Raw genomic sequence first — 144,179 nt, forward strand, 5'->3', positions numbered from 1 at the left:
GATAAAAAGCACAAAACTAAATCATAACACCAGAGAAAACTACATTCACTAAAAGGAAGACAAAAAGCAAAGAAAGATAAAAGAGAGGATCACAAAGCAACCATAAATCAAATAAAATGGCAAAGGTAAGTTGTTGCTTATCAATAATAACATTGAATGTAAATAGACTAAACTCTTCAGTCAAGACAGAGGGGATAAATGTATATAAAAACAAGATATATTGATCCTTTGCCGGTAAGAAATTCACCTTATCTATAAAGACACACATAGACTAAAAGTTTTAGAAGTGGAAAAAGATATTCAATGTCAATGAAAACAACAACAAAAAAAATGCCGTAGTAGCTATACTTACATTAGAAAAATAGTTAAGACAAAAACTATAAGAAAAGACAAAGAGGTTACTATATTATGACAAAGGGATAAATTTAACAAGAGAATATAACAATTTTAAATATAAATGCACCCAACTCTTGAGCACTGAAATATATAAAGCAAATATTATTAGAACCAAAGAGAGAGATAGACTCCAATACAATAATAGCTGGAGACTCCAACGCTCCATTTTCAGCATTGAATTGGTATTCCAGATAGAATATCAACAAAGAAACGTTGGACTTAACTTGTACTATAGATCAAATGTATCTAATAGATATTTAGATAACATTTTATCTAATGGTTGCAGAATACATATTCTTTTCTTTAGCACATGGATTATTTTCAAGGATAGACTATATGTTAGGCCACAGAACAAGTCCTAAAACATCCAAAAACTTGAAATAATATCAAGCATCTTATTTGTCCACAATGGAATAAAATTAGAAATTAACAAAAAGAAGAATTATAAAAACCATACAAATACATGAAAAATAAACAATATGCTCCTAAATGATCAGTGGGTCAATGAAGATATTAAGAAAATTAAAAATTTTCTTGAAACAAATGATAATAAAAACACTACATACCAATATCTATGGGAACACAAAAGCAGTACTAACAGGAACATTTATAGGTATAAGTGCCTACATCTCCAAAAAAGAAAAATTCTCAAATACACAACCTAATACTGTATCTTAGAGAACTAGAAAAGCAAGAGCAAACCAAACCCAGTTATTAGAATTAAAAAAATAAAGATTAGAGCAGAAAAAAAGTTGAACAAAAATACAAAAGATCAATGAAAAAAATTGCCTTTTTTGAAAAGCTAAAAATTGACAAACCTTTAACAGACTAACAAAAATTTTAAATCCAAATTTAAAACAATTTAACAAACAAAAAAATAAACTATGATACAGGAGGGCAAATGAGTGAGGCCTACAGGTTCCAGGGCAATGTAAGAGACCTGAGAAGCCTCCTGTGCTTCCTTGTTTCCCTCCACTGTTCTGAGGTATCCAGTTAATTCACAAGGCTTCATCATCCCAGCCTGGAAAATGAGTCTGGTTCCACTTCTAAAAAAGAAGCCCAAAGCTATGACAGGGATGGTCTTCAGAGCAGTGATCTGATGCTCTGCCACATTCTACACTAACCTGAGTGCTCAGTCCCACAAACCCCCAAGCCAATTTCTGCTCTGAAAGACCTCCAGAGGATACAGAGAAATTTCCAAGGATCTGAGAGTACAGTGGGTAATTGATAGACAGCAAGGTCAACTCACTTTTTTAAGCCTTGGAAATATAGAGGCCACCTAGGTCAATTACCTCAATTTATAGAGAAAAATTTGAGCTCTTTCACTACTGTATTCCCCTTCATACTGAGTGTAGGGGGATTACTGCCAATTTTAATTACACAGAGCAGTGAATGCAGACACTAAGGTTTTGTCCTCTGAAATCTTTCCTGTGGATGGCCACAGCCCAGGCAGATCCATGGGAACCTTGAGGTTCCCAAGTCTTTTTCCTCTCCATGTTCTAGGTCCTGGGCATGTTACCAGGAGACTGCGTGCCCCTACCCCATGGCAGAGCTGCCATCATCCTCTGTCTTCTTTCTTGTTACTCCATCAGTGTTAACTGCTCTTCTGACCTTTAACCTGAGAAGTCTTTGTGTGTGTGTGTGTGTGTGTGTGTGTGTGTGTGTGTGTGTGTACGCTCATTATGCACACAAACCTGTGCAAGTTTAATGGTGCAGATATGAGTTTGCTCCATATGAGAAAATTGGTAGAAATTCTCAAGATTTCAGGGACTCTCATTCCCAAAGCAAACCCTATCATAGGGTTGAGCCCTGGCCTGTGAGATCAGGATGCGCTTTTCTCCTGTGGACTCTGCCAACTTTATGTTCTCTGGGCTATTCTCTGCTTCTCTCCAGACCTCAGTTTCCCAGTTATCCAGTGAGATATCAGATGTCAAAGTGCTTAAGCCACAGCTCAGCATGCACATGCTGCAATCTCCCTACCAAGTAGGATGAGTGTAGCAGGGCTGTGATCAGGGTGTGCCCAGATCTTCCTCACTTGGGCAGAAATAGATGGGTACTGCACTGGGCAGCTGGACCTGTCCAAAAAAGGTCATGCACACAGGATCCTTCAAGGCCCACAGACAATGTGTGCATGTGAGCCCCACCTTTATCCCCCAGCAGCTCCCCGTGGAGCATACCCAATATGTCCCTTCCCCTCTGCATCTAGAAAGTGGTGACATCCTCACTTAACACATGGACTGATGGACACTTCGTGGTGGAGTAGTGCCACAAAGAGAATCTGAGATGCTATTAACTGTACAAGAAACTATGGATGTGGGCCATATGAAGGCACTAGAACTTGAGAATCTTCCCCACTCCTGCCTCCACCACTATGCAGATAAAAAAAAAAACTGTCCTTGGAAAGAGATATGTCTTACCAAAGATTACCAGGGATTCCATGACAAAGCTAGCCCTTTGGTTAGGATTACATTTGCCTACAAGTAGAAGAATACCCAATATAACAGTAGTGCAGACAAGACACAGGATGCTTTCTTTCCCATAAGTAAGAATCTTAGAGCTGAACAGTCCATGCTGACTCTGGACTGTTCACCAAGGCAGTCAAAAATAATCTATCTTTTTACTACATTTTTTTTTTTCTTTTTCTAACTTTAAAGTTCAGGGGTACATGTGAAGGATGTGCAGGTTTGTTACATAAGTAAAGATGTGTCATAAAGATTGGTTGTACAGATTGTTTTATCACCCAGGTATTAAGCTTCCTATCCATTAGTTATTTTTTCTGCTTCTCTCCCTCCTCCCAACTCTCCACCTCACAATATGCCTCAGTGCATGTCGTTCCCCTCTGTGTCTGTGTGTTCTCATCATCCAGCTCCCACTTATAAGTGAGACCATGTAGTATTTGGTTCTCTGTATCTTTGTTAGTTTGCTAAAGGCAATGACCTCCAGCTTCATCCGTGTCTCTACAAAGGACATGATCTTCTTCTTTTTTGCGACTGCATAGTATTCCATGGTGTATATGTACTATATTTTCTTTATCTAGTCTATCATTGATGAACACGTGGGTTGATTTAATGTATTTGCTATTGTGACTAGATCTGCAATGAACGTGTGCATGCATGTGTCTTTATAATAGAAAGACTTATATTCCTTTGGGTATATACTCAGTGATGAGATTGCTGGGAAGAATAATATTTCTGTCTTTAGGTCTTTGAGGAATCATCGCACTGTCTTCCACAATGGTTGAACTCATTTACACTCCCACCAACAGGGTAAAAACGTTCCTTTTTCTCCACAACTTTGCCAGCATCTGTTATTTTCTGAGTTTTTAGTAATAGCCATTTTGACTGGTATAAAACAGTATCTCATTGTGGTTTGGATTTGCATTTCTCTAATTATTGGCGATGTTGAGGTTTTTTCACGTGGTTTATTAGCTGTGTGTATGTCTTCTTTTGAGAAGTGTCTCTTCCTGTCCTTTGCCCACTTTTTAATGGGATTGTTTGCTTTTTTCTTGTAAGTTTAAGTTCCTTATAGATGCTGGAAATTAAATCTTTGTCAGATGCATAGTTTTCAAAAATTTTCTCCCATTCTGTATGTTGTCCACTTACTCTGTTGACATTTTTTTGTTTGTTTGCTGTGCAGAAGCACCTTAGTTTAAATTAAATCACATTTAGCAATATTTCCTTTGTTCCAATTGCTTTTGGCATCTTCCTCATAAAATATTAGCCCATGCTTATGTCCTGAATCATATTGCCTAGGTTGTCTTCCAAAGTTTTTATAGTTTTGGGTTTTACATTTAAGTTTTAAACCATCTTAATTTAATTATTGTATATGGTGTAAGGAAGGAGTTCCGTTTCTTTTTTGAAATTTTAAGTTTCAGGATGCAAGTGCAGAACGTGCAGGTTTGTTACATAGGTATACATGTGCCATGTGGTTTACCACACCAATCAATCCATCATCTAGGTTTTAAGCCCTGCATGCATTAGCTATCTGTCCTTATGCTCTTCCTCTTCTCGCCCCACTATCCCCTGACTAGCTCTGGTGTATGTTGTTCCCCTCCCTGTGTCCACGTGTTATCATTATTCAACTTCCACTTATGAGTGAGAACATGTGGTATTTGGTTTTCCATTCCTGTGTTAGTTTGCTGAGGATGATGGAGGAAGGGGGTCAGTTTCAATTTTCCGCATATGGCTAGTCAGTTATCCCAGCACCATTTATTGAATAGAGAGTCCTTTTCCCGTTGCTTGTCTTTGTCAGGTTTATCAAAAATCAGATAGTTGTAGATATGCGGTCTTATTTCTGGGTTCTCTATTGTGTTTCATTGGTCTATGTGTCTGTTCTTGTACTAGTACCATGTTTTTTTGGTTACTGTAGCACTGCAGCATAGTTTGAAGTTGGGTAGCGTGATGTCTTCTGCTTTGTTCTTTTTGCTTAGGATTCTGTTGACTATTCAGGCTCTTGTTTTGTTCCATATCAATTTTAAAATACATTTTTCTTGTTTTGTGAAAAACGCCAGTGATAGTTTAACGGGAATAGTATTAACCCTACACGTTTACTTGGACAGTATGGCCATTTTAGCAATATTAACTTTTCCTATGCATAAGCATTGAATTTTTTTTATTTGTTTATATCATTTTTTTTTTTTTTTTGAGTTGGAGTCTTGCTCTGTGACCTAGGCTGAAGTGTAGTGGTGTGATCTTGGCTCACAGCAACCTTTGCCTCCCAGGTTCAACCGATTCTCCTTCCTCAGCCTCCTGAGTAGCTGAGATTACAGGCATGTGCCACCATGCCTGGCTAATTTTTGTATTTCTAGTAGAGATGTTTTCACCATGTTGCTCAAGCTGGTCTCGAACTCCTGACCTCATGATCTGCCAGCCTTGGCCTTCCAAAGTGCTGGGATTACAGGGGTGAGCCACCATGCCCTGCTCTGATTTCTTTGAGTAGTGGTTTATAGTTCTCCTTGTAGAGGCCTTTCACTTCCTTTGTTAGATGCATTCCTAGGTGTTTTATTCAATATGGTGATTGTGAATGGGAGTTTATTCAGGATTTTGCTCTCAGCTTGACTGCTGTTGGTGTATAAGAATGCTAGTAATTTTCGCACATTAATTTTGCATCTTGAGACTTTGCTAAAGATGTTTATCAGCTTAAGAAGCTTTGGGGTTGAGACGATGGGGTTTTCTACATATAGGATCATATTGTCTGCCATCAGGCATAGTTTAACTTCTTCTCTTTCTATTTGAATGCCTTTTATTTCTTTCTCTTGCCTGATTGCTCTGGCCAGAACTTCCAATACTATCTTAAATAGGAGTGGTGAGAGAGGGCATCCTTGTCTTGTGCCAGTTTTAATGGGGAATGCTTTCAGCTTTTGCCCTTTCAGTATGATGTTGTCTGTGGGTTTGTTATATGTGGCTTTTATTATTTTGAGGTACGTTTTTTCAATACCTAGCGTATTGAGAGTTTTTAACATGAATGGATGTTGAATTTTATTGAAAGCTTTTTCTGCATCTATTGAGATAATCATGTGGTTTTTGTCTTTAATTCTGTTTGTATGATCAATCACATATTGATTTGTGTATGTTGAACCAACTTTGCATCCCATGGATGAAGCCTACTTGATTGTGGTGGATAAGCTTTTTTTATGTGCTGCTGGATTTGGTTTGCCAGTATTTTGTTGAGAATTTTTGCATCAATGTTCGTCAAGAATATTGGCCTGAAGTTATCTTTTTGTGTGTATGTCTCTGCCAGGTTTTGGTACCACGATGATGCTGGCCTCATAGAAAGAGTTAGGAAGGAGACCCTCTGTTTCAAGTCTTTGAAATAGTTTCAGTAGGAATTTTACCAGCTCTTCTTTGTAAATCTTGTAGCATTCAGCTGTTAATCTTTCTGGTCCTGGGGTGTTTTTAGTTGGCTGGCTCTTTATTATTTCCTCAATTTCAGAGCCTGTTATTTATCTTCACAGGGATTCAATTTCTTCCTAGTTTAGTCTTGGGAGGGTGTATGTGTCCAGGAATTTATCCATTTCTACTAGATTTTCTATCTTATGTGCATAGAGGTGCTTATACTATTCTCTGATGGTTATTTTTATTTCTGTGGAGTCAGTGGTAATATACTCCTTATTATTTCTGATTGTGTTTATTTGAATTTTTGATCTTTTCTTCCTTATTAGTCTATCTAGTGATATATCTATATTATCAGATTTTTCAAAACAAACAAACAGCTCCTGAATTTGCTGATCTTTTGAACGGTTTCTCATGTCTCCATCTCCTTCAGTTCAGCTCTGATTTTGGTTATTTCTTGTCTTCTCCTGGCTCTAGGATTTCTTTGCTTTAGTTTCTCTAATTACTTTAGTTGTGATGTTAGGTTGTCAATTTGAGATCTTTCTAGCTTTTTGATATGGGCATTTAGTGCTATAAATTTTCTTCTTAACATTGCCTTAGCTGTGTCCCAGAGATTCTGGTATATTTTGTCTTTGTTCTTATTAATTTCAAAGAACTTCTTGATGTCTGCCTTAATTTCATTATTTACCCAAAGTCATTCAGGAACAGGCTATTCAATTTCCATGGGTATGGTTTTTAGTAAGTTTCTTAGTCTTGAGTTCTAATTTGATTGTGCTATGGTCTGAGACATGGTTTATTATGATTTCAGTTCTTTTGCATTTGCTGAGGAGTGTTTTCCTTGTCACTATGTGACCGATTTTAGACAAAGTGCCATGTGGTGAAGAGAAGAATGTATATTCTGCTGTTTGGGGTGGAGAGTTCTGTAAATATCTTTCACATCCATTTGATCCAGAGCTAAGTTCAGGTCCTGAATATCTTTGTTACTTTTCTGTCTCAATAATCTGTCTAATATTATCAGTGGGGCATTAAAGTCTCCCACTATTATTGTGTGGGGGTATAAGTCTCTTTGAAGATCTCTAGGAACTTGTTATAGAAGTCTGGTTGCTCCTGTGTTTGGTGCATATATATTTAGGATAGTTCATTCTTCCTGTTTAATTGAATGCTTTGCTATTATGTAATGCTTCTATTTGTCTTTTTTGATCTTTGTTGGTTTAAAGTCTGTTTTGTTGGAAACTAGGATTGCAACCCCTGCTTTTTTCTGTTTTCCATTTGCTTGGTAAAATTTCTTCCATTTCTTTATTTTGAGCCTATGTGTGTCATTGCGTGTGAGATAGGTGTCTTGAAGACAGCATACCAATGGGTCTTGGTCCTTTATCCACTTGCCACTCTGTGTCTTTTAATTGGGGGATTTCATCCATTTACATTTAAAGTTAGTATTTTTATATGTAAATTTGATCCTGTCATCTTGATGCTAGGTGGTTATTTTGCAGACTTGTTTATGTAGTTGATTTATAGAGTCACTGGTCTGTGTACTTCAGTGTGTTTTTGTGGTGGCTGGGAATAATTTTTTCTTTCCAAATCAGTGCTTCCTTCAGGAGGCAGATCTGGTGGTAGCGAATTACCTCAGCATTTGCTTGTCTAAAGGGAATGTTATTTCAACCTAGCTTAGGCTTACTTTTGCAAGATATAAAATTCTGGGTTAAAATTTCTTTTCTTTAAGAATATTAAATATTGGCCTGTAGTCTCTTTTGGCTTGCAGGGTTTTAACTGAGAGGTCTGCTATTAGTCTGATGGGCTTCCTTTCGTAGATGACCTGGCCTTTCTCTCTGGCTGCCCTTAACATTTATTTTTTTCATTTCAACTTTGTAGAATCTGATTTTTGTATGTCTTGGGTATGATCTTTTTATGGAGTATCTTACTGGGGTTCTCTGCATTTTCTGAATTTGAATGTTGGCCTGTATAGGAAGGTTGGGGACATTCTCATGGATCATATTCTGAAATATGTTTTCCAAATTAGTTCTAGTCTCACCAGCTCTTTCAGGTACACCAGTCAGTTACAGATTTGGTCTCTTTACATAATCCCATTTTTCTCAGAGGTTTTTTAAATTCCTTTTTAATCTTTCTTCTCTATTCTTGTCTGCCTTTCTTACTTCAGAAAGATAGTCTTCAAGCTCCAAGATTCTTTCCTCTGCTTGGTCTATTCTGCTATTAATACTTGTGATTGCATTATGAAATTATTGTATTGTGTTTTTCAGCTCTACCAGGTTGATTAAGTTCTTCTCTATCCTAGCTATGTTGTTTGTCAGCTCCTGCAATGTTTTATTATAATTTTTAGCTTTCTTGCATTGAGTTAGAACATCCTCCTTTAGCTCAGTGAAGTTCATTTATATTCACATTCTGGAGTCTACTTCTGTTATTTCAGCCATGTCAGCCTCAGCCCCATTCTGAACCCTTGCTGGAGAAGTAATATGGTTATTTGGAGAAGGGAGGGCTCTCTGGCTTCTTGAGTTTTTAGTATTCTTGTGCTGATTCTTTCTCACCTTTGTGTGCCTATCTACCTTTAATCTTTGAGGTTGCTGACCTATGAAAGGAGGTTTTTGTTTGTTTCTTTCTTTTTAACTATTTGGCCATTTTTTTATGTTCTGTTAAAAAATGAAGTTACTTTAAAAAAATTGTTTATTTCCATAGGTTATTGGGGGAATAGGTGGTGTTTCATTACATGAGTAAGTTCTTGAGTGGTGACTTGTGAAATTTTGGTGCACCCGTCACCCTAACAGTATACACTGTACCCAGTGTGTAGTCTTTTATCCCTCACTCCCTTCCCACCCTTTCCCCCTGAGTCCCCAAATTCCATCATGTCATTCTTATACCTTGGCATCCTTATAGCTTAGCTCTCTTTTTTTTTTTTTTTTTTTTTTTTTTTTGAGACGGAGTCTCGCTGTGTCTCCCAGGCTGGAGTGCAGTGGCGTGATCTCGGCTCACTGCAAGCTCCGCCTCCCGGGTTCACGCCATTCTCCCGCCTCAGCCTCCCAAGTAGCTGAGACTACAGGCGCCCGCCACCACGCCCAGCTAGTTTTTTTTTTTTTTGTATTTTTAGTAGAGACGGGGTTTCACCATGTTAGCCAGGATAGTCTCGATCTCCTGACCTCGTGATCCACCCGCCTCGGCCTCCCAAAGTGCTGGGATTACAGGCTTGAGCCACCGCGCCCGGCCAGCTTAGCTCTCTTATAAGTGAGAACATATGATGTTTGGTTTTCCATTCCTGAGTTACTTCACTTAGAATAACACTCTCCAGGCTGGGCATAGTGGCACACACCTATAGTCCCAGCACTTTGGGAGGCCGAGGCGAGCAGATTGCCTGAGATCAGGAGTTCGAGACCAGTCTGTATTTGGCCATTTTTTTTGTAGAGCTGCTGCAGTTAGTTGGGCATCTGTCCCAGTTCCTAGTTCTTGGATTTTTCAGTATCTGGAGGTATCACCAGTGAAGGCTGTAAAACAACAAATATAGCAGCCCACTCTTTCCCCTGGGAGCTCCATCCCCAGGGGAGGTGCAGACATGTTGTGGGCCCAAACACATTTGGAGGAGATGACTGGAGATCCCGGTTAGAAGGGCTCACCCAGCCAGAAGGAACAGAACTGGGGACCCACTTAAAGAAGCCGTCCAGCTCCACTTTCATAGAGCAGCCATGCTGTGCTGGGGTGCCATTTCTGCCCCTCATCAGGTTGGGCTCTCCCAAGCCTGGAGGCTGAAACAGCTATGTTGCAAAACAGCAAAGATGTTGGCCCACCCCACTCTCTAGGAACTCTGCCCCAAAACGTTTTCAAACCTCTGTTGCCCAGAGAACATCAGTGGGAGGAGCTGGGGGTCCTGGTTGGGAATTATCTCTCAGAGATGAGGAGCATATCAGAGTCCCACTTAAAGAAGCAGTCTGGTCACATTATGGTAGAGCCACTGTGCTATGCTGGGAGATTCCTTCTGACCTTTGATGATTTGGTCTCTCCTAAGCTCACAGGCTAGAATGGCTGAGTTGTCCAAACACCAAATATGGTGTCCCACTCCTCCCATTGGGCACTGCATCCCAGAGAGAAATAAAAACCCTGTCTACCAGAGAATATGGGAGGGGCCAGCTGGAGACCCTGATAGGAGGCCCCACCCTGAGACCAAAAAAAAGTGTCAGGGTTCCACTTAAAGAAACAGTCTGGCCACATTTTGGTGGAGCCACTGTGCTGTGCTGGGGGCTTCTTTCCATAGGCTGTCAGTTTTGTTTGGACTTTCCTAAACCCGCAGGCTAGAATGGCTGAGTCATCCAAACAGCGAATATGGCAGCCTGCGCCTGCCTCCAGGAACTCTGTCCCATCCCAGGTAAGTGCAATGCTGTTCCTGGGGAGTGGCTGGAATAGATATATGTAATGTCCATTTATGAGTAAGTCTTGTAAAAAAAAAAAAAAAAAAAAAAAAGTAAGTCAGAGGTCATTTCCCTACTTATTCTTCTTAGGGGAGGTGAATAAAATCAGCCCATTTACTCAGCCCTGATTATTTCAATCAGCCGATTAGCTCAACCCAGTTTATTCCAATTAGCCAATTAACTTGGTCTAGGTAATTCTAGGTAACCTGATCAGCCAATTAGCTCAGATCAGGTAAATCCAATCAGTCAATTACCTCATTCCAGGTGATTTCAATCAGCCAATTAGGTCAGCACTTTTGATTTCAATCAGTCAGTTAACTCAAACTAGGTTATTACAATTAGTTGATCCCAGGAGATTAAAATCAGCCAACTAGTTTAGCCCAGGTGACTCCAGTCAGCCAATATTTGAGCCCACATAGTTTTAACTGGCCAATAAGCTCAGCTCAGGTGATTTCAGTCAGTTAGATCAGCCCAGGTGGATTCAATCAGCCAGTTCTCTAAATTGCAACTATAGATTAATCAAGACGGGCCCCCAGTGGTGGATGAGAATAGCTCATGCATACAATGAGAAGGAAAGCAAGGTTCAGAAATGTTAACCTTCACAGAAAGTGTTACATGGCTTTACTATCAGTTTATTTCCCAGACCCTGGGTCAGGAGATTTTCTTCTCTTTTGCCTGGGCCCTGCATATGTTGCGTATTGTGACCTAATACTGGTCCCAACTTATAGTGTATGAGAGACTCCCACCTGGGCGATGTCCACCAGAAGCCTTGTGACCTATCTTTGCATCTCTCACCTAAGAGATGTGACTCTCCTTCTCCGCATTGATGCTGCTTATAGGAAAGATTGCTACATATCGTGGAACCCAGAAATGAGGTGATGTGTCTTTCATGCCTGGGTATTACCCAAAGGTCACAGTGTGACATAACACTGAGCCCTGAATCCTGGTGATGTGTTGCTGTTGGCTGTGCCCTGCTTTCAGTGGGGAATTGTAACATGTCCCTGGCTGAGAACCCAGGTGATGTGTCTCTTTTTCCTGGTTCCTTCTTTTAGAAAAGATTGTCACATATCTCTTGCCCAGCACTTATGTGATGTGACTCTTCTGTTTGCTCCCTACACACAGGTAGGATTCTGACATATATATTGGCTCAGTGCACAGGTGCGATAATGACTCTAATATTTTGAACTGGTTAAGAGGACAAATATTGTCTGTCATAGCTAAGTGTAGAAAAATGGGTAAGATCCTAGGTTTCCTTTCTGTACAAGGTTAAAAAGGTTACCACTCTCTCACATATTGTATAAAGCCCTTGGGTGGTAGAGAGAGTGTAGTGTCATCACAAGGTCCAGCATGCAGATGAGATTGTGTTGCTTGTGTGCTCACCCTGACAACCATTAGGATTGTCACCCTTACAGATGGACACAGTCCACCAGTGACGAACTTAATCTCACACATGGATGCAGTCCACAGTTAAAGTTGTGACATTCATTTGTGAATTTCTGTTCAGAGTTGTGATGGTGACTCATTTCTAAACCCAGCTCTGGCAGGTGAGGACTCTCCTATCTGGACCCAGCCAATTAGAAAGATGTCGACTGTCATACCTGGGCTTAAAGCTACAGACACTATCACGGGTCCATACCAGCACAAAGGATTTAGAGGAAATTGTGACTCCCACACATACCATATAAAAGCCCTTGGGTGATACAGAACATGTCTTAACATGGCCCTGAACAAAGGTAAGATTGTGACACTCTTACACACACACAGCAAACAGTAAAGATGATCATCCTTTCACAGCCCACTGTTGAAGTTCTGAATCTTATACCTGGAGACAGTCAAAAGTTGGAAAGTTGACTCTCATGAGTGGATCTGGTCCACAGGTTGACTGCTGTCTCTCAGACCAAAATCTAGCACACCCGTGAGACTGTGATTCTAATAAGGGAACACAGTACACAGAAAACATTGAGGCTCTCATGAGTTGATTCAGTCCATTGTAGAGATTGTGGCTTATGTATTTCCAAGCAACATACATTGACTCTCATACCTAGAATTTGGACATGTGTGGAATTTTTAATCTTATCCTTGGACCTTCTTGTAGGTGTGACATGTGCCTCTTCCCAGAACCCAAGTGATTTGACTCTCCTTGTGTGGGCCAGCCCACAGAAGGGATTGTGACACATCACTGAACTCAGAAGCTAGGTGATGTGACTCTACTCTTTCCTTGACAATGTCCACAGGGGCTTTGTGACATACTGGTAGACCTTGTCCCTAGGTGATGTAAGTCTTCTGTTCTGCCTTGATGATGTCTACAGGAAACATTGTGACGTATGGCTGGACCCAACACCAAGGTGATGTCAGTTTTTTGCCTTAGCGCTGCCTTCCAAAGGCATTATTACAAATTGCTTGGACTATTACCAAGGTGATTTGAGTTTCTTGCTTGGACCGTTCCCACAGTAGGCATTGTGACATATCACCTAGAAAATGTGACTCTTCACCTCTGCCTACACCCTGACCACAGAAATAATTGTGACATATCACTGGATCCAGAAACCAGATGATGTGTTTCTTTTGCCAGGACCTGGGTCATAGAAAATATTGTGACTTCTCTGTGGGTCTCTTACCTTGGTGATGTGACTCACTACCCTGCCTGGGGCCTTCGCTCAGAGGGTATTGTGACATATGGCTGGACCAAGCATTTAGGTGATGTGACCCTGCTCAACATCTTGGACTCTGACCGATAAGGAATTTTTATGTGTTGATGTGTGCTCTGCATCTAGGCGATGGGACTGTCCTCTCCTGTCTGGGCCCTGCACATATATTGTGTTGTGACACATTGCATGTTATCACACCTAGGTGATGCTGCTCTCTCACATAAGCCCTGCTCACCGAGGCATTATGACATCTTTTTTATGTCTGTTTCCTATGTGATGTGTCTCTCCTCTTCTGCCTGGGCCTTGCCAAAAGCGGGGATTGTGACATATTACTGGACACAGATTCTAGTTAACATGACGCTCCTCTTTTGTCTGGGCCCTGGATTTTTAGGATATTGTGACATATTTTTACACTAAACATCTAGCAAATAAAAGGCTCCTGCCTGGGGCCTGCCCACAGGAGACCTGTGACATACCACTACATCTATCACTTAGGAAATGTGGCTCTCCTCTTCTGTCTGCACCCCGTGCACAGGGGAGATGGTGACATATCACTGAACCAGGTAAGCAGGTGATGTAACTCTCCTCTCCTGCCTGGGCCCCACATATATTGTGTATTGTGAAATATGGCTGGATCCAACACCTAGGTGATGTGACTCTCCTGTGTGGGTCCTGCCCACGAGTTTATTATGGTGTGTCTTTTGTTCATCACTAGGTATTTCAAATTTTGTCTTCTGCCTAGGCCATGCCAAAAAAAAAAAAAAAAAGTATTATGACACATCACTGGAGCCAGCACTAGGTAATGTACCTTTGCTGATTGGGCCTAGCCACAGAAGACATTGTGACATATCGTTAGCCCCAGCAACCAGGTGAAGGGACTCTGCTGCCTTAGTCCTGCTTTCAGGAGGGGATTGTAACATATCGCTGGCTGAAAACACAGGTACTATGACTCTCTTGCTGGTCCCTATTGTCAGGAAAAATTATGACATAACCCTAGCCCAGCAACAACGTGATGTGACTCTCCTGCCTGGTCACTGCCCTTAGAGAAGGTTGTAAATATCTCCGGCACAGCACCCAGGTGGTGTGACTGTCCTGCTCACTCCCTCCTTACCCGATTGTGGGATTGTCACATATATCTTAGTTCAGTTTACAGGTGTCACAATGACTCTCATAACTTGAGCCAGCCAATATGAAAGATACTGTCTCTCTTAGTTGGGTTTAGGAAAATGGGTCAAATCCTAGGTGTCATTTTTGTATGAAGGTCATAGAGAACTACCCCTGTGTCACATTTCATAGAAAGCCCTTGGGTGGTACAGAGACTGTCAACACAGAGCCCAAGACACAGGTGAGGTTGTTTCTCATCATTTTCTCACTTGAACAAAGCCCATTATTGAGGTCCTGAATCTTACAGGTGGACACAGTCTACAGTTGAGATTGTGGCTATCATATGTAAACATGTGAGCACAGTTAGGATGGTGACTCATTTTAAGCTCAGCTCATGGGAAGGTGAAGATTCTTCATTCTGGACTCAGCTAATTGGAGAGATGTTGATTCTTATACTTGGGCTTAAGAGCACAGGAATGATCAAGATTCATACCAGCACAAATGCCTCCGAGCAGATTGAGGATCTCATGCATAAAGTATAAAGTCCTAGGGTGACGCATAAGTGAGATTCTGACACTCACCAAGTTGACAGAAAAAATTGTCATCTTCCCACGTGAACACAGCCCATTGTGAAGGCTCTGGATTTCCCAACCAAAAGCAGTCAAATGTTGGAAAATTGATTCTCATCTGTGAATCTGGTCCACAGATAGGTTGATGACTCTAAGACCAATATTCAGCACACCTATACAGCTGTAACTCACTCAGATAAAACAGCACACAGGGAAGATTGTGCCTCTAGTGCACAGATCCAGTTTATTGTTGAGATGAACTCATGTAGTTAGACCCAACGTATATGAGGTGTTAACTCACACACTTAGAAACAGGACATGTGCTGGATTGTAAATATCATTCTATGACCTTCCTACAGGTGTAAATGTGATATATGCCTCTGGCCAGCACCTGAGTGATTTGATCTGTAGTCTGGACCCAATCCACATACAGGATTGTGACTTCTTGTTGGACACATCACCTTCTTGATGTGACCCTATTATCCTGCCTTGGCGCTGCCCACAGGGGACACTGTTGGGACTCACTTCTGCGTGGTTCCTGCTCACAGAGGGGATTGTGACCTATGACTGACCCAGCACCGAGCTGATGTGACTCTTCTTCTTCTTTTTATGTTCTTGCCTCAGGGGAGATTGTGATGTATCACTGGGCCTGGAAGCCCAGGTGATGTGTCTCTCCTTCATGTTCCTGCTAACAGAGAACATTGTGATTTACTGCTGGGCTCAGCATCCAGGTGAGGTGACTTTGCTGCCCGTGTCCTGCTTTCAGGAGGGGATTGTAACTTATCTCTAGCCCAGGTGAGATGGTGACACTCTTATGCACACAAAGCTCATAGTAAAGATTTTCATTCTCGCACATGAACTCAGCTTACTGCTGAGGTTCTGAATCTCACATTAGGAGGAAGTTAAAAGATGGATAATTGACTCTCATACATGGATGTAATTCACAGGTGGGTTGGTGAATTTCAGACTATGACTCCATGAATAAGACACATTGCACATAAGGAACTGAAGTTCTCATGCACAGATTCAGTCCATTGCTGATACTGTAAATTTTGTACCCAGACCCAACATACAAGAGGTGTTTGCTCTCATACCCAGAATAGGGACATGTGTAGGATTTTTAATCTTATCCTTGAACCTACCTGCAGCTCTGATTGTGACATACACTTCTTTCAGGCACCTGAGTGAGGATGTCACAATAAAGACATACACCCTAGGTGTTAGGTCCAGGAACGTCACATGGAGTTGTGACATATTCCTGCCCTTAGCACCTAGGGTATATGTTTTTTATTCTTCTCTCTTGGCATTGCCCAAATTGCATCTTGTGACATATGGCTAGATTAAAACCCAGGTGATGTAAGTCTCCTGCCTAGATTCTGCCTACAGGGGGAATTGTGACATATTTCTGGACCCATTATCTATTTGATGTTATTCTCCTCTCTTACTTGGTATTTGCCAGCAGGTGGCATTGTGACATATCTCTGGGCCCACCTAGGTAATGTGACTCTTCTTTTCTTCCTGGGCTCTGATCACAGAAGGGGGGGTAACTTATCCCTGGACACAGCCCACAGGAGATGTGATTCTTCTGCCTAGTTCCTGTCCATAAGGATAACAGATACACACATTTTGATGTATCTCTGCAACCATAAACTAGATTATGTGACCCTCCTTTATTTCCAGAGACCTGTCCACAGTGTGACTTGTGACATATCACTTGGCACAGCATCTATGTTATGTGACCCTCCTCTTATACCTGGGCCCTGCTCACTAAGGTTGTTGTAACATATGGCTGGCCGCAGCCCCTAGGTTATTTTTCTCTTCTCTTATTCCTGAGCCTTACCCACAGGAGGCATTTTGACATATTTCTGGAACTCTCCCCAGATGATGTGACTCTTTTGCCTGGGCTCTTTTTTCATGGTGTATTGTGCCATATTTTTGGGTCCAACAGCAAGGTAATATAACTCTCCTGTACTGCTTGGGCTGTGCCCAAGAAGAGATTGTAATGTATTGCTGGGCACAGCACCTAGGTGATGTGACTGTCCTCTCCTTTCCGGGCTCTGCATACATTCTGTATTGCAAAATATGCAGCACCTATGTGGTGTGACTCTCCTCTCGTGTTTGAGCTCTTCCCACTAGAGTGATTGTGACATATAGATCAGCCCACCTATTAGGTTATGTAACTTCCATTTTCATTCTGATCTTTACCCACACAGAGAATTGTGACATATTTCTAGGCCACTCAACTACATGATGTTACCCTTTTACCTGGGCCCTCCTCTCAGGGGTCAGGTATTGCTGGACCTAAAGCAGATGGTGTGACTCTCCTCTGCTGCCTAGCCTTTGCTCAATAAAAGATTGTAATGTTTCAATGGATTCAAGACCTAAATGATGTAACTATTATCTCTTGCCTGAGCCCTGAATACGTTGTGTATTGTGACATATGGCTGGGTCCAACATCTAGGTGATGTGACTCTCTTGCACGGGCAAGACATATCTCCGGCTACATCAATTATTTGATGTGACTCTGCTGTTTTATGTGGACTTTGCCCATAGAACAGATAGTGACGTATCTCTGGGCCAAGTAACTAGGTGTTGTGACTCTTCTCTTTTGCCTGTGCCAGGCCCACAGAAGGGATAATGAATTATCACTAGACCCAGCACACAAGCAATGTCATTCCTCTGCCTGGTTATTGTCCACAAGGGCCACTGTGGCATATCTCTGGGCTCATGACGTAGGTGATATGATTCTTGTTTTCTTTGTTGGACCTGCCCACAGTGGTAATTGTGACATATTGCTTGCTGCAGCACCTACATGATATTACTCTCCCCTCTTGCCTGAGCCCTGCCCACTGGTGTGACTGTGACAGATAGATGAGCACTGACTCTATGTTATGTGATGCTTCTCTTTTTTTCTAGCCCTACCAGGGACATTGCTACATATTTCCTGTCCCCTCACCAAGGTGATGTGACACTTCTGGCCAGGCCTTTCTCTCAGGAAGTATTATAGGAATTTTTTGTACCTGGCACCTAAGTAATGTGACTCTTCTCTACTTCTTGGACTCTGCTCAAGCAGGCATTGCGATGTATCCCTGGACACAGGACCTAGGGGATGTTACTCTCCTCTCCTGCCTGGGCCCGGCATACATTGGGTATAGTAATATATGGCTGAACCCAACAAGTAGGTGATGTGACTCTTCTCCATGAGCCCTGAAGACAAGGGTATTAGATGATACAATTTACTCATCACCTAGGAGATGTGACACATTATTGTTGCCTGGGACCTGCCAAATAAGAAGATTGTGACATATTGCTGGCCTCAGCAAACAGATGATGAGTCTCTCGTAATTGGGCCTTGCCCACAGAAAGCATTTTGACACATCGCTGGGCCCATTACCGAGGTAAGGTGACTCTGCAGCCTGCACCCTGCTTTCAGGAGGGGATTGTAACATATTCCTCGCTGAGTACCCAGGTGATGTGACTCTTCTGCCTGGTCCCTGGTGTCAGGGAAGATTGTGATATATTCCTGGCCCAGAACACAGGTGAATATTTCACAATATTCACATCACAGGTGATGTGACTCTCCTGTTTGCTCCCTACCCACAGGTAAGACTGTAACATATATCTTGGTCCAACTAACAGTTGCAATAATGATTCTCATGCCACACGTCAGCCAACAGAAAGGATACTGTCTGTTTTAGCTGGGATTAGAGAAACGGGTAAGATCCCATGTCTCCTCTTTGTATGAAGGTTATAGAAAATTATTACTTTCTCACACATTGTGCAAATCCCTAGTGTGGAACAGAATGCCATCACAGAGACCGGCATCCAAATGAGATTGTGTTTCTCATATTCTCACCCTACCATCCATTAGGATTTTCACCCTTACATGTGGACAGAGCCCACAGGTGAGGTCCTGACTCTCACAAGTTGACACAGACCACAGCTGGAATTGTTTCTGTCATATGCTACAGTTGGGATGGTGACTCCTTTCTTCCTTCCTTCCTTCCTTCCTTCCTTCCTTCCTTCCTTCCTTCCTTCCTTCCTTCCTTCCTTCCTTCCTTCCTTCCTTCCTTCCTTCTTTCCTTCCTTCCTTCCTTCCTCTCTCTCTCTCTCTCTCTCTCTCTCTCTCTCTCTTTCTTGAGGCAGAGTCTCGCTCTGTTGCCCAGGTTGGAGTGCAGTGGCACAATCTTGGCTCACTGCAAGCTCTGCCTCCCGGGTTCACGCCATTCTCCTGCCTCAGCCTCCTGCATAGCTGGGACTAGAGGCACCTGCCACCATGCCCGGCTAATTTTTTTTTTTTTTTTGTATTTTTAGTAGAGACGGGGTTTCACCGTGTTAGGCAGGATGGTCTCTATCTCCTGACCTCGTGATCTGCCCGCCTTGGCCTCCCAAAGTGCTGGGATGATAGGCGTGAGCCACCACGCCCGGCCAGGTGACTCATTTCTAAACCTAGTTCATAGTTAGGTGAGGACAGTCCTATTTGGACCCAGCCAATTGGAGAGAAGTTGACTCTCTGACAAGGGCTTAGGGTAAAAATTATAACCATGGCTCCATACCAGCAGGGAGGTCTCAGAGCATATCGAGACTCTCATGCAGAAAGCCCTCAGGTGCTACAAAGTGTTTCCTGACAAGGCACAGCACAGGTGATATTTTGACACTTGTATGCACATCCACTTGACAATAAAGGCGGTCATACTGCCATGTGAACATGGCCAACTTTTGAGGTTCTGAATGTCACATTTGGAGGCAGTGGAAACTTGAAAGAGTGACTGTTATATGTGGATCCAGTCCACAGGTGGGCTGGTGACTCTCAGACCAAGATTCAGCCCACCTGTGAGGCTGCGACTCTACTAAGGAGGCGTAGTGCACAGAAGAAAGCGAGCTTCTCACGCACAGACCCAGTACAGCATTGAGATTGTGACTCATGTATTTAGACCCAACATAGACGAGATGTTGACTCCCATACTTAGAATTGGGTCATGTGCAAGAATTTTAACTTTATCCCTGTATCATTCTGCATGTGAGATTGTGTGACATATGCCTCTGTCCAGGAACTAAGTGATTTGACCCTTCTGCGTGTGCCCAACCCACAGATGGAATTTTGACATCTTGCTAGACCCAGAACCTTCATGATGGGACGCTAGTCCACTGCCTTGGCACTGCCCACAGACAGCATTGTGACATATCACTGTCACTAGGCCTTATATCCAGTTAATGTGAGTCTACCCTTCTCTTTTGTCACTGTGCACAGAAGGCGTTGTGACATTGGGCTCCATGCCCAAGTTATGTGATTCTCCTGCCTGTACCCTGCCCACATGGCCCATTGTGATATATTGCTGGGTCCAGAACCCAGGTGATGTAACTGTCTTGCCTTGGCCCTGCCTACAGGAGGCACTGTGACATCTCTGCACCCATTAGCCAGGTGACGTGACTCACTTCTGCCTGATCTCTGCTCACAGGGAATATTGTGACCTATCACTGGGCCCAGCATTGAGTTGATGTGAATCTTCTATTCTTTTTTAGGTAATGCCTGCAGGAGAGTTGTGATGTGTCTCTGGACCCAATGGTAAGGTGATGTTACACTTTTGCCTTGGTCCTTACCTCAGAAAGCTTTGTGACATATTGCTGGTCTCAGCACCAAGATGATGTGAGTCTCTTGCCTGGACACTGCCCACAGGGGGCACTATGACATATCTCTAAGTTCATGAACTATTTGATGTGACTCTTCTCACTTACTTGGGCTTTGCGGTTAGAAGAGATTGCCAGTTGTCTCTGATTCCAGCAGCCAGGTGTTGTGACTCTCCTCGTTTGCCTGTGCTATGCCCACAGAAGGTGGAGTGAATTATCCCTAGGCCCTACATACAGGTGATGTGATTCTACTGCCTGGCCATTGCCCACATGGGTCACTGCAACATATCTCTGGGCCCATTACCTAGATGGTGTAATGCTCCTTATTTTTCTGCTTCTCTTCCCAGTAGGGATTGTGACATATTCCTTCAACCAACATTTATGGGATATGGTTCTCTTCTCATCCCTGGACTCTGACTGCTGTTGTAATTTTAACATAGGGCTGGGCTCATCTGTCTAAGCTATGTGACTCTCTTCTTTTTTCCTAAGCCCTACCCACAGGGAGCATTGGTACACAGCTCTGGGCCCTTCACCAAAATGATGTACTCCTCATTCTTTTTTTTTTTTTTTTTTTTTTTTTGAGACGGAGTCTTGCTCTGTGCCCCAGGCTGGAGTGCAGTGGCGCGATCTCGGCTCACTGCAAGCTCCGCCTCCCGGGTTCACGCCATTCTCCTGCCTCAGCCTCCCGAGTAGCTGGGACTACAGGCGCCCGCCACCTCGCCCGGCTAATTTTCTTGTATTTTTAGTAGAGATGGGGTTTCACAGTGTTAGCCAGGATGGTCTCGATCTCCTGACCTCGTGATCCGCCCGTCTCGGCCTCCCAAAGTGCTGGGATTACAGGCTTGAGCCACCGCGCCCGGCCAATACTCCTCATTCTTGGGCTCTTCCCTCAGTGAGTATTGTGACATATTGATGGACTCAGCGCCTAGGTGAGGTAACTCTCTTCTACTTCTTGGGCTCTGACCAAGGAGGTATTGTGATGTATCGCTGAGCCCTGAACCTAGGTAATGTTACTCTTTTCTCCTGCCTGAGCTCAGCCTAGATTGTGTAATGTGACATACGGCCTGTCTTTTACAACTATGTGATGCACCTCTTCTGCATGAGCCTTGCCCGCCAGTGTATTATGCCTTATCGTTTTGTTTATCACCTGGATGATGTGACACTTTTTTTTTTTTTCTGTCTGGGCCCTGCTAAAGAGGGTTATTATATCATATCAGTTGGCTCAGCATCTATGTGATGTGACTCTTCTTTCTTCTAGGCCCCAAACATTTGGTGTATTGTGAAATAACGCTGGGTCCAACACCTAGAAAATAAGAGGCTCCTGCCTGGGCCCTGCCCACAGGGGGCCTTGTGACATATATCTGCATACACTACTTAGGAAATGTGACTCTTCTTTTCTGCCTGGACCCTCCTAACAGAAAAGATTATGATACGTCACTGGACCCCGCAACAAGGTGAAGAGTCTCTTTTGACTGGGTCTTGAATACATAGATCGTTGTGACATATTGCTGAGCCCTCAGAGATGATTGTGACATACATCTGGCCCCAAACCCAGGTAATGTTACTCTCCTGCTTACTCCCGATCCAGAGGAGTGATTGTCACATGTATCTTGGCCCAGCTCACTGGTGCGATGATGACTGTCATACCTTCAATTTGCCAATTAGAGAGATACGCTCTCTTATAGCTAGGCTTAGGGAAAAAGGTAAGATTCTGGATGTCCATTTTCTACAAAGGTCACAGAGGTTTACCACTCTCTTGCATATTGTGTAAAGTCCTCAAGTGGTACAGAGAGTGTCGTCACAGGTCCAAGGACACAGGAGATGCTGTATTCCTGAAATGCACACCCTGTCAGTCCTTAAAATTGTCATCCTCACAATGGACACAACCCACTGGTGAGATCCTGAATCTCACACGTAGACACAGTCTACAGATGGAATTGTGTTAGTCATATGTGAACATCTGGCCACAGATGGGATAGTGACCCATTTCTAAACCCAGCTCATAGGCAGATGAGTACTCTTCTATTTAGACCCAGCCAACTGGGGAGGTGTTGACTGTCATACCTGAGCTTAGAGTGACACATACAAACATGGGCCCATATCAGCATGAAGGTCTTAATGCAGATTGCAACTCTCATGCATATCATATTGTATTAGTTCATATTCACACTGCTATAAAGAACTGCCCAAGACCAGGTAATTTATGTAGAAAAGAGGTTTAATTAACTCACAGTTCCACATGCCTAGGGAGGCCTCAGAAAACATACATTTATGGCAGAAGAGGAAGCAGGGACATTCTTCACAAGGTGGCAGGAGGAAGAAAGTGAATGAAGGAGGAAATTCTTACACTTATAAAACCATCAGATCTGAGAATTCACTCACTTTCACAAAAACAGCATGGGGGAAACTGCCCCATGATCCAACTACCTTCCTCCCTTGACACGTGGAGATTACAATTGTAGATGAGATTTGCGTAAGGACATAGAGCCAAACCATATATCGCATATATTTTTTGGGTGGTACAGGGAGTGTGCTAACAGCCTAGCTCAAAGGCGAGATTGTGACAGTAGTAAGCAGACACAGTCAAGAGTAAAGATTGCTGTCCTCTCACATGACCATGGCCCACTGTTGAGGTTTTGAATCTTATATCTAGAGGCAGTCAAAAGTTGCAATGTTGACTGTCACACATGAATTTGTTATGCATGGATTTGGTGACCCTCAAACCATCATTTAGCACATGTGTCAGGCTGTGACTTATCTAAGGGGACACAATGCCCAGAAAACATTGAGAAGCTGCTGCACAGATCCAGTTCACAGTTGAGGTTGTGACTCACGTACTTCACACAACATACAAGACATGTTGACTCTCAGACCTAGAACCAGAACATGTGAGGGACTGGTAATCTCATCCCTGGATTTGTTGAAGGTGTGATTGTGACATACGCCTCTGCCAAACACCTGATTTGACTCTCCTGCCTGGGCTCGGTTCACAAATAGAATCGTGATATATAGTTGGACCCAGCACCCAGGTGAGATGACTCTATTCTCCAGCCTTGGTGCTTCTTACAGGAGGCATTGTGACATACCACTGGGACTTGCACTCAGGTGATATAAGTTTTCTCTCCTACCTTGGCGCTGCCCACAAGGGGCATTGTGACATATTGCTCATTTTAACACCCAGGTGATGTGACTCTTCTGCCTGGGCCCAGCCTAAAGGGGGGATGGTGACATCTCTCTGCACTTATCACCCAGGTAATGTACTCTTGCCTGGTTTCTGCTCACAGGAGGGATGGTGACATATCTCTGGGCTCAGCACCTAGCTAATGTGACACTTCTCTTCTTCCTAGGTTCTGCCCACAGGGGAGATTTTTGCACATATGCTGGGCCCAGCTTTAAGATGTTACTCATTTGCCTTGGCCCTGTCTTCAGAAGGTAATGTGACCTATTGCTGGGCCCAGGACCAAGGTGATGTGACTTTCTTGCCTTGACTCTGTCAAGAGGAAACATCATGACATATCTCTGGGCCCATAAAATATTTAATGTGTCTTTCTTTTCTTACCAGGGTTTTGCTTATAGAAGAGATTGTTACATATCTCTGTGCCCAGCATCTAAATGATGTGACTCTCCTCATCTGCCTGGGCCATGTCCACAGATGAAAACTTGACTTTTCCCTGGGCCCAGCACACAGGCAATCTGATTTATTTCTCCTAGTCTCTTTCTACAGGGGGTGATTGTGAATTATCTCTTAGCCCATCAACTATTTGATGTTAATCTCTTCTCTTACCTGGGCTTTGGCCATAGGGGATGTTGCAACATATCTCATGGGCCAGCATGTAGGAGATGACACTCTTCTCTGATTATTGCTTTGCTCACCACTTACTTGATGTGACTCTCCTCTCATGCATCATCCCTGCCCCTTGGGGTGATTGTGAAAAATAGCTGGCTGTAGCCTATAGGATATATAACTTTCCTCTTCTTCCTGAGCCCTGCCCATGGAAGGCATTGTGCCGTATCTCTGGGGCTCTCGCCTAGGTGATGTGGCTCTCCTGCTTTGGTCTTCCTCTCAGAAAGTATTGTTATGTATTGGTGGACCTAGAACCTAGGTGATGTGACTCTCCTCTACTGTATGGTCTCTGATGAAAAAGAGATTTTGATGTATCACTGGGCCCAGCACCTAAGTGTTGTGGCTCTCTGCTCTCTCCTAGGCACTGCATACATTGTGTATGGTGAAATATGGCTGGATTCGAAACCAAAATAATGCAACTCTTTTGCATTGACAATGTCCACTGTTGTATTACCACATATCTTTTCCTTTAACTCTGAAATTGAGCTCTGAAATAATCTGGATTTTTTAACTTTGTGCCCATCTCTCCTGTTGAGTTTAAACTTTAATCCAAAAGCCATGACAATAGTCATAATTACTGTCACAAAGTGACAACTTTTTACCTCCTCCTCCTCTTCTCTTCCTCCTTTCCATCTCCTCCTTTCCTTTTCCTCTTCTCCTCCTCTCCTCATCTCTTCTTCTTCCCTTCTTCATGTTCTCCTCCTTTTCTTTTTCTCCTTTCTCCCCTCCTCTTCTTCCTCACCTCCTCTTCCACTTCTCCTCTTTCTTTCTTCCTCCTCCTCTCCTTTTCTTCCTCTCATCTTTCTCCTCTCCTCCTCTTGCACCTCCTACTCTCCTTCATCTCCTCCTCCTCATTTTTTCCTCCTCTTTCTCCTCTCTTTCTCTCCTCCTCTCCTCCTTCTGCTCCTTTCCTCCTTCTCATTTTCTCCTCTTCTCCTCTTCGCCTCCTCCTTCAATTCTGCTCCTCTACCCTCTTCCTCCTCCTCTCCTCATCTCTTGCTCTCCATTTTCTCTTCCTTCCCGTCTTCTCCTCCTCCTGTCTTCTCCTCTTCTCTCCTTTCCTCTTATTTTTCTCCTCTTCTTCCTCATTCTCCTCATCCTCCACTCCTTTTTCTCCTATTTCTCCTCTCCTCCTCCTCTCTTCATCTCCATTTCCTTCTCCTCCTCTCCTTCTTTTTCTCCTCCTGTTCCTCTTTCTACTTTTCTCCTCCTACTCCTCTCCTCCTACTACTCCTCTTCTCCTTCTTTTCTCCTCCTTCTTCTCCTCTCCTCTTCCTACTACTACTCCTCTTCTCCTTCTTTTCTCCTCCTTCTTCTCCTCTCCTCTTCCTACTTCTCCTCCTATCCTATTCCTCCTCTCCTCCTCCTTCCCAAACCTCTCCTCCTCCTTCCCCAAACCTCCCCTCCTCTGTCTCCACTCCTACTCCTACTACTCATCTTTTACTCCTCATCCTCTCCTCCTTCTTCTCTCCTCCTCCTTTGCTTATTTTCATCCTCTTCCTTCTTCTCCTGTCTTCTTCCTTCTTCTCTCTCCTTTCTGCTCTTTTTACTTCTCCTCTCCTCCTCATTCTTTTCTCCCCCTCCTCCTTCTCTTCTCCACCTCCTTCTTATTCCTCCTCCTTCTCCCTTCTCCTCCTCCTCTCCTCCTCCTCCTTCTTCTTTCTTCCTCTTTCTTTTCTCTTCCTTCTACTCCTTCTTCTACTCTCCTCCTTCTTCTCCTCTCTTCCTCATCCTCCTCTCCTTTTCCTCCTCTCCTTCTCCTTCTTCTCCTCCTCTTCCACTCCTCCTCCTTCTCTTCTCCTCCTTTCCCTCTCCTCCTTTCTCCTTTCCTTCTTATTTTAATCTCCTCCTCCACCTCCTTCTCTTCTCTATTTTTCTCTGCCCCTCCTTCACCTCTTCTCTTCCTCCTTCTCATCTTTTACCCCTCTTTCTCTTCTACTTCTTCTCCTCTCCTTCTTTCCTTTCCTTTCTCCTCTCCTCCTTCTCCTCTCCTCCTTCTCCTCTCCTCCTCTTCTTCTCTCCTCTTTCTCCCTTTTCTCCTTTCCTTCTCCTCTCCTCCTCTGCATTCTCCTCCTCTTCCTCCTTCTCTCCTCCTCCTTCACCTCTTCTCCTTCTCCTACTCATCCTTTACTCCTCTATCTTCTTCTTCTCCTCTCCTCCTTTCTTTTTCTTTCTCCTGTTCTTCCTTCTCCTGTCCTCTTCTCTCCTCTTTCTCCTTCTTTTTTCTCCTCTCCCTTTCCTCTCCTCCTCCACCTTCTCCTCTCTTCCTCCTCCTCCTTTTCTCCTCTCCTCCTCTTTCTCCCTTCCTCCTCCTTCTCTTTCCTCCTCATCTCCTCCTCCTCCCCTTTCCTCACCCTGTCTTCTCTTCCTCTTTGTCTTCTCCTCCTTCTCCTCATCTCCTCTTCCTCCTTCACTCCTTTTTTTCCTCTCCTCCTTCTCTTCTCCTCTCCTTTCCCTCCTCTTCCTCCTACTCCTTCTTCTAGTTTCCTCCTCCCCCTCTTCCTCCTCTCCTCTTCCTCCTCTTTCTTCTCCTCCTCCACTCCTACATTTTTCCTCTTCTCCTCCTTCTCCTCTCCTCCTCCTCTCACCCTCTCAATTTCCTCCTTCTCCTTCTCTCCTCCTCCTACTTTTCTCTTTTTCTCCTTTCCTCCTCCTTCTCCTCTCCTTCCCCTCCTTTTCTTCTTTTTCTCTCTTCCTCCTCTGCTCCTCCTTCTCCTCTCCTCCTCTTCTCCTCCTTCTCTCTTCCTCATTCTCCTCACCTCCTCCTCCCCTTAACCTCTTCTCCTACTCCACCTGTCCTACAACTACTCACCTTTTACTCCTCCTGCTCTCCTCTTTCTTTTCCTCTCCTCCTTTAATTTTCCTATTCCTCCTTCTCCTCTCCTCTTTTTTCTCCTCTCCTTCTTCTCTCATCCTCCTCATCTCCTCCTTCTCCTCCTCTTTTTCCTCTTTCCCTCCTCTTCTCCTCATTCTGCTCTCCTCCTTTTCCTCCTAAACATCTCCTCCTCCTCCTATTCATCTTTTACTCCTCCTCCTCTCCTCCTTCTTATCCTCTTCTCCTTATTTTCCTCCTCCTCTTCCTTTTATCCTCTTCCTTCTTTTCTCCTCTTCCTTTTACTTCTCCTCTACTCCTCCTCCTTCTCCTCTCCTCCTCCTTTTTGTCTCTCCTCCTTCTCTTATCCTCCTCCTTTTCTTCTTTTTCTACTCTCTTCATCTCCTCTTCCTTATCCACTCGTCCTCCTTCTTCTCTCCTTTTCTCCTCCTACTTCTACTCTCCTCCTTTTCTCCTCCTCCTGTCCTCCTTCTCCACTCCTCCTTTTTCTCCTCTTCTCCTCCTCCTTCTCTACTTCTCCTTTCTTCCCTCTCTTCTCCTCATTCTCTTCTCTTTGTCCTCCGCCACTTCTACTCCTACTGATATTTTACTGCTCCTCCTCTTCTTCTCCTCTCCTTTCTTTTTCTCCTCCTCCTTCTCTTCTCTCCTCTTCCTCCTTCTTTTATTCTCTTCTCCTTTTCCTCTCCTCCTCTTCCTTCTTCTCTTTCTTCTTTCCATTTTCTCCTCCTCCTTCTCCTTTCCTACTCCTCCTTCTCCTTTCCTCCTCCTCTTTCTCCTGTTCTCCTCCATCTCCTTCCTCTTCCTCTCCTCCTCACTCCCTCTTCTCCTTCTCTTTTCTTTCTCCTTGTCTCCTCCTCTCCTTTTCCTTCTTCATTCCTCCTTTTGTCCTCTCCTCCTACTCCTTCTTCTACTCTCTTCCTCCTTTTTCTTCTCTTCTCCTCCTTCCCCTCTCTTCCTCCTCTCCTCCTATGCTCCTTCTCTTCCTCCTTAACTCCTACTTGTTTTCCTCTCCTTCTCCTTCTTGTTCTCTTCTTCTTCTCCTTTTTCCCTCCTCTTCCTCCTCCTCCTCTGCTCCTTCTCCTCTCCTTCTCCACTCATCCTTCTCTTCTCCTTTATCATTCCTCTTTCTTTCTACTCCTCTCTTCTCTTGCTTCTTCTCCTCTCCTTCTCCTTTTCCTCCTTCTCTTCCTTCTCCACTCCTCCTTCTCCTCTTCTTCTCTCCTTCCTTCTACTCCTTCTTCTACTCTCCTCCTCCCCCTCTCCTTTTCCCCCTCTCCTCCTCCCCCTCTCCTCCTCTTCTCCTCTCCTCCTTCTCCACTCCTCCTTCTCCTCTTTTCTTCCTTCTATTTTTTAGTACTTCTTCTGCATTCCTTCTCCTCTCCTTTTTCTCCTTTATTTTCTTCTCCTCCTCACCTACTTTTTCTGCTCTGCTCCTTCTTTTCCTTTGCTTCTCCTCTCCTCCTCCACTTCTTTTCCTCCTTCTCTTTTTTCCTCCTGCACCTTCTTCTCCTCTCCTCCTCCTCTCCTTTTTCGTCTTTTCCCCTCCTTCTTCTCTCCTCCTCCTTTTCCATTTATCCTCTCCTGTCCTCCTCCTCCTCTTCACCTCTTGTCCTCCTCTCCTTCTTTTCCTCTTCCTCCTTATCCTCTCCTCCCCCACCTTGTTTTTCTCTTCTACTCCTCTTCATTTTTTCCTCCACCTTTTCTTCTCCTCCTCTTCTCCTCTTGCTCCTTCTCATGCTTCCCTCCTTTTTCTTTTCCCTTCATCCTCCTCCTCTCCTTCTCCCTTTTACTCCCCTCCACCACCTCCTCTCCTACTCCTCTTTCTTTTCCATCTCCTCTCCTCCTCCTCCTTTTCCTCTTCTCCTTTTTCTCCTCATCCTTCTCTTTCTCCTTTTTGTCTCCTCTTTTTCTCATCCTCCCCTCTTTTTTCTCTTTTCTTCCTCCTCCTCCTCTCCTCCTCCTTCTCTTTTCCTTCTCCCCCTTCCTCTCCTCCTCTCTTCCTCCTTTTCCTTCTCCTCTCCTCCTCCTATCTTTCTCCTCTCCTCTTCCTATCCTTCTCCTCTCCTCCTGTTCCTCCTCTTCCTCTCCTCCTCCTTTTATACCTCTCCTCTTTCTCCTCCTCCTTTTTTCTTCTTTCTGCTTCTCTCCTCCTCCTCTCCTCTTCCTCTTCCTCTTTTCTTCTTCTCCTTGTCCTCCTCTCCTCCTCTCCCTCTCCTTTCCTCCTCTTCCCCTCCTCCTCTTCCTCCTACTCTCTTCCCCCCCTTCTACTTCTTTTCTTCGTTTTCCTCCTACTTTCCTCCTTGTCCTGAACCTTTTCCTCCTTTTTTTCTCCTCTACTTCTCTCTGTCCTCTTCTCCTCCTCCTTCTCTCTTCCTCTTCTCCTCATCCTCCTTTTTCTCTCCTCCTTCTCCTCCTCCTCTACTCTTCTTCTCCTCCTTTTCCATTTTCTCTGCTCTTCCTCTCCTCATCTTCCGTTTCCTTTTTTCTCTCCTCTTCCTCTCGTCCTCCTTTTCCTTCTTCTCTTTTCCTCCTCCTTCTTTCTCCCCCCCTCCTCTTTCTCCTCCTCCTGCTCTTCTCCTTCTCCTCTCCTCCTCCTTTCCTCCTCCTCTTTTCCTCCTTCTCTTCTTCTCCTCTCCTCTTCCTTCTCTCCTTCTCCGTTTCTTTCTCCTCTCCTCCTCCCCTTTCTCCTTTTTCTTTCTGATCCTCCTTCTTCTCCTCCTCCTTCTCCTCTTCTTCTCCTTTCCTCCTCCTTCTCTCCTTTTTCTACTCCTCATTCTTTTCATCTCCTTCTCTTTCATCTTCTCTTCCTCCTTCTCCTCCTTCTCCTCCTCTTTTGTACTCCTTCTCCTCTCCTACTTTTCCTTTTTCTTTTCTCCCAAACTTTTCCTTCTCCTCCTCTTCTTCTCCTCTTCATCTCCTACTCCTATTTTTTCTCCTCCTCTCTTTTCTCCCCTCCTTTCTTCTTTTCTCCTCCTCCTCCTCCTTTTTCTCCTCTCATCCTGTCCTTCACCTCTTCATCTCCTTCTCCTTTTTCTGCTCCCCATTCTCCTCCTCTCCTCTTTTCTCTTCATCTTCTCCTCTTTCTTGTCTCCTCCTCCCGTCCTCCTCCTTCTCTCCTTCTTCTTTTCTTCCTTTTTTCTCCTCCTCTCCTACTCCTCTCCTCCTTCTCATTTTTTCCTCATTCCCTTCTCCTCCTCCTCCTCCTTCTCTTTTTTTTCTCTACTTCCTCCTAGCTTCCCTTTTCTCCTCTCCTTTCCTGGCCCTGTTGTCCTCCTCTCCTTTTTTTTCCTCTACTTCCTCTCTTTTTACTGTCTTCTTCTGATTTTCTCTTCTAGTTCTTCTCTTTCCTCCTCCTTTTCTTCTCTTCTCCTCCTCCTCTTTCTTCAGTCCTCCACTCCTACTCCTCCTCTTCCTGAGCCACTGGTCATGCCAAACAGCACCCAGCACACGTAGTGGCAGCCTCTTCAGTGCTGCGCTAGAAAGACCTGATGTGCATTTATATTAGCTTTTGGAGGATAGTAGTAATCCGGCCTAACTCGTTTTTTTAATATATGTATATATATTTGTATATATTTGTATATATATCTATATATAATATAGATATATATAAAAATGAAAACAAAATCACATTCTTCCCTTTACAATTCCCTTTCCCTCACCTTCCACTTCTATTAAATATACTTCAGTAACATTGTGTACAGGTGCAGAGACCACTACATATCTAAAACAGAAAAAAAACTCTCAAATAGATGGGAATGCACTGGCAACTCTGCCTTTGCAGAAATCATTTTGTTTCCTCCAGACAGAAGTGTCTCATTATTTTCAGCTTTCCTATCTGAAAAGCAAACTTTGTTTCCATTGACTTTGAAAGGGCTAAGTTTAAATCTAAACTCTTAAAGAAGAACGAGGGTTCAATTTTCTATTAATGAAAATCCCAGACAGGTTTTTCAGCCTTCCAAATCGTTATACTTTTTATTCACTCTTCTATCTCTCTCCGCAACCACCAACATCACCACCCACAAAAGAAGAAGAAAATCCCTCCAATGTTTCCGGTCGTGTGCTGTTGCTAGCTCGGAAGCTGTGTAGAGTTTTGTAATGGAGTGTGAACTGCTGCCCCAGATCTGGGCTCGTGCTCTATCTCCTATCCAGTAAGGAGAGAGGGAGGACAAATCCGCTGAGCAGGGAAAAGTTCTTTCTGCCTCATTTATAACCTCTCATGGATGCAGAGCTGAGGAGGGTCGCTAGGTGCACGGGGCCCCTGCCAAGCGGCCCACTGGCCAGCGCGTTCTGTGCCGGGCGGGGTTCCCGCCCCCAGCAGGTCTCCGCCCTGCCTGGAAAGGAAGTGGCCCCGTCAGGCAGTGGGATCGGTCGCTGTTCCGCATCCTCACCCTTGGCCAGGGAGGGCGTAACATCCTCGATGCGCCCTCGGCCCAGAAAACGCGAGGCTTCCCGGGGAGGCGTCCGCGACGGGAACGACCTCCCCTGCTCCTTAGCAAACACTATGGTCGCAGTTTCCTAAGAGACGCTAGTGGGAAGAGGAGGAGGGAGCCCAGGAAGAGGCTGACAATAGGCTGGTGTGGGAGGAGGAAGGGAAGCCCAGGAACTAGCCGCAAATTCTTCCAGCGGAAGAAGGCTCCCCGCCTTTTTCCTGGACTAATAACGGGACCCGGCACCGAGCCCCCAACTAGTGCAAGGAAGGTGCACACCACACCGACGGATCCCTGTATTACACGCACCTCGCCAACAGAAGGGCGAGGAATGATAGGCGCCCCCATGGCCAGGCCCTGGCCCCCTTCCTTCCTGGGCGTCTTAGGTGGTAGTCAGCCACACCAAAACCGCCAGCCAGGAAAGGTCCAGGGCGCAAGGCTGCCTGCTGCCCCCTCAAAGCCAGTGTCCTCTGCCCAGGAAGATCAAATCCGCAGAGCAGGGTGTAGCACGGGCTTCCACCGAACACCGTGACAAGAGCACCCCGACAAGAGCACCCCGACAAGAGCGCCCCAGGAGGCCACCTCCTGGCTAGCACCCCGATGCTTTGCGGCTGCAGGGGAAAGCAGGGGCCCTAGTTTCCAGGCTTCCCTGCCAGGGAGGGGCTGGAGAGACCTTAGAAGGAAAGTTCCTCATTCCACAGGGGAAGGATGCCAGGAAAGAGAGGGCAGAAGGTGGGGAGCAGCGTCAGGAAGATGTTTCAGGCCTGGGAGGCTTGCACCATCCTAGTCACGGCGGTTCTATAACAAATAAATTCACTTCAGTATTCCGGGAGGCCAAGACAGGCGGAGCGCTTGCGCCGAGAAGTTTCAGACCAGTCTAGGCAACGTGTTGAGACCCCGTCACTAAAAAAAAAAAAAAAAAAAAACTTAATCAGGTGTGATGGGCCATGCCTACAGTCCCAGCTACTCCGGAGGCTGAGGTGAGAGGATCTCTTGAGGCTACAGTGAGTCATAATCTTGTGCCACTGCACTCCAGCCTAGGTGACAGAGCAAGATTCTTTCTCATAGAATATATATATATATAGATTTTATACGTATATATTATATATAGGTAGATTATATGTAGACAGATTTTTTATATATACGCCACCCCCCGGGAAGCGGCGCGTTTTCTGGGCCGAGGGCGCATCGAGGATGTTACGCCCTCCCTGGCCAAGGGTGAGGATGTGGAACGGCGACCGATCCCACTGCCTGGCGGGGCTGCTTCCTTTCCAGGCAGGGTGGAGACCGGCACAGAACGCGCTGGCCAGTGGGCCGCTTGGCAGGGGCCCCGTGCACCTAGCGACCCTCCTCAGCTCTGCATCCATGAGAGGTTATAAATGAGGCGGAAAGAACTTTTCCCGGCTCAGCGGATTTGTCCTTTTTTTCTCCTTACTGGATAGGAGATAGGGCACGATCCCAGATCCGGGGCAGCAGTTCACACTCCATTACAAAACTCTAAACAGCATCGGAGCTAGCAGCAGCACACAACCGGGAACATTGGAGGGATTTTCTTCTTCTTTTGTGGGTGGTGATGTTGGTGGTTGTGGAGTCTCTCAAGAAGAGTGAATAAAAAGTATAACGATTTGGTAGGCTGAAAAACCTGTCTGGGATTTTCATTAATAGAAAATTGAACCCTCGTTCTTCTTCTTCTTCTTTTTTTTTTTTTTTGTGACGGAGTCTAGCTCTGTCGCCCAGGCTGGAGTGCAGTGGCCGGATCTCAGCTCACTGCAAGCTCCGCCTCCCGGGTTCACGCCATTCTCCTGCCTCAGCCTCCTCCCGAGTAGCTGGGACTACAGGCGCCCGCCATCTCGCCCGGCTAGTTTTTTGTATTTTTTAGTAGAGACGGGGTTTCCCCATATTAGCCAGGATGGTCTCGATTTCCTGACCTCGTGATCCGCCCATCTCAGCCTCGCAAAGTGCTGGGAATCCTCGTTCTTCTTTAAGAGTTTAGATTTAAGCTTAGCCCTTTCAAAGTCAATGGAAGCAAAGTTTGCCTTTTAGATAGGAAAGCTGAAAATAATGAGACACTTCTGTCTGGAGGAAACAAAATGATTTCTGCAAAGGCAGAGTTGCCAGTCCAACCCCATATGTTTGAGGGTTTTTTTCCTTTTTTAGATATGTAGTGGTCTCTGCACCTGTGCACAATGTTACTGAAGTATATTTAATAGAAGTGGAAGGTGAGGGAAAGGGAATTGTAAAGGGAAGAATGTGATTTTGTTTTCATTTTTTTTTCACAGCCGTGAAAAGCATTCTGTAGATTTGCTGCTTTTTCAAGTAGGCAGGTATAGTTTCTAAGCCCTATTTTGATCAGGGAGTCTGTTAGAGACCAAAATCTTGGCTAAAACCTCTCTGGAAAGATATACACACACACAAAAACGCTTAGTTCTGTGCTACCTTCAAGAGTCTACAGAACTTTTGCAGGAATGGGTATGAGTTCCTTCAAAAGGATCTCGTGCTCCATTTTAGGGAAATGAAGTTGCCTTTTTTCTTTTTCTTTCTTTCTTTTTTTTTTTTTTTGTGATGGAGTTTTGCTCTTGTTTCCCGGGCTGGAGTGCAATGACACAATCTTGGCTGACTGCAACCTCCGCCTCCCGGGTTCAAGCGATTCTCCTGTCTCAGATTTCCCAGTAGCTGGGATTACAGGCCTGCACTACCACGCCTGGCTGATTTTCGTATTTTTAGTAGAGATGGGGTTTCTCCATGTTGGTCAGGCTGGTCTTGAACTCCCGACCTCAGGTGATCCGCCCACCTCAGCCTCCCAAAGTGCTAGGATTACAGGCATGAGCCACCACACCCCACCCTTATCATTCTTAAAAATACTGCTAAACTGGTTGCATATTAGGATATCTCATTTTTAAAGGATTTGCTGGATATGTGAGACTTTTAAGAAATGCTACTGATGCCCGTGGATATATGGAATATCATTCTCTGGGGTTTTCGACATACTACTTTATTTCTCATCAGAAATTCAGACTCTAAGCTCTTAGCGTGGCAGACACAAGTTTGTTGTGATGGTAAACATGGATTTCACTAAGCTGGTACAGGTGTTAACATTCATACCTAACTTGTTACACCATCTAAGTGACCTTTTGATGAAAGGGTCTTTTATTTCAAGTTTACTCAGGCACGCTTTTGAGGTCTTACTTGCGTCTGATGAAGGTACAGCATGTTGAAGGAGAAAAAATAAACCTTACCTTATTATTCCTGCATTACATCAATAGTTGTTTATTGGCTACCTGGTCTGTGCAAGGCACTGTACAACATAGGTGCCCTGGTAATAAATGGATTTTGTGCCTGTAATCTCAGCACTTTGGGAGGCCTAGGCGAGTGGGTCACCTGAGGTCAGGAGATCGAGACCAGCCTGACCAACATGGTGAAACCCCATTTCTACTAAAAATACAAAGTTAACCGGGCATCTTGGCTCATGCCTGTAGTCCCAGCTATTCAGGAGGCTGAGGCAGGAGAATCACTTGAACCCCGGAGGCAAAGATTGCAGTGAGCTGAGATTACACCACTGTACTCAATCAATCAATCAATCAGTCAATCAATCAGTCAATATTGTTGCCCTACATCAGGAGTCCTCAACACCCAGGGCACAGACTGATACCAGTCTGTGGTCTATTATAAACCAAACTGCACAGCAGGAGGTGAGCAGTGGATGAGCGAGGCTTCATCAGTATTCACAGCCACTCCCCATCACTTGCATTACAGATAAGCAGCCGCATTAAATTATCATAGGAGTGCAAACCCTATTGTGAACTGCACATGTGAGGGATGTGGGTTGTACACTATTTATGAGAATCTAATGCCTGAGGATCTGTCACTGTCTCTCATCACCCCCAGATGGGAACCTTTAGTTGCAGGGAAATAATCCCATGGCTCTGACTCTACATTATGGTGAGTTGTATAATTATTTCATTATATATTACAATGTAATAATAGAAACAAAGTGCACAGTAAGTGTAATGGGCTTAAATCATCCCAATAGAAAACCATCCTGCCACATCTGTGAAAAAAGTGTCTGTCACAAACCCAGACCCTGGTGCCAAAAAGGTTGGGGAGCACTGCCCTACATTGTACACTGCCTGGCATACACCAGGTAGCCAAAAAAATTCTTAGTGGGGTTAATTAGAGCTTTTAAAAACTGTATTTGTCTTTCCCTAGCTTGCTTTGTATTTTCTCTTTTTTCCCTGTTCTCAGAGAAAATGGGGTAGGACTATATAAATGTGTGATACTTCTGGTAGCTTAATTACTTTAAAATGTTCTTTATTCATTTTGGTGTACCTTCTTGGACTAAGGTATTTTCACCCTGCTTTTTTGAAATCATTCAGCAAAGATTCCACGTTTATACTCAGAACAACACTCTTAGGGTTTGGTGGGTATGTTGACCCATTTAATAGCTGCTTTATGATATACCCAGGGGCTAGCAATAAATTAAGCTCAGGATCCAGAATTCCCAACTACCACCTAGCTCCATGGAACAGGTGCTTTACAGAGTCAGCTGGATCTAATAAATAAATAAATAAATTCATAGCTTTAAATGCATACTGCTTATTTACCTCTGTGTATGTGTTTTTATTTTTAAAAAAGAAGACCATATTTTTTTTATCAAAATAAATTTGGTTGAATTTGAAGGTAAAAGGGAATTTAAAATGAAACTTTAGCCTTTGATGACACTGCCATTGATGAATATGATAGGCATCTTTTTCAGTAGCTTTTCTACCTCATGGGATTGTTGTAAGGATAAAATAAATGTTCCAGAAACTCAAAACCTACATATGGAATCAAGTGGTATATTTTGAGATCAGGAAGCTTTGTGGCTATCCACTGTAGATTTCCTTTCCAGAATTCTGAATTTTTGAGTGGCTTGCTTTGGGGAAGGGTGCTACCGGCCTTAAGTATACAGACACTAGAAATGCTGCTTAGCATATTACAATGCACAGGACAGCCACAAAGGTCAACAGAGCTGAAGTCAAGGAAGCCTGCTTGAGAGGTATAGTAGTGGCCTTTATTGCATCCACAAGCACAGCTGGTGCATTCCCTGTACTGCATGTGCTATATTTAGAAATCTGAAATTCCATAAAGTAGGTAAGCTTTTATCTGCCTCTAAGGTGCCATGGTTGGCAGGGTCAAAGTTTTACAAAAAGCTTGGGATTGAGGAAAACATTAAGTGTTGTTGAATGTATTTGAAAACTCTATAGTAAATAAGAGTTCTAGAACTCATCAGCTTCTACAACACATGAAATGCATTGGCTCTGTAAAGCTGTTTTGGTAGGTGGCTCAGTTTTCCCAGTCACCGCCTCAGTTATTTAGGAAATTCACACTGATGCTGTCATCTGCCAGTCTCCCTCATGTTTTCAGGTTTGTGGAGTATATCTTTTAAAAAAATTATTTGAACAAGCTCTTACTTGCTTGACAGTTAATGTTTTTGACCATGAATGCAAAATTCTTATTTTGCATATAATATTCCCTTATTTTCATTTCTCAAGGTTTTGCAAAATTCTGTAAGAATTCTGTAAGAGTTATGTAATAACTATCTGCCCTTTTCAAACAGCAGTGTTTGTGAGCCAGGTCTTCTGCCCATACATGTCCTCTTGAGAGTGGATGTCAGCCAGTTACCCTAGCTGAGAGGGATGGGGATAATACAGGGATGCAATAAAGGAGATACCAATAATTTCTATGATCTGGGACCCCTGGCCTCACACCAGAACTGCCTAGTATACTTTTAGCAAACAAGTGCCACTGATCTGAGTTTTCTCCTGCCCTCCCACTTTCCACTTTATTACACAAGCAGGAGGTATGCAAGGGAGAAGGCAGGAAGATGAGGAGACTGAATTCCAGAAAAGAAAGGGCTGCCTGCAGTAAGCAGACAGTTGCCCCCAAAGTGCTGTGGACCCCCACTTACCTTAGAGACATGTGCAACACTTGAGAATAGTTGTTTTATAATTCTTAAATCAGTGAACAGACTGTAAGCATCCCATTGGTGTCAGTTGCCAGGTGTCCAATGCCTGTTCTCTGCAGCAACCTTTGTGGTCCCATACCTGGGAGTGAGTTCTGTTCCTGCAGAGTGCCCTGTGCATTCTGGTGCTTTTGTGCCCTCTCCTCTAACCTATAAACTGGCAACTCTAATTCTGTATTTTCACTTACAATTTTTCTGAAGCAGTAATCCTTTGTCATCCTGATCACACTACAAGTTCCTCATCCTGCAAGTACTTGTAAAAATAAAAGTAATGTCCATTCCTTCTGGAAGGTGATTGCCATGCACACAACCTACTAGGCCAGAAACATTACTGCTGGCTGTCCTGATGCAAGTCTCTCTCACCCCCATGTCCAATCAGTCACCAGGGTCTCCCCAAAACCAGGCTCCAGTCACTGACTTTGGCTGTTTAATCACTTCAGATCTAAGGTCCTCATTGAGTCATAAGCACCTCTTAAGTTAATTTTCCGCCACCAGTTTCTCCCTACTGCTGTTAATCTTCCACCCTGCTGCCAGAGTCATCATCCTCAAAAACTAAAGCCGCTTTTGTTGTTTGCCTGCCTAATAACATCTCTTGGCTCCCTGTTGTCTACAAAAGGAAAAATCCAAACTCCTTCACTTATTTTAAAAAGACCCTCATCTGCTTCCAAACCAAATTGCTAGTCTGGGCTCTTGTCTTTATCTTCCACATCACTGCCACACTGAGTAATTCTTTACTGCCTCTGCTTTTGCATGGTTTGTCCTTTTTGTTGTGTCTCCATCCCCTTCCCCCAGCAAAGAACATTTACTCTTCACTCTTCTGTTGAGACCCATCTCAAATACTACCTTTTCTAGGAAGAATTCTGCCTTCTGTTCCTAATAACTTTCACCCCCACCTATCAAGTATGTCTGCTGTAATTCGTCTGTTAACATGTTTCTCCCACCTCAATAATATTTTTTCCATCTTCTGTACCTAGCACAATTGCATGGTTGGTGCTCACTGACTACTGCATGTTTGTTTATTTATTTATTTATTTGAGAGATGGAGTCTTGCTCTGTTGCCCAGGCTGGAGTGCAGTGGTGCAATCTTGGCTCACTGCAGGCTCTGCCTCCCTGTTTCAAGCAATTCTCCTGCCTCAGCCTCCCAAGTAGCTCAGATTACAGGCACCCACCACCACGTCCAGCTAATTTTTATATGTATTTTTAGTAGAGACAGGTTTCACCACATTGGTCATGCTGGTTTCAAACTCCTGACCTCAGGTGATCTGTTGCAGGAAGTCAGGGACCCTGAATGGAGGGACTGGCTGAAGCCATGGCAGAAGAACATAAATTGTGAAGATTTCATGGACATTTATCTCTTCCCCAATCAATACGCTTGTAATTTCCTATGACTGTCTTTACTTCAATCTCTTAATCCCGTCATCTTCATAAGCTGAGGATGTATGTCGAGACCTTGTGATGACTGCGTTAACAGCACAAATTGTTCATAAGGCATGTGTGTTTAAATAGTATGAAATCTGGGTACCTTGAAAAAAGAACAGGATAATAGCGATGTTCAGTGAACAAGGGAGATAAACTTAAAGTCTGGCTGCCTGTGGGCTGGGCAGGACAGAGCCATATTTCTCTTATTACCGAAAACAGGTAAGAGAAGTTTCCCTGAATTCTTTCCCCAGTAAGGAATATTAACAATTAACAGCCCTGGGAAAAGAATGCATTCCCAGGAAAAGGTTCTGAAATGGCCGCTCTGGGAGTGTCTGCCTTATGCAGATGTAGATAGGGATGAAACACGCCCTAGTCTCCTGCAGCACCCCCAGGCTTGCTAAGATTAGGAAATTCCAGCCTGGCAAATCTAGTCAGACGGGTTCTCTGCTCTTCAACCTTGTTTATCAATGACAATGCATGCAAGACATGGAAGTCCATTAGTGATTCTAATTTCACCCTGACCTTGTGATCTTGCCCTGACCTTCTGCCCTGTGATCTTTTGTTGTGCTTGAAGCATGTGATCTCTGTGACCCACACCCTATTCCTACACACCCTCCCCTTTGAAAATTGCTAATAAAAACTTACTGGTTTTGCAGCTCAGGGGGCATCATGGAACCTGCCGTAATATGATGTCTCCTCTGGGTGTCCAAATTTCTCTCTTTTGTACTTTTCCCTTTATTTATCAGACCAGCTGACACTTAGGGAAAACAGAAAGGGACCCACATTGAACTATCGGGGGCAGGTTCTCCCAATAGTGATCCACCTGCCTTGGCCTGGCAAAATGCTGGGATTACAAGCATAAGCCACTGTGCCTGGACTTGCATGCTGATTTCTAATATAAAAATGAAATTTTTGAAGATTTTGGAGAATACCCTCATGTAAATTGGAAGCTAAGGCCTAACTATTACTGCACATTCAGCAGAGGAAGTGGGCATAAACTAGCAACTTTGGCACATCTGTCATGCAGTAGTTTGCTGCAAGGTGGAAAAGATTTAGGTGCTTTGGTGGAAAAGACTGTTGAATTACAGAAATTCTAAAACAAAAGTTGGCTCAGTTTAAAGAGAAAAGAAAATGCTTGTTAATGCCTGGTTGCACTGAAAGCTGTCACACTGTGGCCTTTAATAATTATAAACATTTTTAATGGATTTTGGGTTGAACTTTAAATTCAATTGGAAAAATAAATGCACAGATAAAGAACCCAGATCATTTGAGAGCTCCAATGTGTGAATCCATTTTCTCTACTTATTTAGAGTTTTGTTTCATTAGTGGCATGAGTAAATGGGAGTGTTGCTTTGTATATAATTTAAATTCTCTTTATTCCATTACTTCTTGGTTTTAAAATTGAATGCAAAACCAGAAATCTACAGGGTATAAATCTTGCTTGATGTGTGTGTGTGCAATGTACATACTTGATAATAATTGATTATGTATCATATTTATAAAAAGAATCATTTGTACTGTTTTAGGAGAACAAACTTTACCCTGATACTTTATTGTTAAAAAAAAACAAAGCACTTCTCTAAATACTAAAAATCCAAATTTTAACTTTCTTTTAAAAGAGGTACATATATCTTCAGAAATAAACGGGATACTCAGAAGATAAGGCAGGTATTCTGAAACACAAGGTGAAACATTTGAATGGGTTTTCTTGTCAAACAACAAATTTTTAACAAAGAAAAAGTTTGCATTGTGGGTGAAATGTTCTTAGTATCTTTTATACAAGATGAAATCCTGACTGATTAAAGATACATTACTAACTTTAAATGTCTTTCAATAAGTGTTTACATGCTAACTAGTATTTACACTTATACCTGGCAGATACACCTAGATATAATATTCTAACTTAGTTTCATGTCTGAGGAGGCTTGTATATTTTCCTCTGTGATACAGAAAATAGACTTTTTAAGCCATTTTATCTTTCAGAGTTTTAATTGATCATTCAGTGGTTTATAATGGTTTAATTAACAACCCAAACAGGTTTTCTGTGATTGGGTTAAATCTATATGTATTTGGTTAAAATATTCTACTTCAAAGTTTTAAACAAAGAGTAACTAAAAGATGTCTTAACTTGTGTTTCTCTGAATTTGATTTGTATTTATATTATGAAAATACGTTTTCAAAGAACCATTTTTGTGTTCAGAACTTATTAAGGTTTCACAACTTAATTTTCCTAAGTACAATTTTTTTTTTTTTAAATCAGACTTAGGCTCCTTTTGGAAAACAGACTGTTTTTTACTACCAAATTTACCATTCCCTTTTTTTTTTTTTTTACATTTAGAGATTTGTATTTATTCCATAAATATTCAAATATCTGCTTGTGAAGGTTCTGTCTTTACCACCAAGCCTACTTGTATGGCAAAGACAGACAGTTGCTAATCTGATGAAAGATCACATTGAAAGAGACTCATCTAGCCACGAACAGGTCACTTCTATCAGTATTAACTGCTCAAAGTTAAGTGTGACAAGAACCTATAAAGTAAACTTTGGCCTTTGTGTATGGGAGAGGAATGGAGGATGCCAGGATGCAGGTCAAGGAGGGTATCCTGTGGAAGTAACATTTCAGCTAATATCTGAAGGATGGGTGACAGGAGAAAAAAGAAAGCTTCAGAGAACAGCCGGTACAAAAGCCCTGAGGCTGAAAAGGTGGATGTGTCCAGGGAAACGGGGGAAGTACAGTGTGTTTGGAAGAAGAAAAGACACTGAATGAGGTGAATGACAGGAATGATGAAGTAGGTAGGGGCTAGAGCCGATTGTAAGAACTCTGGAAAACTTTGAAAACTATTGGGCTAAACAGAAGTGTGACGAAATTTGCATGCTAAGGACTATTTTTACCCAAGTAGTAAATAGACCTGGTAGAAGGAAATAATGACTGGCCTTCTGTTTGGAAGAAGATCAGTTAGAAGGCTAGTTTATGAAAACTTTGAAAAGCAATGGTGGCCTGCAGCATAGTGGCAGTAAAGATAGGAGCTCAGATGGATCTGATAGAGGTTTAAGAGGTAAGAGAGGCTTGCCGATGGGATGGTGTGGGGAAGGGATAGATAACTTCCTGATTTTGGATTTTATAGCTGGGTGGATGGTGGTGCCTCACTGAGATTGGAATGCTGGATTAAGCAATGTATATGAACAAGGCATGTTCCCCACCCTTTAAAGAGTTATGTATGTTTTCCATGTTTTCAGCTATTTCTCCACTTATAATGTGTTTTAGTTGGTTAAAAATTATGTACCTGGCATGGATGATGCATGGAATGTACTTATGTAACTGATAAACCAATGTTATATTCTTACATATGAAAATAATTAAATGGCTTTCTCCTATTTGTTTCCTTCTTTCCTTTTAATTTATTGATACTAAAATGCAAAGGAAAGATTTCTTGTAGATGGCCTGAGCTTGTGGATGATTTTCAGATGAGATGTACACCTAAATGTTAAGAGTGCTGAAGTCTGTGTTTGATTTAGTGATGCTTTATCTGTTTGACTTCTAAGCATAGGATTCATGAGAAGAGACTTTGAGGAGGAAGCAAGCTAGGACTCTCAGGATGGCTTAAGCCCATCAGAGCAGTTCTGATGCTAATTAGGAGCATCGGAACTCCTTTCAAGGCCTGATTTTTCAAGTAATTTCTTCATTGAAAGCCCATAAAGAACATAAGTGGTCTTGTACCCTTAATGTCTTAGAGATACATCAATATTTTGCTTCACCAGTAATCTGTGAAAATGAAGTTTATTTAGTAAACAGAAGTTGCTGCTTATCTCCTGGATGCTAAGATCTTCACTAGCTCTGTCAGTGCCAAAGGAAATGATTCATTTTAGCCCGTCACAAAGAGTGAAACTTATTTGCACAGAGTGTTTGTCTAGCCAGCATTTAAATACTTCTGGTGATGAGAGACTTGCTACCCACCCCTAAGCAGTCCTTGAGATTCTACTATATTTTTTAATGGCAAACAAAGTATTTTTGAAACAAAATAGTGATGTGTTTTCTGCTGAGTTGGTACATGCTAGAAGCTGGAGTGCAGGCAGGCTGTCCTATGCTTTATGCAACTCAGGGAGACAGTGTGCAATCTGACCCCCAGAGAGTTCCATCAAGGCATGCCTCAACTACTCAGTGAGTGGCCATCTCCTACCTTAAGATTTCTGTTCCTGAGAAAAAAAAAAATCTGTTTCACTTGGCTACACAGCCATCCTCTTCCGTGTGAGCTGGGCCATCATCTTCTAAGACCATCTCGCATAAAAGTTTTACTGGGACTCTCGGCCAGGCACAGTGGCTCATGCCTATAATCCCAGCACTTCAGGAGGTGGAGGTGGATCACCTGAGGTCAGGAGTTCGAGACCAACTTTGTCAACATGGTGAAACCTCGCCTCTACTAAATATATAAAAATCAGCCAGGCATGGGGGCAGGTGCCTATAATCCCAGCTACTTGGGAGGCCGAGGAAGGAGAATCTCTTGAACCTGGGAGGCGGAAGTTGCAGTGAGCCGAGACTGTGCCACTGCACTCCAGCCTGGGTGGCAGAACAAGACTTCATCTCAAAAGAAAAATAAAAAAGAAAGTCTTCTAAGACCATCTCACATGAAAGTCTTATTGGGATGCCCATTTTGGGTAATGCCTGTCTCTGATGTCATCCACATAACTCACCAAAATCGGAGGTGAGCCCCACTGTGCTCCAAAGATGTCCTCTCTTATGGTATTAATCCTGACAGATGTAACCTGAACATCCCTTTGGGCCCCAGGTAGCACTGATTTTCCCATTTTGGGGAGAATATGATTTTTCATCTCTTGCTTGAGCCCATGGATATTTCTGCATCACCACAACCATAAATATCATTAGGACAGACACCACACTTCATTCCATTTCTATATGGGATAAGATAAACTGAATATGAAGGAATAGTATTTTAAAAAGCCCTCCCTACTCCTCACTTTTTAAAATTGAAATAACTTGGTGAAGGGTGCTGGGAAGAATACTTCTAAAACTAAGCTTAAGTATGTTTTTTGAAAAGCTAAATCTTAAAGTACTCTACAAATAACTCAGTTTTTTGCCTCACTGTGACCCAAGCATTTGTGCATTTAGAAGTCTAATTACAAGTGAGTCATAAATATGTCTTACCAGATAATTACCATGTTGTGAATACCCAAAATTGGAATCAATAGTATGTTCAGAAACAATTTGTGGTGACAAGTATATATGAGGTAACTTTTGGATAAGCCACTCACAGCTACTTATTTTGGAGAGTGCTGGATAGTGGTGACCACACATGCTATCTGTTGGGTGATATAAGTTTTCCTAAATATTTGTGTATTTGCACTGTTATGGTGCTGTTTCCTCAAGGCCCTGGTGTGTTACATTTTCTATGCTTTGGAGTATGGGCATGTCTTACATATGGCTGTCTCCTGGATATGTTGGATCATCTATTGTGGTAAGATTAAGTGAATGAAAGTTGAATATATTTGCTGTGAAGGCCATGAGGAAATTAATAAAATAAGTTAAAAAAGAAATACATGTTTGAAATTTGAGTTTACTTCAGAGAAATTAAAAATTGTATCTGGTATTACAGGCCATGCAATGTGTCTTACGGTTGTCTGTAGTATGCCTATTCTTTGCATGCCCAAAGCCAGTGTCATGTTGCTAAGAATGTGAGATCAGGATATATGCTGTAAAATTACTCTTTCCTCAGGAAAGTAGATGCTCTGCCTTGGAATGAGAGAGTGTGTATGCATGTTTGGTCTTTTTGTAACAATAAGTGCTGAAAACCGTGTAGTCACTCATCTTCTCAGTTTCTCATTGATTTGGCTTATTTTTTAAGCGGCTCCAGATGTAGATGTAGATGTGGTGGGCATGGTGGTCTGTGTGTTCTGAAGCTTTGTGCCTTTGTTACTCTGTTCTGCACTGGAGAGTGGATACTGTGCGGTCATGTGTTTGTTTTGTGTTATGCTAAGGAAAAGGGAGAAGTATCAGTGAATTGGAGAAGTGGAGTGGTTAACAGTGGTCAAATTCTTTTGTTTAGAGATTATTTATTTCATTATTATCTTTACAGTAAATGGAATTTTGTAAGGATGCCATTTGCACAGCTTGTTTCTGGGAAGTCTGATAGTAGCTAGGGCTGTCTCTGGTGTCTCTTCAGAAAATTAAAAAGAAATCCACTCATAAACACCAGAAACTAACAATGAATCTGTCTAGAATACTTTTAAAGAAGTTTAACCTACAGTATTCAAGTTGCAGACAAACTTTGGTGAAAACCATTTCTTAGCCAGGTTTGTCTGTATTTGCATTAAATCATATAAACCAGAAGTTAAATCTTTCTGTTTCTCTTCTACCTGTGCTAGACCTATTAATAGATAGGAATCCAGTCTGGTAAGTCAATAATCAAAAGTTGTACTTTAATTTTCACCCTTTGTTAGTTGTTAGCTTTTTTACATAGAAACACACTCAGCATGATGGCAGTAAGAGCAGAAGTCATAAGATCTACAACAATTGAGCACTAGCTACCGGCATCCTAATTGTTTTTTTATGCATCACCTTTTTCATTCATTACAATTCTATGACAGAGGGATGTAGATGTCATTATTATCCTCAGGATTCACGTGAGAAAATAGAGACCCAGAGAGACGGCCAGCTATTAGAACTCAAACTATTAAGTTTGTTTCCAGGGCTGTGCTTCTGACCCCTGCCAGACTACTTACCATAGAGACACGATTCGTTCACCAAAAAATACTAACTGAAAACCTCCTGTGTGCAGAGTTCTCCCCATTAGGCACATCAAGGGAAAAGATGGGCACACCAAGGAAAAAGTATAAGTGTGCCAGGACAGGGTTCTGGTTTCCAGAAATAAATCACAGCTTACCTATTCAATGGCTCATTTTAACTAATATTTGATGACGTAAGTTAGACCTTCCCTTGTGTGATGATCAGGAATGAAGACTGGTGTTCTGTGGACTGAGGGGCTTGCAGAGGTCGTGTTAGTACATGAACTGACTGACTTGGATTTGTGTGGCCTTAAAGAGGGGGAGTTCAACAAGACACTATGGCAGAATGCTGGCAGACTGAGACCCACTGGGAAAGTAGAGTGAAACCCTGAACAAAGCCTATCAAGGATCAAATTTTTACTATGTTCTCATTGGAAAGGATAGTGTGTGAAAAACAGGTGGTCTTTCACATGGGGGGAAATATTCCAGAAGTGAAAAAGGGTGGGCATGGACTCTGCGATTCTGCTGGTCTTCTGTGTGGTGGGTAGTGGGGGACTCTCTTATCTCTTGAAACCGTTTCTGTGGACACCCACTTTTAACCTCACTGAAAGTGCTGAGCCCTGTTCAAGAACTCATACGAAATCTACTTTTGAAGAGACTTGAAACTGTAAACTCGTAAGTGTTTGGGAAATTTAGTTTTGCTTTGGGTAGGGCCAATGCCTTGAGAACAGGTCGATTGGTTTGTTATAATAGGTTATTGTTACTTTACATATTATAGAAACTCAAGATTTTGCCTCAGAATTTGCATTGGGATGATCCTAAGAAGTTCATAACATGTGATATGAGCCAAGTAAAGGCAACATTTGAATTGACTTGACTACTAAAGATTTGTCCAAGATCAACTGTGATAGCCTCTGGGAGGTATTATTTCTTTGTTGTTTTGCTTTTTAAGCTGGAGGAGCAACATGTACTGCAGGACAGCGAGAGGAAGGCCTGTGTGTTTTGAGTGTGTTGGAGATGGGGTCACCAGTGCGCCTAGATTCTTTTATGCGGGTGCCTGAGCAAGTTATGAAATTGGTAAATCTTGCATTGTGATAGGCACTTGAGGGTCTGTTTCCTGTTTCTTCCTATCTGTGGATAAGGACTATTTTGAAACCAGGAATACAGAATTGAAGTCATGCATGCTACCAGCTCAATTTTAACTGACTTATCTTCTGTATTTACTACTAGAATTATTATTATCATTGTTATTTTTCTCATGACATTGGGAGAGTTTCAGCAAAACAATAGTGGAAAGCAATCTGGATGAGTAGACCAGAATTCTGTCTCCTTTCTTTTCTCATCTGCTGAATATTGCTTTCAGCAAGCTTGCATTGGGAATAATTTTTTGACATCCAAACCTAGTCCCAGGCTCTAGAACTACAAAGATGGATATAACATGGTTCTAGTTCTAAAATTCACCAGTGCCTCACAACGAGCAAGAACAAGTGGAGAACTGGCAAGTGAGAAGCTGCAGTGGAAATAAAAGATGATACCCTCAAATGTACAGGTTTTTCATGTGTAGAAGAAGATTGTGGGAAAGAACAAATGTAAATTCAGGCAAAAAAGCAGTTTAAGTGCAGAACTTGAAGTATTAAAATATGAGGCTTGAGGACAGGGTAGGAAGAAGTAGAGTGTGACAAGAGAATATAGTTTGGGAGTGTTGTGTAGAGATGGCGTGATAAGAGATATTGGCCTTAGGAAAATGGATGGGAGCTCAGCTGTGTAGGCTGTTACAAGCCATCAAATGTTTTGGAGCAGGGCTGTAATGTGAGCAGCTCTGTGTTTCAGAGAGAACACTGCTAACCTTTTAGAAAGTTTAAGCTTGAAAAAAGACAATGTGTTCAGCAAAGTGCAGTACAAACTTGTACTTTGGTACCCCCTTTTTTTTTTTTTTTTTTGAGACGGAGTCTGGCTCTGTTGCCCAGGCTGGAGTGCAGTGGCCCGATCTCAGCTCACTGCAAGCTCCGCCTCCCGGGTTTATGCCATTCTCCTGCCTCAGCCTCCCGAGTAACTGGTACTACAGGCGCCCGCCACCTCGCCAGGCTAGTTTTTTGTATTTTTTTGAGTAGAGACGGGGTTTCAACGTGTTAGCCAGGATGGTCTCAATCTCCTGACCTCGTGATCTGCCCATCTTGGCCTCCCAAAGTGCTGGGATTACAGGCTTGAGCCACCGCGCCCGGCCTGGTACGCTTTTTGAAATACTATATTTTCCCTTTTTTAAAAGACTTTTCAGCCCAGAATATATGGCCTGCCTTCCTACACATGGTTAAATAATAATAGAAAGGTGAGAACATTTATTTTCCACAAATCAAATTCAATTAGACAATGGTTAAACTTCCCTAATTGTGTTTACTAATTGGTACTTATTTAAACTCCTTAGAGAGTAGACATCTTTAGAAGGGAGGGACTTCCTTTCTCTCAAAAACATTGAATATGAACACTAGGAGCTGAATGGAGATATGTGTAAAATAATTTTGAACAAAATGATTACTATAACGGGGATACCAAAAACTTACACAAATCAGTAAAAAGTTAAATAATTCAGTAGCAAAATAAGCAGAAGATCTTACTAGATAATTCAAAAAGTAGTACACTAAACATATATAAAACCAAGTTACCTAGTTACTAAAATGTGTATTAAAATAATGAGATGCCAGTTTTTCACACATTAAAAAGGAATTTATCTTTAATTGCAATTTTTAAAAATTTTTTAATTAAACTTTAATTTCTAGGGTACATGTGCACAGTGTGCAGATTTGTTACACATGTATACATGGGCCATGTTGGTGTGCTACACCCATTAACTCATCATTTACATTAGGTATTTCTCCTAATGCTGTCCCTCCCCCCGCCCTCCACCCGATGACAGGCCCTTGAGTGTGATGTTTCCCACCCTGTGTCCAAGTGTTCTCATTGTTCAATTCCCACCAATGAGTGAGAACATGCAGTGTTTGGTTTTCTGTCCTAGTGAGTTTGCTCAGAATGATGGTTTCCGGCTTCATCCATGTCCCTACAAAGTACATGAACTCATCATTTTTTTACGGCTGCATAGTATTCCACAGTATATATGTGCCACATATTCTTAATCCAGTCTATCATTGATGAATATTTGGAATGTTTCCAAGTCTTTGCTATTGTAAATAGTGCCATGATAAACATACATGTGCATGTGTCTTTATAGCAGCATGATTTATAATCCTTTAGGTATATACCTAGTAATGGGATGGCTAGGTCAAATGGTATTTCTAGTTCTAGATCCTTGAGGAATCGCCACACTGTCTTCCACAATGGTTGAACTAGTTTACAGTCCCATCAACAGTGTAAAAGTATTCCTATTTCTCCACATCCACTCCAGCACCTGTTGTTTCCTGACTTTTTAATGATCTCCATTCTAACTGGTATGAGATGGTATCTCATTTGTTGGTTTTGGTTTGCATTTCTCTGTTGACCAGTGATGATGAGCATTTTTTTCATGTGTCTGTTGGCTGAAAAAGTGTCTTCTTTTGAGAAGTGTCTGTTCATATCCTTTGCCCACTTTTTCATGGGGTTGATTTTTTCTTGCAAATTTGTTTAAGTTCTTTGTAGATGCTGGACATTAGCCCTTTGTCAGATGGGTAGATTGCAAACATTTTCTCCCATTCTGTAGGCTGCCTGTTCACTCTGATGGTAATTTATTTTGCTGTGCAGAAGCTCTTTAGTTAAATTAGATCCCATTTGTCTATTTTGGCTTTTGTTGCCATTGCGCTTGGTGTTTTAGTGATGAAGTCCTTGCCCATGCCTATGTCCTGAATGGTATTACCTAGGTTTTCTTCTAGGGTTTTTATGGTTTTAGATCTAACATTTAAATCTTTAATCCATTTTGAATTACTTTTTCTATAAGGTGTAAAGAAGGGATCCAGTTTCAGCTTTCTATATATGGCTAGCCAGTTTTCCCAGCATCATTTATTAAATAGGAAATCCTTTCCCTGTTTCTTGTTTTTGTTAGGTTTGTCAAAGATCAGATGGTTGTACATGCGTGGTGTTATTTCTGAGGGCTCTGTTCTGTTCCATTGGTCTATATCTCTGTTTTGGTACCTGTCTCATGCTGTTTTGGTTACTATAGCCTTGTAGTATAGTCTGAAGTCAGGTAGCATGATGCCTCCAGCTTTGTTCTTTTGGCTTAGGGTTGTCTTGGCAATGCAGGCTCCTTTATGGTTGTGTATGAACTTTAAAGTAGTTTTCTCCAATTCTATGAAGAAAGTCATTGGTAGCTTAATGGGGATGGCATTAAATGTATATATTACTTTGGGCAGTATGGCCATTTTTATGATATTTATTCTTCCTATCCATGAGCATGGAATATTCTTCCATTTGTTTGTGTCCTCTTTTATTTCGTTGAGCAGTGGTTTGTAGTTCTCCTTGAAGAGGTCCTTCACATCCCTTCTAAGTTGGATTTCTACTTATTTTATTCCCTTTGAAGCAATTGTGAATGGGAGTTCACTCACGATTTGGCTCTCTGTCTGTTATTGGTGTCTAGGAATGCTTGTGAGTTTTGCACATTTATTTTGTATCCTGAGACTTTGCTGAAATTGCTTATCAGCTTTACTAGAGTTTGGGCTGAGACAATGGGGTTTTCTAAATATACAATCATGTCATCTGCAAACAGGAACAATTTGACTTCCTCCTTTTCTAATTGAATACCCTTTATTTCTTTCTCCTGCCTGATTGCCCTGGCCAGAACTTCCAACACTATGTTGAATAGGAGTGGTGAGAGAGGGCATCCCTGTCTTGTGCCAGTTTTCAAAGGGACTCCTTCCAGTGTTTGTCCATTTAGTATGATATTGGCTGTGGGTTTGTCATAAATAACTCTTATTTTGAGATACGTCCCATCAATACCTAGTTTACTGTGAATTTTTAGCATGAAGAGGTGTTGAATTTTGTCAAAGGCCTTTTCTGCATCTATTGAGAAAATCATGTGGTTTTTGCCTTTGGTTCTGTTTATATGATGGATTACGTTTATTGATTTGCGTATGTTGAACCAGCCTTGCATTCCAGGGATGAAGCCAACTTGATCCGGGTGGATAAGCTTTTTGATGTGCTGCTGGATTTGATATGCTAGTATTTTATTGAGGATTTTTGCATTGATATTCATCAGGGATATTTGTCTAAAATTCTCTTTTTGTGTGTGTGTGTGTGTCTCTGCCAGGCTTTGGTATCAGGATGATGCTGGCCTCATAAATGAGCTAGGGAGGATTCTCTTTCTCTATTTATTGGAATGGTTTTAGAAAGAATGATACCAGTTCCTCTTTGTACCTCTGGTAGAATTTGGGTGTGAATTTATCTGGTCTTGGACTTTTTTTGGTTGGTAGGCTATTAATTACTGCCTCAACTTCAGAGCCTGTTATTTGTCTATTCAGGGATTCAACTTCTTCCTGGTTTAGACTTCGGAGGGTGTATGTGTCCATGAATTTATCAATTTCTTCTAGATTTTCTAGTTTATTTGCATAGAGGTGTTTATAGTATTCTGTGATGATAGTTTGTATTTCTGTGGGATCAGTGGTGATATCCCCTTTATCATTTTTTATTGCATCTATTTGATTTTTCTCTTTTCTTCTTTGTCTTGCTAGCAGTCTATCAATTTTGTTGATCTTTTCAAAAAACCAGCTCCTGGATTCATTGATTTTTTGAACGGTTTTTTGTGTCTCTATCTCCTTCAGTTCTGCTCTGATCTTAGTTATTTCTTGCCTTCTGCTAGCTTTTGAATGTGTTTGCTCTTGCTTCTCTAGTTCTTTTAATTGTGACGTTAGGGTGTCAATTTCAGATCTTTCCTGCTTTCTCTTGTGGGCATTTAATGCTATAAATTTCCGTCTACACCCTACTTTAAATATGTCCCAGAGATTCTGGTATGTTGTGTCTTTGTTCTCATTGGTTTCAAACAACATCTTTATTGCTGCCTTCATTTCATTGTTTACCCAGTAGCATTCAAGAGCAGGTTGTTCAGTTTCCATGTAGTTGTGAGGTTCTGAGTAAGTTTCTTAATCCTGAGTTTTAATTTGATTGCACTGTGGTCTGTGGTTTGTTATAATTTCTGTTCTTTTACATTTGCTGAGGAGTGCTTTACTTCTAACTATGTGGTCAATTTTGGAATAAGTGTGATGTGGTGCTGAGAAGAATGTATATTCTGTTGATTTGGGGTGAAGAGTTCTGTAGATGTCTGTTAGGTCCACTTGGTGCAGAGCTGAGTTCAAGTCCTGGATATCCTTGTTAACTTTCTGTCTTGTTATCTGATGTTGACAGTGGTGTGTTAAAGTCTCCCCTTATCATTCTGTGAGAGTCTACATCTATTTGTAGGTCTCTAAAACTTGCTTTATGAATCTGGGTGCTCCTGTATTGGGTGCATATATATTTAGGATAGTTAGCTCTTCTTGTTGAATTGATCCCTTTACCATTATGTAATGGCCTTCTTTGACTCCTTTGATCTTTGTTGGTATAAAGTCTGTTTTATCCGAGAGTAGGATTGCAACCCCTGCTTTTTTTGTTTTCCATTTGCTTGGTAGATCTTCCTCCATCCCTTTATTGTGAGCCTATGTGTGTCTCTGCACGTGAGATGCATCTCCTGAATACAGCACACTGATGGGTCTTGACTCGTTATCCAATTTGCCAGTCTGTGTCTTTTAATTGGGGCATTTAGCCCATTTACATTTAAGGTTAATATTCTTAAGTGTGAATTTGATCCTGCCATTATGATGTTAGCTGGTTATTTTGCTTGTTGATGCAGTTTCTTCCTAGCATTGATCGTCTTTATGATTTGGCATGTTTTTGCAGTGGCTGGTACCTGTTGTTCCTTTCCATGTTTAGTGCTTCCTTCAGGAGCTCTTGTAAGGAAGGTCTAGTGGTGACAAAATCTCTCAGCATTTGCTTGTCTGTAAAGGACATTATTTCTCCTTCTCTTAGAAAGCTTAGTTTGGCTGGATATGAAATTCTGGGTTGAAATTTTTTTCCTTTAAGAATGTTGAATATTGGCCCTCACTCTCTTCTGGTTTGTAGAGTTTCTGCTGAGAGATCCGCTGTTTGTCTGATGGGCTTCCCTTTGAGGGTAGCCCAACCTTTCTCTCTGGCTGCCCTTAACATTTTTTCCTTCATTTCAACCTTGGTGAATCTGACAATTATGTGTCTTGGGGTTGCTCTTGCTCTTCTTGAGCAGTATCTTTGTGGTGTTCTCTGTATTTCCTGAAATTGAATGTTGGCCTGACTTGCTAGGTTGGGGAAATTCTCCCAGAGAGTATCCTGAAGAGTGTTTTCCAACTTGGTTCCATTCACCCCCTCACTTTCAGGTACATCAATCTGATGTAGATTTGGTCTTTTCACATAGCCCCATATTTCTTGGAGGCTTTGTTCATTTCTTTTTACTCTTTTTTCTCTAAATTTCTCTTCTTGCTTCATTTCATTCATTTGATCTTCAATCACTGATACTCTTTTTTCCACTTGATCGAATTGGCTACTGAAGCTTGTGCGTGCATCACGTAGTTCTCATGCCATGGTTTTCAGTTCCATCAGGTCATTTAAGGTCTTCTTTATGCTGTTTATTCTAGTTAGCCATTCATCTAATCTTTTTTCAAGGTTTTTAGCTTCTTTGCAATGGATTCGCACATCCTCCTTTAGCTCGGAGAAGTTTGTTATTACCGATCTTCTGAAGCCTACTTCTGTCAACTTGTCAAAGTCATTCTCCATCCAGCTGTGTTCTGTTGCTGGCAAGGAGCTGCATTCCTTTGGAGAAGAGGCACTCTGATTGTTAGAATTTTCAGCTTTTCTGCTCTAGTTTCTCCCCATCTTTGTGGTTTTATCTACCTTTGGTCTTTGATGATGGAGACCTACAGATGGGGTTTTGGTGTGGATGTCCTTTTTGTTGATGTTGATGCTATTCCTTTCTGTTTGTTAGTTTTCCTTCTAATAGTCAGGACCCTCAGCTGCAGGTCTGTTGGGGTTTGCTGGGGGTCCACTCCAGACCCTGTTTGTCTGGGTATCACCAGCGGAGGCTGCAGAACAGCAAATATTGCAGAACAGTAAATGTTGCTGCCTGATCCTTCCTCTGGAAGCTTCGTCTCAGAGGGGTACCAGGCTGTATGAGGTGTCAGTCGCCCCTACTGGGAGTTGTCTCCCAGTTAGGCTACTTGTGGGTCAGGGAGCCACTTGAAGAGGCAGTCTGTCCGTTTTCAGATCTCAACTCTGTGCTGAGAGAACCACTACTCTCTTCAAAGCTGTCAGACAGGGATGTTTAAGTCTGCAGAAGTTTCTGCTGCCTTTTGTTCAGCTATGCCCTGCCCCCAGAGGTGGAGTCTACAGAGGCAGGCAGTCCTCCTTGAGCTACAGTGGGCTCCACCCATTTCAAGCTTCCCCGTCACTTTGTTTATCTAGTCAAGCCTCAGTAATAGTGCATGCCCCTCCTGCAGCCTCGCTGCCACCTTTCAGTTCGATCTCATACTGCTGTGCTAGCAGTGAGCAAAGCTCCATGGGCATGGGACCCTCAGGACCAGGCACATGATATAATCTCCTGGTGTGCCATTTGCTAAGATCGTCGGAAAAGTACAGCATTAGGGTGGGGGTGTCCTGATTTTCCAGGTACCATCTGTCAGGGCTTCCCTTGCCTAGGAAAGGGAATTTCCCAACCCCTTGTGCTTCTCGGGTGAGGTGATGCCCCACCCTGCTTCAGCTCACACTCCATGGACTGCACCCACTGTTCAAAAAGTCTCAGTGAGATGAACCCAGTACCTCAGTTGGAAATGCAGAAATCACCTGTCTTCTGCATCACTCATGCTGGGAGCTATAGACTGGAGCTGTTCCTATTCAGCCATCTTGAAACCCCAGAAAATATTTTTTAAAATAACATGTTCCACTGAACTCCTGGCAGATTTTGCACTGTGCATCAGCAGCCTTTAAAATGTGCTACATTTCTTAATATAGCAATTTTAACTAATATATTAATTTTGACATAATGAAGTAGAATCACTTGTCTGGGGTAAATACCTGAGGTTCACCATCTCATACCAAGGAAATCAAGTACATGGACACATAAAAACTTGGTTTAGGAGCAGACGTTTAATAGGCAAAAGAAAGAGAAAGGAGAATAGCTCTCTCTCCTGAGAAAGAGTGGGACTTCCAGCTTGCAGAGAAGTGCATTGGATTTTACAGACTGCCTTCAAGAGGCAGTGTCTGATTTACATAGGGCCAAAGATTGGCTGGATCAGTTATGGATGTTTACACAGCTCACAAGGAAGCTGGCTTCCCCACCCTAATCTTTGATTATGCAAACGGAGCGTTTGCCAGCACTATGTTGCCTGCTTCTTACTCTACATGTGGTTTACAAAGAAAAGGGAAGATGGAGCCACCATTTTGAACATGTGTAGTTTCCAGGTAGCTCCTTTTCCTATTGGCAAAGGTGCCGGCATTTATTCATGCAAGCTTTCAGCTTGCTTTTCTATGTCTGCAGCTCAATCTTACAGGCTGCTCTTTGTTAAACAGAAGAGCAGCTTTTTTGTGGGCTTTTTATTTATAAAATTTGTGGGCTTTTTATTAAAAGGAAAACTTTACCAAGGACTTTTTTTTTGCCCTCACTCACTATTGGCCTAAATAATTATTTTTAACTCCTGTATCAATAATAGTTAATGTCATGGGAAACATTTATAATGTATTTGTATGTATGAATAAGCAAGATAGCAAGCTCTAACTAGTGGTTGATTTTAATTTATTTATACAAATGTGTTGGGTACAAGCATAATTTAGTTACATGCATAGATTGCATAGTGGTGAAGTCAGGGCGTTTATGGTATCCATCACTCGAATAATGTTCATTATAGCTATTAAGTAATTTCTCAGCATCCACCCCCACCCTACCTTCTCACCCTTTCATGTCAGGTGTGCTGGTCCTCAATGACCAATACACCAAAGGTAAATGTATTGTTTTCTGAGACTTAGAATTAAAAATCAACCAAACAGAAAAGATGACCCCTAAGTCAATAAAACATTTGTTTTATATATATATATACACACACACACACAAACAGACGTGTGTGTGTGTGTATATATATATTTCTTTATACTGAAGAAACTTAAACAGAGTCTTTCCCATTGCACAAACCCAAAAGTAAAGCCAAATGGCTCTACATAATAAACATTATGGTAATAACTTCAAAAAAAAAATTCCTCCAATGAATGTAAATTCAAAAATAAAATGAAACAACTGTTTCTTCAGATGTGCAGAAATCAATATAAAGACACGTAAAGACACAGGAAACACAGAAAACCAAGGTTTATGACACTTTCAAAGGAGCATAATAATTCTCCAGTACTCTAAGAAGAAAAAAATTTTCATTTAAATGACTTTAAAATATTTTAAAAGACTTCAAAGCATAGATTTTAAAGAAGTTCAAAGAGACACAAGAGAAATCTGAAAACCAATACAACAATAAATAAATAAATGTAGAGTATGAATGGGAAATGTTCCAAGGAGATAGGTATCTTTTAATAGAAACTGAAACAAAAATTATGGAACTGATTTATTGAAGGAAAAAGAAAATACACTGAAAGATTCAATAACAGACTGAAACAAACATAAAAAGAATTTTCAAACCTTTAAACAGGTCTTTTAAAATAATATAGTCAGACAAAAATAAGGAGAAAAGAATAAAAAAGAATGAACAAAGACTTTGAGATGTTTCTGACCACATAAAGTGACTAAACTTCAAAATTATCAGTTTTTCTGAGAAAGAAAAAACATCAAAAAGTTTAGAAAACCCTGAGGAGTTGATGGGTGCTGACGAGTTGATGGGTGCAGCACACCAACATGGCACAAGTATACATATGTAACAAACTTGCACGTTGTGCACATGTACCCTAGAACTTAAAGTATAATAATTTAAAAAAAAGTAAAAATAAAAAAAGAAAAAAAAAAGAAAACCTATTTAAGAAAACAATTGATGAAAACTTCCCAACTCTAGCAACTGAATTAGACATACACATACAGGAAACTCAGCAAACAAAATACAACAAAATACAAACACAATATATTGCAAAACAGACATCATCATGGCACATGATAATCAGAGTATCTAAAGTCAAAGTGAAGGAAGTAATTCTAAAATAAGCAAAAAAAAAAAAAAAGGCATCTAGTCATTTATAAAGAAAATCACATTAGATTAAAAGCAGACTTCTCAGCAGAAACTCTACTGGCCAGAAGAAAATGGGATGGCACTTTTAGAGTATTGAAAAAAAAAAAACTGCCAACCAAAAACCTTACATCAAGCTAGAACAACCGTCACAAGTGAAGAACATAAAGGCTTACCCTGAGAAATAAATGCTGAGGAAACTAATTACCACTAGACTGGGCCTATGAAAGATGTTAAAAAAAATTCTAATATAAAAACAAAAGACTGATATTCACCATTATTAAAACATATAAAAGTATAAAACTAACAGGTCTTACAAAAAACAGAAAGTGAAATAAATCAAATCACAACATGACAGAATTTTATTAAACTACAAAGATAAAAATAAAAAATAAAACAAGAAAATAATTAACATTATGATACTAACAAAACCTTACATACTAATATTTACCTTGAATATAAATAAATACTTCATTGAAATGTATAGATTTGGTTGCGTGCGGTGGCTCATGCTTATAGTCCCAGCACTTTGGGAGGGCAAGGTGGGTGGATTATGAGGTCAAGAGATAAAGACCAGCCTGGCGAATATGGTGAAACCTCATCTCTACTGAAAATACAAAAATTAGCTGGGCATGGTGCTGTGCGCCTGTAGTCCCAGCTACTCAGGAGGCTGAGAAAGGAGATCACTTGAATAGGGGAGGTGGAGGTTGCAGTGAGCAGTGGGATGAGATTGTGCTACCGCACTCCAGCTTGGCAATGCAGCAAGACTGCATCTCAAAAAAAAAAAAAAAAATAGATTTATGAAATGAGTAAGAAAAAATAATCCAACTCTATGTTGCCTACAAAAATCTCAGCTTACTTGTAAGAAACATACAGATTAAAGGCGAATGGGGGGAAATATATTAACACAAACAGAAACCAAAAGTAAACAGAAATATCTATACTTACATCAAATAAAACAGGCTTTACATAAAAAGCTGTAACACAAAGGATAAAGAAGATCATCATCCAATAATAAATAAATCATTTCAGCCAAAAGATATAATAATTCTAAATGTATACGCACCAAACATCATGGCACCCAGATTTTAAAAAGAAATATTAATAAATCTATACAAAGAGATAGTAATACAATAATAGTGGAGAAATTAAACATTCTACTCACATTTGAGAGACCATTCAGAGGAAATTTGGCAAATCAACAAAGTATCCCCAAAAATCAAAGTTATATCAACTACCTACTTAGACCACAATAGAATAAAACTACAAATCAATATCAAGAAAAATTTCAGAAAGTATAAATTTACAAAGAATTTAAACAAAATACTACTCAACAGTGACTGTGTAAATGAAGTAATTAAGATGGCTGACCAGGGGTGGTGGCTCACACCTGTAATCCCAGCACTCTGGGAGGCTGAGATAGGTGGACCACCTGAGGTAAGAAGTTTGAGACTCGCCTGAGCAACATGGCAAAACCCCATCTCTACAAAAAAAAAGAAATATGAAAAAATAGCTAGGTGTGGTGGTGTACACTTACTGTCCTAGCTACTCAGGAGGCTAATATAAAATGATCATTTCAGCCTGGAAGGCAGAAGTTGCAGCGAGCCAAGACTGTGCCACTACACTCCAGCCTGGGTGACAGAGTAAACCCCATCTCAAAACAAACAAAAAAAATTTTAAGATGAAAGTTAAAAATTTGTGGGAAAAAAGATGGAAATAGAAACACAATGTAATAAAACCTGTGAGATACATCAAATATAGTACTAAGAGGGAAGTTCATAGCCTAAAGACCTGCATCAAAAAAATAGAAAGCTTACATATTAAGGACCTGACATCACACTTCAAGTAACTAGAAAATTAGTAACAAATCAAATTCTAAGTTAGAAGAAGAAATAACAAAAATCAGAACAGAACCAAATGACATGAAGTCCAAAAACAATAAAAATGATCAACAGAATAAAGAGTTGGTTTCTCAAAAAGACAAAATTGGTAAATTGCTAGCTAGATTAACCACAAACAGAATAGAAATCTAAATAAACAAAATCAGAAATGAAAGAACAAACATTACAGTGGATACAACAGTAATATAAAAGATCACTAGAAACGATTTTAAACAACTAGACAGACACTCACAAACCTGAAAACCTAGAAAGAATGAATAAATTCATGGAAACAACTCCCAAGATAGAGTCAGGAAGAAATAGAGTACCTGAACAAACCAATAATGAGTAGCATGATTGAGTCGGCAATAAAAAAATGTCTTCACAAAGAAAAGCTCAGGACTAGATAAATGCACAGCAAAATTCTACCAAGTGTACAAAGAATAATAATCCTCCTGAAACTCTTACCAAAAATTGAGGATAATAAAATTCTTCCTAAGTCACTCAGAGGTCAGTATCACCCTGATACCAAAACTAGCCAAGGACACAACAAAGAAAACTATTATATTATTTATCATATTATTATTATATAAAATAGACAAATGGAAATCAAACTAAAAGTTTTGGCGCAGAAAAAAATCAACAGGATAAATAGGCAATCTACAGAATAAAAGAAAATATTTGCAAACTATGTGCCAACATGGAACTAATATTCAGAATTTACAAATAACTCAACTCAAAAATATTACAATAATAAACAAAGAATTCTATTGAAAATTGAGCAAATAACATTACTAACCATTTTTCAATAAAGACATACAAATAGCCAACACGCATATGAAAAAAAACGCTCAATCTCAACTAAAAATAAAACTACCATTTTTGTTTTATTTTCTGAGACGGAGTCTTAGTTGCCCAGGCTGAAGTGCAGTGGTATGATCTCAGTTCACTGCAACCACTGACTCCCAGGTTCAAGTACTTCTTCTGTGTCAGCCTCCTGAGGAGTTGGGGCTGCAGGTGAGAGCCACCACACCTGGCTAACTTTTGTATTTTTAGTAGAGACGTGGTTTCACCATATCGGTCAGGCTGGTGTTGAACTCCTGACCTCGTGATCTGCCTGCCTCCACCTCCCAAAGTGCTGGGATTACAGGTGTGAGCTACCATGCCTGGTCAGAACTATCATTTGATTCAGAAATCTCATCACTAGGTATCTACCCAAAGAAAAATAGTTTATTATATGAAAATGATACCTATACTTGCACATTTATTGCAGCATGCTCACAATAACAAACTGTATATACCAGAAAAGCTTAATATTCAAAATATATAGAAAATTCAAAGCAAAGGCAAGTATAATGATAACAATGATAATCCAACTAAAAAACAGTCAAAAGACTGAAAAAATATTTTGCCAAAAATATTTCCCAAAAATAACCAGAAAATTAATAACAAATCAAATTCCAAGTTAGAAGAAGAAATAAATAAAAATCAGAACAGAACCAACTGACATTAAGTCCAAAAAACAATAAAAATAATCAACAGAATAAAGAGTTGGTTTTTCAAAAAGACAAAATTGGTAAATTGTTAGCTAGATTAACCACAAACAGAATAGAAATCTAAATAAACAAAATCAGAAATGAAAGAACAGACATTACAATGGATACAACAGTAATACAAAAGATCACTAGAAATGATTATTTGTATATATTTGTATATTTGAAAATATTTGTATAGATTTATATACAATGACCAACAGATATATAAAAAAGTGCTCCATATCACCTACCAACAGGAAACTGCAAATGAAAACGATGAGTTATCACTTCAAATCTGTTAGGATTGTTAATATCAAAAAGAAAAAAATAGAGAAATAAGTAACATCTGTCGTTCATGTTCCTGAGATTTCTGAAACAAATCTTAATATCACCACTGCTCTCACACATTTCAGACATGATGGGAAAAGAACACTTAAGAAATGATCTAACATGCAGTTCCTCAAAAATACTCAGAAATATTCTTATATTCCCCCGAAACAATGGAAGAGCAGGCATATCATACAGTACCTTATAAGCCATAAAGAGGACTTTAGCTGTCACAGTACCCTCTAAGGAAAATCACTAAATAGGAAGTAGAGTCCTTAGAGAATTTAAGGGTATGGGACAAAAGATGCTCCTATTTGAGAGCTAGAGAAATAAAAATGGCTTTTTAGGAAACCTTTCTATTGAAGCAAAGCATTCTATACCACATTTTAAGGTCTGGAATTCTTTTTGACCGTTGTACCCCTCATCTCTGTTATCTGCTTCATTCATGCTTACCTACCTGAGTATTTGACTACTGTCTCATGTCTCTTCACATTCCAGGGCTTTTATTTGCTCAAAGCAGTAGATCAGATCAGAGTTACAGACAACAAGGTCTGTTTTGTTAGAAAAATTAGCATGACTTTCTGGGATTCTCCAGTTACCAACCTAGTACTATCTTCAGTAGAGAGGAGAGAATATAATGAAAGATTCTAGAAATTTAATTCCAAAATACTGTTTTCTGACAGAAACTTTTGAATATTTAAAACATATGTGACATTTCTGGGTCCTTAGCTGTACTATCCAATACTATTGAATTTAAAATTAGTGCTGGATATTGGATTTTAACATTTGTACAACAATGTTTAATGCCACTGAATTTCTAGAATTATCATTAATCTAGAGTGAAGGATACATATTAGCTCAAGAAAGGGGAAGGTTCCTGTTAATATAAAACATCTTGAAAATTTTCTTATCTATTCCAATAAACCTTCAAGTTTTTCTTAAAAGTATTAATCTAAAAATAATGTATGCAGAGCAAAACCTCCCAAAATCATTCCACAGAAGGAGAAAATAGAAGCCTTATGGTATATTAGAAAATCTGGGGGATATTTATTCTCACCAAGAGACCAGGTTTCTGTAGTTCTCTAACTTTGCATCTCTATACAAATTTCAATGAGCAGGATTCAGACATACCCACTCCTCCTGAGAGAATTCTATGGCCAAAGCCTTGAATGTTAACATTTCCTAAGAAAACCAAAACACCCACACATATTTAGCAAATGGCCATGGGTAGTACTGTTAATTTTACTCTAGGTGTTTGAGAGTTACGAGAGCTGCCTCTGTTTTACATGAGAGACTGGAATTATCCCATAAAATATTGTTAAATAGAGAAAGATTCTCTAATGTAGTTTTGTATTCTGAGGAAATAAAATGAAAAAAGATCCACAAACCAATGTAGGTACTATAGTTTTCTAAATAATACAGCATAAAATTTATGGCATAAACACAAGCATATACAGTTTTGAGTGCCATATTTACATTATACACAGTAAGTTCTGTCTAGTTCTCATATGGAGAAGTCACAGTAAGTTAGAAGGTACCTCTCAAATTTTAATGTATACATCAATGAACTGCAGATTTTGTTAAAATATGGATTCTAATTCAAGAGGTCTGGGACGAGATCTCAGTTACTGATTTGCTAACAAACTCACAAATGACATAAATGATTCTAACTTAAGGAAAATACTTTGTAAAACATCTAGTGATAGAACCTGGGTTTTATCCCCATGTATATGAGCAGTGAACGAAGATGACAGCCTTCATTTTCCAAAGCAAGATATAGACAAGAGAAACTATTAAGAAAAGGGATGTAAGAAAAATGGATGTGCTGTGGTCAAGAATAAGCTGAGGTAAACATCTGGCTCAGTATGACTCAGTGAGTTTGAGTGCAGGTGCACAATTCTCATTATGTAACCTAGTTACATAAGCTCATACTTGGCTCTGAGCCGCTACTCTGTGTAAGGAGTACACAGACAGGTGGATAGGAGGGGAAGAGAGAGAGTAAAACTGCTGATCCTGTACATATGGCTCATGTCCAGGCTTCTGCCCAGAGAGATAATAAAGCCATATCAAAACTGCCTACAATTCCTTGAGTGTTTTTCCAGCAACCCACCACTCGCCCACTGACTTATGTCAGACCTCAGCTTGGGCTGCAAGCTGACACTTGGCATGACTGGAGAGCTTTCAGATTAAATGTGATTGTTTATGTACATTAGTCAGAAAATCTCTCCAAAATACCTGTTAATAATACAGTTTTGGCCGGGCGCGGTGGCTCAAGCCTGTAATCCCAGCACTTTGGGAGGCCGAGACGGGCGGATCACGAGGTCAGGAGATCGAGACCATCCTGGCTAACACGGTGAAACCCCGTTTCTACTAAAAATACAAAAAACTAGCCGGGCGCGGTGGCGGGCGCCTGTAGTCCCAGCTACTCGGGAGGCTGAGGCAGGAGAATGGCGTAAACCCGGGAGGCGGAGCTTGCAGTGAGCTGAGATCCGGCCACTGCACTCCAGCCTGGGTGACAGAGCAAGACTCCGTCTCAAAAAAAAAAAAAAAAAAAAAAAAAAAAAAAAAAAATACAGTTTTTAGAAAGTAATCTTAAAGTGACGAATTCCTTCAGAAAACACGTTAACCAAGTGAATAAAATGAATTGGACAAATTGGCATCGGGTGCTGATACATATAGGAGGATGCAACATGACTTCTGTGAGATTACTGGCCAAAAACCATAAATTATTATTTTATTTATTTATTTTAAGATGGAGTCTCTCACTCTGTCACCCAGGCTGGAGTACAGTGGCGTGATCCTGGCTCACTGCAAGCTCTGCCTCCCAGGTTCACATCATTCTTCTACCTCAGCCTCCTGAGTAGCTGGGACTACTGACGCCCGCCAACATGCCTGACTAATTTTTTGTATTTTTAGTAGAGACGAGGTTTCATCATATTGGCCAGGATGGTCTCAATCTCCTGACCTCATGATCCACCCGCCTGGGCCTCCCAAAGTACTGGGATTACAGACGTGAGTCACCACGCCCGACAAAAAACATAAATTATAATCTGAATCTAATCTTGAAAAACATGTTTGATGCAAAGTTCAAGCCACATATGATGCCCATGTTTTGTAATTTCTAGTAGTCTATTTAAATAATATCTCTTCAGCATTCTAGAAGGCACATTTCTTTGAATTAATTCCTTTACATACATATCTTTCTAAATTATTCCAGGCTATTAATTCCATTCTTTTCCAGTTGGAATTTTAAAATTATGTTCTTCAGAGAGCTGATGAAGCATTCAGATGGAACCTAAACGGTGCACTTTTCTCCCTCACTGATATCTGAGGACCCAGCAGCAACCCTAATAAGAATGTTTTATATCCCTGAAAGATTCTCTCGAAAGCTTAAGGGAATGAATAACTCCATCTTCCACAGGCTTAATCCCAAGGCACAAAGCCACCTGCACCAGCAGATTGAGTCAGCAAGACAGCAGAAGCAGGAAGAATTGGCCGGAAGACACATACCCCCGAAGATGGAGAGGGAGGCCATCTGGGTATGGCAGCTGGACAAACGAAGCTCCTCAGCCTCCAGTCGCCTCTCTGTGCATGCCCCTTGGTCACTGATCTCACCTACCAGTAAGTGTCCCGCGAGCCCAGTTAACAGGGAAAAATCAACACAGCCTCTCTTGGTTTCTCCGGTCCAAAAATCCAACGTTAGTCCAAGAAGGCTCTGGCATGTGCCAGGCATTTGCTGATCATCTGGTCTTAGGGGGATGCCTCTAAGCCATTCCATCCCGTCCTGGGAACAAAAAAGGTAGTAGTGACAATCACTCCTTTTATCGTCTCCCTCCAGCTGCCCAGGACAGTACCCTTTTCCCTGTTCTCTCTAGCCTAACCCTGTTACGCGAAATTCCAAGTTTTCCATTCCAAAGTACAGCCTTGAAGGCTGCCTCATAAAAAACCTACAAACCTTAGGCCTCAGGCAAGATATTCGTGCCTTGTCTTGTTTTGCAATTCAATCTGGACACAATACGAATTGGATAATGGGTCCAAATGGCCCGCAAATGGAACACTGGACTTTACAATTTTAACTGACTTAATCAATTATTGCTGATGGCTGGAAAAATGAGGAGAAATTCCTTATATCCAGGCATTTTTTGCACTCAGATCACAACCCAATCTCTGCAGTTCTTGCTCACCTGTTCAAATCTTCCTCCTCTATTCTCGCCGCCCTGATCGCCTTCCTCCTCCCGACCCTACCTCTTCTTTGGATCCAGCAGACTGCCATCCACCCGTCTCAGCCCCTACCTCTCCCTCTCAACCATCTTCTTTCACCTCCAAGCCTCTTCTTTATCTTCTCAGCCACGATCTTCTCAGTCCCCATCTTCTCAGTGGCCATATTCCCAGCCACCATATTCCTAGTCAGCAGTATCCACTTCTTTTCCTACATCGTCCCCTCCTCATGACAATTCCAGTATTGCCTGTACCCATTAACCTCCCCCACCACCCTCTCCTGAGGCTTGTAAACCCATCCCACCACCTTATACTCCTACCTATCCTCCCCTGCCTGTTAACTCAACCCCCCTTCCCCATTCAAACCCTCAGCAGGAACCACTTCCATGTTCCTCCTTCTCTCCCATCCATACTTGCTCAGGCACCATCTTTGGCCCATGCCCCATCCTTACTTCAGTGCTGGTGCTACAGTGCCCCCTTCAGGAAGTAGCAGAAACTGAACATACTGTTAGAGTTCATGTTCCCTTCTCCCTCACTGATCTCTCTCAAATTAACAAAAAGACTCAGTTCATTTTCAGAAGACCCTACCTCTTATATTGGAGAGCTTCAGTATCTCACCCAGTGTTATGAACTAACTTGGCATGACCTCTACATTATCCTCTCTGCCACCCTCTCCGCAGAAGACCAGGACCGTATATGGACCCTAGCTCAGGTGCATGCCAATACAATTCATAACCAGGCTCCTGCACAGCCTACTGGTGCAGAGGCGGTTCCCAACGAGGACCCCCACTGGGATTATCAAGACGTGGTCCCTGGATGCCACCATCGAGACAACATGATTGTGTGTCTCCTTGCAGGACTCAAAAAGGGTGCCCATAAAGTGGTAAACTATGAAAAACTTTCAGAAATCACCCAAGGTCATAACGAAAACCCAGCCCTTTTTCTCTCTTGTTTAACTGACACCACGAAAGTATACCAACCTAGACCCAGCTAGCCCAGAAGGAACCACTAAACTTTTCTCTCTATATACCGATGAATGGTGTGGAGTTGCAGTAGGTGTTCTAACCTAGTCTAAGAGACCCACCCTCCAGGTTGTTGCCTACCTCTCTAAATGGTTTGAAGCCACAGTTCTAGGATGGCCTGCCTGCCTCTGAACATTGGCAGCAGCTGCTGTCCTCACCCTTGAAAGCCTAAAACTATCTCTCCAAGCCAACTTAACAGTTTATTCAACCCACAATGTCAAAGACATGCTAGCTCACCACAGTGTACTAGGTTTCATCTCTCCCCCATGGCTCCTCTAACTGTATGCTCTATTCATAGAAACTCCACACATCACCATGCTAACCAGCTCCCGTCTAAACTTGGCCATGCTCTTACCTGAAGCTACCACTGTCCAAGATCCTATACACTTCTGTGTCAACATGTTCAAACCTTTCTTATAGCTTTTCCAAACCTAACAGAGCAACCCCTTCCAGATGCCTTCTTTACTTGGTTTGTAGATGGCAGCTCCTTCCTACATCAAGGATGCCGGCATGCTGGCTATGCTATATTGTCACCCCCCACACACACACTATTCAAACTAATCCACTCTTCCTAGGTACCACCTCCCAAAAAGCTGAACTCATCACCCTCATTCGAGCTCTCACTCTAGCAGTCAGACAACAGATCAACATATATTCAAATTTTCATTATGCTTTCCACATAGTGCACTCACATTCATCCATCTGGAAAGAACAGAGTTTCCTAACTGCAAAAAACAAACAAACAAACAAACAACAACAACAACAACAAAAAACACTCCTGTCATAAATGACTCTCATCAGCAAGCTCCTTCAAGCCACTAGACTCCTGTAGAAAGCTGCCATCATTTATTGCAGGGGCCACTAAATGCCAGACAATCCTATATCAGCCAGAAATCTAGCAGACAGAGAAGCCAAACAAGTAGCCCTACAACCTGTGCAAGGCCACTTTCTGTGCCTGTCTTCGTTCTCTCCTCTTTACTCCCCAGAAGAAAAGGGGGACTACCAAGCCCCAAACCTTCAAAACCAAGGAACATTGTATGTCAAGGAAAGGCGCTTCATTCTTCTTCACAATCTCTATCCTCCAAAGCCTCCACAACTCTTTCCATGTCAATTACAAACCTCTCCTGCAACTTCTCCACCCTATCCTCACTTGTCTTCACCTTTCCAGCCATGTTTGAGAGATTACCCAGTCCTGCTCTATCTGCCAATCAGTATCACCCCACAGCTGCCTGTGGCCACCACCTTTTCCCACTCACTAAGCCCAGGGACAGGTACCCAGGCAAGACTGACAAGTAGACTTTACTCACATGCTGCCCGATAAACAGCTCTGCAATCTTCTAGGCTTTGTCTGTACTTTCTCCAGGTGAGTAGCTTTCCCAACAACTTCAGAAGATGCAAATGTCATCACACAAACTCTCAACATGCACATAATGCTCCATTTTGGACTACCAACATTCATCCAGTCTGATAATGGGCCTGCCTTCCTCAGACAAAGTACCCAAGGTGTCTCTATATCCTTATTTATAAAATGAGTTCTCCACACACCCTACAGTTCTCAATCTTCAGGCAAAGTTGAAAAAAATTATCTCTGTTGTTAAAGCCCAACTCACCAAGCTGGCTCTAGAAACCCTCCAGTGGTGGACAAAAAAATCTCCCTTTTGCCCTCATGAGATTCTGCACAACACCAAAGGCACAGTCTTTATAGTCCCTTTGAAATTATGTTTGGCTGAATGTTGCAGGAAGTCAGGGACTGGCTGAAGCTGTGGCAGAAGAACATAAATTGTGAAGATTTCATGGACAATTACTAGTTCCCAAAATTAATACTTTTATAATTTCTTATGCCTGTCTTTATTGCAATCTCTGAATATAAATTGTGAAGATTTCATGAACATTTATCACTTCCCCAATCAATACTCTTATAATTTCCTATGCCTGTCTTTAATCTCTTAATCCTATCATCTTCATAAGCTGAGGATGTATGTTGCCTCAAGACCCTGTGATGATTGCATTAACTGTACAATTGTTTGTAAAACGTGTGTTTTACAAATGAGATCTGATTGTAAAACATGGGTGGTTGAACAATATGAAATCAGGGCACCCTGAGAAAGAACAGAATAACGGCAATTTTCAGGGAACAAGGAAAGATAACCATAAGGTCTGACTGCCTGTGGGGTTGGGCAGAATACAGTCATAGTTTTCTTCTCACAGAGAGCCAATGGAAGGACATGTGAATAGGGGAAATATCACTGATTTCTTTTCCCAGCAAGGAATATTAATAATTGATAACCCTGGGGAAGGAATGTATTCCCAGGGGTAGGCCTATAGACGACCACTCTGGGAGTGTCTGTCTTATGTGGTCCAGAGAAGGGAAGAAATATGCCCTGGTCTCCTGCAGTGCCCTCAGACTTGCTTGGATTGGGAAATTCCAGCCTGGTGAATTCTAGTCAGACTGGTTATCTGCTTGTGAACTCTGTTTCCTGTTAAAATGTTTATCAAGACAATGCATGCCCAATGGGACATGGACCCTCATCAGTAATTCCAATTTTGCCCTTGCCTTGTGATCCTGCTCTCCCCTTTTGCCTTGTGATCTTTTACTGCCCTTTGAAGCATGTGATCTCTGTGACCCACTCCCTATTCGTACCCCCCCGCCTTTTGAAATCCCTAATAAAAACTTGTTGGTTTTGTGGCTCGGGGTTGCCATGATGGTCCTACCAATATGTGATGGCATCCCCGGAGGCCCAGCTGTAAAATTTCTCTCTTTGTACTCTTTCTCTTTATTTCTCAGACCGGCCGACACTTAAGGAAAATAGAAAAGAACCTACGTTGAAATATTGGGGGCTGGTTCTCCTGATAGCCAAATTTTGTCTTGAGGCCTCCACCCTTCCCAGATTCTGAGCCACCAGGGAATTACCTCCCCTCCTTAATCCAGACACAGTCTTTCTTTCATGAAGCAGCAAATGAGGCCATGCCCCTCCCTGTCAACACCTCCTTGTCCTTTCAACATAACTGTCTTGCAGGCACAGATGTGTTTATCTGCCAACCCAACCCTCACAAAAACCTACAACTGAAGTTGGCAGGCCCCTGCACTGTGATACTCAGCACGTTGACCGCAGTGAGAGTCCAAGGACCCCCCAGCTGGATTCATCGCACCAGGGTCAAGCTCATCCCCAAGGCTACTCCCTCCTCCAAAACATTAACAGTGGGAAACACTCTTGGAGTCCCTGCATGTAATAATAATTTAAAACAAACAAATAAAAAACAACCACGATCCTTAAAGGCAGGAGGAAGCCAAAGATGGCAACAGGATGAATGGCCTCCACAATGGATCATCAAATATTACGGTCCTGCCACTTGAGCTGAGGATAGTTCATGGGGTTATTGCACTCCCATATATATGTTAACTAGAATAATTAAGACTACAGGCAGTTTTAGAGATAATCACTAACCAAACCGCCTCAGCTCTGGAAATGTTCACAGAACAACAAAACCAAATGCATGCGGCTATTTATCAAAACAGGCTAGCACTAGACTACTTATTAGCAGAAGAAGGTGGAGTCTGTAGTAAGTTTAATATCGCTAATTGTTGTCTTAACATAGACGATAACAGAAAAGCAGTACTGGGAATCACTTCAAAAATCAGAAAAGTACCCATGTACCAGTCCGAACCTAGAAGGGGTGGGGCCCAACAAACCTTTTAGGAAGGTGGTTCTCTAATTTAGGAGAATTTAAAACGCTGGTAGGACCAGTAATCTTCATCACCGCGTTCCTCCTGTTGCTCTCCCGTGTAATCCCACTAATGATAAAAGCCACTAAAACTCCTGTTGAAACTAGTTAGCCACCAGACAATCCAGACAATGCTCCTGCTACAACGACACAATGGGTATCAACCTGTCTCTCAAAAATACCCCAAAAATTAAGTTTTTATTTTTTGAAGGTACCCATTCCACTCCTATGTCATGCCTGAAGTAGTTACTGAGAAAGTTGTCCCTTTTTTCTATGACCAAATAGACAAGAATGAAAGATTCTCCCTGGGGTCTGAAAGCTTAAGGGAATGAATTACTTCTCCCTCCTCAGGCCCAGTTCCAAGGTGCAAGGCCACTTGTGCCAGCAGCATGCATCAGCAAGAGAGTAGAAGCAGGAAGAGATCTGGCCAGGAGACACATTCCCCCTTAAGATCGAGAGGGAGGTTGTCTGGTACTATGTAGCAGTGGCGTCAGACTGGGACACTTCCTGTTTACAGAGGACTATAAAACCCCTGCCCTGTCTTTACTTGGGGCTGAGGCCATTTTAGGTCTCAGCCCGCCTGCACCCAGGTCCTCATTAAAACAGTCTGTTCTCCACATTGCCTCATCTTGTCTGTTGGCGTGCTCTCAAGGTTCGAACCAATACAAGAGCCTTGCAATTCCCACCTGCCCAAGCTGATCTGTCAACAAAGAAAATATTTTCATGCCGGGCAGTGGCTCAAGCCTGTAATCCCAGTCCTTTGGGAGGCTGATGTGGATGGATCCCCTGAGGTCAAGAGTTTTGAGACCAGCCTGGCCAACATGGCGAAACCCCATCTCTACAAAAACACAAAAATTAGCTGGGCATGATGGTACACGCCTGTAATCCCAGCTACTCGGGAGGCTGAGGCAGGAGAATCGCTTGAATCCAAGAGGTGGAGGTTGCAGTGAGCCAAGATCGCGCCATTGCACTCCAGTACGGGTGACAGAGCAAAACTCCACCTCAAAAAAAGAAAAAAAAAAGAAAGAAAAGAAAATGTTTTCAATATTTCAGGGTATAAATTCAAGATGAGTATTATTTGTGATATATAAGAAGGCTGGATGGAGAGAATAAAGGCTCTGATAAATTGGGAAGAATTATTTTAAAGAGATCCTTTCACTGTCATGAGAAGAAAAGGGAAAAGGTAGTTGAAACAATCTTGTTAGGCAAAAGCATCAGAGGTAGAAATGTAAATGATTGCAATTCTAAATACATGAAATTCTAGAAGAAACTGTGAACACAGTTTTGACCTGGGACACTTATCTAAGAATCAACCATGTTTCCTCTCTTCTGTAATTCTTTCTCAGGTGAGATTACCTGAACAAATCACCACCTTCAGCTTGAGAATGTACCTTTAAAGGCATTAGGAACAGACCCTCTGAAGGAGGTAGACTGCTCCTACAGGACCCGGGAGACACCCCAAATACTGTGAGTGCCCCAACTGCAGAAGTGGGAACGGCAGACCCTCCTCTTCTGAACACACACCCCCATACAGGGTGCAGGAGGCAGCAGGGAGGCCCTAGGAGCTTGCTGAATCCCCAAGCAGCCCATTCCTGCCTGGCACCACAGGAATCCATCAGGAGGGAAAACAGAGGAGCAGGGGGTAAAACACCAAAGGGAGAAAGACTTCCCTAGCTGAACTTTGCAAGAATTTGAACAAGGCAAGAAGTCTCCTGGCCAGAACTCAGGGGGAGGCAAGAATCTGGCTTGCAGACTTCACAGGCTGGGAAAAACTAAAGCACTGTTCTTTCCCAGCTGGGAGGCAGGAAGCCTTACGCAATTTTCAAGCCCAACTTGCCCTCCACCTGGAAACAGACTCGGGGCTGTTGTGGGGGCAAAGTGAAATTGAGACCCACTCTTTGGTTTGCATGGGAGCTAAGTCGGGCTTGTGAGTGCCAGCTTTCCCCACTTCCCTGACATCCTGTATGACTGAGCAGAGACATCCATAATCCTCCTAGGTACAAAACTTTAGTGACCTTGGAATCTCACCTGCACCCCTCACAGCAGCCGCAGCAAGACCCGTCCAACAAGAGTCTGAACTAGACACATCTAGCACCTCTCGCACCCAATTATTCTTCCCTACTCAACCTGGTGGTGGTAGACAAAGAACATAATCTTGCACTGCAGTCTTGAAGACAGAGCAAGACTCTGTCTCAAGAAAAATAAAAATTAAAAAAATAATAATAAAAATTAAAATTAAAAAACCCCACAAAACACCAAACTATGCAGGCAATAAAGAGCATGATGAATGCAATGCTACCGCACATTTCAATATTAATATTGAATGTAAATGGGCTAAATGCTCCACTTGAAAGACACAGAACTGCAGAATGAATAAGAACTCACCAATCAACTATCTGCTTTCTTCACGAGACTCAGCTAACATAACACATAAGGACCCAAATAAACTTAAAGGGGTGGAAAAAGGCATTTCATGCAAATGGATACCAAAAGCAAGCAGGGGTATCTACTCTTATACCAGACAAAACAAACTTTAAAGTAACAGTGATTAAAAGAGACAAAGAGGGACATTATGTAATGGTAAATGGCCTGGTCCAACAGAAAAACATCACAATCCTAAACATGTATTCATCTAACACTGGAACACCCAAATTTATAAAACAATTACTAACAGACCTAAGAAACGAGATAGACAGCAACACCATAATAGTGGCAAACTTTGATACTCCACTGACAGCACTAGACAGGTCATCAAGACATAAAGTCAACAAAGAAACAATGGATTTAAACTATACCCAGGAACAAATGGACTTAACAGATACGTACAAAACATTTTATCCAACAACTGCAGAACACACATTCTACTCAACAGTGCATGGAACTTTCTCCAAGACAGATCATAAGATAGGCCATAAAATGATCCTCAACAAATTTAAGAAAATTGAAATTATGTCAAGCACTCTCTCAGACCACAGTGGAATAAAATTGGAAATCAACTCCCACAGGAATCTTCAAAACCACGCAAATTCATGGAAATTAAATAACCTGCTCCTGAATGAGCACTGGGGCAAAAAACAAAATCAATATAGAAATTAAAAAATTCTTCAAACTGAGTGACAATAATGACACAATCTATCAAAACCTCTGGGATACAGCTAAGGTGATGCTAAGACGAAAATTCATAGCCCTAAATGCCTACATAAAAAAGTCTGAAAGCAAAAACGGACCATCTGAGGTCACACCTCAAGGAACTAGAGAAACAAGAACAAACCAAACCCAAACCCAACAGAAAAAAAGAAAATAACCAAGATCAGAACAGAACAAAATAAAATTGAAACAAAAAAATACAAAAGGTAAATGAAACAAAAAGCTGCTTATTTGAAAAGATCAATAAAATTGATAGACCATTAGCAAGATTAACCAAGAAAAGAGAGAAAATCCAAATAACCTCACTGAGAAATGAAACAGGAGACATTATAACTGACACCACTGAAATACAAAAAAATCATTCAAGGCTACTATGAACACATTTACACACATAAACTAGAAAACCTAGAAGAGATGAAAAAATTCCTGGAAAAATACAACCCTGCTAGCTTAAATCAGGAAGCATTAGACACCCTGAACAGACCAATAACAAGCAGTGAGATTAAAGTGGTTAATTTAAAAATTACCAACAAAAAAAGTCCAGGACCAGATGGATTCACAGCAGAATTCTACCAGATATTCAAATTAGTACCAATCCTCTTGACACTATTCCACAAGATAGAGAAAGGAGGACCCCTCCCTAATTCATTCTATGAGGTCAGCATCACCCTAATACCAAAACCAGGAAAAGATACAACCAAAAAAGAACACTACAGACCAATATCCTTGATAAATATTGATGCTAATATTCTTAACAAAACACTAGCTAACCATATCCAACAACATGTCAAAAAGATAATCCATCATGATCATGCTGATTTCATACCAGGTATGCAGGGATGGTTTAACACACACAAGTCAACAAATGTGATATACCACATAAATAGAATTGAAAACAAAAACCACATGCTCATTTGAATAGACGCAGAAAAACAATTTGACAAAATTTAGCATCACTTTATGATTAAACCTCTCAGTCAAGTTGGCATACCAGGGACACAGCTTAATGTAAAAATAAAAGCTATCTATGACAAACCCACAGCCAACATAATACTGAATAGAAAAAAGTTGAAACCATTTCCTTTGACAATGGGAACAAGACAAGGATGTCCACTCTCACCACTCTTCTTCAACAGAGCCATGGAAGTCCTAGTCAGAGCCATCAGACAAGAGGAAGAAATAAAGGGCGTCCAAATCAGTAAACAGGAAGTCAAACTGTCCATTTGCTGATGATATGATCATTTACCTTGAAAACCGTAAGGACTCTTCCAGAAAGCTCCTAGAACTGATAAAACAATTCAGCAAAGTTTCTGGATACAAGATTAATGTACACAACTCAGTAGCTCTTCTATTCACCAACAGCAACCAAACAGAGAATTAAATCAAGAACTCAACCTCTTTTACAATAGCATAAAAAAATTAAATGAATATACCTGATGAAGAAGTCGAAAGACCTGTAAAAGGAAAATTACAAAACACTGCTGAAAGAAATCATAGACAACACGAACAAATGGAAACACACCCCATGCTCAAGCATGGGTAGAATAATTTGTGAAAATGACCATACTGCCAAAAGCAATCTATAAATTCAACACAATCCCCGTCAAAATACCACCATCATTCTTGACAGAGTTAGAAAAAACAATACTAAAATTCATATAGAACCAAAATTCATATAGAACCAAAAAAGAGCCTGCATAGCCAAAGCAAGACTAAGCAAAAAGAACAAATCTGGAGGCACCACACTACCTGATTACAAACTATATAGGCCATAGTAACCAAAAGAGCATGGTACTGGTATAAAAATTGGCACATAGACCAATGGAACAGAGAACCCAGAAATAAACCCAAATAATTACAGCCAAGTGATTTTCAAAAAAGCAAACAAAAACATAAAAGTGGGGAAAGTACACCCTTTCAACAAATGGTTCTGGGATAACTGGCTAGCCACATGTAGGAGAATGAAACTGGATCCTCATCTCTCACCTTATAAAAGAATAAACTCAAGATGGATTAAGGACTTAAACCTAAGACCAGAAACTATAAAAATTCTGGAAGATAAAATCGGAAAAACCTTTCTAGGCATTGGCTAGGCAAAAATTTCATTACCAAAAACCAAAAAGGAAATGCAATAAAAACAAAGATAAATAGCTGAGACCTAATTAAACTAAAGAGCTTTTTGCATGGCAAAAGGAACAGTCAGCAGAGTAAACACAACTCACACAGTGGGAGAAAATCTGCACAATCTATACACCTGACAATGGATTAATATCCAGAATCTACAACAAACTCAATTATACCTCTGACAAAAGATTAATATCCAGAATCTAAAACAAACTCAAACAAATCAGTAAGGAAAAAAGAGAATAAAAACAACCCCATCAAAAAGTGGGGTAAGGACATGAATAGAAAATCCTCAAAAGAAGATGGCCAACAAACATATAAAAAGTGGTTAACATCACTAATGATCAAAGAAATGCAAATCAAATCCACAATGCAATACCACCTTATTCCTGCAAGAATAGCCACAGTCAAAAGATCAAACAACTGTAGATGTTGGCGTGGATGTGGCAATCAGAGAACACATCCATGCTGCTGGTGGGAATGTAAACTAGTACAGCCACTATAGAAAACATATAAATACATATGGAAAACAGTGTGGAGATTCTGTAAACAACTAAAAGTAGAACTACCATTTGATCCAGCAATCCCACTACTGAGTATCTACCCAGAGAAAAAGAAGTCATTATTTGAAAAAGGTACTTGCACATGCGTGTTTCTAGCAGCACAATTCACAACTGTAAAATCATGGAACCAACTGAAACGCCCATGAATTAACGGGTGGGTAAAGAATCTGTGAGATACATACATATGTGTCTGTGTATGTGTATGCGTGTGTACATATATATATATATATAGTAGGTATAATGTGTGTGTATATATATACACATGTACACACATATATATGTTGGAATTATAATTTTATATCTATATATATGTTGGAATACTACTCAACAATAAAAAGGAATGAATTAACAGCATTTGCAATGTCGTGGATAAGACTGGAGACTATTATTCTAATGGTAAAACAAATATCATATGTTCTCACTGATATGTGGGAGGTATGCTATGAGGATGCAAAGGCATAAGAATAATACAATGGACTTTGGGTACTTGGGGGGAGAGTGAAAGGGGAAGGGATAAAATACAACATATATGGTGCAGTGTATACTGCTTGGGTGCACCAGGATCTCACAAATCACCACTAAAGAACTTACTCAACTAACCAAATACCACCTGTATATAAGTAACTTATGGAACAATAAAATTTAAAAAAAATTATTCTTATAATTACAGACAGGCTCACATAATGAATTCTTCATAAACTATTACACAGGCCAGGCCTGGTACCTCATGCCTGTAATCCCAGCACTTTGGGAAACCGAAGTGAGTGATCACCTGAGGTCACGCTTTGGAGACCAGTTTAACCAACATGGTGAAACCTTGTCTCTACTAAAAATACAAAAATTAGCCCAGGCAAGGTGGCTCACGCCTGTAATCCCAGCACTTTGGGAGGCTGAGACGGGTTGATCATGAGGTCAGGAATTTGAGACCAGCCTGACCAAAATGGTGAAACCCCGTTTCTACTAAAAATACAAAAATTAGCCGGGCATGGTGGCACGTGCCTGTAATCTCAGCTACTCAGGAGGCTGAGGCAGGGGAATTGCTTGAACCTGAAAGGCAGAGGTTGCAGTGAGCCCAGACTGCACCATTGCACTCTAGCCTGGGAGATGGATTAAGACTCTGTCTCAAAAACAAACAAACAACAAAAACAAAAATTAAAAAAAAAACCTATTAAACAAAAAAGAAAATTAGGGTTCATCATGAGTGCCGGTCAAGTTAAAACAGAGAATTTGCATGGGGAGATTCTGAACCAAAAGATTGTACAGTAATAAATTCAATACAAAGCAGACAGCATAAATTTGCTTTCAGCATTTTTGAGAATTTTTGTTTTCTAGTAAATTAGACACCTTCTTAAAATGATTTATTTTGTTCCAGTATTGCTTTTTTTCTCCTATAGTTTCAAACTTATACTCAAACACACTCCAGAATTTATTTACACCTAAGATTCATCTTTAGACTAATAGATGTGTATTTTTAACTCAATGTAAATCAATACTAACAGTCCATATGTTCTTGCAGGCAGAGGCCACATGTTCAAAGAAAAATATATTAAAAAATTTTTAAAGATTTATTCGGGACTCAGAAATGTATGTATTTTACTTATGTTTGTATATAATTTTTATTATGACCATAAAAATAATCCTGTAGTCAATAATAATTGAATTGTACATTTAAAAATAACTAAAACTGTAGAATTGAATTGTTTGTAATACAAAGAATAAATGCTAGAGGTAATGGAGACTGCATTTAGTCTAATGTAATGGTTATATATTGTATGCCTGTATCAAAATATACCATATAGGGCATAAATATGTACACATATTAGGTATCCACAAAAATTAAGAATACATTTAAATGTGAAAATAAAAATAAAAATTTAACCTAAAGGAACAATATTCTTTAACTTAATGGCAATTAAGTCACTGGCAAAAAAGATTACAAGAGATGTCAATCCATTTATCTTACCAAACAGTATATTTTTTACCATCTTTTACTTACACCCTTGAGTAAGGTGGAATAGGTTAAAGTTAGAGGCATAATAACACTTCATTGAATTCACTATAGTATTTAACATGTTAAAAATGTTGAGTTGAAAAGTTAAGTTCACATGTAATTTATAATTTTAAAATATACTGCAATATTTCATAAAAATACAATCATACTAAATTTTAACTAAAATTAAGAATGTTTTCCTTTCATAATAATGCAGAAGAATACTAATCTGAACACCTACCTCATGCGTCACTCAATATTACAAGTTAACCACAAAGCTCCTCTCTACTTAAGTTTTCATCATGCATCTTACATTTTAATGGTCCTTACCTTTCCATAGAAAAGGTCATAAATAATGCCTCTTCATATTTGTAATGCTTTTTCAAAATACTCTTCTTACTTTAAAGACATTTTCTGATCGATCTTTTGACAGTAATTACACTTCTAATGTTTTTATTTAGTATGAACGCTCTGATTTTGAGTAAGATGTGAGCAGGTATTAATGGCATTTTTACTTTGTCTATATTTGTACACTTTTTCTCAAATATAAATGCTTTCCTGTTCATTAAGGTGTGAGCATTGGTTCAAAGTTTGGCCACATTGTTTATACTGGTAGTTTTCTCCAGTATGAATTATCTTACCTACAATCAAGTGTGACAATCATTTAGATGCTTTGTCGTATTCTTCACATTTCTAGGATTTCTCAGCAGTATGATTTTCTTGATGTTTAGGAAAGTTTGAGTTGTCAAAAGCACTGGCACATCTTTCAGGTTTGTAGAGTTTCTCTCCAGTATGAATAATCTTATGTCTGTTAAGAATTCAGGACTTTTTATAGACTTTTACCACATTATTCACACTTCTAAGATTTCTCTCCAATACAAGTTATCTTATCTGTAGTAAGGTGTGAAAACTGGTTAAAGGTTTTGCCAAATTTTTCCTGTTTGTAGGGTTGCTGTCCAGTATGAATTTTCTTATGTCTGATTAGGGCTGAGGACCAGAAAAAGGATTTGCCACATTCTTCACATTTGTAGAGTTTTACTCCAGTATGAATTACCTTATGTTTAATAAAGGTTGAGGACCGGTTAAAAGATTTCCCACATTCTTTACATGTGTAGGGTTTCTCTCTAGTATGAATTTTCTTATGGTTAGTAAGGATTGAAGACTGGTTAAAGGCTTTGCCACATTTTTCACATTTGTAGGGTTTCTCTCCAGTGTGAATTATCTTATGTTTAGTAAGAGCTGAGGACTCTTTAAAGGCTTTGCCACATTCTTCACATTTGTAGGGTTTCTCTCCAGTGTGCATCCTCTTATGTCTAGTTAGGGTTGAGGATTGGCTAAATGCTTTGCCACATTCTTCACATTTGTAGGGTTTCTCTCTAGTATGAATTCTCTTATGTCCAGTAAGGGTTGAGGATGATATAAATGCTTTGCCACATTCTTCACACTTGTAAGGTTTCTCTCCAGTATGAATTATCTTATGTGTAGTAAGCTTTGAGGATCGATTAAAAGCTTTGCCACATTCTTCACATTTGTAGGGTTTCTCCCCAGTGTGCATCCTCTTATGTCTAGTTAGGGTTGAGGATTGGCTAAAGGCTTTGCCACATTCTTCACATTTGTAGGGCTTCTCTCCAGTATGAATTATCTTATGTTCAGTAAGAGTTGAAGATTTCCTAAAAGCTTTGCCACATTCTTCACATTTGTAGGGTTTCTCTCCAGTATGAATTATCTTATGTGTAGTAAGGGTTGAGGATTGGCTAAAAGCTTTGCCACATTCTTCACATTTGTAGGGTTTCTCTCCAGTGTGCATCCTCTTATGTGTAGTGAGGTGTGAGGGTTGGCTAAATGCTTTGTCACATTCTTCACATTTGTAGGGTTTCTCTCTGGTATGAATTCCCTTATGTTCAGTAAGGGTTGAGGACCAGACAAATGCTTTGCCACATTCTTCACTCTTGTTAGGTTTCTCTTTAGTATTAATTACCTTATGTGTAGTAAGATTAGAAGATTGATTTAAAGCTTTGCCACATTCTTCACATTTGTAGAGTTTCTCTCCAGCATATATTATTTTATGTTTAGCAAGGGTTGAGGGAATCTTAAAAGCTTTGCCACATTCTTTACATTTGTAGGGTTTCTCTCCAGTATGAATTGTCTTATGTTTAGTAAGGGTTGAGGAATGGTTAAAAGCTTTGCCACATTCTTCACATTTGTAGGGCTTCTCTCCAGTGTGTATCCTTTTATGTCTAGTTAGGGTTGAAGACCATATAAATGCTTTGTCACATTCTTTACATTTGAAGAGTTTCTCTCTAGTATGAATTCTTTTATGTTTAGTAAGGCTTGAGGACCAGATAAATGCTTTGCCACATTCTTCACACTTATAAGGTTTCTCTCCAGTATGAATTATCTTATGTGCAGTAAGATTTGAAGATCGATTAAAAGCTTTGCCACATTCTTCACATTTGTAGAGTTTCTCTCCAGCATGTATTATTTTATGTTTAGTAAGGGTTGAGAGTCGCTTAAAAGCTTTGCCACATTCTTTACATTTGTAGGGTTTCTCTTCAGTATGAGTTATCTTATGATTAGTAAGGGTTGAGGAATTGCTAAAAGCTTTGCCACATTCTTTACATTTGTAGGGTTTCTCTCCAGTATGAATTCTCTTATGTTTAGCAAGGGTTGAGGAATGGCTAAAAGCTTTGCCACATTCTTCACATTTGCAGGGCTTCTCTCCAGTATGTATCCTCTTATGTCTTGTTAGGGTTGAGGACCATATAAATGCTTTGCCACATTCTTCACACTTGTAAGACTTCTCCCCAGTATGAATTATCTTATGTGTAGAAAGACTTGAGGATTGATTAAAAGCTTTGCCACATTCTTCACATTTGCAGGGCTTCTCTCCAGTATGTATCCTCTTATGTCTTGTTAGGGTTGAGGACCATATAAATGCTTTGCCACATTCTTCACACTTGTAAGACTTCTCCCCAGTATGAATTATCTTATGTGTAGAAAGACTTGAGGATTGATTAAAAGCTTTGCCACATTCTTCACATTTGTAGCATTTCTTTCCAGCATGAATTATTTTATGTGTAGTAAGGGTTGAGAATTGCTTAAAAGTTTTGCCACATTCTTTACATTTGTAGTGTTTCTCTCCACTATGAATTATCTTATGTTTAGTAAGGGTTAAGGACTGCCTAAAAGCTTTGCCACATTCTTCACATTTGTAGGGTTTCTCTCCAGTGTGTATCCTCTTATGTTTAGTAAGGGTTGAGGATTGCCTAAAAGCTTTGCCACATTCTTCACATTTGTAGGGTTTCTCTCCAGTGTGTATCCTCTTATGTCTAGTTAGGGTTGAGGACCATAGAAATGCTTTGCCACATTCTTCACATTTGTAGAGTTTCTCTTCAGTGTGTATCCTCTTACGTCTACTTAGGGTTGGGGAGCAAATAAATGCTTTGCCACATTCTTCATACTTGCAAGGTTTTCCTCTAGTATGAATTTTCTTATGCCCAGTAAGGGTTGAGAGCCAGATAAATGCTTTGCCACATTGTTCACACTTGTAAGGTTTCTGTCCAGAATGAATTATCTTATGTGTAGTCAGATTTGAGGACTGATTAAAAGTTTTGCCACACTCTTCACACTTGTAGATTTTCTCTTCAGCACAGGTTATTTTATGCGTAATAAGGGTTGAGAGTTGCTTAAAAGCTTTGCCACATTCTTCACATTTGTAGGGTTTATCTTCAGTATGAATTTTCTTATGATTAGTAAGGGTTGAGGACCAATGAAAGATTTTTTCACATTCTTTACATTTGTAGGACTTCTCTGTAATACTTATCGTATGTCTGTTTGAATTTAAAAATTTATGAAAGACTTTCAAATATTTACCACATTGAAATACTTTGCTCCGGGTAGTTGTGAAACACTGGTTAAGTTTACTATAACCTTCTCTGTGCACTTTACACTCATCCACACTTTTACAACTTTTTCTTAACTGTAAATTCTCATGTCCACATTTTTCATATTTTCTCAGTAATACTTTTTGAAAAGAATCTTCCATGCCCTGCTCTGGCCAAAAGTCTTGAGCAAAATGAGGACATATAGCTGAAAAAAAATTAAAAATAATAAATTACTCCACTGACCGGACTCAAATGAATATAGTTTAAAAATCTTACCTATAAAATTACACAAACTACATAAACAAAATAGCACTGCAAAATACCAGAGGCCCTAAGTCTTTTTATTTATTTATTTATTTTTTTTTTTGAGATGAGTCTCACTCTGTCGCCCAGGCTGAAGTGCAGTGGTGTGATCTCGCCTCACTGCAAGCCCCGCCTCCAGGGTTCATGCCATTCTCTTGCACAGGCCCTAATTCTTTCATAGGCATATATATGTAACAAAAACATGCAGATCAAATTACGTCTACATTAATAAGTGTGTGCAGTGTCTTGGGTGAGCACAATGCAAAAAACCGCACAGAAAAAAAAGAAATCTGTTAAATTTACCCGACACAGCTTTTCCTGCTTCCCATTATAATAGAGTGCCTTTAGAGGTAAATTGCCAACTCTTGGTTTCTGTTTTAAAAGAAAGGTAACATACTAGCCCATTCATTTTTATTTCTAGCTTTTAGGGGCTTTTCCTGACACTGGTTTCTGTCTCTTATGACATAAAGTGTTGAGAGAAACCATGGCATAATTTGGAATGACAGTTTGAGTGCTGAAACCAAAGAAAAATGTTACAGCAGCAGAGAGACCACAGTACCACAGAAAGGAAACAGGCATAGCAAGTGATTACTGACTCCTACAAAGTAACATGAGTAAACCCTCTTAATTAAAAATAAACACAAAATTTCAGACAACACATACCCTAAGAACATATTGGAGAAATTCCCCTAATCATTAGACAAGATAGTTGTTTTCAGACTATGCCAGGACAAAACTACATTATAAAGACTTTGACAGGTAGCTTTTTTTGATGTCCACATCTCAATCAAAGATTATAATATATACAAAATAGGGCAATATGATTCCACCAAAAATGTAAAATTTTCAGAAAGAAACCATAAAAAGATATATACATTAATTTTAATAATTGATAATAAATTGAATAATACTGATTAAAATAGGAACAGAGACAACTACAGAGAATCAGAAAAATGAGGATGAGAACAAAAATATTTAAGATTTCAAAAAAACAGAAATTGTGGAGGTAAAAATATAAAAACTGATCCTAAAAGAAAAAATGATGTAAATATAAAGAAGCTCAACAAACTAGGATCACAGAAAGATATTTATAATAAACACATATATAAGCACGATTTCAAAAGTCACAGACAAAAAAAAAAATCTTTGAAGCTGCAAAATAAAACTGATGTGCCAGGCCAGGCATGGTGGCTCACACCTGTATTTTAGGCACTTTGGGAGGCCAAGGCGGACAGATCACCTAAGGTCAGGAGTTCGAGACAAGCCTGGCCAACATTGCGAAACCCCGTCTCTACTAAAACTACAAAAATTAGCCAGGTGTGGTGGCGTGTGCCTGTAATCCCCGCTACTTGGGAGGCTGAGGCAGATCATGAGGTCAGGAGTTCGAGACCAGCCTGACCAACATGGAGAAAACTCGTCTCTACTAAAAATATAAAATTAGCTGTGTGTGGTGGCACATGCCTGTAATCTCAGCTACTCAAAAGGCTGAGGCAGGAGAATCGCTTGAACCCGGGAGGCGGAGGTTGCGGTGAGCCAAGATCGTGCCATTGCACTCCAGCCTGGGCAAAAAGAGCAAAATTCCGTCTCAAGAAAAAAAAAAAAAAAAAAAAAATTTGGTAGTTAATATGTATTAACATTTAGCTTTCAAGATAAAAACATTTTAGCAAAATGTTGCATGAAAATTTCAAGATGATTAATAAGACTACATATTTAAATATATTTTGTGGTAAATTTTGTTTTTGACAAGTAAAAATAATAATAACTAAAAGATGTATAGAGTTATGATAGTTTTAAATTATATTCACATTTAAAAGTGTTTCTCCCACACAAAAAATATAGATTCATAAATAAATAGGATGTTGAAACTGTAAGAATTTTGTGACTACTGAGCTACACAGGATTAGAAAATCATTCACAACAAACCTACACAACAAATATACAAGTTATAAAAAATACAAAGATAACATTTATACTGGCAAACAAATATAGAGATAATTCTATTGGAAAAAGACATATGGCTCAATCATATTTGATTTTGCTCCAGACTGTCTTAAATTGTATAAAGTTACATACTGGCATGCACAATTATTATACTAAAATATCAAAGCATATATAAATGTGTGGTGGCATACCCTAAAATATAAAACACAAAAATACAAAATTGCAAAACCAAATTAAAACATGGAATGTGAACCTTATTAGATACCATCAACTAGATTAACATATTAAGAAAATCTTAGAAGAATATGGAAAAAAATAATACAGAGGTTACTTGAAAATAAAAAAGGATGAGAACTTCCCAAATTTTGATGTAACAAAAGAAAAAAAAAACTCTAACCAATAATACTTGATTTAAATTTATTTCACTTTAAAAAGAAGATGAAAATAAAAAATTTCCAAAATAAAAAGTGAGAATGTTCATCACCACTAGCACAGTTCTACAAAAAAGTGCTACATGGTGTCCAGGCTCCGTGGGCTCATGCCTGTAATCCTACAGTTTTAGGAGGCAAGTCTGTTAGAACACTAGAAACCAGGAGTTTCAGATCAGCCTGAGTAACGTGAGACTCTGCATATAACAATAAGAAATGCTAACATGAGTCAGTTTTGTTTAAAAAAAAACTACTGGACAGTATCATAAAATCATATATAAAATAAAACTCTCTATTAAATGTAAATATACAAATACAGAAATCTTTACTATCATAATGATGATGCTTAAAACCCTGAAAGATCTTCCATAGAATATTTAAAACAGAATGAAAATGGTAATTGTAGACACCAAGATCCCATTTTCAATAATAAATAGAAGATTCATATAAAAAGGAATAAGAAAACAGAAAACCTAGACAACACTATACACTGTATTTATTATTCTGCATATAGAGGAATACCTGAGAGTGGATAATTTATAAAAAAGCAAGTTTATTTGGCTCACAATTCAGCAGATTGTATAAAAAGTGTGTGCCAGCATCTGCTTCTGGTGAGAGTGTCAGCAAGCTTACAATCATGGTGGAAGGTGAAGATTAATTGTACGTACCACATGATAACAGACAGAGCAAGTATGAGGTGAAGGAGCCACGTTCTTCTAATAAACCAGCTTTCATTTGAATTAATAAAGCATACACATTTTGATTACCAAGAGGATGGTGCCAAACTATTCATAAAGACTTTGCCCCATGACCCAAACACCTCCTACCAGGTCCGACATCTAACATTTAGAATTAATTGTAGCATAAGGTTTGGGTAACATCAACATCAAAACCATATTGTAGACCAACTAGGTTTAACAGACACGTACAAAACTTTTCAGTCAAAAGCAAGGGAATACACAATATTCTTATTTGCACCTGGTGTATTCTGTTATGATACACACTAAGTTTTATTAAATTTAAGAATGTCAGGTGGGTGGTGTAGCTTATGCCCATAATCCCAACACTTAGAGAGACCAATGTGTGAGGATCACTTAGAGCTAAAAGTTTCTGGCCAGCGTGGGCAACACAGTGAGACCCTATCCCTACAAAATAATCAAATAATTATTTAGACGTGGTACTTTGTAGTCCCAACTACTTGAGAGGCTTAGGTGGAAAGATAACTTGAGCCCAGTAGGTTGAGGCTGCTGTGAGTCAAGATTATGCCAATACACTCCAGCCTGGGTGACAGAGTAAGATCCTGTCATCAAACAAAAACAACAAACACACACAAAAAAACAAATAAATTTAAGAAGATCAGTATTATCCACTTTGTGTTTTCTGATGAAAACTATATTAAACTGGAGATTAAAATGGAAAAATCCAAAAATACATTAAAATAAAACACTCTTCAACATATTTTTGCTCAGGAATAAAAAAATTTAATGTTTCAAAAATGTCAATACAACCTACAGTGGTAGACAAATTCAATATAATCTTTATAAAACTCCCAATAGTAGTTTTTTAAAGAAATATTGTTTGAGATGTTAAAATTTTATTATGAACTATAGCCAACCACCCACCGAAAAATACAAAGAGGCATTATAACTTCTGATTTTGAAACATATTAAAAGCAACAAGAACAAAAACAATGTGGTACTCACACAAAGACAGATAAACAGATGAAAGAAGAGAGTAGAGCCCAGAAATGAACTCTTCTGTACATGGCCAAATAATCTCCCACAAAATTGACATGAGCACACAAGAGAAGATAATCTTTTCAAAAAATTGTGTTAAAAACTGAATATCCATACTGATAAAATAAAGATCAATTATTTCCTTAAACCATATGTGAAAATCTTTTAATTAGACACAAGAAAATAACTTTTTTGTTGTCGTTGTTTGTTGTTGTTGTTGTTGTTTTGAGATTGAATCTCACTCTGTTGCCCAGGCTGGAGTGCAGTGGCACAGTCTCAGATCACTGCAACCTCCGCCCCCGGGTTCAAACAATTATCCTGCTTCAGCCACCCAAGTAGCTGGGATTACAGGCACCGGGCACAGCGCCTGGCTTATTTATGTATTTATTTATTTATTTTATTGAGACGGAGTCTTGCTCAGTCGCCCAGGCTGGACCGCAGTAGCACGATCTCGGCTCACTGCAAGCTTCGCCTCCCGGGTTCACGCCATTCCCCTGCCTCAGCCTCCCAAGTAGCTGGGACTACAGGCGCCCGCCACCATGCCCGGCTAATTTTTTGCATTTTTAGTAGAGACGGGGTTTCACCTTGTTGGCCTGGCTGGTCTCGAAATCTTGACCTCGTGATCCGACCGCCTCGGTCTCTCAAAGTGCTGGGATTACTCGCCTGAGCCACCGGGCCCAGCGGCATAAATTTTTAATCTATTAAACACATATAGGGGAGGCGGGGCACTGTGGCTCATGCCTGTAATCCCAGCACTTTGGGAGGCCAAGATGGGTGGATCACGAGGTCAGGAGTTCAAGACCAGACCAGTCTGACCAAGATGGTGAAAACCCGTCTCTACTAAAAATACAAAAAATAGCCGGGCGGGGCGGCGCGCACCTGTAGTCTCAGCTACTGAGGAGGCTGAGGCAGAAGCATCCATTGAACCCGGGAGGTGGGGGTTGCAGTGAGCCGATATCGCACCATTACACTCTAGCCTGGGTGACAGAGCGAAACTCCATCTCTGCCTCTCTCTCTCTCTCTCTCTCTATATATATATATACACACACATACATATATGAAACACATGACATTAGTCTTGGTGCCAAATTCTTAGATAATTAAATGCATGAGCAACAAAGAAAAAAAACAGAATAATTTTACTACACTACACTTAGAAATTTCTGCATATTTAAGTAAACATTTAATAGAGAAATAACGCCTAATATAAAATGGGTGAAAATATTTACAAATTACATGTGATAAGAGTGAATATCCAAAAAATATAAACAACTTGTAAAACGGAACAATAAAGTCGAATAACTTTATTTAGAAATAGACAAATAATTAAAATAAAATTTCATTAAAAAATCAAATGAAAAATTTGAAAGGACACACAAAATTACTAATTTGTAGAGAAATACATTAAAATCACAATGAAAAACAAAATCCCCTCACACTCACTTAAATGGTCACTATCAATTTTTTGAAAACACCAAATCTGTTGATAATGCAATAAAAATGAAACCCTGGGCTGGGCACAGTGGCTCACACCTTAATCCCAGCACTTTGGGAGGCCGAAGCAGGCAGATCACGAGGTCAGGAGTTCGAGATCAGACTGCTTAACATGGTGAAACCCCGTCTTTACTAAAAATACAAAAATTACCCAGGTGTGGTGACATGTGCCTGTAATCCCAGCTAGTCAGGAGGCTGAGGCAGGAGAATCATTTGAACCCAGGAGGTGGAGGTTGGAGTGTGACAGTATCGTGCCACTGCACTCCACCCTGGGCGACAGAACAAGAATTCATCCCCCCCCCCAAAAAAAAAGAAACTTATTGATTGTTGGTGGAAAGCAGGATACACCCATTATTTTATAATGTTATAAATATACTTTAAATAAAATTATCAAATACAGCAATTCCATTTATGAATCTATATCTAAAATATGCATCATAGGACCCTGAAGACATATTTGATACAACGGAATATTATTCAACCTTAAAAAAAAAAAAAAGTCTTGTCACATTTAAAGATACACTTTGAGATTATGTCAACTGAAATAAGCTAGTAACGAAATGATGAATGTTAAGATTTCACTTAGATATATAAAATAGTCAAACTTGTAAAAACAGAAAGTGGAAGGGTGTTTGTCAAGGGCTAGAGAGAGCATAAAATGGTGGGTAAATGTTATTTAATGGACACCGCATTTTAATTTTGCAAGATGTAAAATTTCTAGAAGTCCTTTGCATAACTATGTTAATACAGTTAACATGCCTGAAATATACAGTTTTGTTTTGTTTTGTTTTTTTGAGACAGGCTCTCAATCTGTCACCCAAGCTTCAGTGCAGTGGCACATTATGGCTCACTGCAGCCTTACACTCTCAGGCTAAAATAATCCTGCCTTTCAATCTCTCAAGTAGCTGGGACCACAGGTACACACCATCATACCTGGCTATTTCTTAGATAAAAATGTTTGTAGAGAGGGTGTCTCCATATTTTGCCCAGGCTGGTCTTAAATTTCTGGGCTCAAGAAATCCTCCTAGCCTCTCAAAATCCTGGTCTTACAGAAGTGAGCCACCACCATGCCTGGCCCTGACATGTACATTGAAATAGATTTAAGAAGTTAAATTATACGTTATGTGTTTTTACAACAATTATTTTTGAAAAAACTAGAAAAAATAAAGAACTGTAAATTTTCTTGAAAATTACCTTCAAATCACAAAAGGGTTTTTTCACACAAAGGAAATACATATTCATCATTAAACACATGGTGAAAATAATGCTATTTCAAGGACTACTCACTAAGACAAGATAAAGCCAACACTGAAAATGAACTAAGAGGCTGGGCAAGGTGGCTCATACCTGTAATCCCAGCACTTTGGGAGGCCAAGGCAGGCAGATCACCTGAGGTCAGGAGTTCAAGACCAGCCTGACCAACATGAGAGAAACCCTGTCTCTACTAAAAGAAAAATACAAAATTAGCCGGGCATGGTGGTACATGCCTGATATCCCAGGTACATGAGAGGCTGACGCAAGAGAATTGCTTGAACCTGGGAGGTGGAGGTTGCAGTGAGCCAAGATCATGCATTGCACTCCAGCTTTAGCAACAAGAGCAACACTCCATCTCAAAAAAGGAAAAAAAAAAAAATGAGATTAAGAAAGAATATATAAAAGATAAGCTATAACCAAAATTGGGGTCATATTTATAGACCTAAAAACACACACATATATATATAATCTGAGTGTGATACACATATGGCTCATTTATCTTTTAATTAAATCCCACATTGACTTAAAGTATAAAAACAGAATTGCAAATTGTCTAAAATTATAACACATAAGTAAAACCAAAAACACAATAAACTGATACTAAGAAACTTACACAAAAAAATACACTAATGTAGAACTGCAAGAAAATAATGAAAGAAAGGTTTACTCATAAAATCTAGTTGGCAACATTAATGTACGTTAACAAATAATTTGTCTAGAAAACTGCAATGTTTGACTGTAACTGTGCAGTCATGGAAGGCAGGCATTTTAAACTATGGTATCTATTGTATGGCAATAAAATCCCAGACAAAATGCAGTACAATCATAAATAGGAGATGCTAATGAGAAACTTAACAGAATAAGCATATAAAAGAAACTAGTGTCAATTTTTATGTTTTAAATATGTGCTATTTTTACACAAAATAAAACTACTGTAATTCACGTTTAGAACCAAATATAGCCTTAAATTGCTAAATTATGTATATATTTAGCAGAATATGGTTAGAGCCTCATATATAAAACAAATATTTGAGGAATAAATTATTTGCTGACAAAAGGTGGCTGAAAATTCTGTAATTCCTATTAGCCTGCCTGCATCTAATTCAGGCACAACATGTACATTCTAGTATATTGTCCTAAACGTCTAAATCCAAAACTACAGACAAATTTGAAGTAGAAAATAAAAACAAAAATTTATATGGACAGTGACATTAATAAGATTAAAAAAAAAAAAAGGTGCCCTATTTGCTTATCTCCTGACAGCAAGGAAATTTGTCAGCCATTCTTGACAAAAATGTGTTTGTGAGAGAACCAGGCATCATGGTTCACCCCTGTAATGACAGCTACACGGTACATTAAAGTTGGAGAATTGCTTCTGGTCAAAATATTAAGACCTGCCGGGGTTATGGTGCAAGACCCTATCTCAAAAATAAGTGTCTTTAAGAGAGCTGAGATCCAGGAAGGGAGTTATGAAACTCTGCTGAAGCGCAAGATTGAAGATAATCCTTTTTAGAAGGCAGGCCCTCATTCAGGTGGCAAACTACAGGACTACTGTTTTTGGCTACAGATGAGAAAATGTTCCACCTAACTTGGTTCCACTGAGAATTTTGAACTTTACTCTGTAACCATCCCAAACCCTTCCCAGCCACAGTCTGGGGGAGGTCCTGCCCTTCCAGAGGCCTGAAGAAAGACACCCATTTATAGCCATGCTGGCAGGCCTGCAGACCTTGGTCTTTACTGTGGTCCCTGAAGCAGTTCCATGATTCAGTTCCAGCTCCCTGAGCCCCAGTTCATGGCCTATTCTGCCTATGTAGAAACCCATAGTGACCTGGGGAAATCCTTTCTTGTACTCAGTGAAAGCCATGCTCACCCACATCCTGATATAAGGCCCACCATATGCAGGCCTGACTGCAGAAACCTGCCTTTGGGACTGCCCTGCACAGCAAAGTCCTGAAGGATATTCATTCTGTCCAAAAATTAAATGAGAATTACAACTATCCAAGCCCCTTTTAACAACACATCTAAAGATGGACCCTTGTGCAAGCCCAGCAGACTTAAGACCAAGCTACAACCCCTCTTCACTACAAACCCAGAGGGTATTCTATCACTATGGGGGCCCAACAAAAATAGACTTTTACTTTCTGAAACCAGTTTTTAAATACTTGAACAGGTGTTTGCTCCTTCAAGTTTACAGTCACCAATGCAAAACTATTGTTTCTTATTGTCAATGCTTCTATTTTAACATAGCACTGAAACTATGTAGAAAACGAAATAGTGAAAAGAAAAATTTAAAGTCATTGAAATTAAAGACCAATAAGTAAAATGTTGCTTTTTGTAGATCATGTAATTATATATATATATAAACAGTACTTTAAAACCTGTTTAAACTAATGAATACACTCAATTAGCAAAATATAAAATTAACATACAAGTGTAAGGTATGGTTCCATACACTTAAAACAAACTATTTGATAAAATAGAGGGAAAAAAATGTTAATTACAATAGCAATGAAATAATCAATTTTAGAATGAATTTAACCAAGGAGCTCATAAATCTTTTAAGTGAAAGATATAGCAATGAAAAAAATTAAGAGGACCCAAATAAACTTAGAAATATTTTACTTTTATTGAAAGAAAAAGTATTGTGAAACTGTCATGTTATCCAAAGTGATCTATAGATTCGATAAACTCCCTATCAGAATTCCATTGTTTTTTATACACAGAAATGAAAAATACAATCCTAAAATGTACATGAAACTACAATAAACTCTGAATAGCCAAAGCAATCTTGAAGAACAAAGCAGAAAGACATCAAATTTATAATTTCAAACAATATTTCAAGACCATAGTAATGAAAACAGGATGAAATGTGCAGAAAAATAAAGAACAACAACAAAAAAACCCAATGGAACAGAAACCACTACTCTCACGCATTTCAGACATAATGCAAAAAGAGAACTTAAAAAACAGTTTAAAATAGAGTGTCGCAAAATTATGCAGGTATCTGTCTGTCCACAAAAACAAGAAAAAAGAAGTCAGACTGTGCACTCATGTATGCCATGAACAGTACTTTGGCTGTCACTGTAAACTTGAAGAAAGATAATTGTAGGGAAAGTAGAATTCTTAGAGAATTTATAAGCACTAGCAGAAGTGAGAGTATAATTAAACAAAAAATTCAGGCTTCCCAGAAACTATTTCCTTTGGAACATAGCTTCTCAGATCACTTTAAAGACTTGCTTTCTTCTTGACTTTGGACCTCTCATCCATGTTGTCTGTTGTATTCACTCTCACCTACCTGGGGGTTTATCCACCATCTCATGTCGCTTCATATTCCAGGGCTCTTTTCCTTGCTCCAGACAGGTGATCAGGTCTGGCTTAGAGACAGCAATACCTGTTTTATTAAAAATAACTAACATGAATCTTGCTCATATTCTCCAACTGCCAACTTAGTAATGTGCTCAGTAAACAGGATATAATAGAATATTCTAGTAAATTTATCCCAATATACTAATTTGTAACAGAAATGTCTACATATTTAGAAAGCATTTTGATTTTGCAGGTTCTTAATTTTACTGCTTGGTACTACTGAATCAAAAACTGGTGATGGCAATTAGATTTTAAGGTGTAACAGTATTTTATGCCACAAAACTTCTGAAATTACCACTAATCTAAAGTGAAGGACACAGATCAGCTCAGGAATGTGGAAAGTTCAGGTCAAGATGAAACTTCTTGAAGAAATTCTTTTCTAAACCAACGAATCCCCAGGATTTTCTTGAAAAGAGAAATCTGAAAGCACAAATTTCCAGAAAACATTCTACAAAAAAGAAATGAAGCCTGTAATCCCAACACTTTGGGAGGCCGAGGCAGGCGGATCACGAAGTCAGATCGAGACCATCCTGGCTAACACAGTGAAACCCCATCTCTACTAAAAATACAAAAAAAAAAAAAAAAAAAAAAAAAATTAGCCAGGTGTGGTGGTGAGCACCTGTAGTCCCAGCTACTCAGGAGGCTGAGTCAGGAGAATGGTGTGAATCCAGGAGGTGGAGCTTGCAATGAGCCAAGATCACACCACTGCACTCCAGTCTGAGCCATCTCAAAAAAAAAAAAAAAAAGAGCGACAACCACCATTAGTCTATATTAGAAATTTAGTATTAAAATTTTCCTTACCCAGGAAGGCCAGGTTTCTGTAGTTCTCTAACATCACATTCCTATATAAATTCTGCTGTGCAGCGTCCAGACGTTGCCACTCCTCCAGAGAGAATTCTATGGCCACATCCCTAAATGTCAACAGTCCCTGGAAAACACACACAAACGCACAGATTTACAAAATGGCTATGGGCAGAATTTTTCATTTGACTCAAGGTAAAATCAGAAAGTGACTAGAACTGGTTTTGACTTATAAGAGTGGCTGAAATTGTCCAGTAAAATAATTATCAACACACAGACATTTTGTAACATATTGTCTAACTCTGAGAAAAGACAGTGGCATAATATCCACAACATCAGTGTATATATGATACTTGTCTAGATGATAAAGTGTAAAATTGAGGGCACAAACACTAACAAGTACATTTTCGAGTGCTGTATTTACATAATATAGAATGAGTTGTATATATTTTTTAGATGAAAAAGGCATAGTTGTTTATATATTTCCGACAAAATAGACATGTTGAGTTAGAAGGTACCCCTCAAATTTTAATGTGTACAATAAACTAGACATCTTGTTAATGCAGACTATTTTTTTCAGGAGATCTGAAATAAAGTCTGGGTTACTGAATTTCTAAAAAGCTCACTAGTAATGCCAATGTTTTGACCCCAAAAGACTATTTTGTCAAACATCCAGTAAGTGGAAGACCCTGTGTTTTCTTCAGTTTTTCTGGTCTGTAAACAAAGATGAGAGCTTTCATTTACCAAAAAAAAAACAATGCAAAGAAAACCTAAAACAAAAGGGCAGTTGCCAGAATAAATGTGATAGTTTATACACATCACCTGCATAAAGATACTTAATGATGAAGAGAAAAATAACTCTATAGCGAAAAAATCTGTAAGAGAGCTTATTAAGCAAGTGAGTTATTAATGTCAGTTGCACTAGAACAAGTTTCTGTAGTGTGCTCATGCATCCAGAAGGACACAGCATCACTACTGAGATATTGCCCCCATGAAAGTAAATTACAGTCTGAATTTATCCATACGAAAACATCAGTTGTATGCAAAGTTCAAGATACAGGTATCTTCCATGTTCTACAATTTTTAATAATGATTTTAAGTACTTTCTTTAACACCCAATAAGCAGGTATCTCCGGGTAATTTTTTCCCAACTTTCTGGGTAACAAATGCCATCCCTCTTTATAGGAGCATTTTCTTAATCCTGTAATGCATAGAGATAATAAACAAAAAAGAACCTCAACATTGTATGTTATCCATCTTTACTAAGAATCTCAGGTTTTCTCCATAGAAAGAGATTATCCACACCTTTCCATGTTCAACAGTCATAAAGAGAACATTTTTAATATTGCAGATCACAAATTCATGGTGAGAATTCTGCATGGCATATAAGAAGCCATGATGCAGAAAAGGCTGTGGTAGATAGAAAAGAAATATTTTTGAAGGACCCTTGACTATCATAAGCATTTTTTTAAACCGAGTTTTGTTCTTGTTGTTGCCCAGGCTGGAGTGCAAATGGCATGACCTTGGCTCACCAAAACACAACCTCTGCCTCCTGGGTTCAAGTGATTCTCCTGCCTCAGCCTCCCGAGTAGCTGGGATTACAGGCATGCACCACCATGCCCAGCTAATTTTATATTTTTAGTAGAGACAGGGTTTCTCCATGTTGGTCAGGCTGGTCTCGAACTCCCGACCTCAGGTGATCCACCTGCTCGGCCTCCCAAAGTGCTGGGATTACAGATGTGAGCCACCGCGCCTGGCCTATCATAAGCATTTTAAAAAGTAGTTAAGACAAACTCAATAGGGAGAAAAATCACAGGTATAGAAGTAAAAATTTGCAAGTACTAAACCTGTGGCATTCCATGAGGCAGAGAGGACATAGCTCTTGATCTGAGACATGTTTAGCTGAAAAAAAAAGCCATTTTTTCTCTTTCTCCTCCTCCTCTCGAATTCTTCCTCAGATGAGATTTTCTGAATTACATCTGCATCTTGAGAATTTGCCTTTAATAATTTGAGCACCACATGTTTACCTGTTACCACCACACCCAAAGGCAGAAGGCCCAAGACACAAAACCTCTACCCATTTCTGTCCTATATAACAGAAAAGATTCAGGAACAATCAGCTGCTCCACAGAGATAAAAATACAAGTTTCTCTTTTTTTTTTTTGTCCTCAGGTGCCCTCCCCTGCTACAGACACTGGCAATTTCTGCTACAGGAATAGAAATATTGGCCACACTGTCCTGTCCTTACAAATCTAAATAGAACAGGTTCCTGGACCACCCTTTAGTGCAAAGGTAGAACTTAATGCTCATGAATGTATCTTGAACTTCTCATACTTGATTCTGGCACCTTAGAGTCACATGAGGCACTTAATTAAAACAAATAGATGTTTTCTTCAGAACATTAAACAGAAACTGTAAAAAGGGCACAAGTAAAGAGATTCCTGTAAATTGGTCATGTGACTCTAAGTAGAAGCCTGAGCTTATAACTGCTTACCTTGCATTGTCACTCAAGCTTTAATTAGCTTATAAATCACTAGGTAAACTTGGTCCCACTCTATGTAATGTGATTCTGCAGGTTTGGAGATGATCCATAAATGGGTGTTCTAAACAAGTCCCCTGTCAGTGCTGATGTCACTCTCCCTGGGCTCATTATTAGCATTTGTTACAAAAATGAGGCACAGCACAGAGTCCCTTACACTCAGCACTCTTGTCACAACACAAAAACTTCTGATACAAATGAAGACAACCATTCTCTATCTTAAAGTATATTACTTGCTGGCTCTTTAAAGTTTATAGAGAAAACAGAAAGCAGCAATTTCTGAGTAAGTCTGCATTTGGAAAACAACATGTGCACATGTACTAATGCAATGTTTATTAAGCAGATATTATGTAATCAATAGGATGTTACAGAGCACTGTGATAACTCATTATTTGATTTAATTCTAATAACAGCCTGTCAGTTGATACTAAGTGTTCAATAATTCTAAGGATTTAGAATAAGGACCCAGTATTTTTATTTCTTCTTCTGTTTCTCTGTCACTAATTTTTTTTTTTAAATGCATAGAATACAATCTAAATATAGACAGATGAGAGGGATATAGATAGACTGTAAGGTAATTTAGATGAATTATTATGTTTATATTTACCATTTTGTGACTTGTGAATCAACTACTGCATCTGTAGGAACAGAAAACAAGTTGCTAAATGGAATGTCTCTGCACACACTAGTTTTAACAAAAAATTTAAAAATTAAGACCCTATAATACATATTTTATATTTTCCATTTATCTGCTTTTGGCTTTCAGAAAATTGTGAGAACCAATTCTAAAAAGGCAACAGGATTCATCAGCCAAAACTCTGATCTCTTCTAATTAGTTCTGTGAGGCAAGACTCCAGGGTAGGGCAAGACCTAAATAAGGCTTTCAAAAGGGTGAATCTAAATAGGGCTGAAGCGGGTTGTAGAGCTAATGTAAAATTCTGTTCTTTATGCCACTGGGGAGTATTTTTAGTTCCATTTCATTTTTTAAGCTTAGCTTAAAAAAACAAAAAACCTTAAATCTCAGAGTTTATGTAACTGTAATCTTTTTTAGCCCCACTGCCCTTTCAATTTTTTATCACATACTAATAAGCAATTTAAACAAATCCCTTAAGGTTTTCTAGAATAATTTTTTAAACGATAAATAAGTATTCTTAGCAGGGCATAAAAAATACAATAATAACTCTTGTTTATTAATATATGTTCAGGTATAGACATCAGAAGTCACAAAAATATAAAGAAAATGGCCCAAATAAAGCCCATATTTTTGCACACATCTATTTATTGTACCCACCATATGATGCATAATTAAACCACTTATCCAGTTGCTAGTCTACACTAAAATTTCTTGCATGGTAGGGACCATGACTGCTTCATCTATTTTTCTAATGAATATATGAATTGGAAGCAATTAGTTTATTTGTTTGAGTCTCCAGACCTCCTCACCATTTTTCACTCAAGTACCAGGGAACTAGAGAAACTCTCATCTGGGTACCAACCAAAGACATCTCTTGTATGAGGTGGGGAGCAAACATTTCTTTTACATTAAGACAGAAGCAAAATTAACCACTCTAGTCAGTCTGACACAATTCTGTTCTGGAGAGATTTTCAAATGTCTCAAAGACACCTTGGTGATTGTGAGAGCATTTCCAGTGACCCTGGGCTGATGGTCCAATAATAAACCAGCAAGAGAGACTCAGGCTGATTCTATATAGAAAATGAAACTACCAAATAGGCAGAGACATAATTCCGCATGCATATTTAGTTGACAGCATGCATTTTACAGCATAACTGTGAGTTGACTGGAAGCCTGAGAGGGAAAGTCCCCTCTAGAGTAAAGCTTGGTTGGCACCTTATGTGTTTATATTATGTCTGGTAATTCTACACAGTGTTTGGGAAATATAATTTTTATTAATTCTCTTCAGCACCACAGAAACTGCAGTAATGGAACAGAAAGAAAACTGTTTCATTACACAATTAAATCTGAATGTCACATGTATTACAATCCATCTGCTTAAGGATTGAAAAGAAATAAAGACGGTTACCATCATTAGTTCACAAGTAGAAGAATGTACAGCGCCATGTCATAGGTAGTTCATCCTAAATTCACCTGGTCACTGGGGAGGCCATCTCTGTATGCTAATTGGTCATATTCAATGACAAAATAAGCTTTTCACATCTTCATGGCAGGAGGTAGTTTTGCAACTTGAAGCCAGCTGCCTGCTGAATGTAGACTTTCACTCTTCTACAAGTGGTTGAATAGGGTGCTATCTGCCCCGCGCGGTGGCTCACGCCTGTAATCCCAGCACTTTGGGAGGCCGAGACGGGCAGATCACGGGGTCAGGAGATCGAGACCATCCTGGCTACCACGGAGAAACACCGTCTCTACTAAAATACAAAAAAAAAAAAAAACTAGCCGGGCGTGGTGGCGGCGCCTGTAGTCCCAGCTACTTGGGAGACTGAGGCAGGAGAATGGTGTAAACCCGGGAGGCGGAGCTTGCAGTGAGCCGAGATAGCACCACTGCACTCCAGCCTGGGCGACAGAGCCAGACTCCGTCTCAAAAAAAAAAAAAAAAAAAAAAAAAGAATAGGGTGCTATCTTTTTGGCTACTTGTATTTTAAAGCAGTGGCTCTCTACTCCCTGAGGACTGGGCTAGTACACTCCTGCTTCCATTCTTCTGGTGGCCAGTGTCCTCTTTTGTTTCCTACCATCTGCCACTGCAGCCCACAGCACAGTGCTCACGGCTGGCAGCTCAACTCAGGTGAATGACAATTGCCGCAGGAGCACTTCAGTGTCACATCAAAGAGTGAAGCCTGGCTGGGTGTGGTGGCTCATGCCTGTAACCCCAACACTTTGGGAGGCCGAGGTGGGCAGATCACGAGGTCAGGAGTTCAAGAGCAGCCGGTTAACATGGTGAAAAAAAAAAATATATATATATATATACACACACACACATATATATATGCTGGGCATGGTGGGTGGGCACCTGTAATCCAAGCTACTCAAGAGGCTGAGGCAGGAGACTCCCTTGAACCTGGAAGGGGGAGGTTGCAGTAAGCCGAGATTGCACCATTGCACTCCAGCCTGGGCAACGGGGAAGAATCCATTTCAAAAAAAAAGTGAAGCCTGACCTGCAGAAGGAGAGCCTGCAGGCCTCCTGGGTAGAATTGAGCCTTCACAATAATGGGAATATGAGCATTATGTAAGCCACAGTTTCTATTTACAATGGTGACACGGAAAATATACTGCTGGATTTCCAGCATGCATCCAGATAGAGATAGCTCTAAGAGTTCTCACTGTGACAGCCCACAACTTTCACAGACATTATGGGATACTAATAGGGCTTCTCAAACAGATACACAAAGCATTCGAAACGAAAACAGCTCTCATTCCAAGAAAGATGATATTGAGAGAAAAAAAAAGAAGTTAAAAGCATCTTAAGAAAAAACTGAGATTACATATAAGATTGATCAAGTCAGCCAGAAAATATTCCTCTAAAAAGAATCTCTCTCTAAGTATCCAAAGTGCATAGCTACTCATAGCATGAGAAACATGAGTGTTATGAAGAAAGGGGGCATATTATTAGTAGAATTTTAAAAGACTTTTTTTCCATCTCTGCTGCTCTCTAATCTGCTGCCCATTAAATGTGGCATCTATATAGAAATATATCTGACAACTACCACCAGCACTTTTTGATTAAAAAATTAAAATTTGACTGTGTTAATTAATATAATGGAATATACGTGAGCCTGAAACATAGCTAATTAAAGAGTTATTACAGTTTTTGGGTGGCCAAATCACCTGCCTTTATTTGTCCTGTAATAGCAGCATTCCAATTTCTGAAATTAAACACACTAAAATTATACTTACCTATAACTATCCCTATTGGTTAAATTAATAATCATATCAGACTAATATCTACTGTAACAATTTGGTAGTAAATTTTCTTTGGATATTAGATACAAATATGTAATTATGAATAATTTTAATATACTACTCATAATGTATGTAGAATTTTTAAAAATTTTCTGTAACTATAATTCAGTTGAAAAACTACATTTCAAAAGTATGAATCACAATGTTAAAACAACTAAGGAATTCATTCAAAGTAAATATTGTGGCTTTATACTCCTGTAGAAAATACAGTTGAATGTATATGAATGCAGGTTGTCTACAAACATTACACATAACTATGCTAATTGCACTGAAGTAATAAACAGAAACAAAGGTATGAAAATGCACTCCACACTTCAGTTTAAAACCTGAACTCTTTTTTTTTTTTTTGAGAGGGAGTTTTGCTCTTGTTGCCCAGGTTGGAGTGCAATGGCATGATCTCGGCTCACCTCAAACTCCACCTCCCAGGTTCAAGTGATTCTCCTGCCTCAGTCTCTCGAGTAGCTGGGATTACAGACATGCGCCACCATACCCAGCTACTTTTGTATTTTTAATAGAGACGGGATTACTCCATGTTGGTCAGAATGGTCTATAACTCCCGACTTCAGGTGATCTGCCCGCCTCGGCCTCCCAAGGTGCTAGGATTACCAGCGTGAGCCACCGTGCCCGGCCATAAACTGAACTCTTTTTGCTTTTGTAGTATAAATACTTTAGCCGGCAAATAATTATCATAGATAATCAGGTTTCTGTCAACTTACTCAGTATCTTTCCTATATTGCAAAATTTAATCCTATTTTTACGCTCAATTTTTGTGTGCTGTTGAAATGAGTGTTACTCTGAACAGATCTGTGTCAACTTTAAAAGACTAAAAATCTTAAGAACAATCTTTTGCCAAAGCAAAAATGAAGCAATTAAATCTCAGGTCCCAGATAAAGATAATCCTGAGGAAAAAAAAAAAAGACAAAAGATTTAGCTGTTAATATGATTTACATATATTTCAAAAAAAGGGAGATAAAAATCTACACATAATCTAAATGTTATAAGAAAAGAGATTTTAGTAAGATATTTTATCTTACTTGTAGTCTCTTATTTCTAATTTATATTTACTTTTACAACAGCCACGTCTCTAAACATGTTCTCGAACTCTTGGACATCTAAATTTTGCACACTGAGAGAGCACAAAAGAATGTTTATGGAAGACAAAACAGAAGAGAGAAAGGTGTTACATAAAACTCATAGGTTCAGATGAATAAAGCATGTTCTTAGAGACCTATGAAGAGATTTAGATTCTGACACAATAATAGTGGGAGACAACAACATCCCACAGGCACTAATAGATAATTGAAGAAGAAAATTAACAAAATATTATAACCTAAACTCAACACTTGACCAAATAGTCCTAATTGGTATCTACAGAACTCTTCATCTAAAAATAACATAACATACATTCTTCTTATCACCACTCTAAAACTGACCACATACTCAGAAATAAAAAAATCCTCAGGAAATTCAAAAATCTCAAAATTATACAAACTACACATACAGAGATATTAGCACTGACCCCACAAAAATATCTTGAAGTCTACCATGAACACCTCTGTGCACACAAATGAGAAAATCTAGAAAAAAATGAAAAATTATTAAGGAATACACCCTTCCAAGAATGAACAAAAAAGAAATCAAAGCCCTAAATAGATGAATAAGAAGCTCAAAAATTGAATTAGTAATAAATAGCCTACGAACCAAATAAAGCCAAGGACCAGACAGATTCATAGCTGGATTCTACCAGATGTACAAAAAAGTGCTGGTATTATTTCTACTAAAACTATTTTAATAAATTGAGAAAAAGTAACTTCTCACCAACTCATTATATAAGAATAGCATTATGATGATACCAAAACCTGGCAGAGATAAAACAAACCAAAAAAATTCAGGCCAGTATCTTTGAACAATGATACAAAAATCTTCAACAACATACTGACAAAATCCAGCAGCATATCCAAAAGCAAACCCACTATGAGCAAGTAGAATTTATTTTGGGAATGCAAGGTTGGTTCAACATACACAAATCAGTAAATGTGATTCATCACATAAACAGAACTACTAAAGACAGAAACCACAAGATTACCTCAACAGATGCAGAAAAAGCTTTTGGGTAAACTTTAACATCTTTCATGTTAAAAATCCTCAACAACCTAGGCATTGAAGGTATATGCTTCAAAATAAGTTATCTGTGACAAACCCTCAGCCCCAACATACTGAATGAACAAAACCTGGAAGCAGATGGGTACAGTGGTTCATTCCTTTAATTTCAGCAACTTGGGAGGCCAAGGTAGGTGGATTGCCCAAGGTCAAGAGTTTGAGGTCAACCTGACTGACATAGCAAAACCCTGTCTCTACTAAAAATGCAAAAAATAGCCAGGTATGGCGGCAGGTGTCTGTAATCCCAGCTATTCAAGAGGCTGAGGAAGGAGAATCGCTTGAACCCAGAAGGTGGAGGCTGCAGTGGGCCGAGATTGTGCGTGAGAGGCAAAGGGAGACTCTCTCTCAAAAAGGAAAAAAAAAAAAAAAAAAAAAAAAAAAGGCTTGAAGCATTCCTCATTGAAAACTGGCATAAGGCAAAGATGCCTTCTCTTAACACCACTATTCAACATAAAATTGAAAGTCCTGGTCAGGGCAATCAGGCAAAAGACAAAAATAAAAGGCATTTGGCTGGATGCAGCGGCTCATGCTTGTAATCCCAGCACTTTGGGAGGCCAACACGGGTGAATCAGGAGGTGAGGAATTCCAGACCAGCCTGACCAACATGGTGAAACCCCGTCAGTATTAAAAATACAAAAATTAGCCGGGCGTGGTGTCACGTGCCTGTAATTTCAGCTACTCAGGAGGCTGAGGCAGGAGAATCGCTTGAACCTGGGAGGCGGAGGTTGCAGTTAGCCAAGATCGTGCCACTGCCCTCCAGCCTGGGCGACAAAGCAAAACTCCACCTCAATAAAAATAAAAGGCATTTAAACAGGAAAAGAGGAAGTCAAACTATCCCTGTTTGCAGGCAACAGGATTCTACATCAGGAAAACCATAGAGTCTTGGCAGAAAAGCTCTTTAAACTTACAAATAACTTCAGTATAATTTCAGAACACAGCCCTCCATACCCAACCAATCCCGGGCTGCGAGGCACCTGGGGAGCTGCGGCCTGGCCAGGGCAGTGCACTCAGGTGGCCTCCCTTCCCTGTGGGTAACCGCTCAACACGCCGGAACCACACACAGCTAGAGCCACTTCTGAAGCCACTTGAGAAAAATGATGTGACAGTTCCTATCGAAAAGTATTCTTCAGAAACATACCATCTGTGAAAAAAGTGGCCCTTTTTTCCGACCGCAAAACAGACATTCTCAAATTCCAAAATGCCAGCCAAGGCCCCAATTTACCTGAAAGCAGCTAATGATAAGAAAGGAAAGAAATTTAAACTGAGAGACATTCTGTCTCCCGATATTATCAGTCCCCCTCTTGGAGACTTTTGCCACACCATCCAAATCGGCAAAGAGGGCCAAGCACGACGTCTTTGGGGATATTTCCTTTCTTCAAGGGAACTATGAGCTTTTACCTGGAAACTAGGAGAAAGCACATCTGGATCAGTTCCCTGGGCATAATACGTTCTTCTGGTAAAACGGCACCTCAGACTCTGTGTTCACAGAAACACCCTCCTCAGTGGTCAAAAATGCCATCTCCCTCACGATCACTGGAGGGTCCCAAGCTCTCATAATGCTCTTATTGTCACTGGTGAAATTTAATTCCAAATAGGAGTCCTTTGGACCAATAAAGCTGCCAAGGCTTAGCTGCAAGCCCATCATGGAGGAAAAAGCTTAGGTGAAAAGCAGTCTGTTGGAGAAAGGAAAAGTCCACCAAGGAGACACCTCATGGGGCTCCAGCGGTTCTGCATCTCAGTCCAGACAGGGCAGGGACAGCCACTCCTCCAGCCTGTCCGAATAGTACCCTGACTGGCCAGTCAAAGACGTGTTTCCCCATCCCGCGCCATGCGAGCTCATCAAGGGAAAGAGTATGTCAGAGAAGTCCCTCTCTGACCTTGCAGGTTCCCTCCTCTCCCTGCAGCTTGATATGGGGCCCTCACTTTTGGATGAGGTGCTGAATGTCATGGAAAAAAGTAAGTAACAGGATGCCAACTTATCTCCTTTGGAGTGGAAGGTACAAAAACAAACTAAACTAACCACAGTTGAACAGAAGGGCTTCCGAAGCTGTATTTGCAGTTTTGTGATGGGTTTTCTAAAATAATATTCTTATAAAGTATTTCTTTTTAGCCTGTTATGCGTTGTTTGCAAAAACAATTTAGAAAAAAAAAAAATCCTGTCTTGGCAAAACGAGGAAATCCGTCAGTCAGAACCCATTTTCAGCAGGCACTGGTGCTGTTTGGCTCACACATTGTTTGCAGACACACAAGAAATCTGGGTTGGCCAGGATTGGCACTAGCTATGAAGGGCTGGGCGAGTCACCTTAAGAAACTTTACAAAAAGAACTTTACAGCTCTCCAACATTTTCTGAGCAAGAGGAAGTAAAAATGTATTTAACACCTCAGCCTTTTTTCTAGACTCTTTTCTATATATTGCTTGGGCTCACCATAGCGAATTCTCTAGTGTTAAAACTTTTCTGTTTTCACATTTGAACTTTATGGGTTTTGGAGATTTTCTTGTAGTTCTTATATATCCCTCTTTATTATATCTATATTGCAAAATTTTAACTGTCAGCTACATGTTGGTAAGATACAGGCAAAATATTACTATAACTAAGTTATTTTTTAAAGTAAAAATACATTTTTACATGCCTTTGGCAAAAAAAAAAATTTTAGGATGCAAAATAAATGGAAAAAAATTAGTAGCATCCCTGCGAATCAACAACATTCAAGCCAAATATGAATCATAAACATAACCCCATTCACAACTGCTGCAAAAAGAATAAAATATCTAAGAATACAGCTAACCAGGAAGGGGAAAGATCTCTATGATAAGAATTACAAAACAATGCTTAAAGAAGTCAGAAATGGCATAAATGGAAAACTTTTTGCTCATAAATAGAAAAAATCAATATCCTAAAAGTGATCAGACTGTCCTCCAAAATTTACAGATTTAATGCTATTTAATATCAAATGACCAAAATATTTTTAACAGAACTAAAAAAAAAAACTACTGTAAAATTCATATGAAACCAAAAAAGAGTCTGAATAGCCAAAGTAAACATAAGCAAAACAACAAAGCTGAAGGCTTTACATTACCTGTTTTCAAATTATACTACAGAGCTACAGTAAACAAAGCAACATGGAACTGGTACAGAAACAAACTCATAGATGAATGTAACAGAATAGGGAGCCCAGAAATAATGCCACACACCTACAACCACCTGATCTTCAACAAAAGTAACAATGGAACTGTGGAAAGAATTCCCTATTTAATAAATGGTTGTGGAATAACCAGCTAGCACTATGCAGAAGACTAAAACTAGACCCCTTTATTACACCATACACAAAAATCAACTCAAGATTAATTAAAGACTGAAATGCTAATTTTAAAATTATAAAAAACCCGGCAGATAACTGAAGAAATACCATTCTAGACATAGAAACTGGCAGCAATTTCATGATGAAAACACCAAAAGCAATTACAACAAAAGCAAAAATTGACAAATTGGACCTAAACTAAAAAGCTCCTTCACAGAAAAGGAAACTATCAACACAGTAAACAGACAACCTACAGAATAATGGAAAATATTTGCAAACTATGCTTCTGACAAAGGTCTAATATCCAGAATCCATTAGAAACTTAAACAGCTTACAAGAAAAAAATACCTAATTAAAAAGTAAACAAAAGACATGAAAAAGATGCTTTTCGAAAGAAGACAAACATTTGGCTAACAAGCATGTAATAAAATGCTCATCAATAATCATTAGAGAAATGCAAAGAAAAACCATGAGATACCATTCACACCAGTGAGAATGGCTATTAAAATGTCAAAAAGTAGATGCTGTCAAGGTTTCAGAGAAAAGGGAATACTTATACTCTGCTGTTAAGAGTGTACATTAATTCAACCATTGTAAGAAGCACTGTGGCAATTTCTCACAGAACCAAAAACAGAATTACCATTTCACCAAGCAAACTCATAATTGGGTATATACCCAAAGAAATATAAATTATTCTGTCTTAAAGACACATGCACAAGAGTGTTCACTGCAGCACTATTCACAATAGCAAAGACATGGAATCCACTTGAATGCCTATCAATGGTAGACTGAATAAAGAAAATTTGGTATGATCAGACACAATGGCTCATGCCTGTAATCCCAGCACTTTGAGAGGCCAAAGCAGATGGATTCCCTAAGCTCAGGAGTTTGAGACCAGCCTGAGCAACATGGAAAAATCCCATCTCTAAAAAAAATACAATAAGAAAAATTAGTTAGGCATGGTGGCACACACCCGTGGTCCCAGCTACTTGGAAGGCTGAGGAATGAGAGTATTGCTTGGCCCACCACGATGGCTTATGCCTGTAATCCCAGAACTTTGGGAGGCCAAGGTGGGTGGATCACCTGAGGTCGGGAGTTCAAGACCAGCCTGGCCAACATGGTGAAACCCCATCTCTACTAAAAATATGAAAATTAGTCAGCGCAGTAGTGGTGGGTGTCTGTACTCCCAGCTACTCGGGAGGCTGAGACAGGATATTTGCTTAAACCCGGGAGGCGGAGGTTGCAGTGAGCTGAGATGGCACCATTGCACTTCAGTCTGGGCAACAAGAGTGAGACTGTCTCAAAAAAAAAAAAAAAAAAAAAAAGGGCCGGGCACAATGCTGTAATCCCAGCACCTTGGGAGTTGGAGGTGAGTAGATCACTTAAGGTCAGGAGTTCGAGACCAGCCTGGCCAACATGGTGAAATCCCGTCTCTACTAAAACTACAAAAATCAGCCAGACGTGGTGGCAGGCACCTGTAATCCCAGCAACTCAGGAGGCCGAGGCAGGAGAATTGCTTGAACCCGAGAGGTGGAGGTTGCAGTGAGCCACGATCATGCCACTGCATTTCAGCCTGGGCAACAGTGAGACCCTGTCTCTAAAATAAAAAAAAATTTAAAAAAAATGATACATAAACATCATGGAATACTGTGTGGTCATAAAAAACAAACAAACAGAAAACAATAACCAAAAACAAGATTATGCCCTTTACAGCAACATGAAGCTGGAGACCATTATTCTTGGAAAACTAATGCAGAGGCCAGACGCAGTGGCTCACGCCTGTAATCCTAACACTTTGGGAGGCCGAGGCGGGCAAATCACCTGAGGTCAGGAGTTGGAGACCAGTCTGGCCATTACGGTGAAACCCCGTCTCTACTAAAAAATATAAAAAATAGCCAGGCATGGTGGCGGGCACCTGTAATCCCAGCTACTTAGCAGGCTGAGGCTGAAGAATTGTTTGCTTGAATCCAGGAGGCGGAGGTTGCAGTAACCAAACATCGCGCCATTGCACTCCAGCGTGGGTGACAAGAGTGAAACTGTCTAAAAAAAAAGAAAACCAGAAAGAAAGAAAGAAAGAAAGAAAACTAATGCGGAAATGGAAAACCAAATGCAGGTTATTCATAAGTAAGAGCTAAATAATAAAAACATGAACACAGAGACAAACAACAGACACTGAGGCCTTGTTGAGGGTGGAGGGTGGCAGGAGAAACAGGGTCAGAAAAAAATACCTCTTTGGTGCTATACTTAGTACCTTAATTACAAAATAATCTATACACAAAACTCCCATGACACAATTTTAGCTGTATAACAAACATGCACGTGTATCCCTAAACCAAAAGCAGAAGTTAAAAAAAAAACTCCCTGGGTGGGGAAGAGTGCAGTCCAGGTAGAAGGACCAGTTTGTGCTACAGATAGTGGCACTTGATTTATTTCTGGGTCCATGCAGGCAGATGAGTTTATGAACAGGTGGTCCAGAACCCTAGGTTGGTTGACAGAACAGATTGCTGCTGCAGATTCAGTGTCTGGAGGTGGGAATACGCCAGGAGACTTGGAGACACTTCTATATAAGTTTTTGGCAAAAAAACACTAGGATCAAAAATGCTGTAGTAAAATTCCTGAGTGTGGTTCACTGTCCTGGGAGAGGTGTGGACACATTAATGTCTAGTGAGTATATTAGTTAGTGGGTAAAAATCTTGTGGTGGCAGCTGTGGCAAAAGGGGATCTGCCATCACAGCTCCCTTCCTCTAAGTTTTAGGTTCTCTGTCACTATGGAAGGGGAGCTGGAATCACTGAACAAGGGACAGTGTGACGGACTGTGTAGAGGAGAGCACAGCCTCTCATTCCTGGACACCCAGAGGTTTATTCTAATCCAGGAGTCTGTGATAGCTTTCTTCTAGCACCCAATCTGTAGAGTTTGTGAACACCAAGCAATTCTCCAACACCAACTTATTGTCTAACACTTGAATTCTGACACCACCAAGAGTCAGCACAGACCTTGATTCAGGGCTCAGTCTCACAACACTGCCCTCACTGCAGATGCCAGTCACAAACTCTGTAAGCTCATCTATGCTTCTGAGATACTGTTTAAAAACTGGGGACTCCCATAATGTTACTGAAACGTACTGATTTGATAGAGCTACTCACAGAACTCAGCAGAACACTGTAGTTATATTTACCATTTTCACATAAAAGATACAACCCAGGACAGGTGTGGCAGCTCACTTCTCTAATTCCACCACTTTGGGAGGCTGAGATAGGTGAATCACCTGAGATCAGGAGTTCAAGACCAGCCTGACCAACATGGAGAAACCCTGTCTCTAGTAAAAATACAAAATTAGCTGGGTGTGGTGGAACATGCCTGTAATCCCAGCTACTCGGGAGATGGAGGCAGGAGAATCGCTTGAACCTGGGAGACGGAGGTTGCGGTGAGCTGTGATTGTGCCATTACACTCCAGCCTGGGCAACAAGAGTAAAACTCCATCTCAAAAAAAAAAAAAAAAGGTACAACCCCAACAAAATCAAGTGAAAAAAATATGAGACCAAGAATAAAGGTGGAAAAAGATGAAGTACATAGATGATAAAGAGCTATGATTAATAAAATTCTCTATCTTTTGTATTCTCCAAAAACACTTTATGGGGAAAAAAACAAAACAAATAAACAAACAAAAAACGCTTTTCATTATGATGCCCAAAACCACCATGCCTGACTAATTTTTGTACTTTTAGTAGAGATGGGATTTCACCATGTTGGCCAGGCTGGTTTTGAACTCCTGACTAAAGGTGATCCACCCACCTTGGCCTCCCAGAGTTCTGGGATTACAGGCATAAGCCATCGTGGTGGGCCAAGCAATACTCTCATTCCTCAGCCTTCCAAGTAGCTGGGACGACAGGCGTGTGCCACAATGCCTAACTAATTTTTCTTATTGTATTTTTTTTAGAGATGCATTTTTGTAGATGGGATTTTTCCATATTGCTCAGGCTGGTCTCAAACTCCTGAGCTCAGGCAATCCACCTGTCTTGGCCTCTCAAAGTGCTGGGATTAAAGGCATGAGCCATTGTGCCTGATCATACCATATTTTCTTTATCCAGTCTACCACTGATAGCCATTCAACTGGATTCCATGTCTTTGCTATTGTGAATAGTGCTGCAGTGAACACTCTTGTGCATGTGTCTTTAAGACAGAATAATTTATATTTCTTTGGGTATATACCCAATTATGAGGTTGCTTGGTGAAATGGTAATTCTGTTTTTAGTTCTGTGAGAAATTGCCACATTGCTTTTTACAATGGTTGAATTAATGTAAACTGTTGACAGTGTATAAAGTATGCCCTTTTCTCTGAAACCTTGACAGCAACTATTTTTTTGCTCTCTTTTCTTACCTATCACACAGCCAGAAAAATGCTTTGCGCATTTTCTCCTTTTTCTCATTAAAAATCAGTTGACTTTGTCTCCAGTGGTAAACATAAAATACTTCTTAATCAAACTGAACTTAAGTATATTTTCTTCCCACAGGCTCCTGAACTTTGAGCTAATCTCAGGCTGAGCTACCATACAACCCCATTTTATGTTTATCCTAAGAACATGCTGACCTCAGGGTAAAACGTTCTCTGATCTAAAATCTGATTTTATTACCCTCCATGTAAACATTCCCCTCCTACCTCATTACTAATCCTGTTTGCTTTTCCCTAGGAAAAATAAAAGTCATTGTCTGCCTAATATTTTCAATCTTTGAAAATCTTATAGTTGCTACTTCCTCCTGTTGCAATACTCCTTTGAAATTCAATTTTTTACATGTATCTAACTTTTATTTGAAAAAGTCTAGAAACTGCCTCAAAACAATAACTTCATCTTCAGCAAGACCCTCCTAATACCCTTTTACATTAACCTTAACTGCATCTGCGTGTGGGTTGCCAGCTTTCCAGGGCTCTGTAGATTCTCTCAGTAAAGAGGCTTCTTCCATAGCTGGGGTGAGCAGGCTAGGACATCTGCAGGGGAGGCTCCCCAAAAGGAACTAACTGGGCCTTTAAAATTAGGCTTAGCTTGGAGTCACTGGGCTTAAGCTTTAATTTCTATGTCAGAATTATTAACTTGGTTTTTGAAACTATAACTAGGTGGTAGAATAATTCAGCAAAATTACGCAAACAGTGTTCATATAAGGGAAGAAAATTTTAAGGTGCTTACATCTTACACCTCAGTAAGAAAAGCAAATGTATTTATTCCTTCCAGACAATAAATGTATTATGTTATTATTTGTATCAAAAATCATGTAGTAAACAATTAGCTGGGCACAGTGGCTCATGCCTGTAATTCCAGCACATTGGGAGGCCAAGGTGGGTGGATCACCTGAGGGCAGGAGTTGGAGACCAGACTGGCCAAAATGGTGAAACCCCATTAGCCGGGTGTGATGGCAAGCGCCTGTAATCCCAGCTACTCAGGAGGCTGAGGCAGGAGAATCACTTGAACCCAAAAGGCAGAGGTTGCAGTGAGTTGAGATTGTACCACTGAACTCCAGCCTGGGTGACAAGAGTGAAACTCCATTTCAAAAAATAAATAAATAAATAAAATACTCACACGGGAACACTTCTAGGAGGTACTAAGTTTCATCACATAAAATTTAGCATTAAACTCAAAAATCAAAATACCAGGATATAGAACCAGGCACGGTGGCTCACATCTGTAATTCCAGTACTTTGGGAGGCCAAGGTGGAAGGATCATGAGGGCAGGAATTCGAGAGCATCCTGGGCCACATGGGGAAACCCCATCTCTACTTAGAATACAAAAATTAGCTGCGCGTGGTGGTGCACCTCTGTAATCCCAGCTACTGGGGAGGCTGAGACAGGAGAATTCCTTGAATGTATGAACCCAGGAGGCAGAGGTTGCAATGAGCTGAGATCACACCACTGCACTCCAGCCTGGGCCACACGGCAAGACTTCGACTCAAAAATAAATAAATAAATAAATAAATAAATAAATAAATAAATAAATAAATAAGACAGGGAAAAAAAAAAAAAACCCCTTAGGTCAAAGGAAGTGAACAAAGCTTTTCAAGGTACAGATGTCTTCCTCATGTGTCAAGTCAGGCCATTCAATTACTTGAGAGACTGTCCCACCCCATCATGCTCACTTAAGTGCTCAATAACCTCCTCTCAGGAGACTCTGAACTATGTCCCCAGTGAGTGCCTCAGGAGCATTTTACTCTGCAAGTTCTTACACCATCTCACTGGGGTCAGTTTTTTGGGTTGGTTTTTTTTTTCTTTCTTTCTTTTTTGTCTTTTGGAGTGGTGGGTATCTTTTTTCTAGAAATTTTTTTACTTTTTTTCTTGTACTATTTTTCTGCCCCCTAAAGGAATCCAGGAGGCAGAAATTATTTGTTTTCTCCTCAATATTAGTATCTGATTGGCTGACCAGCAATGTGTCTCCAAGAAATGAAAGCTGAATTGGGTGAAGGCAATATTAATGTCTCAAGGAATTAACTTTAAAAAAAGGTGCACCAGGAAATGTCTCTTAGCCTCTGGGCATCCACGCGCACACTTGAGAAGCTACACTCAATACCTCAGGTTGTCCTAGGAGAGAATATGACCCAGAAGCTAATATTCACTAGACACTCTAGCAGACATAGCCATGGTGGGTGTCTTGGTTTATCCCCATACAGTACTGAAACCCAGGTTCAAGCAAAAACTGAAGGGTGACTGAAGACACATCACCCTATAAGGTTTCCAAAAGGAAAACCTGACCCAAAAACATTCTGATAAGATTATCTGTGTCTAGGGAAAATAGAAGAAAAAAATGCACAGAGATATTTTACAATACAGTGTCAGGAGATTATTATTTGCTTTCTTCTCATAGGAAATATTTACAAAAAGAAAACAAATCTTTTTAAATGTGCCATCAAATGCTTTGTCAAAAAAATAATTAATTGGCCAGATGCGGTGGCTCACGTCTGTAATCCCAGCTCTTTGGGAGGCCGAGGCGGGTGGACCACTTGAGGTCAGGAGTTTGAGACCAGCCTGGCCAACATAGTGAAATGCTGTCTGTACTAAAAATACAAAAATTAGCCAGACGGGGTCGTAGGCGCCTGTAATTCCAGCTGCTTGGGAGATTGAGACAGGAGGATCATTTGAACCCAGTAGGCAGAGGTTGTAGTGAGACATTTTAAATGTCTCAACATTTAAAAATAAAAATGATTAAAATAGGTATCAAAATGTACACTACAGGACAAATAGTTGATAAAGTGAATTAGGGAGGAGAAACTGGCATTTGGGGATGTCAGACGAAACTGGAAATTTAGTATTTTACTGCAAGCCAGAGTTAGCCTGGAGGAATAGGGGATGAGGGGTGGACTTGAGGCCCTGCTTGGGACACATGTAAAAAATTCAGGGAAAAATCAGTCCCCTGTGGAGTGTGAAAATCATTAAGTGGCAGGCAATTAGATTGAGGTGTCTCTAGTCCCCGGATTTCTACTTCTGAAAATAAAAATCTAAACTCAAGAGCACTTTTTGGTAAATTACTACATTGGCAGAAACAAAATTTAGGCTTAACCAAGTATAAAATGCCAATTAAGCTCTGATTACATAACCAGGATATTTCTACCTTGATTGTAAAAACTAAAAAACGAGGCCGGGAGAGGTGGTTCACGCCTCTAATTCCAGCACTTTCAGAAGCAAAGGTGGGTGGTTCACCAGAGGTCAGGAGTTCGAGACCAGTCTGGCCAACAAGGTGAAACCCCGTCTCTCCTAAAAATAAAAAAAATTGACCTGGTGTGGTGGCAGGCGCCTGCAATCCCAGCTACTAGGGAGGCTGAGGCAGGAGAATTGCTTGAACCCAGGAGGCAGAGGCTACGGTGGGCTGAGATAATGCCATTGTACTCCAGCCCGGGTGAGAGAGCAAAACTCCTCCTCAAAAAAACAATACAAAACAAAAAAAAACCCTACATAACTGTACCTAACAAATTACTCAATTTGGTTCTTTATCATGAACCTTACAAAAATATTTCCTTCAAGTCCTTTCATAGACCACAGATTACAAACCATAGCTGGGTGCTCTAAAATTTTTGAATCACTCTTTAATTAAATTATTTAATATTCTCGAGGTGACGTCCATAAATTTTTAATAGGAAAAAAAACAGGCCCTGGGAAGCCCACGGACTAAAATTCTTCCTATTCATGAACCAGCACCCCGAGTCAGGATTCTACCCTGACAACCCTCCCGCTGTCCCTGCACAATCTGGAAGAGACGCGGCGCTGCCGGTGCAGAGCTGCCCAGAGAGGGGTCCAGGCCAGGGCACAGTCACTGAGCAGGGAAGAGACCGGACGCCCGGAGCCCGGCTGTCAGCGCAGCCGCCATCTTATCGTTGAAGGGGACTGAGGCCGAGCTGGGCAAGGAGAACTCGGGGCACAGATCGTGGAGCTGAATACGGAGAGGCCTGAGTCCCGCCACAGCCGCCTCCCACCGGTTTCAACCAGCCCCGTTCCCTCTCTCGGGACGTCGCACCTAGCACTCTCACCATTTCTAGGTTTCCAGGGGTTCCTGGCGTCTTCGCTGTGGATCTCCAATACCTGCAGGTCACAGGGCCACATAGGCTGGGCTTCCTGGAGCACAGGATACAGAGCAGTGAAGAGGGGACCTAGAGCTCCAGCGGCAGCGAGAGACAAAGGCCCCGCCACATCCCGGAAGCCGCCCTGTCTGCTCCAGCTTTGTGCCTGATTGGACAGTTCCCAGTCCAGCTTCCCTGATTAGATAACGTTTAAGACCCCGCCTTCTCGGGCCCTGAGTGACAGAAGATGTGATCGGACACTGGACTGAATGGAGTGCCAGCGTAGGCTGCAGCCTTTCCAGGCAGGGCTTCCTCCCTGAGCTCAGCCAGGCCCACCTCAGAGCGTGGGAAAATCCTGTCTCTTCTTTGCTCTCTTTTTCAATGCACTCAAAGTGTGAACAAAAATATTTTATGTATATTAATAATACATAAAATTTTTTTTCCAGAGAAAATCAACTTTTACTTTATTAATAGTGTATTATCAATAATAAAGCCAATTTGATAAAACGTTGTAAGTTCCTCAACCGGGCACCGTGGTTCACACCTGTAATCCTAACACTTTGGGAGGCCGAGGCAGGTGGATCTCTTGAGGTCAGGAGTCCAAGACTAGTCTGGTTAACATGGTGAAACCCCATCTCTACCAAAAATACAAAATTAGCTGAGCGTGGTGACACGTGCCTGTAATCCCAACTACTCGGGAGGCTGCGGCAGGAGAATTGCTTGAACCCGGGAGGCCGAGGTTGCAGTAACCCTAGATCGTGCCAATACACTCAAGTCTGAACAGTAAGAGTGAAATTTTGTCTCAAAAAAAAACGAAAAATAAAAAATAAAAAATAGCTGAGCTACTCGGGAGGCTGAGGCAGGGGAATCGCTTGAACCCGGGAGGCAGAGGTTGCAGTGAGTTGAGATCATGCCACTGCACCCCAGAAAAAAAAAAAAAAGAAAAGAAAAATAAAATAAAGTACATTGGTCTTTTTGACCTCTCTAGATTTTTATACATATTTTATAATTTCCTATAATTTTTTAATTTTTCTTTTTTTTTTTTTTTGACAGAGTCTTGCTCTGTGGCCCAGGCTGAAGTCCAGTGGCGTGATCTCAGCTCTCTGCAACCTCTGCCTTTCAGGTCCAAGGGATTCTCCTCTTCAGCCTCTCAAGTAGCTGGGATTACAGGCGTGCACCACCATATCCGACTAATTTTTTGTATTTTTAGTAGAGGGTAGAGATGCGGTTTCACCATGTTGGCCAGGCTGGTCTCGAACTCCTGGTCTCAGGTGATCCACCTGCCTTAGCCTCCCAAAGTACTGGGATTACATGGGCAAGCCACGATGCCGGTCCATTTTTTAACATTTTATATTTTATTTTAATCTACATTATTTTTACTTTTTCAATTTGAAACAACCTTTAAGTAATTTCAAAACAGACAAATGTTTCTTTTTTCATCAAGAGCATATTTTTCTTTTGTTTATACACTCTCTATTTTCTTTTAATTTCCGAGATAGAAGCTTGTTCTGTCACCCAGGCCGAATAGAAGCTTGTTCTGTCACCCAGGCTGAAGTGCAGTGGCATGATTTCGGCTCACTGCAACCTCCATCTCCCAGGTTCAAGCGATTCTCCAACCTCAGCTTCTGGAGTAGCTGGGATTACAGGAGTGCACCATCATGCCCGGTTTATTTCCTTATTTTAACCAGTGACTGGAATTTGCCATGTTGCTCTGGCTGGTCTCAAACTCCTAAGCTCAAAATGATCTGCCTATCTCAGCCTCCTAGTGTTGGGATTACAAGGCATGGGCCATGACACCTGGCCTTAAACACGCTCTTTGAATAATTAGTTTTTTTTACATCTAGTAGTCTTAGTTTTTCATATATATATATAAAATTACATTAACTCTTAAACTAATTCTTAGTGAAATCCCCTAGGAAGTAATTTTGAACTGTTTTATTTATGTATTTTAATGTTAAATACAGTGAGTTCTAAATTTCTCTTCAAAGAATCAGTATGTCAGTATATTCAGCTCTCTTATTCTTTATTCTCCATTTTAAAGTTTAACTTCTTCATTGTTTATGTCTCCAGTTTTAGTAAACAACCTTCTCACCAGTACTAATCAGTAGTTTACATCTGTACCCCTGGTCACCTGCTCTGACCTGAGTCACCTTTGGTCACCTGTTCCATAAAGTATTTCTCGCCCAAACTGCTCACCTCACCACTCTGGCTTGTACACCTCCTCTCTTTAAAACAGCCAATGGGAATTAGTTTAGACTGTGCAGTCCAACCCTAGCCAACAGGGGAATGACACAGCAGTAGGGGCTACCTGTGTCAGGGCTAAGAACCCCTTTCCCTCCCTTCTTCAGGTGTGCTCTTGCCATTGCTCCATTCGTGAGATGCACCCTTCTATAAAAGTAAATATTGCCTTGCTGAGAAAATTTACATTCAAGTACTATTTCTTTTGCAGCACCAAAAGTTTGCTTCTAACATTTAATAAAAGATGTTTTTTCAAATTTTCTCTTAGCTAACAAATCTAAATATAGTTAGCTTTTTTATAACATATTATAGATTCTGAGCTGGGTGCAGTGGCTCACGCCTGTAATCCCAGCACTTTGGGAGACTGAGGTGGGTGGATCACAAGGTTAGGAATTGGAGACCAGCCTGGCAAATATGGTGAAACCCCATCTCTACTAAAAAATACAAAAATTAGACAGGCGTGGTGGTGTGCACCTGTAGTCTCAGCTACTCAGGGGGCTGAGGCAGGAGAATCACTTGAACCCAGAAAGCAGAGGTTACAGTGGGCTGAGATCGCACCACTGAACTCCAGCCTGGTAACAGAGTGAGACTCCGTTTCAAAAATATAAAAAATAAAATAAAATTAAAAAATTCTGGTCAGGCATGTTGGCTCATGCTTATAATCCCAGCAGTTTGGGAGACCAAGAAATGAAGACTGTTTAAGCCCAGGAATTTGAGATGAGCCTAGGCAACATGCCAAAAACACATGTCTAAAAAAATTTTTTTTAATTAACTGAGCATGGTAGCCTGCACATTTAGTACCAGTTATTCAGGAGGCTGAGGGAGGAAAATTGCATAAGCCCAGAAGTTGAGGCTGCAGTGAACCCTCATTAAGTCACTTCACTCTATTCTGGTGACAGAGACCCTTTCTAAACAAAAAATGAACAGCCAAAACATAGAAAGTTAAACTTAAGGGGTTTTGTGTTTTTTTGTTTTTGTTTGTAATTATTAATACTTCCAAAGTTTTTAAGGTACAGGTGATGTTTGGTTACATGGATAAGTTCTTTTGTAATCATTTCTAAGATTTAGGTGCACCCATCCCCCAAGCAGTGTGCACTGTACCCAATAAATAGTCTTTTACCCCTCACCCCCTCTCCTGCCCTTTCTGCTGAGTACCCAGAGTCCATTATACAATTCTTATGCCTTTGCATTCTCATAGTTTAGTTCCCACTTATAAGTGAGAACATACAATGTTTGATTTTTTATTCCTGAGTTACATAGAATAATGGTCTCCAACTACATTGAGATTGCTGCAAATGCTATTATGTTATTCCTTGTTATGGCTGAGCAGTATGCATTGGTATACATATGCCACATTTTCTTTTTCCACTCATTAGCTGATGGGCATTAGGCTGCTTCCATATTTTTGCAATTGCAAATTGTGCTGCTATAAACATGCATGTGCAAGTGTCTTACTCATATAATTTCTTTTTCTTCATGTAGATACCCAGTAGTAGGATTGCTTAATCAAATGGTAATTCTACTTTTATTTAATGAATCTCCATACTGCTTTTCATAGTGATTGTACTAGTTTACATACCCACCAGCAGTGAAAAAGTATTCTTTTTTCACCACAGCCATGCCAACATGTATTATTTTTTGATGTTTTAATTATGGCTGGTTTTGCAGGAATTAGGTGGTATCACCTTGTGGTTTTGATTTGCATTTTCCTGATCATTAATCATTGGCAATGTTGAGCATATTTATCTGTTTCTTGGCCATTTGCGTATCTTCTTTTGAGAATTAAGCCTCATCTGTCTTTGTTTTTTGTTGCATGTGCTTTTGGGTTCTTGCTCATGCACTCTTTGCAAAAGCCAATGTCTAGAAGAGTTTTTCCAATATTCTAGAATTATTATAGTTTCAGGTCTTAACATTTTTGATCCATCTTGAGTTGATTTTTGTTTTGTTTATTCTTGCTTTGGTTATTCAGGCTCATTTTTTGTTTCACATTTTTTTAGTTCTGTGAAGAACTGTTATTTTCATGGGAATTGCATTGAATTTGCAGTTTTGGTAGTATAATCATTTTTACAATACAAATTGTACACATCTATAAGAATAGGATGTGTTTTCATTTGTTTGTGTTATCTATGCTTTCATTAATTTCTTTTTTTTTTAGATGGAGTCTCACTCTGTTGCCCAGGATGAAGTGCAGTAGCATGATCTTGGCTCACTGCAACCCCCGCCTCATGAGTTCAAGCGATTCTCCTACCTCAGCCTCCTGAGTAGCTGAACTACAGGTGTGCGCCACCACACCTGGCTAATTTTTGTAGTTTTAGTAGCTACGTGGTTTCACAATGTTGGCTAGGCTGATCTCGAACTCCTGATCTTGTGATCCACCCACCTCAGACTCCCAAAGTGCTTGGATTACAGGGGTGAGCCACTACACCAGGCCTCTTTCAGCAATGTTTTATGGTTTTCTTGTAGCAATATTTCATCACCTTTATTAGGTATATTCCTAATTATTTTATTTTTGTGCTGCTGTTTTAAAAGGGGTTGAGTTTTCGATTTAAATATCAGTTTGGTTGCTGTAGGTGTATACCAATGCCACTAATATTTGCACATTGATTTTGTATTCTGAAATTTACTGATTTATCAGACCTAGGAGCTTTTTGATAAGTATTTAGGGTTTCCTAAGTATGTAATTATAACATCAGTGAACAGTGGCAATTTGACTACCTCTTTACCAACTTGGGTGCTCTTTCTTTCTTTCTTTTCTCCAATAGATCTGGATAGGAATTCCAGTACTATGTTGAATAGAAGTGGTGAGAGTGGGCACTACGGTCTTGTTCCAGTTCTCAGAGAAAATGTTTTCAACTTTTTCCCATTCAATGTAATGTTGGATGTGAGTTTGTCATAGATTACTTTAAAAAAATTTTTTGGAAGAGATTGATTCTGAGCCAAATATGAGTGACTATGGCCTGTGATACAGCCTTCAGGAGGTCCTGAGAACATGTGCCCAATGTGGTCAGGGTACAGCTTGCTTTTATATATTTGGGCATGAGACATCAATCAAATACATTAAAGAAATACATTGGTGGCCGGGCAAGGTGGTTCACGCCTGTAATCCCAGCACTTTGGGTGGCCGAGGCGGGTGGATCATGAGGTCAGGAGTTTGAGACGAGCCTGGCCAAGATGGTGAAACCCCGTCTCTACTAAAAATACAAAAATTAGCCAGGTGCAGTGTTGGGTGCCTGTAATCCCAGCTACTTGGGAGGCTGAGGCAGGAGAATCACTTGAACCCTGGAGCCAGAGTTTGCATTTAGCAGAGATTGCACCACTGCACTCTAGCCTGGGCAACAGAGAAAGACTCTGTCAAAAAAAAAAAAAAAAAAAGGCAAAAAGAAAAGAAATATATTGGCTTGGTTCAGAAAGGCGGGACAACTCAAAGCGGGTGGCTTCCAGGTAAATTTAAATATTTTTGTGGTTGACAATTGGTAGAATTTATCTGAAGATCTGGGATCAATGAAAAGGAAGGTTTAGGTTAAGGTAAAGGATTGTGGAAACCAAGTTTTATTGTACAGAGGAATCTCTCAGATAGGTGACTTAAAAGAGAGAGCAGGTTGTAAAATGTTTCTTATCAGACCTAAACAGGTGCCTGGCTCTTAGTTGATTATCTCCTGCATCTGCAAAAAGAAAAAGGAAAATAAAGAGGAAAGGGGATTCTCTATAGAATGTTAATTTTTCCCACAAGAGACTTTGTGAGGCAATTTCAAGGTATGAAAAGGAAATATATTTTGAGTTTAAATATTTTTTTCTTGTCTCATAATGTTATGCCAGAGTCAGACTGAAAAGTAAGCCCTGACACATAAGGTCAAATAAACCCCATCTGATGAGAATTTGTGGTTTGTAGGGCATGAATCCCTAGACCCCTTATGTAGGAATCTGGGCAAAGTAAAAAAATTAGAGGGCAGGCACGGTGGCTCACACCTATAATCCCAAAACTTTGGGAGACTGACGCAGGAAGATCACAAGGTCAGAAGTTCGAGAGCAGCCTGACCAACATGGAGAAACTCCATCTCTACTAAAATTACAAAAATTAGCCGAGTGTGGTGGCACACACCTGTAATCCCAGCTACTTAAGAGGCTGAGGCAGGAGAATCACTTGAACCCAGAGGCTGAGGTTGCAGTGAGCCGAGATTGTGCCACTGCACTCCAGCATGGTGACAGAGTGAAACTCCATCTCAAAAAAAAGAAAAAAAAATGAAAAAACGGAGCTTCGTCCTCAGTCCCTCTTCTTGGCCAAAAAGCATTCCACAGAATGCATATGCAGGCCAACAGCAGCAGGTCCCATGGCACTAGGAAGGGTTACTCCTAGAGTTGTCTGATCTGGTCGTTAGGTGAGGTCCCACAATGCTAGGAAGGCTCTATCCTAGAGAAGTCTGGCTGGTGGTAATAGTTTTAAATATTAGCAATCTGGATAATGCAGGGAGGACATGGTATGACCTGATGTAACAGCCAATTGTTTAAGGGGTGAGATGGAGTCAGGCCAAGGGTATAATCAAAAACAAAAATAAAAGAAAAAAAATGCCAGATCAAATCTATTTTCTGGGCTATCATGATTCAGGTCTTTAATTCTACCTTTCCTTCTACTGTATCTGGCATAATATTTACAAGAAACATAAAAAAAGATAGCAAGGATTAGGCAAACAAGATTATAGGTAGAGTCAGAGGGCAGTAAACAGCCTAACCAACCAAAAAACCACTGCATGCATCTTCATAGTTTTTGATCAGACTCACAGTGCATTTACCCTTCTTATCAAGTTATTTGGATCTTGTGATAAATGTTGAGAATTGTAGGACCAACGTTAAATTAGAATTGAATAAATTTAATCTCTTTTCCAGCCAATTTATCTCCATAGGTATAGTATCCTGAGGAGGGTATAAATTAAATGCAAGCAATGCCTGGTCCTTGGTGTCTAAATTGTTATAGACTTGTTAACAGTAGACAAAAATATTTTTCCCCCAACTTTTGTATGGCATAGTATACTGGTATCTGGGATAGAAAAGGTTTTGTCACAGGAGAAGTCATATAATTCTAGTGTCAGTTTTCCCTTGGCAAGATTCCCTATGGCTGAGGGCCTTAAGAGTCAAAAGACTTACAGCCAATTAAGTGTTCCAGGGCAGATAGGAATGGATGTAGACAGGCGTTTGTTACTTCTTAAAGTTATTTTAAGTTAAAAGTACAACAGCAAAACCAAAAGAAAAAGTTACAAGACTGACTTATATTTTTTTTTTCTTTTAGACAGAGCAGTGGCATGATCCCAGCTCACTGCAACCTCTGCCTCTCAGGTTCAAGCAATTCTTCTGCCTCAGCCTCCTGAGTAGCTGGGATTACAGGTGTCTGCCAACATGCAGGGCTAATTTTAATTTTTTTAGTAGAGATGGGGTTTCACCATGTTGGTCAGGAGATCTCGAACTCCTGACCTCATGATCCACCTGCCTCAGCCTCCCAAAGAGCTGGGATTACAGACGTGAGCCACCACGCCCACCCACAACTTTTTGAATGTCTGATAGAATTGAGCTGTAAATGGATCTTGTCCTGAACTTTTCTTTTTGGCAATTTTTTTTTCTGAGTTTTGCTTTGTCACCCAGACTGGAGTGCAGTGGCATAATTTTGGCCTACTTCAACCTCCACTTCTTGGGTTTGATTTTCCTGCCTCAGCCTCATGAGTATCTGTTACTACGGACACAAACCACCATGCATGGCTAATTTTTGTAGTTTTAGTAGAGACGGGGTTTTGCCATGCTGGCCAGGCTGGCCTGAAACTCTTGACCTCAAGTGATCCACCCAGCCTCAGCCTCCCTGAGCCACTGCACGCAGCCGGGAATTTTTTTTTTTTTTGAGATGAAGTCTCACTTTTGTCCTCCAGGCTGGAGTGCAATGATGCGGGATTACAGGTGTGAGCCACCGTGCTCGGCCTTATAGTTTTGTTTTTGTTCTCCTAAACTATTTTGGGTTTCTTGTTTTTGTTTTTATTGAGACTGAGTCTCACTCTATCACCCAGGCTGGAGTACAGTGGCGCGATCTTGGCTCACTGCAACGTACGCCTCCAGAGTTCAAGCAATTCTCCTGTCTCAGCCTCGCAAGTAACTGGGATTACAGGAACCCACCACCACGCCTGGTTTTTTGGGTTTGTTTTTGTGTATTTTTAGCATAGACTGGGTTTCAACATGTTGGCCAGGCTGGACTGGAACTCCTGATCTCCTGATCTGGCCTCCCAAAGTACTGGTAGAGTGTGTTTAAGTGGATGACAATCTTTGCTATTGACTGGGTGTGAATGTAAGTTTCACAATCTTACCTGTGTGGTTGGCCCTATCAGGGCACTTTGAGGACGGTAAATGGTGTGCATGAGAGCTGCAACCTGCTCTGCGAACTTTGTGCTGCTCTGGACCCATGATCTTATGTGGTCAACATCTCTCCAATTGGCTGAGTCCAGAGAGGAGAGTCTTCACGTACCTATGACCTGGGCTTAAAAATGAGTTGCCATCAGAGCTGCAGCCCCATGTTCACATGTGAGAGTCACAATTTCGACTGTGGACTGCATCTGTCCATGAGAATTATGGGTTTTTTCCATGTGTGAGGATGACAATTTTAAAAATTGGCAGGGTGTGCTTACATGAAATACAATCTAACCTGTTTGCTGGGAACTGTGATGTTATGCTCTGTACCATCCAAGTGCTTTATACGATAAACGAGAGAACGAGAGAGTGGTAATTCTCTGTAACCTTCATACAGAGAGGAGACCCGGGATTCTACTTTTTTGTTTTTTGAGAGAGTTTTGCTCTTGTTGCTCAGGTTGGAGTGTAATGGTGTGATCTCAGCTCACTACAACATCCGCCTCCTGGCTTCAAATGATTTTCCTTCCTCAGCCTCCCAAGTAGCTAGGATTACAGGCAAGCTCCAACATGCCCTGATAATTTTGTATTTTTAGTAGAGAAACGGTTTCCCCATGTTGGTCAGTCTAGTCTTGAACTCCTGACCTCAGGTGATTCACCCACTTCGGCCTCCCAAAGTGCTGGGATTACAGGCATGAGCCACCATGCCTGTCCCCTTTACTCCTTTTTCTAAGCCTAGCTGTGAGAGACACTATCTCTGCTATTGGCCGGTACAAGGTATTAGAGCCATCATCACACCTATGAGCTGGGCCGAGATATATGTTACCAACGAACTTGTTGGCAGAAAGCACCCAGGAGAGTCACATCACCTGGATGCTGGGCCACTGATCTGTAAATTTTTTCCCTGAGGGCTGTGGCAAGGCAGGGGAGTCACATCATCTGGGTTTTCACCCAGTGGCATATTACAATTTTTTCCTGAAAGTTATGCACATGCAGGAGAGACACATCACCTAGTGGCTGGGCCCTGCAGTGTGTCACAATCTTTCCTGCGGGCAGAGTACAGGCAGAAAAGGCATCACATCTTTTATGTAATGGATGCAGACACATGTCACAAGAACACCTGTAGACAGGGCTGAGGCAGGAGCCTCCCAATTTTTAAGTGTTTTGCCCAGTGAAACGTCACAATATTCAGAATACGTGGTTGCTAGATAGAAGAGTCACATGACCTAAGTTCTGGTTTCAGTGATATGTCACAATCTTTCTTTTTCACAGGGTTCACGGAGGACAGAAGTCATATCACGGAGAGGATGAGTAAAAATAAACGTCCCAATAACCCCAGGCTCATGGTACATGTGAGAGAGCTGAATCCCACATGTGTTGAACCCAGTGACATGTCAAAATATACAACTTATGCAGGGCCCAGGCAGGAGAAGATAGTATCTTCACCTAAGTGTCAAGCCCAGTGACACATCACAATACCTTCTGTGACAGAGTCCAAGAAGTGGGGAAAAGTCACATTACCTAGATGCTGAGTCAAAAAATATGTCACAAAAATCACTGAGGGGAGGGTCCAGACAGGAGAGTCAAATTACCTAAATGAGGGGCTCAGAGGTATGTTGCAATGACCTCTGCGGGTAGGACTCAGAAGAAACAGGGGAGTCACATTATCTAGGTGCTGACTAAAGCTGTATGACACAATCACCCAATTTGATAGGCCCAGGCAAGAGAAGAGAGTCATATCACGTAAGTGCCAGGCCAAGTGATGTGTCACATTCCTCATTATGGACAGTTCCTAGGAAGAAAAGGAGAATCGCATCATCTAGGTGATGGACCTAGAGAAGTCACAATAAGTTGTATGAGCTGGGATCATGCAGAAAAATCGAATCACTTGTGTGTTGAGCCTAGAGATAAGTCACTCTCTTTTCTGTGGGCATGGACCAGGCAGGGGAGGAGAGTCATAATACCTAGGTGCTGGGCCCAGAGATAGATCACAATCTCTACTATTGGTAAAGCCCAGGCAAAAAAGGAGAGTCACATCAAATAGTTCATGGGCCAAGAGATATGTCACAATGCCCCCAGGAGGCAGGGTTTAGGCAGGAGGCAAATTACATTGGTGCTGATCACTACAATATGTCACAATGTCTTTTAAGGGCAGGACCAGGCAACATAACTTGCTGATGGGCGTAGTGATATGTCATTTTTTTTTTCTGGGCAAAATCTAGGAAAAAGAGACAAGTCACATCAGCTCTGTGCTGAAACTAGCAATAGACATCATTATCGCACAGTGAACAAGGACCAGGCAGGTGAAAAGATTCACATCACCTAGGTGATTGGCACAAACATATGTCAAAATATCCCTGGAAGGCAGTGGCCAGGCAGGAGAGCTACAACACCTGGGTATTGAAATTAGCTATACTTTACCATAGCCTAACTAGACAGGGCACAGGTGGCAGAGTTCCATCAGGCAACTATAGGTGCTGAGGCTGGGTGCTGAACCCAAGGATATATCACAATGTTTCTGTGGGCAAGGCTCAGGCAGGAGAAAAACTTCTTCTTCCTCCTCTTCTTTTCTTAGATGTAGTCTTGCACTATCACCAGTCTGGAGTACAAAGGCTCAATCTTGGCTCATTTGCAAACTCCACCTCCCAGGTTCAAATGATTCTCCTGCCTCAGCCTCCCGAGTAGCTGGGATTACAGCCACTTGCCACTATACCCAGCTACTTTTTGTGTTTTTAGTAGATACAAGGCTTCACCATGTTGACCATGCTGGTCTTGAACTCCTGACCTCGTAATCCACCTGCCTTGGCCTCTCAAAGCGCTGGAATTACAGGCGTGAGCCACCTCACCTGGCCAGAGAGGAGAGTCACCTCTTTCTAGGTGATGAGGCGGGAAACATGCCACAAAGCCTCCTGTGGGCAGTGCCCAGGCAGGAGCCTCTCATCCCCTAGGTGTTGGGCCAAGAGATATGTCACAATACTCTTAATATTCTATGCTCTGGCAATAAAGGCAAGTTACATCAACTAAGTACTAGGTCGAGGGATATGTCACAATTCCTCTTTCATCAAGGCCCAGGCATAAGTGGAGAGTCACACCACCTGAGTGATGAATGAAAAGATACATCATCATACCCCTGTAGCCAAAGCCCATGCAGGAGAGTTACATCACCTAGGTTTTGGCCAACATAAATAATGTAAGCAGGGTTTAGGCAGGAGAAAAGAGTAACATCACCTAGGATCCTGGCCAAGCAATATATCAAACTCTCTTTTTGGGTGTATTTCAAGCAGTAGAGAGTCACATCACCTAGGTTCTCAGTCTAGCAATTATGTCACAGTGCCCCCTGTGAAAATGACTGAAGAATAAGAGGAGAGTAACATAACCTAGAAGCTAGGCCACGCTGTGTGTCACAATCACACCTGTGAGCAAGGCCTAGGCATGAGAGGAGAGTCACATCAAGTTAAGTACTGGGCCACGCGACATATCACAATCCCCATGTGGACAGGTTCCAGGAAGATATCACCTAGGTGCTGGGCCCAGGAACATGTGACTATGTCTCTTATACGCAAACACAGGGTAGGAGAGGGGAAGGGATAACATCAAACATCTGATGGGCCAAGAGATATGTTACAATGCCCCCTGCGGGCACGGTCCAGGCTGGAGACACATATCACCTTGGCATTGGGTCCATGAATATGTGACAGTGCCTTCTGAGGGCAGGCCCAAGGCAAAAGAGTAACATTATGCTGCTGGGCCCAGCAGTTTGTTACAATCTCTGCTGCAGTTGAAACCTAGAAAGAAGAGAAGAGTCAGGCCGGGTGCAGTGGCTCATGCCTGTAATCTCAGTACTTTGGAAGGACAAGGCGGCCAGATCACCTGAGGTTAGAAGCTCGAAACCAGTGTGGCCAACATGGTGAAACCCCGTCTCTACTATAAATACAAAAATTAGCCGGGCGTGGTGGCACATGCCTGTCATCCCAGCTACTTGGGAGGCTGAGGCAGAACAATTGCTTCAACCCAGGAGGCAGAGGCTGCAGTGAGCTGAAATCAAGCCAGTGCACTCCAGCCTGGGCAACAGAGTGAGACTCCATCTCAAAAAAAAAAAAAAAGAAAGAAAAAGAAAAGAAGAGTTACACCAGCTAGGTGTACTGGGCCTAGCAATATGTCACAGGATGTTTTGTGAGAAGGAACTAGACATTAAAAGGGAGTCACATCACCTGGGTGATAAACACAGAGATATGTGACTCCTGCAGGCAGAACCCAAACAAGAGAGTTACATTACCTGGGTTTTAGACCCAGCAGTATGTTATAACGACCCATGTGGGCAAAGCAGAGGCAGGAGAGTAACATAACCTAGAGGGGATGGCAGCGGTATTTCACAATTCTCACTGTGGACAGCACCAAAGCAGGAGAGAAAACTCCCATCACTTGGGTGCAAGGCCCAGTGATATGTCACACTGCCCCATATGAAAACACAGAGGTAAGAAAAGAGAGTCACATCACCTAGTTTCTGGTCCAGCGGTATGTCACGATTCCATCTGTGGGTTAAATCCAGACAGGAGAGTAAACTCACTCAGGTTCTACACAGAGGCATGTGGCACAGTCACACGGGCAGGAAGGACCAAGATGAGATTAACAATCCTGTACACATCCCAATTCTGTGTGCAGCAGCAGGCAGGAGAGGAGACTCACAATACCTGGGTGCAAGGCTCTGAGATATGTTATGTCTTTTTCGGGAAGCACCCAAGGCAGGAGAATAGTTACATCACCTAGGTGCTGGGTTCAGCAGTACGGCACAATCCTATTTCTAGGCTGGGCCAATTCTGAAGAATCACATTACTCAGGTGCTGGGCAGAAGTGTGTGTCAAAATCACACCTGAAGGCAAGACCAGAGATGAGATTAACAATCCTATACATACCCTAATTCTTTGTATGAGAGTCAACACCTCCTGTATGTTGGGTCTAAGTATATAAGTCGCAATTTTTAGAATGAATTGAATCACTGAATGAGAAACTCAATCCCTCTTACTGGCTGTGTCCCCTTAGTGGAATCAGACAAACAGGTGTGTTCAATCTTGGTCTGAAAGTCACCAACTTGCCTTTGGACTGGATTCACTTACGAGAGTAAATTTTCCAACTTGCGACTGTCTCTGCATATGAGATTCAGAACCTCCAGTGGACTGTTCTTGTGAAAAAATGATAATCTTTACTGTCAGCTGGGTGTACATGAATGTCAAAACCTCAACTGTACACTGAGTCTAGTTAGAACACTCTCTGTACCAATCGAGGAATTTATAAGGTGTGCATGACAGTTGCAATCTTTGGTGACTGGGAGACATTTGTGCTGCTATGGACCCATGATCATACCTGTGGCTCTATGCCCAGATATGAGAGTTAACACCTCTGTAATGGCTGGGTCCAGATATGAGAGTTGTCACCTGCCTATAAGCTAGGCTTACTAATGAGTCACCACCTCATGTTGCCTGATGTTCACATATGACAGTCACAATTTCAACTCTGCACTGCATCCACATGCAAGATTTAAGACCTCACAGTAGGCTTTGTCCATGGATGAGGGCGACAATCTTAACAACTGGGAAACTGTGTGTATATAAAACAATCTCATCTGTTTTCTGGACCCTGTTACGACAGTCTCTGTACCACTTGAGGGCTTTATACAATATGTGAGAGAGTGTAATTTTCTTTGACCTTCCTACAAAGGGGAGAGCCAGAATCTTACCCATTTTCCTAAGCCCAATATGAGAGATAGTATGTCTCCTATTGACTGATTTCAAATATGAGAGTCAACATCGCACCTATGATCTGAACAAAGACATATGTCACAATCTCCCCTGTGGATAGGGAAAGAGCAGGAGACTTATATCATCTGCGTAATAGGCCAGGTATATGTCACAATCTTCTCTGAGAACAGGCACAAGGCAGAAGAGTTAAAAACTGGGTGCTTAGTCAGGCATATAGATTTTCTCCTGAAACCAGGGCACAGACAGTAGAGTCACGTCACCTGGGTGCTGAGACCAGTGATGTATCACAATGTTCCCTGTAAGCAAAGCTCAGGCAGGAGAAACACATCACTTTTCTGTGCCAGAAGATAAGTCACAATCTCTCATATGAGGAAAGTCTTGGCATAAAAGGAGAGTCACATCAAATAGTTGATGCTCTTAAAGATATGTCATAATGCGGCCGGGCGCGGTGGCTCACGCCTGTAATCCCAGCACTTTGGGAGGCCGAGGCGGGCGGATCACAAGGTCAGGAGATCGAGACCACGGTGAAACCCCGTCTCTACTAAAAATACAAAAAATTAGCCGGGCGCGGTTGTGGGCGCCTGTAGTCCCAGCTACTCGGGAGGCTGAGGCAGGAGAATGGCGTGAACCCGGGAGGCGGAGCTTGCAGTGAGCCGAGATCGCGCCACTGCACTCCAGCCTGGGCGACAGAGCGAGACTCCGTCTCAAAAAAAAAAAAAAAAAAAAAAGATATGTCATAATGCTCTGTTGTTACGGTCCATACAGAAGACTCATGTCACCTTGTTGCTGGGCCCAGCAATATGTCACAATGCCTTTTCAGGTCCAGGCCAAGGCAAAACAGTGATGTCACATTGGTGTAGAGCTCCACAATATGTCTCAGTCTCCCTTGCCAGCAGAACTTATGATGGAAGAAGAATCACATTGTTTGGTATGGAGCCACATGGTATATCACAAACTCCCCCTGTGAGCAGGGATCAGGTAGAAGACAGTCATATCATGAGGGTGAGGTGTGAAAATACATGTCACAATTCTCCTTGTGGGCAGTAGAGTTGCATTACCAAGGTGTTGGATCCAGCAATATGTCACAATTGCTTACGTGGTCAGGAGACAGGCAGGAAAGTCACAAAACCTGGGTGTGGGGCCCAGAGATATGTGACAATGCATTCTGTGGGCAGTACCGAGGCAGGGGCGGAGACTCTCATCACCTAAGTGCAAAGCCCAGCGATATGTCACAATGCCCCCTGTGAGCAGCACCAATGTAGAAAAATAGAATCACATCCCCTCAGTTCTGGGTTCGGCGATATGTCACTATTCCATCTGTGGGCTGGTCTTAGGCAAGAGAGTCAGATCACTCATGTGCTGGGCAGAGAAATATGTTACAAGTAAACCTGTGGGAAGGTGCAGGGATGAAATTAATGATCCCACACATGTTCCGGTTTTAGGTATAGGAGGTTAACCCTTCTTATATGTTGTATCTAAGGACAGGAGTTACAATCTCAATGGTGGACAAAATTTGTACCTGACAGCCTATACTCCTGCTGTGGACTTTGTCTAATTAGTGAAGTCACAGCGTCATAGGTGTGCTGATTCTTGCTCTGTCACCAACTCACCTGTGGACTGGATCCAAATATGAGAGTCAATTTTTCCACCGTTGACTTCCTCTATGTGTGAGATTCAGAACTCACAATGATGATGTGTACTGTTTGATGGGTGTTCATATGACAGTAAAAGTCTCCCCTGTGTGCTGGGTCTTGTTAAGTACACCTTTTTTTTTTTTTTTTTGAGACATAGTCTCATACTGTTGCCTGTGCTGGAGTGCAGTGGTGCGACCTTGGCTCACTGCAACCTCTGCTTCCTGGGTTCAAGTGATTCTCCTGCCTTAGCCCCCTGAGTAGCTGAAATTACAGGCGCTTGTGAGGGATCAGTCAGAATAGTAAGAAAAACTATAGGGAAAGGACACAAACCTTCTGAAAGGTCAGAAGGTTCTGCAAAGCCCCAGGGGAGAATAGCTGAAGGCAGCTGTTCTATAACCGTGAGGCAGAGGGCCAGGAGTAGGTACAGCGGAGTGCAGGGGAATTTATCTTAAACAGGCTTGTTTACTTATATTGAACTGACCTTTCATCATCCATGGGAGTGACATTCCCTGAAAGGGGAACAATAAATGTTAATTACCTACAGGTTGTGTTTGCTCCAGGTTTTTGGCATTGTGCCTGCACTGAACGAAACCAAGCAGCTCCAGCTGCTTGGGACAGCTCTCTGGTCACTAGAGCCAGGCCATTATCTAGCTGCTGTTACTCTGCATACCTGTGTCTGAGTACTAATTTTATCCATCGGCCAGGGCCTGCAGGACAGACCCAGCAGGCGGCCACCACCACGCCCAGCTAATTTTTTGTATTTTTAGTAGAGACAGGTTTTTACCATGTTGGCCAGGCTCATCTCAAACTCCTGACTCATGATCCACCTGCCTAAGCCTCCCAAAGTGCTAGAATAACAGGCGCGTTACACTAGTACACTCTCTATACTATTCAAAGGCTTTATCCAGTAGAAATAAGAGTCACAATTTACTCTAAAATCATGTTTGTAAGTACCCATGACCGTACTTGTGGCTGTAAGCCCAGGTATCAGAGCCAACATCTCTCCAGTTGGTAGCGTTTATATAGTAGAGTCCTCATCTGCTACGTTCTGAGTTTAGAAGTGTGTCATCATCTCAACTGTGGCCAGAGACTCACATATGACAGTCACAATTCCAACTCTGGACAGTGTTTGCATTTGAGATTCAAGACCTCAGCAATGGGCTATTTTCATGTGTGAGGGTGATCATCCTAATGGCTGCTGAGGTGTGCATATAAGAAATAATCTCACCTTTGTGCTGTGCCCTGGGATAACACTCTTTGTAACACTTGAGGGCATTATATGATATGTTGGAGTGTGGCAATTCTTTATGGCCTTCATAAAAAGAGAAGACCAAGAATGTGACTCATTTTTCTAAGTTGAGCTATGAGAGACAGTATTTCTTCTAATAGCTGACTAGAGGTAATGAGAGTCATCATCACACTTATAAGCTGACTATAGTACACGTCTCCATTTAATCTGTAGGTAGGGAGTTAGCAGGAGAGTCACATCACCTGGGATTTCAGCCAAGGGTATCTCACAAGCTTCCCTGAGGGAAGGAACCAAGCAGGAGTGTCACATCACCTGGGTGCTCAGCCAGGGATATGTTACAATTCTCTCCTGAAAGCACAGTACAGGCAACAGTCACAACACCTAAGTGCTGAGCTCAGCATTATGTCACAATGCTCCCTGGGGGTAAGACAGAGGCAGAAGAGCCATATTACCTGGTGTCTCATTCCAGGGATATGTCACAATCTTTCCTGTGCAGGGCAGGTTGCAGGCAAGAAGTGTCACATCTTTTAGGTCATGGATGCAGATATATGTCACAAGGTCCCTGTGGGCAGAGCCCAGGCAGGAGCATACAATCCCATAAGTAGTGGGCCTAGTAATATTTACAATACCCATAATATGTGAGACCGAGGAAAAACAGGAGAATTGCATTACCTAGTTACTGGGTCCAGTGATATGCCACAATCCTCCCTTGCCCTCTGTGAAATGAGAAGAGACTCACATCACCTAAATGCTGGGTCCAGCAATAAAGCACAATCCCATCTGTACGTTGGGCTCAGGCAGGAAAGTAAAACTATTCAGATGCTAAAAAAAAGGTGTATGTCACAAACACACCTGAATTAAGATGGAGGTATGAGATTAACAATTTCACACCTTTTTTAGTTCTAGCTATGAGACGTAATACCCTCTGTATGTTGGGTGTAAGTACATGAGTGACAATCTCAATGATGGTCTGAATTTGTGTATGAGAAGCTCAATCCCTCCTGCAAATGGTGTCATTTTACTGAAGTCACTGACTCACAGGAGTGTTGAATCTTGGTCTCAGAGACACTAACCTCTCTATGGACTGAATTAACATATGAGATTCAATTTTCCAACTTTTGACTGCATCTGCATAAGAGCTTCAGAACCTCAACAATGAGCTGTGTTTATGTGGAAAGATGACAGTGTTTACTTTGGCAGGCTATGCATATGAGTGTCACAACCTCTCCTGTGTGCTGAGTTCTGTTAGGACATTCTCTGTACCTCTTGACAACGTTACACGGCATGTGAGAGAGTGTTAATTCTTTACGATCTTCATACAAAGAGGAGATCCAAGACATTACTCATTTTCCTGACCCTGGCTATGAGAGAGAGTGTATCTGCTACTGGTTTTTTTGAAGGATGAGAATCATTATTGCACTTTTAAGTTTGGGCAAGGTATGCATCACAATCCCACCAATGAAAAGGGACTGGCTAGTAGACTCACATCACCTGTGTTTTGGGGCAGTGATATGTCACAATCTTCTTTGAGGACAGGGACAGGGCAGAAGTGTCACACCACCTGGGTGCTTGATTGGGGATATGTTACAATCTCCTCCTGAAAGCAGAATACAGTCACCAGAGTCACATCACCTGGATGCTAGGCCCAGTGATATGTTACAATGATCTGTGGGCAAGGACCAGGCAGGAAAAACACATCACCTGATTGCTGAGAATAGTGATTCATCACAATCTTCCCAGTGGTCAGGGTGCAGGCAGAAAAGGGGGGGGGGGTTAAATCTCCAAGATAATGGATACAGAGATATGTCACAAGGCCACTTATGTGCTAGGCTCAGGCAGAAGCCTCCCATCTCATGTGTGTTGAACTCAGTGATATGTCACTATATCCAAAATATGTCAGAAACAAGAAAAATAAAAGGGTCACATCACCTAGGTGATGGAAAGGAGATATGTCTTAATACATCTGTGGGCAGTTCCCATGCCATAAAGCTGTATCACCTAGGTGCTGAATCCAGGCATATGTCACAACACACAATGCATGCAGGGCTCAGGCAGAAGAGGAGAGTCATAACACATAGGTGGTAAGTCCAGCAACACATCACAAGTCCCTGCTTGGGCAAAGCCATAGAAAAGAATTGCATCACCTATGTACTGGGCTCAGTAATATGTCACGCTACCCCATTATGGGGAGGGCCCATGCAAGAGAGTCACATCACCTATGTAATGGGTTCAGCAATATGGCACAGTATCCATTCTGGTGCAAGAGAGTCACATCTTCTAAATTATGGGCAACAGAGCCAGACTCCATCTCAAAAAAAATAGTCACATCACCTAATAAGGGGTCTCAGAGATAAGACACTATGGCCCTCATGGGTAGGGCTAAGTAAGAAGTGTGCAGTCACATAACCTTTGAGCTGGGCCCAGCTATGTGTCAAAATTACTCCAGTGGGCAGGGCCCAGACCTAAGAAAAGAGTCCTATCATGTAGGTACTTGGCCAAGCAATATGTCACAATCCCCACTGTGGACAGGTTCCAGGAGAAGAGTCACACAGTCTCAGCAACTGGCCCAGATATATCTTACAGTGACTTTTGGGAGCCAGCAGAAGAATCATATCACCTGTATGCTAAACTCAGCAATAAGTTACTCTCTCTTCTGTGGGTGAGGCGCAGGCAGGAGAGGACAGTCAAATCACCTTGGTGCTAGGCCCAAAGATATGTCACAATCTCTTTTTGGGCAATGTCCAGGTAAGAGAGAAGAGCCACATAAAATAGTCAAAAAGGGCCAAGTGAAATGGCTTACCCCTGTAATCCCAGCACATTGGGAGGTTCAGTTGGGCAGATCGGCTGAGGTCAGGGGTTTGAGACCAGCCTGGCCAACATGGTAGTACCCTGTCTCTACTAAAAATACAAAAATTAGCCAGGCGTGGTGGTGCACACCTGTAGCCTCAGCTACTCAGGAGGCTGAGGTAGGAAAATCACTTGAACCCAGGAGGCAACGGTTGAAGTGAGCTGAGATCACACCACTGCACTCCAGCCTGGGTGACAGAGTGAGACTCCGTCTCAAAAATAAAATTAAAATAAATAACATAAAATAAGTAAAATAGTCAAAGGCCCCAGATATGTTACAATATACCTTGCAAGCAGGATCCAGACAGGAGACTCATATCACATTTGTTCTGGGCCCAGCAATACATCACCATGCTTTCTTCTGATGGCAGTGCCATGACAAGAGTAATGTCACCTATTAGGCCTAGTGACATTTCACAATATCCCCTGCAGGCAAAACACAGGAAGAGGAGAAAAGTCACGTTAGTTAGGTGCTGAGCCCAGTGATACGTCACAATCCCTTCTGTGAGCAAGGGCCAGGCAGGAGAAGAGAGTCACATTACCTGTGTGATGGGTGCAGGGTTATGTCACAATGTCCTCTGTAGGCAGGACCCAGGCAGTAGAGTTACATCACCTGGGTGTTGGACCCAGCAAATATGTCACAATGGCCTACATGGACAGGGCACAGGCAGGAGAGTCACATAACCTATGTGCAGGGCCCAGTGATATGACACAATGCCCCCTGTGGAAGAGCCAAGGCTGGAGAGAAGATTCACACCACCTGGGTACAAGACCCAGCAATATGTCACAATGTCCCCTGTGGGCAGTGCCAAGGCAGTGGAATAGTTACATCACTTTGGTGCTGGGTCCAGTGATATGTCACAATCCCTTCTGTAAGCTGGGCAGGAGCATCAACGCACTCTGATGCCGGGTAAAGTCATATGTCATAACTACACTGTCAAAAATGTTCAGGGATGAGATTATACATCTGGACTGGGAAGAATCAACTCATCAAAAATATGACCAGACCGTGCATGGTGGCTCCCGCCTGTAATCCCAGCACTTTGGGAGGCCAAGGCAGGAGGATATCTGGAACCCAGGAGTTTGAGACAATCCTGGGGGCCACATGGTGAGACAACACCTATATGAAAAAATAATAAAGTTATATATATATATATATAAAAAAAAATATATATATATATATATATCCAGAACCTGAAAAACATAGCAAGAACACGTCTCTATCAAAAAAAAAAAAAAAAAAAAACCACACACACACAAAAAAGAAAAAAAGATAGATGATTGATTGATAGACAGAAAGACAGACAGATAGACAGATACAGATAGAACCAGTCATGGTGGCTCACACCTGTAAGCTCAGTAATTTGAGAGGTTGAGGCCAGCAGATCGCTTGACCGCAGGAGTTTGAGATCAGCCTGGAAAACATAATAGAACCCTATCTCTACAAAAATAAAAAGTCAAATATACAAAATAAAGCACCGGTGTGGTGGTGCACGCCTTTAGCCGCAGCTACTGGGAAGTGTGGTGTCTGAGACAGGAGGATCACCTGAGCCCAGGGAGGTCGAGGCTGCAGTGAGCTGTGATCACGCGCCCGCACTTTAGCCTGGGTGAAAGAAATCGAAAACAACAGCAACTTCAGTGTACAGGAAGGAGCGCAAGAGAGAGCAAGAAGAAAAAAAGAAAAAACCGACAGAACTCAGTGTACTGTGAAAACAAATTCAAAGTGAGGCTAAAAAAAAAAAAAAAAAGAAAGAAAAAGAAAAAGAAACAGAAAGCTCCTGAGAGCCCCAGCTATTTGGGAGGCCAAAATAAGAGGATCACGTGGATGAGCCTAGGAAGGTGAAGAGCGCAGTGAGCCATCACTGAACTCCTCTGTTGGACCTAAGCTGTACTGCCCCGGTGAGGGCCATCTGGTCCACCTTAAACATTTCCAGCTGGCGACCAAGTCCTACGCTCGTGGCCAACATCCTGTAGACCTGGCAGCCAGAAAGACAAGCCAGCCGGTGGTGGAGACAGAGGCAGAAGCCCACCAGGTCTACCCTACAGGCCACGTGTGGCTCTTCGCGGCCTGAAGCTGTCCCCGTTGGAACCTTATTTCCGCCAAGGCGGCCCACCTTGACAGTCAGCCTGTAAGTCCGCCGACCTTTCTTCCTAAGTTTTGAATCCCTGGTCCACCCAAACGAGAGGCCAGTAGCCACGACCACTGGCCACAGCTCGCCACCCACATCTGGTCACCTGGCGGCCTGCCCGAGAAGCCACCGGATCCACCCTGCAGGCCATGTGTGGCGCTTGCCCCTGAAAATGTGCCTCTGGCGTCTAAGTGTGGGAGCTTCCCATCACTCCCTGGGCGACAGAGCTTCCCATCACTCCATCTCGGGGGGGGGGGGGGGGGGGGGGAAAGAAGATGGAGAAGGAAGGGATGGAGGGAGGGAGGGAGGAAAAGGAAGAATGAAAAGGACAAAGAAGAAAATAAAAGAAGACAGAGCATGGTGGCTCCAACCTGTAATCCCAACAGTTTGAGAAGCTGAAATGGGAGAATTGCTTGAGTATAGAAGTTTGACACCAGCCCCGGGAACACAGCAGAAGGAAAGGAGGGAGGAGAGAAGAAAGAAAGATAGGAAGGAAGGAAAAATAAAACCACAAAAGTTCAGGCAACATCATTTGCACCGATGATCAAAGGTCAGTTCCTGGTCAATAAAAGTAAACAAGCCAGTTTAAGATAAACTCCCCTACACTCTGTTGTACCTACTCCTTGCCCTCTGCCTCAGGCTTATAGAACAGATGCCTTCAGCTATTCTCCCTGGGGGCTTTGCAATACCTTCCGACTAAAAATACAAAAATAGGCGGGCCTCGAGGTGCCTGCTTGTAGTCCCAGCTACTAGGGAGGCTGTGGCAGGAGAATTGCTTGAATCTGGGAGACAGAGGTTGCAGTGAGCCGAGATCATGCCACTGTACTACAACCTGAGTAACAGAATGAGACCCTGGCTCATAAATAAATAAATAATAAACAAATAACTTCTTACCTAAATCTAGATTCATCATATTTTACAAAATCTAGAAACAACCTCAGAACAATAACAACTCCATTTCCAGAAAGAGCCTCCCAACCCCACCTTTGTGCCAATCCCAACTGCATCTGCCTGTGGATTTCAAGGTTTTCAGGGCTTTGTGGCTTCTCTAAGTATAAAGGCTCTATCCATGGTTATTTGTGCAGGCCAGGACATCGGCAGGGGAGGCTCCTCAGGCAGGACGGCTGCTTCTTCAGTGATCTCCATTTGCAGATAAAACCATCCTTAGCTTGCAGTAACAGTTCAGGCTTCTACTTCCCAGTCAGGATTATTCACTTAGTTTGAAATAAGAAAATGATCAATGTGGCCGGGCGCGGTGGCTTACGCCTGTAATCCCAGCACTTTGGGAGGCCGAGGCGGGCGGATCACGAGGTCAGGAGATCGAGACCATCCTGGCTAACACGGTGAAACCCCGTCTCTACTAAAAATGCAAAAAATTAGCCGGGCGAGGCGGCGGGCGCCTGTAGTCCCAGCTACTCGGGAGGCTGAGGCAGGAGAATGGCGTGAACCCGGGAGGCGGAGCTTGCAGTGAGCCGAGATCGCACCATTGCACTCCAGCCTGGGCGACTAAGCGAGACTCTGTCTCAAAAAAAAAAAAAAAAAAAAAAAAAAAGAAAATGATCAATGTATGGCGAGACGCAAAGGCACATGTCTGTAATCCTAGCACTTTGGAAGGCTGAGGCAGGCGGATTACTTGAGGTCAGGAATTCGAGACCAGCCTGGCCAATATGGTGAAACCCCATCTCTACTGAAAATACAAAAATTAGCCAGGCATGGTGGCATGCGTCTGTAATCCCAGCTTTTTGGAAGGCTGAGGCATGAGATTCCCTTAAACCTAGGAGGCACAGGTTGCAGTGAGCCAAGATCGTGCCAATGCACTCCAGCCTGGGCAATTGAGTGAGACTCAGTCTCAAAAATAAATAAATAAATAAACTAAAAAAAAAAAATGACCAATGTTTTAAAAAGTACAAAATCACTCGAACACACTGTTTATAGAATAGTGTAAGGAAATTGTAAGACTTAAATTTTCTATGGCTGGGCATGGTGGCTCGCACCTGTAATCCCAGCACTTTGGAAGGCCAAGGCAGGAGGATTGCCTGAGGTCAGGAGTTCGAAACCAGCCTGGCCAACACGGTGAAACCTATCTCTACTAAAAATACAAAACTTAGATGGGCATGGCAGTGGGCAACTGTAATCCCAGCTACTAGGGAGGCTGAAGCAGGAGAATCACTTGAATTCAGGAGGCAGAGGTTGTACTGAGCCGAGACTGTGCCACTGCACTCCAGCCTGGGCAACAGAGCAAGACTCCATCTCAAAAAAAAAAAAAAAAAAAGTATCTGTTCTTTTCAGATGATAAACATCTCATTTAAATATTTCCATGATAATTTAATAAACAATCATATGTGAACATTTCTAGAAGATGTCAAGTTCCAGCTCATAAAATTTTGCATTAAACTTGGACAGCTAGACAACAGATTACAGAACAGAGATATCCACCATTACAAATTCTAGACTCTGCAAAAAAGAGGAGCTGATGGTTTGAGAAATATACACAATGCACCAATTAATCTATCACATTTGCTTGTGGAAATGATGTATTCGTTTTGTATAGCCATAATTAAAAAAAGATTTTTCCTATTTCTCCTCTCTGGTAGCATTCCCAAAGCAAAGCCCTGGGGTTCTATTTAAAATCACGCAACCAGGAAAAGCAGACATGAGAAATTTGCTACACTCACTCTGGAGAAGATAAAGGTAAATAAGAATCTTTAAGAAATAAAATATATAGGGGGGCAGAGCAAGATGGCCGAATAGGAACAGCTCCAGTCTCCAACTCCCAGCGCGAGCGACAGAGAAGACAGGTGATTTCTGCATTTTCAACTGAGGTACTGGGTTCATCTCACTAGGGAGTGCTGGACAATCGGTGCTGGTCAGCTGCTGCAGCCCGACCTGCGAGAGCTGAAGCAGGGGAAGGCATCCCCTCACCTGGGAAGCGCAAGGGGGAAGGGAATCCCTTTTCCTAGCCAGGGGAACTGAGACACACAACACCTGGAAAATCGGGTAACTCCCACCCCAATACTGCGCTCTACCAAGGATCTTAGCAAACGGTCACACCAGGAGATTATATCCCACACCTGGCCGGGAGGGTCCCACGCCCACGGAGCTTCCCTCATTGCTAGCACAGCAGTCTGCGATCTACCGGCAAGGCAGCAGCGAGGCTGGGGGAGGGGCGCCCACCATTGCTGAGGCTTAAGTAGGTAAACAAAGCCGCTGGGAAGTTCGAACTGGGTGGAGCTCACAGCAGCTCAAGGAGTCCTGCCTGTCTGTGTAGACTCCACCTCTGGGGACAGGGCACAGCTAAACAACAACAACAACAAAAAAGCAGCTGAAACCTCTGCAGACGCAAATGACTCTGTCTGACAGCTTTGAAGAGAGCAGTGGATCTCCCAACATGGAGGTTGAGATCTGAGAACAGACAGACTGCCTGCTCAAGTGGGTCCCTGACCCCTGAGTAGCCTAATTGGGAGACATCCCCCACTAGGGGCAGACCTACACCCCACACCTCACACGGTGGAGTACACCCCTGAGAGGAAGCTTCCAAAGCAAGAATCAGACAGGTACACTCGCTATTCAGCAATATTCTATCTTCTGCAGCCTCTGCTGCTGATACCCAGGCAAACAGGATCTGGAGTGGACCTCAAGCAATCTCCAACAGACCCACAGCTGAGGGTCCTGACTGTTAGAAGGAAAACTAACAAACAGGAAGGACACCCACACCAAAACCCCATCAGTACATCACCATCATCAAAGACCAGAGGCAGATAAAACCACAAAGATGGGGAAAAAGCAGGGCAGAAAAGCTGGAAATTCAAAAAATAAGAGCGCATCGCCCCCTGCAAAGGAACGCAGCTCATCACCAGCAACGGATCAAAGCTGGATGGAGAATGACTTTGACGAGATGAGAGAAGAAGGCTTCAGTCCATCAAACTTCTCAGAGCTAAAGGAGGAATTATGTACCCAGCACAAAGAAACTAAAAATCTTGAAAAAAGAGTGGAAGAATTGATAACTAGAATAATTAATGCAGAGAACACCATAAACGAATGGACAGAGATGAAAACCATGACACGAGAAATAAGTGACAAATGCACAAGCTTCAGTAACCGACTCGATCAACTGGAAAGAGTATCAGCGATTGAGGATCAAATGAATGAAATGAAGCGAGAAGAGAAACCTAAAGAAAAAAGAAGAAAAAGAAATGAACAAAGCCTGCAAGAAGTATGGGATTATGTAAAAAGACCAAATCTACGTCTGATTGGGGTGCCTGAAAGTGAGGGGGAAAATGGAACCAAGTTAGAAAACACTCTTCAGGATATCATCCAGGAGAACTTCCCCAACCTAGTAGTGCAGGCCAACATTCAAATTCAGGAAATACAGAGAACGCCACAAAGATACTCCTCGAGAAGAGCAACTCCAAGACACATAATTGCCAGATTCACCAAAGTTGAAATGAAGGAAAACATCTTAAGGGCAGCCAGAGAGAAAGGTCGGGTTACCCACAAAGGGAAGCCCATCAGACTAACAGCAGATCTCTCCGCAGAAACTCTACAAGCCAGAAGAGAGTGGGGGCCAATATTCAACATTCTTAAAGAAAAGAATTTTCAACCCAGAATTTCATATCCAGCCAAACTAAGTTTCATAAATGAAGGAGAAATAAAATCCTTTACAGATAAGCCAATGCTTAGAGATTTTGTCACCACCAGGCCTGCCTTACAAGAGATCCTAAAGGAAGCACTAAATATGGAAAGGAACAACCGGTACCAGCCATTGCAAAAACATGCCAAAATGTAAAGGCCATCGAGGCTAGGAAGAGACTGCATCAACTAACGAGCAAAATAACCAGTTAATATCATAATGGCAGGATCAAGTTCACACATAACAATATTAACCTTAAATGTAAATGGACTAAATGCTCCAAATAAAAGACACAGACTGGCAAACTGGATAAAGAGTCAAGACCCATCAGTCTGCTGTATTCAGGAGACCCATCTCACATGCGGAGACATACACAGGCTCAAAATAAAGGGATGGAGGAAGATCTACCAAGCAAATGGAGAACAAAAAAAAGCAGGGGTTGCAATCCTAGTCTCTGATAAAACAGACTTTAAACCATCAAAGATCAAAAGAGACAAAGAAGGCCATTACATAATGGTAAAGGGATCAATTCAATAGGAAGAGCTAACTATCCTAAATATATATGCACCCAATACAGGAGCACCCAGATTCATAAAACAAGTCCTTAGAGACCTACGAAGAGACTCAGACTCCCATACAATAATAATGGGAGACTTCAACACCCCACTGTCAACATTAGACAGATCAATGAGGCAGAAAGTTAACAAGGACATCCAGGAACTGAACTCATCTCTGCAGCAAGCAGACCTAATAGACATCTACAGAACTCTCCACCCCAAATCAACAGAATATACATTCTTCTCAGCACCACATAGCACTTATTCCAAAATTGACCACATAATTGGAAGTAAAGCACTCCTCAGCAAATGTACAAGAACAGAAATTATAACAAACTGTCTCTCAGACCACAGTGCAATCAAACTAGAACTCAGGACTAAGAAACTCAATCAAAACCGCTCAACTACATGGAAACTGAACAACCTGCTCCTGAATGACTACTGGGTACATAATGAAATGAAGGCAGAAATAAAGATGTTCTTTGAAACCAATGAGAACAAAGATACAACATACCAGAATCTCTGGGACACATTTAAAGCAGTGTGTAGAGGGAAATTTATAGCACTAAATGCCCACAAGAGAAAGCTGGAAAGATCTAAAATTGACACTCTAATATCACAATTAAAAGAACTAGAGAAGCAAGAGCAAACACATTCCAAAGCTAGCAGAAGGCAAGAAATAACTAAGATCAGAGCAGAACTGAAGGAGATAGAGACACAAAAAACCCTCCAAAAAATCAATGAATCCAGGAGTTGGTTTTTGAAAAGATCAACAAAATTGATAGACTGCTAGCAAGACTAATAAAGAAGAGAGAAGAAACAAATAGATGCAATAAAAAATGATAAAGGGGATATCACCACCGACCCCACAGAAATACAAACTACCATCAGAGAATACTATAAACACCTCTACGCAAATAAACTAGAAAATCTAGAAGAAATGGATAATTTCCTGTACACTTACACTCTCCCAAGACTAAACCAGGAAGAAGCTGAATTCCTGAATAGACCAATAGCAGGCTCTGAAATTGAGGCAGTAATTAATAGCCTACCAATGAAAAAAAGTTCAGGACCAGATGGATTCACAGCTGAATTATACCAGAGTTACAAGGAGGAGCTGGTACCATTCCTTCTGAAACTATTCCAATCAATAGAAAAAGAAGGAATCCTCCCTAACTCATTTTATGAGGCCAACATCATCCTGATACCAAAGCCTGGCAGAGACACAACAAAAAAAGAGAATTTTAGACCAATATCCCTGATGAACATCGATGCAAAAATCCTCAATAAAATACTGGCAAACTAGATCCAGCAGCACATCAAAAAGCTTATCCACCATGATCAAGTGGGCTTCATCCCTGGGATGCAAGGCTGGTTCAACATACGCAAATCAATAAACGTAATCCAGCATATAAACAGAACCAAAGACAAAAACCACATGATTATCTCAATAGATGCAGAAAAGGCCTTTGACAAAATTCAACAGCCCTTCATGCTAAAAACTCTCAATAAATTCGGTACTGATGGAACATATCTCAAAATAATAAGAGCTATTTATGACAAACCCACAGCCAATATCATACTGAATGGGCAAAAACTGGAAAAATTCCCTTTGAAAACTGGCACAAGACAGGGATGACCTCTCTCACCACTCCTATTCAACATAGTGTTGGAATTTCTGGCTAGGGCAATCAGGCAAGAGAAAGAAATCAAGGGTATTCAGTTAGGAAAAGAAGAAGTCAAATTGTCCCTCTTTGCAGATGACATGATTGTATATTTAGAAAACCCCATTGTCTCAGCCCAAAATCTCCTTAAGCTGATAAGCAACTTCAGCAAAGTCTCAGGATACAAAATTAATGTGCAAAAATCACAAGCATTCTTATACACCAGTAACAGACAAACAGAGAGCCAAATCAGGAATGAACTTCCATTCACAATTGCTTCAAAGAGAATAAAATACCTAGGAATCCAACTTACAAGGGATGTAAAGGACCTCTTCAAGGAGAACTACAAACCACTGCTCAGTGAAATAAAAGAGGACACAAACAAATGGAAGAACATACCATGCTCATGGATAGGAAGAATCAATATCGTGAAAATGGCCATACTGCCCAAGGTAATTTATAGATTCAATGCCATCCCCATCAAGCTACCAATGAGTTTCTTCACAGAATTGGAAAAAACTGCTTTAAAGTTCATATGGAACCAAAAAAGAGCCCGCATCTCCAAGATAATCCTAAGTCAAAAGAACAAAGCTGGAGGCATCACGCTACCTGACTTCAAACTATACTACAAGGCTACAGTAACCAAAACAGCATGGTACTGGAACCAAAACAGAGATATAGACCAATGAAACAGAACAGAGTCCTCAGAAATAATACCACACATCTACAGCCATCTGATCTTTGACAAACCTGACAAAAACAAGAAACGGGGAAAGGATTCCCTATTTAATAAATGGTGCTGGGAAAATTGGCTAGCCATAAGTAGAAAGCTGAAACTGGATCCTTTCCTTACTCCTTATATGAAAATTAAGTCAAGATGGATTAGAGACTTAAATGTTAGACCTAATACCATAAAAACCCTAGAAGAAAACCTAGGTAATACCATTCAGGACATAGGCATAGGCAAGGACTTCATGTCTAAAACACCAAAAGCAACGGCAACAAAAGCCAAAATTGACAAATGGGATCTAATTAAACTAAAGAGCTTCTGCACAGCAAAAGAAACTACCATCGGAGTGAACAGGCAACCTACAGAATGGGAGAAAATTTTTGCAATCTACTCATCTGACAAAGGGCTAATATCCAGAACCTACAAAGAACTCAAACAAATTTACAAGAAAAAAAAACAAACAACCCCATCAAAAAGTGGGCAAAGGATATGAACAGACATTTCTCAAAAGAAGACATTCATACAGCCAACAGACACATGAAAAAATGCTCATCATCACTGGCCATCAGAGAAATGCAAATGAAAACCACAATGAGATACCATCTCACACCAGTTAGAATGGCGATCGTTAAAAAGTCAGGAAACAACAGGTGCTGTAGAGGATGTGGAGAAATAGGAACACTTTTACACTGTTGGTGGGATTGTAAACTAGTTCAACCATTATGGAAAACAGTATGGAGATTCCTCAAGGATATAGAACTAGAAGTACCATATGACCCAGCCATCCCATTACTGGGGATATACCCAAAGGATTATAAATCATGCTGCTATAAAGTCACATGCACACGTATGTTTATTGTGGCACTATTCACAATAGCAAAGACTTGGAATCAACCCAAATGTCCATCAGTGACAGACTGGATTAAGAAAATGTGGCACATATACACCATGGAATACTATGCAGCCATAAAAAAGGATGAGTTTGTGTCCTTTGTAGGGACATGGATGCAGCTGGAAACCATCATTCTCAGCAAACTATTGCAAGAACAGAAAACCAAACACCGCATGTTCTCACTCATAGGTGGGAACTGAACAATGAGATCACTTGGACTCGGGAAGGGGAACATCATACACCGGGGC

General features: G+C 41.1%; 1 protein-coding gene, 1 long non-coding RNA gene and 1 pseudogene across 2 annotated transcripts; 2 read left to right on the forward strand and 1 right to left on the reverse strand.

The window, feature by feature from the left end:
* The first annotated feature begins 20,466 nt into the window (after nucleotides 1-20,466).
* On the forward strand, nucleotides 20,467-24,059 carry LOC139360532 (uncharacterized). Its single transcript, XR_011617980.1, has 3 exons — nucleotides 20,467-20,819; nucleotides 22,001-22,137; nucleotides 23,930-24,059. It is a non-coding gene; the product is annotated as an uncharacterized lncRNA (long non-coding RNA).
* Nucleotides 24,060-47,819: 23,760 nt separating this feature from the next.
* LOC105494262 (zinc finger protein 91) lies at nucleotides 47,820-113,618 on the reverse strand. The gene is made up of 4 exons (XM_071088045.1): nucleotides 113,201-113,618; nucleotides 92,764-92,890; nucleotides 91,892-91,987; nucleotides 47,820-81,645 (listed from the first exon to the last, which is right to left on the reverse strand). Exons 1-4 carry the CDS (start codon nucleotides 113,201-113,203, stop codon nucleotides 78,416-78,418), a joined length of 3,456 nt encoding a protein of 1,151 aa, XP_070944146.1. The 5' UTR covers nucleotides 113,204-113,618; the 3' UTR covers nucleotides 47,820-78,415.
* LOC105494261 (cdc42 effector protein 3-like) lies at nucleotides 102,595-103,360 on the forward strand (annotated as a pseudogene).
* Nucleotides 113,619-144,179: the final 30,561 nt, after the last annotated feature.

The sequence above is a fragment of the Macaca nemestrina genome, chromosome 20, assembly GCF_043159975.1.
Source record: "Macaca nemestrina isolate mMacNem1 chromosome 20, mMacNem.hap1, whole genome shotgun sequence".
Lineage (NCBI taxonomy): Eukaryota > Metazoa > Chordata > Mammalia > Primates > Cercopithecidae > Macaca > Macaca nemestrina.

Coding starts and splice junctions, on each gene's coding strand:
- LOC105494262 (XM_071088045.1), bottom strand. Junction 91,988..92,763: donor CAGAAACCTGGCCTTCCTGG/GTAAGGAAAATT, acceptor TTAATAAAACAG/GTATTGCTGTCTCTAAGCCA. Junction 81,646..91,891: donor GATGGTGGATAAACCCCCAG/GTAGGTGAGAGT, acceptor ATTTTTTTTCAG/CTATATGTCCTCATTTTGCT.